We start from the raw sequence: 144,179 nt of genomic DNA, 5'->3' as shown, positions 1-144,179 counted from the left end.
TTTTTCTATGATCTGATGGATGTTGGCAATTTGATCTCTGGTTCCTCTGCTTTTTCTAAATTCAGCTTGTGCATGTGGAAGTTCTCAGTCTCCATACTCTTGAAACTTAGCTTGAAGGATTTTGAACATTAACTTGCTAACATGTGAAATGAGTGTAATTGTGTGGCAGTTTGAGCATTTCTTGGCATTGCCCATCTTTGGGATTGGAATGAAAACTGACCTTTACCAGTCCTGTGACAACTGCTGAGTTTTCCAAATGTGCTGGCCTTTTAAGTGCAGCATTTTAACAATGTCATCTTTTAGGATTTGAAACAGCTCAGCTGGAATTTCTTCACCTCAACTAGATTTATTTATAGTAATGCTTCCTAAGGCCCACTTGACTTCACACTCCAGGATGTCTAACTCCAGGCAAGTGATCACACCATGATGGCTATCTGAGTCATTAAGACCTTTTTTGTACAGTTCTTCTGTGTATTTTTGCCACCTCTTCTTAATATCTTCTGATTCTGTTAGGTCCTTACCATTTCTGTCCTTTATTGTGCCCATCTTTGCATAAAATGTTCCCTTTGTATCTCTAATTTTCTTGAAGATAGCTCTAGTCTTTCCCAGTCTATTGGTTTCCTCAATTTTTTTTGCACTGTTCACTTAGGAAGACTTTCTTATCTCTTCTTGCTATTCTTTGGAATTCTACAATCACATGGGTAAGTCTTTCCTTTTCTCCTTTGTCTTTCACTTCTCTTCTGACCTATTTGTAAAGCCTCCTAAAACTTTTGCTTTGTTGCATTTCTCTTTCTTGGGGAAAAAAAAAAGTAGCTGCCTCCTGTACTATGGAATTTCTGTCCACAATTCTTCAGACACTCTGCCTATCAGATCTTGTCCCTTGAATCTATTTGTCACTTCCACTGTATAATTAGAAATCTACAAATTGTTAAACTTAGAACTAGGATATTGTATACCATAGACAAGATCCAGTACAAAGGAAAATGTTCTCAATCACTGTTCAAAAACTATCAAGCATTTCAAGACAATGAGAGTAGAGCATGAAATGGGCTTCTGAAAAAAGAAGCATGCTAACTGCACAAGTTGGATCTGCATGAAGCTTGCATTTCTGCAACAGTTTGTAAGCAGAGCTGCCAATGGAGTATGGAGGGAAAAAGGAAAGTATCCTAAAACCTACAAAAATATTTTTAAAATGGAAAGAGAAAGGAACATTGCTCCCCAAATCAAGTGTTAAGTGCTTGTGTAGTGTGTGTGCTCAGTCACTAAGTCGATTCTCACTCTTTGCAATGCCATGGATGTAGCCAGTGGGCTTCTCTGTCCATGGGAACTTCACTGGCAAGAATATTGAAATGGGAGCCATTTCCTCCTCCAGCTAAGTGTTTGTGAGACTGTTCAAAAAGAGAATCCACCCGTCTAGATGAATTTCATAGGACATTCTATTACAAGTGAAAGGGAAACTATTTTTTCCCCAGAAAAAAAGCATCAAAAGTAAACTCTTTTCCCAAATCTTCCCACCCTCTCCCTCTCAGAAACGAGTTGCCAGTCCAGGTTCGATGCGTGATACTGGATGCTTGGGGCTGGAGCACTGGGACGACCCAGAGGGATGGTGTGGGGATGGAGGAGGGAGGAGGGTTCAGGATGGGGAACACATGTATGCCTGTGGCGGATTCATTTTGATATTTGGCAAAACTAATACAATTATGTAAAGTTTAAAAATAAAATTAAAAAAAATAAATAAACTCTTTGCAAGAATTCACTGTAAGAATATTTCTCAAGTTTCCCAACTCCTTTGTTTTGTTTTAAATCTCATGAGAAAATGATGACAGGCTCTTAAAATCATGGATCCTCAATAAAAACAATGCACCCACACAAAATCTTTTCCAATGAGTCAGTTTTTTGCATCAGGTGGCCAAAGTATTGGAGCTTCAGCTTCAGCATCAGTCCTTCCAATGAATATTTAAGACTGATTTCCCTCATGCTGGGAAAGATTGATGACAGGGGGAGAAGAGGATGATAGGACAAGATGATTGGATGGCATCACCGAGTTGATGGACATGTGTTGGAGTAAGCTCTGGAAGCTGGTGATGGACAGGGAAGCTTGGTGTGCTGTAGTCCATAGGGTAGCAAAGAGTTGGACACAACTGAGATGACTGAATGACTGACACAAAATCTTCCAAAGAAATAAACAAATCCACTTCAAGCGGTTCTAAGATTGCCTGTTTCTAATGATAATATCTCTTGTACTAGAATCAGTCTCATTCTACATCTGAGGACATGTCTGTGGGGAGTGGAACATTTGCCTATTTTGATTCTTCTGCAACAGTGACAGCTCTGTAAAATATTGTTCATAAAGATCAATATTTCAGTAACTCTGTTGTCCAGGAAATTAGTTGAATTTGAAACTGACACTGAAAACAGAAAGGATTGCATGTACATATTTTGAGAAAACAAAGTGCAAATTGTGGGCATAATATTAAGAATGTAATAAAATGTCCTTTCAACTAAAAATAGAGAGTAGAAACACGGAGGCTTAATATTGGTTTGGGTATGCTTCTATTTTCTCTACCTATAATTAAGAAAGTTCACTGATCCACTCTAAACTGAGAAGACAACCATATTTCTAGCAGAATATGGGAGGTAAAGGCCTGCTTTTAAATCAAATCTCAGAAGGACTTAGCAACAGTAGCTATGAATGTGATATTGGGAATAAACCCACACAAGATTCACTGGAACATCTGGGTTCAGAAAGTCAATCATATGCCTCAGTCTTATTCTAAATAATTTCAAATCTCTAATTTCCCTAAGAGCTCTATGCAGGCACACAAAATATTTCAACTTGAAATTTCATGAGCATTCAATTTTACATGTTTTCCTTTTCTTTAATACTAAAACTGCCTCCTCTTCAAAATCCAGAACTCTCACCAGTGTCCTCCTGATGAACATGTATGTCTTGGGCAGGTCAGGAATGACCAGGATTCTGAAAGTGCCAAGGTGATTGGTAAACACCATTTATGTAGGTAATTTAATTGATTCCTCTAAACACAGAGACAGTGATTTACTCTTGAAGTTTCAGCTAAAGAGATCGTTTCCTCTAAAGGAAAGTGAATCACTAATTCACCTGTGCCACACAGCTAGTATGTTTCAGGGTAGGATTTGAATTCCTGCCTTCAAAAACGCTGTTGACTATTTTTTCAGTCATAGATAGTTTCCATTCCTCAAACTAAAAGACACAGTTTGTCCATTTTCCCTTCAGTATTTTTTTTAAACATTCCTTTAGCTTTCCCTGAGTCACGAATCTCTCCATTCTCATCAGATTTAGGTTCAGTTCAGTTCAGTTCAGTCGCTCAGTCGTGTCTGACTCTTTGTGACCCCATGAATCACAGCACACCAGGTCTCCCTGTCCATCACCAACTCCCGGAGTTCACTCAGACTCACGTCCATCGAATCAGTGATGCCATTCAGCCATCTCATCCTCTGTCGTCCCTTTCTTCTCCTGCCCCCAATCCCCCCCAGCATCAGAGTCTTCTCCAATGAGTCATATCTTCGCATGAGGTGGCCAAAGCACTGGAGTTTCAGCTTTAGCATCATTCCTTCCAAAGAAATCCCAGGGCTTCTCCTTCAGAATGGACTGGTTGGATCTCCTGCACTCCTTGCAGGGACTCTCAAGAGTCTTCTCCAACACCACAGTTAAAAAGCATCAATTATTCAATGCTCAGCTTTCTTCACAGTCCAACTCTCACATCCATATACGACCACAGGAAAAAACATAGCCTTGCCTAGATGGACGTTTGTTGGGAAAGTAATGTCTCTGCTTTTGAATATGCTATCTAGGCTGGTCATAACTTTTCTTCCAAGGAGTAAGCATCTTTTAATTTCATGGCTGCAGTCACCATCTGCAGTGATTTTGGAGCCAAAAAAAATAAAGTCTGCCACTGTTTCCCCATCTATTTCCCATGAAGTGATGGGACCAGATGCCATGATCTTCGTTTTCTGAATGTTGATCTTTAAGCCAACTTTTTCACTCTCCACTTTCACTTTCATCAAGAGGCTTTTGAGTTCCTCTTCACTTTCTGCCATAAGGGTGGTGTCATCTGCATATCTGAGGTTATTGATATTTCTCCTGGCAGTCTTGATTCCAGCTTGTGTTTCTTCCAGCCCAGCGTTTCTCATGATGTACTCTGCATAGAAGTTAAATAAGCAGGGTGACAATATACAGCCTTGATGTACTCCTTTTCCTATTTGGAATCAGTCTGTTGTTCCATGTCCTGTTCTAACTGTTGCTTCCGGAGCTACATACAGTTTTCTCAAGAGGCAGGTCAGGTGGTCTGGTATTCCCATCTCTTTCAGAATTTTCCACAGTTTATTGTGATCCACACAGTCAAAGGCTTTTGTATAGTCAACAAAGCAGAAGTATATATTTTTCTGGAATTCTCTTGCTTTTTCCATGATCCAACAGACGTTGGCAATTTGATCTCTGGTTCCTCTGCCTTTTCTAAAACCAGCATGAACATCAGGAAGTTCATGGTTCACATATTGCTGAAGCCTGGCTTGAAGAATTTTGAGCGTTACTTTACTAGCATGTGAATGAGTGCAATTGTGTGGTAGTTTGAGCATTCTTTGGCATTGCCTTTCTTTGAAACTGGAATGAAAACTGACCTTTTCCAGTCCTGTGGCCACTGCCGAGCTTTCCAAATATGCTGGCATATTGAGTGCAGCACTTTCACAGCATCATCTTTCAGGATTTGAAATAGCTCAACTGGAATTCCATCACCTCCATTAGCTTTGTTCGTAGTGATGCTTTCTAAGGCCCACTTGACTTCACATTCCAGGATGTCTGGCTCTAGGTCAGTGATCACACCATCGTGATTATCTGGGTCGTGAAGATCTTTTTTGTACAGTTCTTCTGTGTATTCTTGCCACCTCTTCTTAATATCTTCTGCTTTTGTTAGGTCCATACCATTTTTATCCTTTATCGAGCCCATATTTGCATGAAATATCCCCTTGGTATCTCTAATTTTCTTGAATAGATCTCTAGTCTTCCCCATTCTGTTGTTTTCCTCTATTTATTTGCATTGATCACTGAAGAAGTCTTTCTTATCTCTTCTTGCTATTCTTTGGAACTCTGCATTCAAATGCTTATATCTTTCCTTTTCTCCTTTTCTTTTCACTTCTCTTCTTTTCACAGCTATTTGTAAGGCCTCCCCAGACAACCTTTTTGCTTTTTTGCATTTCTTTTCCATGGGGATGGTCTTGATCCCTGTCTCCTGTACAATGTCATGAACCTCATTCCATAGCTCATCAGGCACTCCATCTATCAGATTTAGGTCCTTAAATCTATTTCTCACTTCCACTGTATAATCATAAGGGATTTGATTTAGGTCATACCTGAATGGTCTAGTGGTTTTCCCTATTTTATTCAATTTAAGTCTGAATTTGGTAATAAGGAGTTCATAATCTGAGCCACAGTCAGCTCCTGGTCTTGTTTTTGTTGACTGTACAGAGCTTGTCCATCTTTGGCTGCAAAGAATATAATCAATCTGATTTCGGTGTTGACCATCTGGTGATGTCCATGTGTAGAATCTTCTCTTGTGTTGTTGGAAGAGGGTGTTTGCTATGACCAGTGCATTTTATTGGCAAAAGTCTATTAGCCTTTGCCCTGCTTCATTCCGTATTCCAAGGCCAAATTTGCCTGTTACTCCAGGTGTTTCTTGACTTCCTGCTTTTGCATTCCAGTCCCCTATAATGAAAAGGACATCTTTTTTGGGTGTTATTTCTAAAACGTCTTGTAGGTCTTCAACTTCAGCTTCTTCAGCATTACTGGTTGAGGCATAGACTTGGATTACTGTGATATTGAATGGTTTGCCTTGGAAACGAACAGAGATCATTCTGTCTTTTTTGAGAATGCATTCTGTCTTTTTTGAGGCTGCATTTCAGACTCTTTTGTTGACCATGATGGCTACTCCGTTTCTTCTGAGGGATTCCCGCCTGCAGTAGTAGATATAATGGTCATCTGAGTTAAATTCCCCCATTCCAGTCCATTTTAGTTTGCTGATTCCTAGAATGTCGACATTCACTCTTGCCATCTCTTGTTTGACCACTTCCAATTTGCCTTGATTCATGGACCTGACATTCCAGGTTCCTATGCAATATTGCTCTTTATAGCATCGAACCTTGCTTCTATCACCAGTCACATCCACAACTGGGTATTGTTTTTGCTTTGGCTCCATCCTTTCATTCTTTCTGGAGTTATTTCTCCACTGATCTCCAGTAGCATATTGGGCACCTACTGACCTGTGGAGTTCCTCTTTCAGTATCCTTTCATTTTGCCTTTTCATACTGTTCATGGGGTTCTCAAGGCAAGAATACTGAAGTTGTTTGCCATTCCCTTCTCCAGTGGACCACATTCTGTCAGACCTCTCCACCATGACTTGCCTGTCTTGGGTTGCCCCATGGGCATGGCTTTGTTTCATTGAGTTAGACAAGGCTGTGGTCCTAGTGTGATTATATTGACTAGTTTTCTGTGAGTATGGTTTCCGTGTGTCTGCCCTCTGATGCCCTCTTGCAACACCTATCATCTTACTTGGGTTTCTCTTACATTGGGCGTGGGGTATCTTTTCACGGCTGCTCCAGCACAGAGCTTAAGGAACAACATACCCTTGAACAAGGTGAGTTGTTTTGTTCTATAATCATTAGCTCTGGGCTTAAAGGAAGTCAGTCATAAAGATTATTGTCATAATAACTCAGAATTTAAGGAAAAAGTCTTACGTGTCTAAGGCAAAGGAATGTAGACAAAAATGTTGTCTTTCTTTCCTCCTTGAGATCTCCAGACTCCTTATCAACCTACATACGAATTAACTCTCTCACTACACATTTTCTGGGTAAAGTGGCATTCATTTATCCATTAATCCATTCATTCATGTATTCATATAGTTATCAAATATTCAGAGATAATCCCTTGTTTGCCACTGTATGGTCGATGAAGAAAGTGAAAGAAAAAGACAAAAGATGTTTTTTTGTCCTTCAAAAGTTTTTGTTTCATGATGGGAGAGATGAGGCATAGAAGTTGTACAATCAGATTTTAAATAGTTAAGAATAGTGAAAATTGTGTTGGAAATGGAAGAGAATAGAGCTTGCAATACTCAAAGAACTATAATGCAGTAGGCATAGTTTATTAGTTTATTAACTCAGTATATATTTATTGAGAACTCTAGGTTTTGGAATAATTTCTGACTTTAAATTAGTGAGCAAAGCCAGACATGAACCATAGATCTGATCTTCATGAAACTGAGAATACTGCAGATGATAAAATCATGAGACAATCACACTGGTAATATTAAAACTACAGTTGCCAAATTTCTATGAATTAAAATTATATGCTATTTTGAAAACATATCCTAAAAGGATATGACTTTAAGAGATCAGCCAAGGAATCATTGGAAATATAAAAGGAACAATATAACTAAATCCCTATAATGAAACTGAAAAATAGCAAATTATTAAATATTTTACCAATGGAGAAATAACAAGTAATCTTATGGTACATCTCTCTGTATAACCAAACTAAAAGAAACTGGAAAATAAAGTATTTTAAGTACTGAAAGCAAGTATCTGACTTTCTACATTTATATCCAAATAAATGTTTCTTTGAGAACTGACAAGTGATATTCTCAGATAAGTGAATAGGGAGAGAATCTCACTAAAGAGAACTAAGTAAGGGTTTATAACACAGAGAAGAAAACTAAACTGTAAATTAAGAGTGGGAGCAAAAAGAATTGTGAGTGATATATTTATAATTGTCACTATAATTAAAATTAAAGGAATATTGATATTAAAAAATTATAATTGCAATCAGATACAATATAGATAATATTTAAACTTCATTGTTAAATGATTTATTATTAGTGATGTATTCTATACCTGTAAATAACCATTTATAAGTTAGAAGCAGGATGTATTCACAATTAAAATATTCTCAGTTCATTTTACTATTTAATTAGAAAAGTAGATGTACTGATTAATGAAGACTAAGTTAAGACAAGTATGCATATAATTTACAGGAATTTATTAAAAATAAATAAAAGAATGTGTCATAGATAAACAAAGAGCAAAAAGAATAGAAACTTAAAAATATGATTTAATTCATAGTAGGTAAAGGGGGAAAAAACACATAAAGACAATTTGTGAAAAGCACAAATTAACTTGTTAGAAAATATTCAAAAGTGTCAACCCGCACAATAAAATAAGATATACAATGATTAAAAGGACTCAGGACCTGAAAATAAAAGTTTTGAAATATACATAACAGGCATAACCAACTAAAATCAATGGGGAGCACGGGTATACCTGTGGCGGATTCATTTTGATGTTTGGCAAAACTAATACAATATTGTAAAGTTTAAAAATAAAATAAAATTTAAAAAATAAAAAAAAAAACACTGCCCAATATATGTGAATATCAGAGTTTTAGACTTTATATATCATATAAGAAATAGAAACCATAAATGTTAAAATGAATAACACTAGTTCAGTACTTGACTAGACCTAATCATACAGCCTCAATATATTTTAAAAAATTTTAAAAAAGGCAAACCCACATCATCTTTCTCCATTTTTGCATAGAAAATTCAAACTTTTTTAAGGCTATGGAAGATCTTTAGGAATACATTGCAGTAGATGGAAGTAATAGAACCCTGCTCTGCTCAGTTCTCATCTCCTATAAGCACTTTCAGCATCATAGTCTTCCCCCCAAATGTACCTCAGAGGGGGTGCCAAAGATGGGCAGTAGGGTCCATGACATGGAGAGGTGCAGGATCTGAGTTTCTAAAATATATGAAACAAAAGGACCTGCTGTTAGAGAATAGGAAGCACTGTTCAATACTCTATAATAATCTAAATGGGAACACAATTTGAAAAAAGTAGTTACATGTATATGTATAACTGTGTCCCCTTGCTGTACACCTGAAATTAACACAACATTGTTAACCAACTCTGCTCCAGTATAAAATAAAAATGAAAAAGAAAAATGTTGCATTGCTCGAAGATATTACCTGTTAGTTACTGAAACTGGTGGTCTTTATATGAGTTTGTATTTTGGCTGTGTATTCAAAATAGTTCATAACAAAAAATAAATAAAAGTGAAACCACAAGACTAGTTTTATGATAGGGGTATAAATTGTTTTAAAACATTAACAGAATAATAAAAGTATTAAGCAAGAGAGTTCCAGAAAAACATCTATTTCTGCTTTATTGACTATGCCAAAGCCTTTGACTGTGTGGATCACAATAAACTGTGGAAAATTCTGAAAGAGATGGGAATACCAGACCACCTGATCTACCTCTTGAGAAATTTGTATGCAGGTCAGGAAGCAACAGTTAGAACTGGACATGGAACAACAGACTGGTTCCAAATAGGGAAAGGAATACATCAAGGCTGTATATTGTCACCCTGCTTATTTAACTTCTATGCAGAGTACATCATGAGAAACGCTGGGCTGGAAGAAACACAAGCTGGAATCAAGACTGCCAGGAGAAATATCAATAACCTCAGATATGCAGATGACACCACCCTTATGGCAGAAAGTGAAGAGGAACTCAAAAGCCTCTTGATGAAAGAGAAAGTGGAGAGTGAAAAAGTTGGCTTAAAGCTCAACATTCAGAAAACGAAGATCATGGCATCTGGTCCCATCACTTCATGGGAAATAGATGGGGAAACAGTGGCAGACTTTATTTTTTTTTGGCTCCAAAATCACTGCAGATGGTGACTGCAGCCATGAAATTAAAAGATGCTTACTCCTTGGAAGAAAAGTTATGACCAACCTAGATAGCATATTCAAAAGCAGAGACATTACTTTGCCAACAAAGGTTCGTCTAGTCAAGGCTATGGTTTTTCCTGTGGTCATGTATGGATGTGAGAGTTGGACGGTGAAGAAGGCTGAGCGCCGAAGAACTGATGCTTTTGAACTGTGGTGTTGGAGAAGACTCTTGAGCATCCCTTGGACTGCAAGGAGATCCAACCAGTCCATTCTGAAGGAGATCAGCCCTGGGGTTTCTTTGGAAGGAATGATGCTAAAGCTGAAACTCCAGTACTTTGGCCACCTCATGGGAAGAGTTGACTCATTTGAAAAGACTCTGATGCTGGGAGGGATTGGGGGCAGGAGGAAAAGGGGACGACAGAGGATGAGATGGCTGGATGGCATCACTGACTTGATGGACGTGAGTCTGAGTGAACTCTGGGAGTTGGTGATGGACAGGGAGGCCTGAAGTGCTGTGATTCATGGGATCACAAAGAGTTGGACATGACTGAGCGACTGATCTGATCTGATAGGATATATTACATTTACATAAAAAATCTCATGATCTTCATTCTTATATAATTTGGATAAAAGTAAATAAAAGAAAAATATCAACAGACAATACACATGCATTTTTGACAGGTTCCTGGAAAATAGATTGGAAACCTTAGAAAGCCCTAGAAATCTAACAAAATGTCATTGCCTTAGCATAATTTTTTAATTCTGCCTGGTAAAACTGTGTACCCTTATGGGTAATGTGGACATAATAATCTGCCTTTAATTAATTTTATAGAGCACTGGCAATGATTTTTGGTCTTGTGTTTTAATTTATATATGGTATTTGTTTAATACATTGAGTTACAACTAACTATTTGAAAACATTTTTCCAGGTCTAATACCTGAATTACAAAAAGAAAAACAATAGTTTATAGCCAAAATGATTTAAAGTACTCACTAATTGACCAGAGAATATGGATATGTGATATACAAGTGACCAAAATATCTATCCTATTGGCAAATAATTTCTCTTGAGTCACTCTCCTTATTGCTTTTTTAATAATTCCTCCCCCAAGACATATTCCTGACTAGACCTCAAATCAGAATCTTCTGAGTCTCCTGCACTGCAGGCATTCTTTATTGTTGAGCTAATGGGGAAGCTTCCTATAAATTCTAAAAATAGTGAATCCTTATGTCATACACTTGAAACTTATAAATTATAAATCAATTATAAATTAATTTTTAAAAAGAATGGACATATATAAATAAGCACCAACTAAAAACAATAAAAAGTGCTGTTGAAGATTTATGATTATCAGAAGCAACTTTTAGATTTTAAGTATCAGAGATGGGATAGAAACTATAAATGATATGAGGAATAATACTAGTTTATTACTTGACATAATACAATAATACAAATTCAATATTTAAATAATTATTAAAAGAAAAATTCACAAACCTTTCTCATGTTTTATGTATGAAGTAATAAACATGTGTAGGGATGCTGAAGATCTGAAAAAAACAGAGAAATCAACTAACTTGGCCAAATAGAACCATGTTCTGCTCAACTGCCATCTCTTCTGAGAGTTTTCCAGCACCATAAGATTCCCCAATTTGTATGCCTCAGGAGGAGATGCTAAAGGTGGGTAGTGGGGTCCATGACATGGAGATGTGTGAAAATCCTAAACAAAAGTGTCCTTGTGTAAATGCTTACTGATGATTAGTTATGCATAGTCAAGTGCTCTTTACATTATTTTCTACTTCTGGCTGTGAGCTGTTAATAGCTCATAATAAAAAAAAATACTAAATCAAAACACAGTATCACTTTTAAAGTGAAAAGCATATTGGTAAAACAAGCAAACAAGAGTCAAAATAAATAAGCTTTTTAAAAACCTAAAGGAAATTTGGCATTTCTCTCAAAAGTTTTATGAATGAGGATTCCATTACATCAGTACTAATATCTACATATGTTTCTTAGATTAATAATTTAAGATACCCATTGATCTTCACTGATATATAAGGTGAAAACAGGAAAAACTGACCAAAAGAATCAAAGAAAGAAAAATCTTTCTTCCTGATATGGTTGACAGATTTTGGTAAACAGTTGCAAATTATTAAGCCCTCCATATCAAACAAATTGTCATTGTCTTAGCATTATGAAATTTGAAATTTCATAAATTTCTACCATTATGAGTACTATGAGTAGAATTATCTGACATTTATTAATTTTACAGAAAAATAGCAATGCTTTATGAATTTCAGCATGGTGGATGGTGGTGGTTTAGTCACTGAGTCCTGTCAAACTCTTGAGACCCCATGGACTGTAACCTGCCAGGCTCTTCTGTCCATGGGATTCTCCAGGCAACAATATTGGAGTGGATTGCCATTTTCTTCTCCATTCAAGGTTGTAGTCATTTTAAACACAGTAAAGTAACACAAGCTAATGACTGGACTCATTCTTTCAAGTCTCATAAGTGAGTTACAAAAGAAAAAGACAAGTCAATGAGAAAAAGTGACTTATTAGTAGAAAATTTTCTCTAATTGGTCAGAGAATACATACCTCTGACTAAATGTGTACCTGATTTGACAAACAAATTCTCTTGAAACACTTTCCTTATTGCTCTTTTAACATCTTTGTTCTGAAGGCTGTAGATGAAAGGGTTTAGCATAGGACTCAGAAAGACATAAAAACAGCTGCATGGTCTGTTCTACAGATGCCTCAGAAGGTGGCCTTAGATACATCCAGAACAGTGTCTCATAAAACATAGTGACAACTGTCAGATGAGACCCACAGGTGGAGAAGGCCTTGTGCCTCCCTTCTGGAGAACTCATTTGCAGAATGGCTGTAAAGATGACAATGTAGGAGATGAGGATGATGGTGAGAGAAAACATGAGGCTGGAACCAGCCCCCACGAACATGGCAGTTTCATTGACATAAGTGTCTGAGCAGGCCAGGACTAGGAAAGGTGGGTCAGCACAGTAAAAGTGGTTTATTTCATTGGGTCCACTGAAGGAGGGACGGAGCATCAGGATGGTCTGGGTAAGACCATTTGCAAAGCCATAAATATAAGATGTAGCAACGAGAGAGAGGCAGACACCTCGGGACATCTTGCTGCCATATAACAAGGGTTTGTGGATGGCCATGTAGTGGTCATAAGCCATTGCTTTGAGCATATAGGTATCTCTGAGCACCAAGGAAATGAAAAAGTCAAACTGTATAAAGCAACGGAGGAAGGAAGTGGTTTTTCTCTTGGATAAGAGATTGACCAGCATCTGAGGAGTAACATTGGTGGCATAACAGAGATCTACAAAGGAGAGGTAGCTGAGGAAGAAGTTCATTGGAGTCTGAAGCTTTGAGTCAGTTCTGATTAACAAAATCATGCCTGCATTACCGATGACTGTGATCAGGTAGATGACTAGGAAGACTACAAAAAGGACAGGCTGCAAGTCAGCTCGATCTTCAGTCCAAAGAGGATAAACTCAGTCACCTCTGTGTAATTTTCCTTTAACATTGTGTTTGCTCAGCTTCCAATGATGTCTAAAGTAAATGAAATAAAAATGCATTTTTTTATCATTCTCCATTATTAACATCATTTCATCAATGCCTACTTCTTTCAAACTTCTAAATATATGTGGCATAAAGAAGTTACATAAGGGACTTTTCAGGTTATCCAGTGGTTAGAACTTCATTTTGCAATGCAGGGAACAAAGATTTGATCCCCTTTTAGGGAGCTATGATCCCACATGCCTCACGGCCAGAAAAACAAAACATAAAACAGAAGCAATGTTATAAGAAATTCAGTAGTCTTTAAAAATGTTTCTCATCAAATTTGTCTTTAAATATCCAGAAATAATGTAGTAGATGCTTCAATATTTAACTTAATATAGGATACATTTACATAGTTTCAAATACTTTTCTGCAAGTCTTTTCATAGTTGAGAAGCTTAGATCTTTTCTACAAATCATTACCATGGATTGGTCACTTACAATCCCTTTAAATATATGATTTATATTTATATTCTTTAAAACTATGATTTTTTGTTTTCAGAATAATTCTGATGTAGTGTCTAAAGTGTCAAAAATTGAAATTCATTGTTTTTTTCCCCACAGGTGAATGATTTAGGGAAATAGAACAAATAGATCTTTATAAAATCGGTGTCTGTCTACCTGCCACTCTAACCTCAAGGTTATTTTCTAGGTAGTCCCTCACACTGCATTGCATGTTCATTTTATGCACCCTTGCCTACCTCAGGTGGCCCTCACATGACCAGATCTTACTTCAGTTAGATATCCCAGGCTATCCTTAGCTTTGTATATTTCAGCCAATTATTTAGGGCAATAATTGGCTCATGGGAAAAAATTTAATCAGTGTTTTTGTATAAATACAGGTAAAAATACAGTACATAAACAATACATGATTATTTTTATATATCCACATTTATCAGTGGTATTAAATATTAAAAGAAGGAATAATTGGGGTAAAATAACATATTAAAAATTTCTTCTTGAGAAGAAGACAATTTTTTAAAGAGTGATTGACAGACCCATCCCCAAACCATAATAATTTTGTTGTAATTTTACCTCATTTTAACTCTAAGAAAATAAAAATAAACTGTATGATAGGGATTCAATTTGAGTCTGTAGAGGTCATACTGTTAATAATAACCATATTATCTATAAAACTGAGACAGTATGTAAGAAATCATAAAGTGCATTTCTCATCTTTAGTACATGATAAAGGAGACTATCTCCTTGGAAGAAAAATCTATGACGATCCTAGATAGCATATTAAAAAGCAGAGATATTACTTTGCTGACAAATGTCTGTCTAATCCAAGCTGTGGTTTTTCCAGTAATCAGGTATGGATGTAAGAACTGGACCATAAAGAAAGCTAAGCACCTAAGAATTGATGTTTTTGAAATGTGGTGTTGGAGAAGACTCTTGAGAGTCCCTTGGACTGCAAGGAGATCCAACCAGTTCATCTTAAAAGAAATCAGTCATGAACATTCATTGGAAGGACTGATGCTGAAGCTGAAACTCCAGTACTTTGGCCACCTGATGGGAAGAGATGACTTGGCAAGGAAAACTTAGAGAGAAGTGGACAGAAGTGGCTCTGGGCACTATAAAATTTGGTATTCTTGACAGACTCTCAACCTGAGGTTCTGTCTTGTGGCCTTTGATCTATTTCTTTTTCCACTGTGATACCACTCCATGGCATATTTATAAATATTTGTAATATGAAAAAAATAGAATTTAGCTCAGCTGGTAAAGAATATGCATGCAATGAAGGAGCTTCCCTGGTGGCTCAGAGGGTAAAGCATCTGTCTGCAGTGCAGGAGACCTGTGTTCAATCCCTGGGTCAGGAAGATCCCCTGGAGAAGGAAACGGCAACCCACTGCAGTACTCTGGCCTAGAAAATCCCACGGATAGATAAGTCTGGTAGACTACAGTCCATGGGATTGCAAACTGGACACAACTGAGCAACTTCACTTAGTGCAAAACAGTAGACCCCATTCTGATTACAGGGTCCCGAAGATCCCCTGGAAAAGGGATAGGCTACCCACTGCAGTATTCTTGGGCTTCTCTGGTGGCTCAGATAGTAAAGAATCCGCTTACAATGCAGAAGACCTGGGTTTGATCCCTGGATTGGGGAGATCTCCTGGAGGAGGCCATGGCAACCCACTCCAGTGTTCCTGCCTGGAGAATCCCCATGGACAGAGAAGTCTGGTGGGCTACCGTCCACGGGGTCGCAAAGAGTCAAAGACGACTGAGTGACACAGCATAGAGGACAGCAAACTGTCCAATACGTAGTCCTACCTGTGAAAGAAGAATGATTTCCCAGTGACAGAATGGATATGAAGAAGCTGAGGAATTTATACCAAAATTGTCACAGAGGGGCCAACACCCTAGGGTTCAATTATTTCTCACAGAAAATCATCTAGACTATAAACCACCATGAGTGATTTATTCTTTTTAAAATCTTAAACCCATTGAGGACATGATTCTTGCCTCTCCCCAGTATCTTTAGGGAATCAAATCTGAAATGGTATACTAATGGGACTCATTTTTTTTTTTAAACTAATGCTTAAATGTCTTGATATTTTGAGACTTGACTTGGAAAAGTTACTAAATTCCCATGCAGATAGAAGACTGAATGATATAGGAAAACCCTCAGTCAGATAACTTTTGCTGCATTTGAACTACTTATTTACTGATTCTGAACATTGCTCTTTATATTTTATTTATTTTTTAAATTAATTTTATTTTATTTTATTTTTTTGTTCCAATTTTATTTATTTATTTTTTTATTCTTCCAATTTTATTTTATTTTTAAACTTTACATAATTGTATTAGTTTTGCCAAATATCAAAATGAATCCATACAGGTATACATGTGTTCCTTAATTTTATTTTATTTTTAAACTTTACATAATTGTATTAGTTTTGCCAAATATCAAAATGAATCCACCACAGGTATACATGTGTTCCCCATCCTGAACCCTCCTCCCTCCTCCCTCCCCATACCCTCCCTGCTCTTTATATTTTAAATTGCTATAATAATAAATAACTAGCAAAGGGAATACCATGGATATACAGATAATATAAATATGCTGATGATGCTTCGTTTGTCAGTCTAGACCATCTATACAGTTTGTCTTTTTTATCTTCTTTTTTTTTTTTTTTTTGTCTACCTGGAGCTTAATCTTTAAATTCCATCAATAGAGCTCCTCAAGTGTCTAGTTTCCATCTGAGTTAGGCCACCGAGAGAAACCAGGAGCATAATAGAGATGAGAAGAAGGGAAAAATATCCAAATTTAATTTTCATTTTCTCCCAGTTTCACAGTGAAGGTTAAGGTGGCTGCATCTTTTCAAGGAAAATTCCTGTTGAGGTGTGTGTTGAAAAGGTGGCCTGGCACGTTCTTCCTGGATCCTGTGACACTAGAACGCTGACAGAGCCCCTTGTATTGGCTGCTTCAGACTTGTATGAAAATTGCTTTATGACCTTAGCCTCCAGGTGCTTCAAATTCTTGGACTGATTTATTTAACACTGCCAATATTCTCCTCATTAAATTAAATTCTTTCCATTAAATTCTCTTCAGTTAAAACATGTGAGTAGGATTTTGTTTTGTCTCACATCCCTGACTCAGACCAGAGTGTTACACAATAATTACTCAATAAATGTTGTGATTGAAGTGATATTTCTGGCTTCACCATTGCTGGATACTAAAGGGGCCATTGAATCACCATCCTTCTGGGTCATGGATCACTTGCCGACTACATGCAGGAGTCAGAGATTAAAATTACTAGCATTGCTGCTACTGCTACTGCTAAGTCACTTCAGTTGTGTCCGGCTCTGTGTGACACCATAGATGGCAGCCCACCAGGCTCTCCTGCCCCTGGGATTCTCTAGGCAAGAACACTGGATTGGGCTGCCATTTCCTTCTCCAATGCATGAAAGTGAAAAAATGAAAGTGAAGTTGCTCAGTCGTGTCCGACTCTTAGCGACCCCATGGATTGCAGCCTACCAGGCTCCTCCATCCATGGGGTTTTCCAGGCAGGAGTGCTGGAGTGGGGTGCCATTGTAAAGAGAAACAGGTATTAAATGACAGGAGTCCAGCAATCAAGGTCTGAAGCTCAGTACATGTCCAGCGAGGGGGACGGTGGTCAAGCCCCAATGTGGGATAGTATTATTATTTTCCTACTGGAATGCTGTTTACCAGACTGTTTCTTCTACATTTAGTATTCTAAGCACATTTAATAGGAATCTGAATATTAACTGGTACAACAGTAAAATGATGCTAACAACTTTGGTTTTAAATTGCTACAAAATGTAATAACCATTTTGTAGTTATAAAACACATTAGAATGAAACACCAAACACACCAGAAATCAAAAAGTACTACAACAAAAAACCCCATCTGACCAAACCACTGACTTTGCTATTCTTCTCTGTGCTCATTTTCAGTTTTCACCATAAATCTATTTTTGTTTCATGGATCTGGATGGGGAAGTTTTTCTCAAAAAAGGTGCTTTTGCCTTCTAAATACTGTTGGAAGTATTTTGAGTTGGAAGGACTCACCAAAATTGAAACCACTTCAAAGAAACAAATTTGACTGAGGAGTGCCACTGTTCTTTGTGCCTCAGTCTGCTAAGCATTGTGCTGTGCTTATTCACTCAACAGATCTGACTCTTTGTGACATCATGGGCTGTAGACTGCCAGGCACCTCTGCCCATGGGGATTCTCCAGGCAAGAATGCTGGAGTGGGTTGCCATGGCCTCCTCCAGGGGATCTTCCCAATCCAGGGATTGTACCCAGGTCTTTGCATTGCAGGCAGATTCTTTATTTTCTGAGTCACCAGGAAGCCCCAAAACACTGGAGTGGGTAGCCTATCCCTTCTGCAGGGGAACTTCCTGACCCAGGAATTGAACCAGGGCCCCCTGCATTGCAAGTGGATTCTTCACCAGCTAAAATACCAGCATTCTTGCAGATAAAACTGGATATGAGAATGTGGCTTAGACATGCCTCTCTACCCCTTTCTTGAGAATTAGAGTCACCCAGGCACAGCAGAATAGTCAGAGGACTGTTACTCCCTCCTCCTTCTTGACATGACCAAGCAGCATGTCTGATTGAGATGGACATGGGTATCAACCACACTGAGCAGAAAAGGACATTTCTATTGATGATGAGGCACCTGCAGTGATCTTTTTCATCATGTTATGTATTTCCATTGGTGGCTCAGATGGTAAATCATCTGCCTGCAATGCAGGAGACCTGGGTTTGATCCCTGGGTCAGGAAGATCCTCTGAAGAAGGAAATGGCAACCCACTCCAGCCTTCTTGCCTGGAAAATCCCATGGTCAGAGTAGTCTGATAAGTTACAGTCCTTGGGGTCTCAAAGTCAGACATGACTAAGAGACTTCAATTCAAACCAGTGTAGGTAAGTGGGAATCTATAGAGAGCATCTGAAATGTCCTTCAAAGTCAGTACTTCTTTTACACTTGCCTCTGGATGAAATAAAGATACTGTACAGTAGAATACACAAAAACACAACCACTTGTAGAGGATGCACACACATAATGTACACCAGTCACAAGAACTAACTTATGTGATCTGACATGTGAACAACACATTCACATCTTTGAAAATTCACAAATTGAAGGTTCATATGTAAAGGACTTATTGTATATGAATACAGTTATGCTGTTTGTGACAACATGGATTAAATTGGAGGGCATTAAACTACCGAAATAATGCATAAAGAGAAAACACACAAATGTTGGATGATATCACACGCATGTGGAATATAAAAAATATAACAAACTTGTGAATCAAACAAAAAAGAAGCAAACTCACAGATACAGAAGCCAAGCTATGGCTGCCATTGGGGAGAGGGAAATGGGGAAAGGCAGAATAGGGCTACAGGAAAATCGAGTTATTATGAGAATATTTATGTGTATGAAACTCTTGAAAATTTTAAAGCACTGTAGAATTTAAAAAAATCTTTCACTAAGTAAAAAAGTATAATCTTACTTTGGAAACTGTAGGCATGTGTGGGTGCACACAGCACAGAGCACTGCAGTAAATCATATGTGAGTTGCTCCCTCAAACACAAATGTTTTACTTCATTGAGGCTGTGACTCATTTCTGTCTATGAGTTTCCAGTCAAGATGCAACAACTTTTGCTGGAGAACAGGAGTTAGCACCGAGTTACAGGTGCTCTAAAGGAGCGTTTAGGAGGAAACACTCTGAAAACAGCATATTCATTTGTATGATAGCATCAAGATGGCTTAGGAAATTTTTCATGATCTTTAACACACAAGCAACTCAAGAGATAGAATAAGTGGTGATTACCAGAACAGAGAAAAATGGAAGGAAAATGATCAAGACTTGGGAATTTCAAATGTATAAAGATGTGTAGGAAACTGAACTAGAGAAGTTCAGTTGAAGGATTCATTTATTATGTATCACTTGATGTTTGCCTGTGGAACTCAAAGTAGTCTTGACTCATAAGCTCAATGACTTATGTGAGATCCAGACATACACCAACTGAAGTAGAATAGAGCTACTGATAAATGGAAAGACAAAAAAAAAAAAAAAAAAAAAAGGCCTGTTGAGAGAATTTGGATACACAGAAAGAAAATCACAGTTGACCTGGCTGCCTGGTCAGGCTGGAGTGAAGATGAGTATCTTCTGAACAAGGTACTTATGGGTTTACTAGTTCATAGCCAAGAAGAGCCTCTATCTGTTGGGAAAAGTATATATCAAAGGATTAGCTCAAGGACGGTAGAAAGCTACAAATTGTTAAACCTGGAAGTAGGACTTTGTACATTATAGATAAGATCCAGTACAATAACAAATATACTGTATCCTTGTCAAAAACTATAAAGCATTTCAAGACAATGAGAGGAGAGCATTGCATCTAATATAAGGGTTTCTGAGACCAAAACACTGTTAACATACTAGTTGTATGTACACAAAGCATACCATTCCTGTAAGACAGAGGGCAACCTACTTGTATAGATGAATTTTGTAAGATATTTAATTACAAGTCAATGAGAAAATATTTTGTTTCAGAAAAAATCAGTAAAGGTAAAATTTTAGCATGAATTCACTGTAAGATGGTTTTCACATCCTCTGTTTTATTTGTTTGCTTTGCTTTATATCTCATGAAAACCTTCAAAAGTATATTAAAATCATGGATCCTCAATAAAAATAAGGCACCCCCACACAATCTTAACAAGAAATCAAAAAATCAATATACAAGTGGTTCTTAGGTTGTCTGCCTCTAATGATAAAATCTCTTGTACTAGATCAGGTCCATCATATGCCTGAGGACATGTCCTTATATTAGTATGTGAGGAGCAGAATGTTTGCCTTTCTTGGTTCTTCTGCACCACTGACAGCTCTGTAAAATATTGCTCAGAAAGATCAATAGACATTTCAATAACTTTGTTGCCTAGGAAATTAGTTGAATTTCAAACTGACACTGAAAACAGAAAGGAATGTCTGCACATAACTTGATAAAACAAAGTGTAAATTGTAGGCATTAGATTGAGACTTTACTAAAGTTTCTTTTGACTAAAAAGAGAAAGTAGAAACACAAAGGTTTACTTCTGGTTTGGATGTGCACTTGTTTTCTCTACCTCTGATTAAGATAGTTCATTGATCCTCTCTAAGCTGAGAAGGCAATGGCACCCCACTCCAGTACTTTTGCCTAGAAAATCCCATGGGCAGAGGAGCCTGGTGGGCTGCAGTCCATGGGGTCGCTAGAGTCCGACATGACTGAGCGACTTCACTTTCACTTTTCACTTTCATGCATTGGAGAAGGAAATGGCAACCCACTCCAGTGTTCTTGCCTGGAGAATCCCAGGGAAGGGGGAGCCTGGTGGGCTGCCGTCTATGGGGTCGCACAGAGTCGGACACGACTGAAGTGACTTAGCAGCAGCAGCAGCAGCAGCAAGCTGAGAAATGTAACCACATTTCTAGCAGGATATGGGAAGTAGGGACCTGAATGTGACATTGGGAATCATCCCTCTTGAGATTCATTGTAACACCTGGGACCAGAGAGAAAATCATGTCTTAGTCTTATTCTCCATAATTTCAAACCACTGTTTGCCTTAAAAGCTGTATGTGGGCACACAAAAAATATCAAATTGAAAGTTTGATGACTGCTTGTCTTATGTTTTCCCTTTCTTTTATAATGAAATGACTTCCTCTCTAAAATTCAGAGCTCTTATCAATATCCTTCATGATGCATGTGCATGTCTTGAACAGGTCAGGCTTTAACAGGAGTCTGAAACTGGCAAAGTGATTGGCAAACATCATTTATATAGGTAAGTTGATTCCTCAAAACAACCCAAAGAGACAGTGACTCACTCTTGAAGTTTCAGCTAAACAGATAGAGATGCTTTTAAAGGAAAATTGTGTCACTAACTCACCTTGTCCTACATGGCTAGTTTGTGTTCAGGTAGTGTTTGAGTTCCTGCCTTCAGAAACCAAACTGTCTACAGTTTCAGTCATAGGTGGTTTCCATACCTCAACCTGAAGACAGGTTTCCACAGCTAGCAGAACACTGAAACTGAAAATAAGAAAACTAATAACGATAACACTTTACCCACAGAGAAAGATAATCTGATAGTGCATCTCTCTCTATAATTAAACTAGAAGAAGCCAGAAAATAAAATATATTTTAAATACTGAAAACAAGTATTTGTCTTGGCGTATTCATACCAACAGACTGGTTCCAAATAGGAAAAGGAGTATGTCAAGGCTGTATATTTTCACCCTGCTTATTTAACTTCTATGCAGAGTACATCATGAGAAACGCTGGGCTGGAAGAAGCACAAGCTGGAATCAAGATTGCTGGGAGAAATATCAATAACCTCAGATATGCAGATGACACCACCCTTATGGCAGAAAGTGAAGAGGAACTAAAAAGCCTCTTGATGAAAGTGAAAGAGGAGAGTGAAAAAGTTGGCTTAAAGCTCAACATTCAGAAAACTAAGATCATGGCATCCGGTACCATCACTTCATGGGAAATAGATGGGGAAACAGTGCCAGACTTTATTTTGGGGGGCTCCAAAATCACTGCAGATGGTGACTGCAGCCATGAAATTAAAAGACGCTTACTCCTTGGAAGGAAAGTTATGACCAACCTAGATAGCATATTCAAGAGCAGAGACATTACTTTGCCAACAAAGGTTCGTCTAGTCAAGGCTATGGTTTTTCCAGTGGTCATGTATGGATGTGAGAGTTGGACTGTGAGGAAAGCTGAGCACTGAGAAATTGATGCTTTTGAACTGTGGTGTTGGAGAAGACTCTTGAGAGTCCCTTGGACTGCAAGGAGATCCAACCAGTCCATTCTGAAGGAGATCAGCCCTGGGATTTCTTTGGAAGGAATGATGCTAAAGCTGAAACTCCAGTACTTTGGCCACCTCATGCGAAGAGTTGACTCATTGGAAAAGACTGATGCTGGGAGGGATTGGGGGCAGGAGGAGAAGGGGACGACAGAGGATGAGATAGCTGGATGGCATCACTGACTCGATGGGCATAAGTCTGAGTGAACTCCGGGAGTTGATAGACAGGGAGGCCTGGCGTGCTGTGATTCATGGGGTCGCAAAGAGTCAGACACAACTGAGCGACTGAACTGAACTGGACTGATTCATACCCAAATGAATGCTCCATTCCGAATGGACAAGTGATATTCTTAGATAAGTGGATTGAAGGAACTCTCACTAAAAGAACTAATTAAGGGTTCATAACTCTCAGAAGAAAACTAAACCATAAACGAAGAGTGGCAGCAAAGAGAATTGTTACAGAAACAGGGATAAATGTCACTAAAGTTAAAGGAACATGGATATTGAATCAATATTTAATATAAATATACTTGAAATCATATACTACATAGACAATGTGTAAACTTCATTATTAAATAATTTATTATTAGTGATGAATTCTGTGCCTGCAGATGAAAGTTTATTAGTTAGAAGCAGGATAAATTCATAATTAAAATATTCTAAGCTCCTTTTATTATTTAATAATAAAGTAGATGTACTGATTAATGACTAAGACAAGTATGAATATAAATTTTAAGTCAATTTATTGAAAATAGATGATAGAATGTGTCATAGTCAAACAAGGAGTAAAAAGAAAAGAAGCTTAGAAAATATGATTTAATTCACAGTGGGTAAAATAAAAAAGCTTTGACCAATCTAGGAAAGTGAAAGTCGCTCAGTCATGTCCGACTCTTTGCGACCCCATGGACTGTATTCTCCCAGGCTCCTCTGTCCATGTGATTTTCCAGGCAAGAGTACTACAGTGGGTTGCCACTGCCTTCTCCAGGGGATCTTCCCAACTCAGGGATTGAACCAGAGTCTCCTGCATTGCAGGTGGATGCTTTACTCTCTAAGCCACCAGGGAACCTCAATCTAGACAGCATATTAAAAAGCAAAGATATTACTTTGCCAACAAAGGTCCTTCTAATCAAAGCTGTTGTTTTTCCAGTAGTATGGATGTGAGAGCTGGACTATAAAGAAAGCTGAGCACCGAAGAATTGATGCTTTTGAACTGTGGTGTTGGAGAAGATTCTCAGGAGTCCCTTGGACTGCAAGGAGATCCAACCACTCTATCGTAGAAGAAATCAGTCCTGAATATTCACTGGAAGGACTGATGCTAAAGCTGAAACTCCAATACCTTGACCACCTGATGTGAAGAACTGACTGAATGGAAAATACCCTGATGCTAGGAAAGATTGAAGGCAGGAGGAGAAGGGGACGACAGAGGATGAGATGGTTGGATGGCATCACTGATTCGATGGACACAAGTTTGAGCAAGTTCTGAGAGTTGGTAATGGACAGGAAAGCCTGGCATGCTGCAGTCCATGGGGTTGCAGAGAGTCAGACATAACTGACCAACTGAACTGAACTGAACTGACTGAACTGGAAACAATAAATGTACTGCTAAGGAACTATGATTATCAGAAACAACTTTTAGTTTTTAAGTATCAGAGATGGGATAGAAACTATAAATGACATGAGGAATAATACTAACTTATTACTTGACATAATAATATAAACTCCATATTTAGAGAACTATGAAAAGAAAAGAGAAAAACCCACAAAAATCTCTCTCATGTCTTATGTGTGAAACAATAAAACTTGTGTGGGGATACTGAAGATCTGACAAAAGCAGAGAAATCAACTAACTTGGCAGAATAAAACCATGTTTTGCTCAACTGCCATCTCTTCTGAGAATTTTCCAGCACCATAAGATTCCCCCACTTGTATGCCTCAGAAAGAGATGCCAAAGGTGAGCAGTGGGGTCCATGACATGGAGATACGTGAAAATCCTAAACAAAAGTGTCATTGTGAGAATACTTAGCAATGATTTCTTATGCTTAGACAAGTGCTCTTTATATTATTTTGCGTTTATGGTTGTGAGCTGGTAAAAGATCATAATAAAAAATTATTAATGAAAGTAAAATATCAAAATGAATCCACCACAGGCATACATGTGTTCCCCATCCTGAACCCTCCTCCCTCCTCCCTCCCCACACCATCCCTCTATTTAGCAAAACTAATACAATTATGTAAAGTTTAAAAATAAAATAAAATAAAATAAATTAAAAAAAGAAAAGTAAAATATCAATTTTAAAAGGACACTTGTAGGTAAAACAAATCATAAGAATCTTTTTTACAAAATCTAAAGGCAATTTGGCATTTCTGCCAAATGATTTAAGAATGAGGATTCCATTGGACCAGTACTAACATCTAAACAAGTTTCTTAGGGTAATAACTTAAGATACCCAATGATATTCACTGATACATAATGTGAACCAAGGAAAAATCAAGCAAACAAAGAGAAAAACCTCTCTTCATGATATGGCTGACAAGTTTTTGAAAATATTTCAGAAACTATAAACCTTCCAAATCAAAAAAATTTCATTGTCTTAGCACCGTTTGGTACATCTGTCTTTTATAACTTTGTACTATGCAAAGAGTTGACTCATTGGAAAAGACCCTGATGCTGGGAGGGATTGGGGGCAGGAAGAGAAGGGGATGACAGAGGATGAGATGGCTGGATGGCATCACCAACTCGATGGACATGAGTTTGAGTGAACTCTGGGCGTTGGTGATGGACAGGGAGGCCTGGCATGCTGTGGTTCATGGGGTTGTAAAGAGTTGGACACAACTGAGCGACTGAACTGAACTGACTGACTGACTATTATGAGCATTGTGAATAGAATTATCTGTCCTTAGTAATTTTACATAACAATAACAATGCAGTCTGGTCTTGTCATTAAATTCCTATGTGACATTTATTTTAAATACACTAAAATAACACAAGCTAATGATCTGACACATTCCTCCAAGTCTCATAAGTGAATTACAAAAGAAAAAAAAAATAGGAAGAGTGATTTATGTACTGAAAATTATCTCTGATTAGTTAGAGAATACAAATATATTACATACCTCTGGTGAAATGTGTATCTGAATTGATCAACAATTTCTCCTGAAACACTTTGCTTATTGCTCTTTTTACATCTTTGTTTGGAAGGCTTTAGGTCTGTATATTAAAACTCTGTACACTTATGAGTAAAGTGGGTAGAATAAACTTTCCTTTATTAACTTTATACAGCAATAACAATGCTGCTTGGTCTTGTGTTTTAATTTATATGTGGTATTTTTTTAATACACTAAGTCACAACTAACAATAGGCTAACATTCCTCCAAGTTTTATAGGTGAATTTCAAAAGAAAAAGAATAATTCATAGCCAAAATTATTTTTTAATTTAAATAACTCACTAATTGATCAGACAATATGGATATATTACATATCTGTGATCAAAATGTGCACCCTATTTGGGAAAAAATTTCCTTTGCATCATTCTCCTTACTGAGTTTTTAACATCTTTGTTCAGAACAAAGATGATCAAAGGGTTTAGCATAGGACTCAAGAAAATGTAAAAAACAGCTACAGTTTTGCCTAGTTCTACAGAGGTCTTGGAAGAGGGCCTCAGATGCATGCAGAACAGTGTCCCATAAAATATAGTGACAGCCGTCACATGAGACTTACAGGTGGAGAAGGCCTTGTGCCTCCCTCCTGCAGAGCAGATATGCAGAATGGCTCTACAGATGAAAATGTAGGAGATGAAGATGATGGTGAGAGAACACATGAGGTTGGAACCAGCAACTACAAACACGGCAGTCTCTTTGACATAAGTATCTGAGCAGGCCAGGACTAGGAGAGGTGGGTCCACACAGTAAAAGTGGTTGATTTCATTGGGTCCACAGAAGGAGAGATGGAGCATCAGGATGGTCTGCGCAAGACCATTTGCAAAGCCGTAAGTATCAGATCAGATCAGTCGCTCAGTCGTGTCCGACTCTTTGTGACCCCATGAATCACAGCACGCCAGGCCTCCCTGTCCAGCACCAACTCCTGGAGTTCACTGAGACTCACGTCCATCGAGTCAGCAATGCCATCCAGCCATCTCATCCTCTGTCGTCCCCTTCTCCTCCTGCCCCCAATCCCTCCCAGCATCAGAGTTTTTTCCAATGAGTCAACTCTTCGCATGAGGTGGCCAAGGTACTGGAGTTTCAGCTTTAGCATCATTCCTTCCAAAGAAATCCCAGGGCTGATCTCCTTCAGAATGGACTGATTGGATCTCCTTGCAGTCCAAGGGACTCTCAAGAGTCTTCTCCAACACCACAGTTCAAAAGCATCAATTCTTCGGCGCTCAGCCTCCTTCACAGTCCAACTCTCACATCCATACATGACCATAGGAAAAACCATAGCCTTGACTAGACGAACCTTTGTTGGCAAACTAATGTCTCTGCTTTTGAATATGCTATCTAGGTTGGTATAAGGAACAGCAAAAAGAGAAAGGCAGACACCTTGGGACATCTTGCTGGCATATAACAAGGGTTTGCAGATGGCCATGTAGCGATTGTAAGCCATCACTGTGAGCATATAATAATCTTCAATCACCAAGGCAATGAAAAAGTAGAACTGTATAAAGCAGCCAAGGAAGGAAATTATTTTTCTCTTGGATAGGAAATTAACCAGCGTCTCAGGAGTGATGTTGGTGGCATAACAGATCTACAAAAGAGAGGTGGCTGAGGAAGAAATTCATTGTAGTCTGAAGCTTTGAGTCAGTTCTGATTAACAAAATCATGCCCACATTACCAATGACTGTGATCAGGTAGATGACTAGGAAGACCACAAAAAGGACAGGCTACAAGTCAGCTCGATCTGTCAGTCCCAGGAGGATAAACTCAGTCACCTCTGTGTAGTTTTCCTTTAACATTGTGTTTGCTCAGCTTCCAACATATTCCAAAGTAAATGAAATAAAACTCGTTTGTCATTTTTCCATTACTCACATCATATCATCTGATGCCCATTCCTCTCATAATGTAAATACATGTGAAATAAATAGCCTAGTAAGCGTGAAATTAATACTTTGAATATCTAAATTAATACAAAGCTTCTTTACATAAAGTCATACATTCAAATGCTTTTCTCCAAGTCTTTTCATAGTTGAAAAATATTTATGTTTTCTGAAAATTGTTTTCATGATCAGAATTACTTATAATTCTTTAAACATTGCTTTTCATTGAAATTATGACACTTTGTTTTTCAATATAACTTATGATGCGGTATCTAAAGCATCAGTCATCAAAACTCATGTGTTTTCACAGCTTAGTGGACTTAAGTTCATGGAATTGGTGGGTCTTTATAGAACCAGATTCTGTCTACTTGCCCCTTCAAACTCAAGATCACTTTCAGACTGGTCCCTCACTCTGCAATGCATATCCTCTTTCCCCACTCTTGTCTATCTCAGGGGGTCCTAAAATAATCAAATATTATTCAACTTTTAAGATAGCTCAAAATATCTTTGCTTTGTATTTTATAGACAATTATTGGGGGCAAATTTGTTGCATGAGATACAAAATTAAATCCCTATTTTTGGATAATAGAGAAGCATATAATACATAAATAATGTGTATGTTTGTGTATGGGTATATATATATATATGTATCATATATCAGTGATATTAAATATTCGAGTATAGAGTGATTGGGGTATAGAGATATTGTATTAAAATCACCCTGGTGTGAAATATGTGGAATCTAGATAAGTGGTACTGATGAACCTATTTGCAGGGCAGGAATAGAAATTCAGACATAGAGAACTGGCTTCAGACACAGCAGAGGAAGGAGACGGTGGAATGAATTGAGAGAGCAGCATTGAAACATATACATAACCATATGTAAAGCAGAGAGCTAATGGAAAGTTGCTGTACAACACAGGAAACTCAACCTGGTGCTCTGGGACAACTGAGAAGGGGGATGATGTGCAAGGTAGGAGTGGGGTTCAAGAGGGAGGGTGCATATGTATATGTAAGGCTGATTTGCATTGTCCTATGGCAGAAGCCAACACAATTTTGTAAAACATTTATCCTCCTATTAAATATAAATTTAAAAAGCAATCAAAAAAGATTGTCAGCAATATCCTTGGATCATAATGATTTTAAGTTTACCACGTTTTAACTCTTGCAAAGAGTAAGTATAAATTCTAAAACTGGAATTTTCAATATAAAGTTCATTAAAGCATGCAAAAAGTCATACTGAAAATAATCATATGATCCATATAACTGAGACAGTATATAAGAAATCATAAAGTGTGTCTCCCAACGTTTGTGCATGATAAAGGTGGCCATGAAGATTATGATGGAAAAATCTACACTTTACTTTCATAGCACATAAAGGTATGGCATTGTTATAATGACTCTTATTAATAGCTACCATTTCAGTGATGGACAGAGGTCACCTTGTAATGTACTTTGTAAATGAAACACTCCTGCTTTCTTACCCATGTGCATTATTTCATTATGCACCTGAGAAACTTGGACTTATTGACCAGCATAATAAAATATAAGTCTCCTAAATCAATGAAATTATAATCATTCTGTATTTGTCATAATAAAGCATTTTTGGTTCTGGGATTGTATTTTAGTGTCCCTATTTATTAAATTATTAATCAAAAGCCAAAATAACTAATACAGTAAACCCCCTACATACAGACATTCAAGTTGCAAACTTTCAAAGTGCGAACATAGGTGTCAGCTCCTGTTTGCCAGCCATTTCACAGTACTGCTGCTGTTGCTGCTAAGTTGCTTCAGTCGTGTTCCACTCTGTGCGATCCCATAGACGGCAGCCCACCAGGCTCCCCCGTCCTTGGGATTCTCCAGGCAAGAACACTGGAGTGGGTTGCCATTTCCTTCTCCAATGCATGAAAGTGAAAAGTGAAAGGGAAGTCGCTCAGTCCTGTCCAACTCTTAGCGACCCCATGGACTGTAGCCTACCAGACTCCTCCGTCCATGGGATTTTCCAGGCAAGAGTACTAGTGAACTTTTAAAGGTACTGTACTGTAAAATTGAAAGTGTTGTCTTTATTTTTGTGTTTGTTCTTTATATATGTATTATTTGTTTGTACCATAAACATATTATTGTACCTGTTATGAACGTATATTGCCGACTGTGTTAATTGGGTACTTAGGCTAACTTAGTTGGACTTACAAATTGTAATTACAAATGCACTCTCAGAACTGAGCTCATTTATTTATAGAGGACCTTTTGTCTTTCCATTTATTTTTACTATGGGGTAATGAGGGATTGCAAGCAATGAGCATTCCAGATCATTTGAGTATTTGATGGTAATGACCTTCTTTTACAAAAATAGACCACAGCATCTTATGTGATAGGGCAAAAAAAAAAAAAAAAAAACTCAGGAAGAAGTATTTGCAAGTGGACAGAATTGTCTTTGGAGATGAACAAATTTGTACTCTTGACACTCACTTAAGTTTCTGTCATTGGTCTAGTTCTTTTTCTGCTATGATACCACCCCACTGTACAGTTATAAATATTTGTTCAGTTCAGTTCAGTTGCTCAGTCATGTCCGACCCTTTACAACCCCATGAATCGCAGCACGCCAGGCCTCCCTATCCATCACCAACTCCCGGAGTTCACTGAGACTCATGTCCATCGAGTCAGTGATGCCAAATGGTTGGCAAATCTTTCAAATATTCTTCTTACTAAACTTGTGCTTAGCCTATAGAGATCTTCTTTGGTTCCTGGGAATCTGGATCCAAATGTGTTGGAGACTCAAAACCACACAGTTTCTGTGATCTGGGGATGGTTATGCTTATATGGTCTTCTGGGGTTCATCTTTATCAACACTTTCCAGTGTGGTTACAGGGAAATATTTAAATGCATATTACTCAAGTGCAAGGAGTTAGGAAGTCTCTGATCTCTCAACTCCCAGAGGATAAGAACTAGCAGCTTCAACCAAGATGGCAGCCAAACCAGTTTATCCATTCTCTCTTGTGGCCATGGCACCTGTGATCAAGGAGACGAGGGAGGGGCATCTGGGCTGGGCTTGTGCCCCGTCTATGACTGTGTTTAGAAAATGATCTTGGACTCTGGGACCCAAGGCACAGAAGGTCCTAGTCATGGGATAATGGATGCATGAGCTCCCTAGTGTTCATAAAACAGCCTTACTCATACCTGTCACACAGAGTTGTAGGGGGGATTGAGGAAGAGAACATGTGGAAATATCTAAGTCCCTGCAGAACTGCTATTCTACTGCTAATGCCCAGTAGATAAAGGCATGTAGGCTAGAGTGACTCAGAAGGTAAAGAATTTGCTTGCCACGCAGGGGATCTGGGTTCAGTCCTTGGGTTGAGAAGGTGCCCTGGAGAAGGGAATAGCAACCCAATCCAGTATTCTCTCTTGGAGAATTCCATGGACAGAGGAGCCTAGGGGGCTACAGTCCTTGGGATTGCAAAGAGTCAGACATGACTGAGCAACTGCCAGGCTAGAGAAACTGCTTTTAGTAATAGAATAATGAATCATGATTAACTGTTAAGAGTTTTGCTGCCTCTTCTGTTTGCTAATTATGTGATCTTGGGCAAGTTCCTCAGCCTCTTTCTTTATACCTGAGTTCTAATACTTGTACGAAGAGGGCAATAGGAGTACCTGTCACAGGATATTGTGGGGTTTCTATGAGTGAGCACATGTAAAGTGCTTACAACAGTGCTTGGCATAAACCAAAAGCTCACTGTTGTCTTTCGTCACTTTCTGTATACAAAACCAGAGCACATGGCTTGACTGATTCAAGTTTCTGAAAGAACTGTCTCAAATCACATACATGGCTTCTTTATTCTTATGGCTGGTAAAATCTGGACAAATACAGAAATTAAGAGAGAAGGAAGGTTAAATTTTAAAGTATTGAATACTGATTCAAAAGTCACTATAGTCCAGAAATCTATGGATGTTCAGCCTTCTCTCACTAAAAAATCTGACAGTTTAGTTGAGTCCTAGGAAGGTTGTAGGAGATACAGGAAATGTGGATGCAATGAGAACTAACAGATAATGAGCACTCTGTATTTACGTTACTCCGCTAAGTGTGGTATTTCATCTAATTCTCACATACTCCTACTTTATGTAAATTAAAATTGATGTTTACTGTGAGCATCTTTTGAGATCAAAAGGCTAATAATAAGTAGACCTTGGATTGAAATACAAGCTGGTCTAATTTCTAAGCTTGAGCTCTAACAATTATGTTATTATAGGGCACCGGGCACTGATTCTGTGATGTGTTTTTTGCACTGGTATTGGTGAGGGAAAAGGTGCTGATTCAGACCAACTGTACATTATTTAGAGGCTTTGCTTCTACCACCAGTGGCAAGGAATACATATTCCTCAGACATGCCCCCTGTGTAGCACTGACCAGAAAGGACCATTGAGAAAAGAGAATATTTCTCGTCTCCCTTTCCACATTTGGCCCCTATCTGGGATATCGTCCTAAGCACTTTCTTGGGAGTTTTCATTCTATAAATTTCCTGATGTTTTCAGAGTAGAATGGAAGACTGAGCAGATGTTCAGACCTAGGACCAGGGATATTCTCTATATGAATGGGGCATGGTGGAGTCCTAGAGAAATAATATACCAAAGACATGAACCTGGGTATTGATGATCAGTTCTATTTACTGTAGATTTTATGCTTGTCATCGAACTTACCAGAACCTGTTAAACAGCTTAAATACAGCTTAAATAAATAGGGGTTATTGGGAGGAACACCAAAAAATATCATATACAATTACCCATTAGTGCTTTATGCATAAAAATATTTCCTGAAAATTTTGCATTTCTCCACAACTATAATACTGTTGATCATCATTTATTGAATCCTGGCTAAGCTGTGTAATCTTGGGTTAGTTATTCAACTTCTCTGTGCCTCAGTTTCCTCTATCTTATAAAGAGAGATAATAACAGTACCTCATAGGTTGATTAGAATCAAATTAGGTACTTAGGTACTATCTTGGGATATGGGATTAAAGATGGTTGTTTTTCAAAACGGGAGAAAGTTGGTCGTGTCTAAATACCAATGGAATAGCTTAAAAAGAGAGGAGATGAGGGAGGGTGAGAAATTGGGAGAGAAGAAAAGAAGAGGAAGAGGCAGAGGAAGGAGGAGGGGAAGGGAAATGGAGGGGGCAGGGAAGGAGTAATAAAGTTATAGATACAGGAGTGAGAAGGAGTAATCAGTAGAGGCTTATTAGGTATGGCAGACAGTTGTCCACAGAGTAGCTATTTCTCATCTTCTTTCTTTCAACCAAAGCTTCATTTGTTCTGGTGCCAGGTGACCATGTGTTCAGGGGAAACTGTGGTCCATCTCCAGACCATAGTGTGACTTTGAATTAGTTTAAGTAACTATGACTATGTTTTTCTCCTTTCTAGTGATAAACTTAGGAATAGGCATGTGACACAATTCTAGCTAAGGAAAAAAAAAACAAAACAAAACTCTGGGTATTACTTTTAAAAAAATTTGATTGAAATATAGTTGATTTACAATATTCTGTTAATTTCTTCTGTACAGCAAAGTGACTTAGAATATATATTATTTCCCATTATGATTTGTCACAAGATATTAAATATAGTTCCTGGTGCTAAATAATATGACCTTGTTTATCCATCCTGTATATACTAGTTTGCCTCTGCTAATCCTAAACTCCCATTCCATTCCTTCCCTCCCCTACCCAATCTCCCCCTTAGCAACTGCAACTCTGTTCTCTATGTCTGTGAGTCTGTTTCTGTTTTGTAGATATGTTCATTTGTGTCATATTTTATTTATTTATTAAAATTTTTATTGGCATATCATTGATTTACAATGTTGTGTCAGCTTCAGGTGTATAGCAAAGTGAAGTAATTATACATATACATATACATATACATATACATATACATATACCCACACATTTTTTGGTGTCATATTTTAGATTCCACATGTAAGTGATATCATATGGTATTTATGTTTCTCTTTCTGACTTACTTTGCTTAGTATTATAATCTCTAGTCCATCCATGTTCTGCAAATGCATTGATTCATTCTTTTGATGGTTGAATAATATTCTACTGTATATATGTACCACATCTTTCTTTACCCATTCTTCTGTTCATGGACATTTAGGCTGTTTCCTTGTATTGGCTATTGTAAATAGTGTTGCTATGAATGTAGGAATGGTATCTTTTCAAATTAGTTTTGTCTGAGTATATGCTCAGAAGTGGAATTGCTGGGTCATATGGCAACTCTGGGTTTTTTTGTTTTGTTTTGTTTTGTTTTGAGGAACCTCCATCCTATTTTCCATAGGAGCATTCCCTTTTCTCCACATGTGGGTGCACTTCTGAGTGATGCTTCTCTGTTCCTAAAAAGAGTTATAAAACAATTTTTTTCTTTTCTGAATAATGCTTTTTTGCGAGGGGATGCCAGAATTGCCACTTATTGTTAATCAGTGGGATTTTGGACTGAGAATTTACCTGAAACACTTAAAGAGAACACACTGAATGATGATTTTCTAGCTTGTAATTGAACTTTACCTGAAACTGCTTTTTATTACTAGAGGACATACATTATTGAGATCTAAACTACCCTGAATTATGTCAGATAATCATTCTAGTATGTAGGAAAATGAACAGAAGAGTTATTTTATCAAATAGGAAATCAAATTTAAGAATATGTGAATACAGTAATCATTGCATGTATGAACAATGGCTGCTTTGCCTTCAAGCCCTATACTAGATCCTCCTGAAGACTATCAAAACCTCATGGCTGAAGGAGTCCCTCCCTATGATCAGTTATTGGAAGATGCCTAAAATCAGTATTATTTACAAATGGTGGCTCAAGAGTGAAAAGCTATTTCTCAATCTGGTAAGTAGCAGCATAGAAACTAATTCACTGAAGAGGAAAATGTAAATCCATTCAGTGAGTAGAATGAAGAGTGGCGTTCCTTGTGGAATGAGAAATGGATTATAATGGTAGTGGCATCAGATGGACTACTGATTCTCACTAAGTATCCAATGGATTCATAATAGAGTCTGCAAAATGGGCCTTAGATAACTGGAAGATAAGCGGAACCCTGGATTATATCAAATAGGGGAATCTGAGTGAAAATTAATTCAAATAATAGAAAGAAATAATTGTTGCTAAAAAGGGAGCCAATAAATAAATAAATAATAGTGTACCTTTTTGGGGGATTAATACAGGTATAACTGGTAGGATTAATTTTATTTCAATGAAATCTGTGATAATACTGATATTGATGATCAAACATATTAGGAAATTGAATTAAAATCTCCCCATGATATTCATTAGATGAAAGCTGATGTGTTAGAGGAGGAACTAGAGTTAGTTAACAATCAATGAATTGTTATATAATCAATACATTGATACTTTTCTTTAAGTTTAAATTTTAGTGGTCAGAGGAGATAAAACGGTTATCAAAGTCGTGCATCCTTATGAACAAGTTTGTGGTGAAATATTTGGTTAAATGAAATGCTTCTTTTAAAAATGCCCACACCTCATTTGATGATACAAGGCATTAGCAGCTTGGCAGATGTCATTCTATTCTTTTCTGTTTTATAAGTGATATATGCAGGAGATGAATAATTATGACTGATTTTTATTTAATGACTTGACCAGGAGTCAAAAGATAGAATCTGTGGATTTCTGGAAAATTGTTTTCTGAAAAGACTCAGAAATTTAATATAACATTGGATATATTATATTTAATATAATATTGGAGGTCTTATCCAATATATTGTGCTAAGTCACTTCAGTTGCAGCCCTATGGACTGTAGCCCACCAGGCTCCTCTGTCCACAGGATTCTCCAGGCAGGAATACTGGAGTGGCTTGCCATGCCCTCCTCCAGGGGATCTTCTCGACCCAGGGATAGAACCTGTATCTCTTATGTCTCCTGCATTGGTAGATGGGTTCTCTAGCACAATCTGGGAAGCTTATTCAATACAATACAATAGGAAAATAAAATGAAAGGTATCAAGATGGGAAAATAAAATATAAGACCATTGTTATTCACAGATATCATAATTTTATATATAGACTCAAGGGCTCAGCTGAGAGGAAAAGAGAACTGAATTGTCAGATGACAGAGGAATGAATAAATTAATAAGTCACAAATGAAAGCAATCATTTGCTGACATAGTATAAGTGACAGGTCAAAAGTAGAGTAAGTATCAACTTCCCCCTGTTCCATTATCCCTCATGAAACATTGCACAGCCAGGAGTCAGGTGGATTAGCACAGATATGCGAATCATCTCATTGCTGAGGGAGCCCTGAATAAAAGGTTTCCATAATTTTATAGACCTGCACAGGGGAAAGGATGAAGGAGTGGAAAGGGGAAAGAACTAGCAGGAGTGGATGTAAGATGTAAATCCTATCTTATCAATAATTATATAAAGTAGAATTGGTTTAGCACTCCAATTAATAGGCAGAGATTAGCAGAATGGACAAAAAACATGACTCATATATATTTTATCTACAAGGTTCATAATCCAAAGACACAGTGGAAAGTGAAAATGTCAAGAAGTATATATTATGGAAATAGTAACAAAAAGAGAGGTGAAAGAACGGACAATGCAAATATAGGACAAAATAAACTTTAGGCCATAAATTGTTGCTATAGACCAAGAAAGACATTTTATAATGATTAAATAAATAGTCAGTTACTCAAGATATAATAATCATGAACCTATATGTATCTCAGCCTCCTCTGGTGACATCAGTCAGTGAGTACATTTTCTCAGGGATATTCCACCTGGATGAAACACCATGGTTCCATCATTTAGAGTCCTTCGTGCCTCAGCTTTACCACATAATTTTCCAGACCAAGAATGTAGGCTGTTATAGTGCAGGGAAAGAACCAATAAGGTGATAATGTGTTGCTCATGGATGAATTCTCCCGAATATCTGCTTCTGGCAAAATATTACAAAACAGAGGTAATTAATTCCAGGGAGGATAAAACTTTAGATAGAAAGATTGGTTCTTTGATGTTCTCAGTATTCTCTCTAAATACTAGCATTCATGGAGAAGATGTTTCCTAATTTTAAGAGAAAACTTAAGAAAAGCTTATTAGGTAACAGAAATATTTGTGTCTCTTGTTCTATTAGCCATAGACTAGGTTCTAAAGATCAGAAGATTCCCCTTAGTACCTAAGACTTTGGGTTTCAACAGAGCATTTTCTTTTATTTTGACTTGGTTTTCCAAGGCATTGGAGGATGCTGAATCCATTTAAATAAATTTGTGTCATCTTTACATCTCTGCTTCCTCTAGAATTGTCCAGGCAGTGGGGACTTGAGAAATATGTATGATTTGACATTACAAGTAATGGTTATTTCTTATTACTAAATGCCTTGGGCATTCTCTTTAACTACAGAGTCAACCATGGTAAGTGAATTAGAATTGCTATTTTTTGTTGTTGTTGTTTTTCTCGAGTTTTTACAATTCTGTTTTCTTCCAAGGGATTTTTACAATGAAAATCATTAAAGATTTACTTCCTAATATTTTATGGATTACTTTTATATACCCTGGGATCTTTTGCAGAAATATTTGTTCTCCTCCATATATATGGATTTATCTGTAATTTATCCAGAATAGGATTATAATTTGTGGATTCTGAAGTCAATTTTTAAGTCAGCCTGGGACTAAAGGGAAGGTCAGCATTTAGATTTTGTTCTTTGAAGGAAATCTTCAGCTCAAATATTGAATTCCAAGTGGAAAATGCATTAATATATGGCATCTACAAGAATGCTATAATGAACGTACCCTTTGCTGTAGTTGGGAATATACATTAAATCCCAAGCTCTGGGTAACTTTTTATTCTGATTATATTTAAACATTCTTGGATATTCTAACCAGGTAAGATCTTATTTCTGCTGGAAATAGATGTGCTCTTTGCAATATGACTGAATTTCTGCATCCCTGACCTCAGACTTAGACTTTGATCTTAGAGAGGCAAGATGCATATTGCTGAAGATAAAAGATGAAAGTTAATTTTCTTTGTCACCATAAGGTGTTTTTTTGTTTTTTGTTTTTTTTTTTTTGCCCTTGTATACACTGGACTTTAGTCATCTTAAGGAAGGTAAGGTGTGGTGGTGGGAAAAAAAAAAAATCATTAGAAAACTTGGATTCTTATCTGCTACTAATCAGCTGTGTTTCTTCTCTGACCTCAGCTCCTTCATCTTTAAAGAGAATATGAGTTGATAAAATACAAGTCCTAGAAAAAAAAAATTTAACTTTTAATTTTGTACTGGGGTATAGCCAATTAACAATGACTCAGCCATACACACATATGTGTATCTATTTTCCCCCAAACTCCCCTCCTCTCCTCAGTGCCACATAACATTGATCAGAGTTCCATGTGCTATACAGTAGGTCCTTGTTGGTTATCCATTTTAAATCTAGCAATGTGTACATGTCCATCCAAAACTCCCGAACTATTCCTTAGTACCGGAAGAATTTTAGGGCACAAAAACTCTGCAATTGTTAAATAGATCCTGAACTCATTAACATCTAACTGTACATCTCACAGCTTAGCCAAATAGCTGCCATGGATTACATATGGTCACAGGTGGTAGCTTTGTCAGAACTCTGACATTGCTGATTCCCAGTAGTAAACTGGATCTACACTAGAGAGCTAAATTCCAAAGAGCTAGAGCCAGACATCCTGGTTTTTAATACAGACTTTATTTTTTTATTTTTTTTTTATCATTTTGACTTGGACAAATTGTTTACCTTCTCACCACATTTACTTTTCTTTAGACTACAGATACTAGTGTTGTTAAATGGAATAGTGTATATAAAGCTTGTAGTATAGTGATCTTGCCTGGAGAATCCCAGGGACAGGGGAGCCTGGTGGGCTGCCATCTATGGGGTCGCACAGAGTTGGACACGACTGAAACTACTTAGCAGCAGCAGCAGCAGCAGTATAATGATAGCACATAGCAAAAACTCAACAACATTTTAAGATTATTATAAGAACAATGTGTGATAAGTTGCTTCGGTCATGTCCGGCTCTTTGCAGCCCTATGCACTATCACTGACCAGGCTCCTCTATCCTTGGGGATTCTCCAGTTAAAAGTACTAGAGTGGGTTGCCATGACCTCCTCTGGGGATCATCCTGACCCAGGGATTGAACCTGTGTCTCTTATGTCTCCTGTACTGGCAGGCAGGTTCTTTACCTCTAGTGCCACCTGGGAAGCCCTTAAGAACCACATGGTGGAAATTTAATCTCTGCATTCTATTAAAAATGAGAAAAAGCAGATTGATAGTAAAAGTTTATATCTTATAATGTTAGAGTATATGGAATTTAAACAAGTACCTAGATGTCCATCAGCAGATGAATGGATAAGAAAGCTATGGTACATATACACAATGGAGTATTACTCAGCCATTAAAAAGAATACATTTGAATCAGTTCTAATGAGGTGGATGAAACTGGAGCCTATTATACAGAGTGAAGTAAGCCAGAAGGAAAAACATAAATACAGTATACTAACGCATATATATGGAATTTAGAAAGATGGTAACAATAATCCGGTGTACGAGACAGCAAAAGAGACACTGATGTATAGAACAGTCTTATGGACTCTGTGGGAGAGGGAGAGGGTGGGAAGATTTGGGAGAATGACATTGAAACATGTAAAATATCATGTAAGACACGAGTTGCCAGTCCAGGTTCGATGCACGATACTGGATGCTTGGGGCTAGTGCACTGGGACGACCCAGAGGGATGGTATGGGGAGGGAGGAGGGAGGAGGGTTCAGGATGGGGAACACATGTATACCTGTGGTGGATTCATTTTGATATTTGGCAAAACTAATACAATTATGTAAAGTTTAAAAATAAAATAAAATTTAAAAAAAATAACTAAAGGAAGAAAGAGCTGTGGACTTAAAAAAAAATAAACAAGTAATAAAGGTTTCTCTGATTGGAAGGAAGTTTATCTGCTTAAGTTATTGCCTCTCAATTGTAGTATTAATGCCTTTATGAGAGATAAGAATTACTCTGTGAGATTAACATTATTTCTCATTTCCCCAAACATATGTATCATAGAGGATTTGAGTGTTAATAGGCAATGATGACACCCCACTCCAGTATTCTTGCCTGAAAAATCCCAGGGACAGAGGAGCCTGGTGGGCTGCCGTCTATGGGGTCGCACAGAGTCGGACACGACTGAAGCAACTTAGCAGCAGCAGCAGCACCAGCAGGCATAGTTAAGTCTAGTACGTAAGAAGAAAATGATCATGTGTTTGAGTCTGTCAGTTAATAGAGGATATCAAAGACATTGATAAGATAGAATTATTTTAAACATAGTTCTAATTACTTTAAGGTTTTCAAGAAACTGAAGCAATAAGTGAAATAATGAGAACAGGTGGGTCATGTTTGGAATTTTCTATGTGATTTTGATCATGAAATCCAACCTTTGATACAGACCCTCAGGAAATTATAAAAACATATTATTTGTTTCTTGGTTCTCCCAAAGGCCATCTTCTCTAGGGAAGAGAAGCAATTAGAAGTATATTCAACTTGTTCCTCAGGTGTTCCCTTCTCTGGAAGGATTCTGTGATACACTGGGCTATCCAGAAGGGAGACCACTATCCTGGGGCTTGGAACACTAAAACTAGCTTCTCAGTGAAGAATATGTGGGATCATCTGGAAGATATTTCCTTTCCACATAACTCATTATTCAACTTGGCCATGTGTAACTGGGAGAAATCATTTTACTATTCACTGCCTTTTTGCTTTAAGAATACCTAAAGAGAATAAGAGAATCTGAGATCCAGGAAAAAAGTGAACATTAATAATGCCATTATTAATGTCCTATAAAACTTAGTTTTATATGCTACCTTAAAGTTTATTTGAATAATGTGTGTATTACTATTACAAGTAAGTTGAAATAGACTTTGCTTTAAACTGATATGGTTGATTATTCAGAGGACTTATTGGCTATATGTATAAATGGTATAAGTTAAAAGCAGAGGCCAAAATTTTTGCTTGGTAGAATAAAGATGGGATTTAGGGTAATTATAAGTGACCCATGGGGCAGCCGTGGAAGCCTCACACTTCATCCTAATTTTCAAGTCAAAGAGTGCCAGTTGTGTCCTCACTCTATGTCTAGTTGGTGAATTGATAACAATTTCAAGTACCTTAAAGCAGTTAACTAAAATTATATTTAGATATTTCTTGGGGTCCCATGATTTACAAAAGTACAATTCCCTATGTCTGTTTTCTCATGCATATTCCAATCAATTTAAAATAACATAGTTTCAACATCACAACTCTAAGACAAAACATGAAAATTATATTTATTTTCTCATGATATAATTAGTAATGTAAGCTGTAGAAATTTAGAAAATACTGAAAAACATGAGAAATAAAATATCAACCATAATCTCACATTCAGGAGGAAATGTCCTCAATGCATTAAATTGTTTTTCTTATAAATCTTCTATACATATGTTTTAACATAGATTAAAAAAGTATATATAATTTTATAAGTTAAATTTTTGAATTTGAACCTTATTTTTAAAAGATGTATATAAAACTTATAATCTTTAAATGTTAATTCAATAAGTATATTCACTAAATTTTTACCTGTTTTTACATAATTTGTAAAAATAGACTTGTGATTTTTTGATCCATGGTATTTTATACATAAACTTTTAGGTTATCCTCCAAAATTGTTATATCTAATGGCCCAATTTTTCCATTATATTGATGTTCCATTGAAATATTTCAGACACTATGGCCAAGGAAATTGAATTTATTTCTTCTGGTTATTCTATGTCTTAGAAAAATAGCTCGATCAGAAGAAAAATAGAACCACTACACACCTATTAGAATGGCCAAAATCCAGAACACTGACAATACACAATACCAAATATTGACAAGGATGTGGAGCAACAGGAAATCTCATTCACTGCAGGTGGAAATTCAAGATGGCGGTCACTTTGCAGGCAGCTAGGACTTTTTCACCATGTGATTCAGTAAATGTGTTCATTGGCACTTCACCTACAAGAACTGAAAACTTCTGTCCACACAAAAACTTGCACATAATGTGTATAGCAGCTTTATTCATATTTTCCAAAACTTGGAAGCAACCAGGATGTCCTTCAATAGGTGAATAGATAAACTGTGATACATCCAGATGATGGAATATCCAGTGATAAAAAGAGATGAACTGTCAAGCCATGAAAACTAAGTCAACTAAAAGAAGTTTTAAGATACTACTCCTACAGAGTTTTGGGAAAAGTAAGACTCATGTGTGGCAATGGCACCCCACTCCAGTACTCCTGCCTGGAAAATCCCATGGATGGAGGAGCCTGGAAGGCTGCAGTCCATGGGATCTCTGAGGGTCAGACACGACTGAGCGACTTCACTTTCACTTTTTCACTTCCATGCATTGGAGAAGGAAATGGCAACCCACTCCAGTGTTCTTGCCTGAAGAATCCCAGGGACGGGGGAGCACAGAGTTGGACATGACTGCAGTGACTTAGCAGTAGCAGTGACATTATTAGAGAACTGCTAAAAGGCAGAGTTTTGGTGTGTTTGACTGTTTTATGGTTCTTTTTTATTTTCTTTTTAAGGTAAAGCATTCTTTCCCTGAGTTTTTATTACCACACCACATAGATGAAGAATGAAAGGAATGTGACTGTATTCATTCTATTAGGTCTTACATAGAACCCCCAAATGCAAAAAATAGTGTTTGTCAGTTTTTTGGTCTTATACATGGTAACCCTCTCAGGCAACCTGCTCATTGTGGTTACCATAACTACCAGGCAGTCTCTGAACTCCCCCATGTACTTCTTTCTGACCCACCTTTCCTTGATAGGCACAATTTACTCTTCTTCTTCAGCTCCTAAGTTGATTGTGGACTCCCTTCGGGAGATCAAAACAATCTCCTTTAATGGGTGTATGGCTCAAGTCTATGCAGAACACATTTTTGGTGCTACTGAGATCATCCTGCTCACAGAGATGGCCTGTGACTGCTATGTGGCAGTCTGCAAACCTCTGCACTACACGGCCATCATGAGCCACAGGCTGTGCCTCCTCCTGCTGGGGGTGGCCTGGACTGGAGGATTTCTCCACGCAACCCTTCAGGTCCTCTTTACAGTCTGGCTGCCCTTCTGTGGCCCCAGTGTCATAGACCACTTCATGTGTGACTTGTACCCTTTGTTAAAGCTTGTCTGCATGGACACTCACATTCTTGATCTCTTTGCTGCTGCCAACAGTGGGTTCATCTGCCTGTTAAACTTCCTCCTCCTGTTGGTCTCCTATGTGGTCTTCTTGTGCTCCTTAAGGACTTACAGTTTGGAGGGGAGGAACAAAGCCCTTTCTACGTGTGTTTCTCACATCACAGTAGTTGCTTTGTCTTTGTGTCCTGCATATCTGTGTATCTTCTTCCAGTCACAACTCTGCCCATTGATAAAGCTGTTGCTGTCTTTTACACTATGGTGGCCCCTATGTTACATCCTTTAATCTATACCCTCAGAAATGCTGAGATAAAAAATGCTATGAAGAAACACTGGAAGAAGAAGTGACTTCAGATAGTACTTAAGTATAATCATTAAATATTACAGATAGAAATAACAGAGGTACTCTTGTCTAATCCTCTTGATCAATATACCAAATCTAACAATGGGTTGAATATACTTGCAGATAGACACTTAAGCACGGATCTAACGCTCGGGCTGGAATCCTGACTTACTCTCTCCCATCGCACACTCTCCTTGTCACAACCTTGTATGTATGCTTATTAATCATACATATTTGTCTATTAACAGGATATCTGGAATATCTTCAAAAACTAAAAAGTATGAATCTTGTTTTTGATGGATATTAAAGTTGTCTTATTATATAACATTGAGATGCTGGTTACTACCAATTATTAAAAAAATGTTTAATGATATTCCTTTACTATGGACTCAGGCCTCAGTATAGATTATTTTGTGAATTTTCTTGTTCATTAAATCTTTGTTGTATAGTGTAAAAAATACTATCCATGAAACACCTATAAGATTAGCATTGTATTACATATTTTCCATATTGTATATTGTCACCTTGCTTATTTAACTTATGTGCAGAGTACATCATGTGAAAAGCCAGGCTGGATGAGTCATAAGCTGGAATCAAGATTGCCAGGAGAAATATCAACAACCTCAGATATGCAGATGACACCACTCTAATGGCCCAAAGTGAAGAGAAACTAAACAGCCTCTTGATGAGGGTGAAAGAGGAGAGTGAAAAAGGTGGCTTAAAATTTAACATTTCAAAAACTAAGATCATGGCATCCAGTCCCATCATTTCATGGTAAATGGAAGGAGAAAATGTAGAAGCAGTGACCAGTTTTCTTTTCTGGGCTCCAAAATCACTGTGGACGGTAACTGCAGCCATGAAATTAAAATATGCTTGCTTCTTGGAAGGAAAGCTATGGCAAACCTAGACAGCTTATTAAACAGTAGAGACATCACATTGCCCACAATGGTCTGTATAGTCAAAGCTATGGTTTTTCCAGTAGACATGTATGAATGTTAGAGTTGGGCCATAAAAAAAGGCTGAGTGCTGAAGAATTGATGATTTCAAATGATGGTGCTGGAGAAGACTCTTGAGAATTCCTTGGACAGCAAGGAGATAAAACTACTCAATCCTAAAGGAAATCAACCCTGAATATTTATTGGAAGGACTGATGCTGAAGCTGAAGTTCTAATACTTTGACCAGCTGATGTGAAGAGCTGACTTATTAAAAAAGACCCTGATTCTGGGAAAGATTGAGGGCAGGAGGAGAAGGGGATGACAGGATGAGATGGTTGGGTGGCATCACTGACTCAATAGGCATGAGTTTGAGCGAAGTCTGGGAGATAGTAAAGGACAGGGAGGCCTGGCTTGCTGCAGTCCTTAGGATCACAGAGTCGGACACGATTGAGCCACTGAACAATGACAACAGCAACTGATTATTAAAATGCTTAATGATTTTCCTCCTCTTTGGACTCTGACCTCAATATAGACATTTTTTTGTGAATGTTCTTGTTGATTAAATCTTGGTTGTACAAAAGAAATACTACGTATTGCATGCCTATTAGACTGGCATTGTATAACATATTTTCAGTATTTTATTAGGCAGGGTCTTATCAGGGAACTGAACAGAGTAATTTGAACCAAAAAAGTTCATATACAATTATTAATTGTATCAGCATATTAACTATAAAGGGGGTAACAAGCTCTCTAAAAAAAGCCATGGAACTGAGAAATGAGTATCCAAGCAAAGAGTTCATTTAGAATGTAGATTTCCTTCCCAGGCTGGGATTCCAATCTTTTTGAGAAAGTTTAGCTTTTGCCCATGGATGAATTAATGGCATGATTCGATCAAACTTGAAATTTGTAATAGAACTGAGATACATACTGAGATATGATTCTTTGTCCACATACCTTTTACTCATTAAACACAACTCTAGGGTGTCTTTTTCAGACAGTTCAGACAGAAATGAGGTAATGAAGCTGGAGATATTTATTAAAAAAAAAAAAAAAAAAACTTCACATACTTTCCCATTGAACATGATCAGATGGTCCCAGAGATGATCATTAGTTCGTCAGCTGTAACAGTGATCTCTACTCACATTGCACTTCATTGCTTATACTACTTTAACTTTTTTCTCTTGAAGTTCTAGTTCTTATATCACAAGACAATTTTAATTCTCATTAAAACAGTTAAAAAGCTGTTATTTTATCAACTCTAATTCACTCTTCCTCTGCATCCATGTACCCATGTTCCTCAGACCAGTCTGCTGCCACCACAAACTCATTCCAGTATGTTTTTGTGCTTTGTTCTGTTGCTAGTCACTACTGTCAACAGTTGTGGTTATGCCAAACTACACTCACGTTAACAATTTTTATGAACAGTTTTGATTTATGAAAATAATAATTAAAAACATTGGTATCTTTATGTTAAAATACCAACATATTATATAATAAATATTTCATATAATTTGTCTTCCAATCTTTAAAGTAAAAACTTTTTCATATGTGAATAAATCTGTATAACACTTTGTTTTATTATTTTAAAATTAAACTTGGCACTTGCATTTCTGCAAATTCTCATAGTTCTTTTTAAAAATTAATTTTAATCAGAGTATAGTTGCTTTGCAATGTTTCTTAGTTTCTAGCTGAACAGCAAAATGAATCAGTCATACATGTACATATATCCCCTCCTTTTTGGATTTTCTTTCCATTTAGAGTTCTCTGTGCTATAGGGTAGGTTTTTATTATTTATCTGTTTTATACATAGTAGAGTATATATGTAAGTCCTAATCTCCCAATTCATTCTGCTCCCTCTCCCCCAAGCCTTGGTAACCGTAAGTCCATAAGTTTGTTCTCTATGTCTGTGACTCTACTTATGCTTTGCAAATAAGTCCATCTGTACCATTTTCTAGATCCATATGTAAGTGATATTATACAATATTTGTTTTTCTCTTTCTGACTTACTTCAGTAAGTATGAAAGTCTCTAGTTCTGTTTGCTGTGAAGTCACTTCAGTTGTTTCCAACTCTGTGTGACCCCATAGACGGCAGCCCACCAGGCTCCCCCGTCCCTGGGATTCTCCAGGCAAGAACACTGGAGTAGGTTGCCATTGCCTTCTCCAATGCAAGAAAGTGAAAAGTGAAAGTGAAGTCTCTCAGTTATGTCCGACTCTTAGCGACCTCATGGACTGCAGCCTACCAGGCTCCTCCATCCATGGGATTTTCCAGGCAAGAGTACTGGAGTGGGGTGCCATTGCCTTCTCCGCTAGTTCTGTCTATATCTCTGTAAATAGCATTATTTCATTTTTTACAGCTGAGTAATATTTCATTACATATATGTACTACATATTCTTTATCCATTCCTTTGTTGATGGACATTTAGTTTGATTTTATGTCCTGGCTATTGTAAATAGTGCTATAATGAACATTGGGGTGCATGGATCTCCTCAAATTCTCTGGATATATGCCTAGGAGTGGAATCACTGAATCATATGGCAATTCTATTTTTAATTATTTAAGAAATCTCCATACTATTCTCCATAGTGACTGTACAAATTTATATTCCCTACAAATTTCATGGTTACCCTGTGCTTCCACTATCAAACCCAGGTCCTTTGCATTGCCTGTAGATTCTTTATCATCTGAGCCACCACGGAAGCCCAGGAATACTGGAAGGGTATCCTATTCCTTCTCCAGGGGAACTTCCTGACCCAGGAATCTAACCAGAGTCTTCTATATTGCAGTAGATTCTTTATCAACTGAGCTACCAGGGAAGCCTGTAATTGACAACACCATGTTGTAAAGTTTTACTCCCTCTTGGGAGTCATTCAGTGGATCCTAAACTTTGTAAAGGCAGAATCTAGTTCTCTCTCTCTCTCTTTATTTTTTTCACCATTGAAATCCCAGCAATGATAAACATGATTGATACATTCTTTGTGCTCAAAATGTTTATTAATGAATTAAAACACAAAGAATAAAAGGAGTGCATTTATCCTGAAATCGGTTTCTATGTAGCCAGAGCCATGTATTTTTAAAAACAGCTGTTAATAATGAAATGTTAATTGAAAGTAAACAGGTTAACAAAAGAATATTACTTAAAGAGCTCACATTAATAAGATAAAAAGTCTTACTAAGAGCAAACTATTCACTCATATGCTGATAATTATAGTTTCAATTTATTTCTTATCCTTAGTTTAAACAGGAATAAAAACAAATTGTACTTCCCCCTGAGGTTAGGCCAGAATGTTCCTTAAACTTGAATCACTTAAAGTAGAAAGGAATTCCCTAGTCTCTAGTACTATCTTTGGACTTCACTTTAGTAAATTTGATTATATATATACACACACACACACACACACACACACACATATATCCCAACACATTAAATATTTATTATGCATATAATACTGTGCTATCTTTTAGAAAATATTCAGTTCAGTTCAGTTGCTCAGTCGTATCTGACTCTTTGCGACCCCATGAATCACAGCACTCCAGGCCTCCCTGTCCATCACCAACTCCCGAAGTTCACCCAGACTCACGTCCATCGAGTCCGTGATGCCATCCAGCCATCTCATCCTCTGTCGTCCCCTTCTCCTCCTGCCCCCAATCCCTCCCAGCATTAGAGTCTTTTCCAATGAGTCAACTCTTCGCATGAGGTGGCCAAAGTACTGGAGTTTCAGCTTTAGCATCATTCCTTCCAAAGAAATCCCAGGGCTGATCTCCTTCAGAATGGACTGTTTGGATCTCCTTGCAAATATTAGTTCAGTTCAGTTGCTCAGTCATGTCTGACTCTCTGTGACCCCATGGACTATGGCACCCCAGGCTTCCCTGTCCATCACCAACACCTGAAGCTTGCTCAAACTCATGTCCATAAAGTCAGTGATGCCATCCAACCATCTCATCCTCTGTCTTTCCCTTCTCCTCCTGCCTTCAACTTTTCCTAGCATAAGGGTATTTTCCAATGAGTCAGTTCTTCACAGCAGGTGGTCAGAGTATTGGAGCTTCAGCTTCAGCATTTTCTTTTAAAAAATTATTATTATTATATTTACTTTACAATATTGTATTGGATTTGCCATACATCAACATGAATGTGCCATGGGTGTACATGTGTTCCCCATCTTGAACCCCTATTCCACCTCCCACCCCATCCCATCCCTCTGGTTCATCTCAGTGCTCCAGCCCTGAGCATCCTGTATGATGCATCAAAACTGGACTGGTGATCCATTTCACATATGATAATTGACATGTTTCAATGCCATTCTCCCAAATCACCCTACCCTTGCCCTCTCCCACAGTGTCCAAAAGACTGTTCTATACATCTGTGTCTCTTTTGCTGTGTCACATACAGGGTTATCATTACCATCTTTCTAAATTCCATATATATGTGTTAGTATACTGTATTGGTGTTTTTCTTTCTGGCTGACTTCACTCTGTATAATAGGCTCCAGTTTCATCCACCTCATTAGAACTGATTCAAATGTATTCTTTTTAATGGCTGAGTAATACTCCATTATGTATATGTACCACAGCTTTCTTATCCATTCATCTGCTGATGGACATCTAGGTTGCTTCCATGTCCTGGCTATTGTAAACAGTGCTGTGATGAACATTGGAGTACACATGTCTCTTTCAGTTCTGGTCTCCTCGGTATGTATGCCCAGCAGTGGGATTGCTGGGTCGTATGGCAGTTCTATTTCCAGTTTTCTAAGGAATCTCCACACTGTTCTCCATAGTGGCTATATGAGTTTACATTCCCATCAACAATGTAAGAGGGTTCCCTTTTCTCCACACCCTCTCCAGAATTTATTGCTTATAGACTTTTGGATAGCAGCCATTCTGACTGGCATGAAATGGTACCTCATTGTGGTTTTGATTCGCATTTCTCTGATAATGACTGATATTGAGCATCTTTTCATGTTTGTTAGCCATTTGTATGTCTTCTTTGGAGAAATGTCTGTTTAGTTCCTTCGACCACTTTTTGATTGGGTTATTTATTTTTCTGGAATGAGTCTTTACCAACACCACAGTTCAAAGGCATCAATACTTGTCACTCAGCTTTCTTTATGGTCCAACTCTCACATCCAAACATGACCACTGGAAAAACCATAGCTTTGACTAAATGGACCTTTGCTGGCAAAGTAATGTCTCTGCTTTCTAATACGCTGTCTAGGTTGGTCATAGCTTTTCCTCCAAGGAGTCAGAGTCTTTTAATTTCATAGCTGAAGTCATCATCAGCAGTTATTTTGGAGTCCAATAAAATAAACTCTGTCACTGTTTCCTCTTTTTCCCCTTCTATTTGCCATGAAGTGATGGGAGTGAATGCCATGATCTTCATTTTTTTTAATGTTGAGTTTTAAGCCAGCTTTTTTTACTCTTCTCTTTCACCTTCATCAAGAGGCTCTTTAATTCCTCTTCATTTTCTGCCTTAAGGGTAGTGTCCTCTATGTATCTGAGGTTAATGATATTTCTTCTGGCAACCTTGATTCCAGCTTGTGCTTCATCCAGTCCGGCATTTCACATGATGTAATCTGCATATAAGTTAAATAACCAAAGTGACAATATACAGCCTTGACATACTCCATTCCCAATTTGGAATCAGTCTGTTGTTCCATGTCCAGTTCTAACTGTTGCTTCTTGACCTGCATACAGATTTCTCAAGAAGTAGGTAAGGAGGTCTGGTGTTCCCATCTCTTGAAGAATTTTCCATAGCTTGTTCTGATACACAAAGTCAAAGACTTTAGCATAGTCAATGAAACAGAAGTAGATATTGTTCTGGAATACTCTCGTTTTTTCAATGATCCAACCAATGTTGGCAAATTGATCTCTGGTTCCTCTGCCTTTTCTTAATCCAGCTTGAATATCTGTCATGGTTCACATACTGTTGAAGCCTAAGTTGGAGAATTTTCCTTATTACTTTGCTAGCATGTGAGGTGAGTGCAATTGGACAGTAGTTTGAGCATTCTTTGGCATTGCCTTTCTTTGGGATTGGAATGAAAACTGACCTTTCCAGTCCTGTGCCCACTGCTGAGTTTTCCAAATTTGCTGGCATATTGAGTGTATCACTTTCACAGCATCATCTTTTAAGAATTGAAATAGCTCAGCTTGAATTCCATCACCTCCACTGGCTTTGTTCATAGTGATGTTTCCTAAGGCCCACTTGACTTTGGACTCCAGGATGTCTGGCTCTAGGTGAGTGATCGCACCATAATGGTTATACAGGTCATTAAGATCTTTTTTTTTTTTATAGTTCTCTGTATTCTTGCCACCTCTTTTTAATATCTTCTGCTTCTGTTAGGTCCATACATTTTCAGTCCTTTACTGTGTCTGTCTTTGCTTGAAATGTTTCCTTGGTACCTCTGATTTTCTTGAAGAGATCTCTAGTCTTTCCTATTCTACTGTTTTCCTCTATTTCTTTGCACTGATCACTTAGGAAGGCTTTGCTATCTCTCATTGGTATTCCTTGGAACTTTATTTTCATATGGATTTATTTTTCCTCTTCTCCTTTGCCTTTAGCTCTCTTCTTTTTTCAGCGATTTGTAAGGCCTCCTCAGACAACCATTTTGCCTTTTTTGCATTTCTTCTTCTTGGGGTGAGACTTTATAAGTGAGAGGCTAAAACTAGAGTATCAACTTCCCTCTGTTCCATTATCACTCATGGAACATTGCACAGTCAAGAGTCAAGTGGATTAACACAGATGTGGAAGTCAACTCATTGTTGAGGGAGCCCTGAACAAAGGTTCCTATAGTCTTATGAACCTGGAACAGGGAAAAGGATGAAGGAGTGGAAAGGGGAAAGGATTAGCAGAAGTGGGTGTAAGATGTAAACCCTATCTTTCTGTGCTGTGCTTAGTCACTCAGTCCCTTCCAACTCTTTTTCACCCCATGGACTATAGCCCACCAGGCTCCTCTGTCCATGGGGATTCTCGAGGCAAGAATACTGGAGTAGATTGCCATGCCCTCCTCCAGGGGATCTTCCCAACCCAAGGTTCAAATTCAGGTCTCCCATATTGGAAACAGATTCTTTACCATCTATGCCACCAGGGCCTGGTGGCTCAGATGGTAAATCCTGTCTTATCAACAATTATATAAAATATAAATGGTTTAGCACTCCAGTTAATAGGCAGAAACTGGAAGAATGGACAGAAACCATGATTCATATATATTTTATCTAGAATATTCATAATTTATATTCAAAGACACAGATAAGTGGAAAGTGAAAATGTCAAGAAATATATATTTTGGAAATAGTAACAAAAGAAGTAGTGAAAGAACAGATAAAGCCAATATAGAAGAAAATAAACTTCAGGCCACAAATTATTGCTAGAGACCAAGAAAGACATTTTATAATGGTTAAATAGTCAGTTCCTTGAAATATAATAATCATGAACCTGTATGTATCTCAGCCTCCACTGGTGATCTCATTCAGTGAGTAAATGTTCTTAGGGATATATTCCACCCAGGAGAAACCCCATGGTTCCATCATTTAGAGTCCTTCATGCCTCAGTTCACGAAACCCAAGGGCTTGTGTGAATAGTTTTTTATCACATAATGTTCCAGACCAAGAATGCAGGCTGTTAATGTGCAGGGAAAGGATCAGTCAGGTGAAAATGCTTTGTTCATGGATGAATTCTCCCAAATATCTACTTCTAGGCAAAATCTTTAAAAAAAAAACAGAGATAATTAATTCCTGGGAGCATTATGTCTTAGATAGAAAAGTTGGTTCTTTGTCATTTTTAGTATCCTCTCTAAACACTAAGATTCATGGAATAGATATTTTCTCATTTTAGGAGAATAAGAAAAGCTTATTAGGTAATATATTTGTGGCTCTTATTCTATAGCGATAGACTAGGTACTGAAGATCAGAAGATTCATTTTAGCACCTAGGTCATTGGGTTTCAAATTCAACATAGGGTTTTCTTTTGACTTGATTTTCAAAGGCATTGGAGCATGCTGAATCCATTTAAATAAATTTGTTGCATCTTGACATCTTTGCTTCCTGTAGAATTGTCCACCAGTGGGGACTTGAGACATATACATGATTTGACATTGCAAGTAATGTTTATTTCTTATTTCTAAATACTTTGAGCATTCTCCTTAACTACAGGGGAAACCACAGTAAGTGAACTAGAATTTCTCTCTCTCTCGTTTTTTTTTTTTTTTTTTTTGATCAAGTTTTTATTGTTCTGTTTTATTTCAAGGGATTTTTACAATTAAAATCATTAAAAATTTACTTTCTGATATTTTATGGGGATTAATTTTAGATGCCCTGGGATCTTTTGCAGAAATATTTGTCCTCCTCCCTGTATACGGATTTATCAATAATTTTTCCAGAATACGATTACAATTTAAATGGCAACCCACTCCAGTGTTCTTGCCTGGAGAATCCCAGGGGCGGGGGAGCCTGGTGGGCTGCCGTCTATGGGGTCACACAGAGTCGGACGCGACTGAAGTGACTTAACAGTAGCAAAGACAATTTTAAGTCTGCATGGGACTGAGGGGAAGGTCAACAATTAGATTCTGCTTTTTTGAAGGAATTTGTCAGCTCATATTGAATTACAAATTGAGAATGTATTAGTTTATAGCATTTACAAAGGAAAACGTACCCTTTGCTGTGGTTGGGAATATACATTAAGCCCCAAGCTCTGGGGCACTTTTTATTCTGATTATTTTCAAACTTTCTTAGATCTTCTAACCAGGCAAGATCTTATTTCTGCTGAAGTGGATGTGGTCCCTGCAGTGTGACTGAACTTCTGCATCCCTGACCTAAGACTTAGACCTTTCTCTTAGAGAGTCAGGACACATGTTGCTGAAAATAAGAGATGAAAGTTAATTGTCTTCATCAGTTTAAGGTGATTTACACCTCTGCCTCCTTGTACACACTGAACTTAAGTCATCTTATGAGAGGTAAGTTGTGGTGGGGAAAAAAAAAAATCACTGCATTGGGCATTAAAAGACTTGGATTCTTATTTACCACTAATCAGCCATGTTTCCTCTCTGGGCCTCAGCTTCCTTATCTTTAAAGAGCATATAAATTGAAAAATGCAAGGTCCTGGTAGAATTTTCTTTTAAACTTTTTATTTTGTATTGGGGTATAGCCAATTAACAATGTTGTGATAGTTTCAGGTGACTCAGCCACACATATACACGTGTCCATTCTCCCCCAACTTCCCTCCCCTCCTGGGTGCCATGTAACATTGAGCAGAGTTCCATGGCTATACAGTTCCATGTATTGATCCACCAGCAGTGTGTACATGTCCATCTCAAACTCTCTAACTAACCCTTGGTACTGGAGGAATTTTAGGGCACAAAAATTCTGAACTTATTAAATAGATCCTGAACTCATTAACATCTGACTGTACATCACACAGTTTAGCCAAATAACTGCCATGGATTACATATGGTCATAGGTGGAGGCTTTGTCCAAAATCTGACATTGCTGATTCTAAGAAGTAAACTAGATCTACACTGGAAAGCTAAATTCCAAAGAGCTAGAGCCAGACATCCTGATTTTTAATACAGACTGTTCTATTTTATTTTTGTATCATGGTTCGGGCAAGTTATTTACCTTCTAACCACATTTCCTTATTTTTAAAGTAGGTAATAGTCTATCAACCTCATAGGATTGTTATGAAGGTACTGTAAATGGAATAGTGAATGTAAAGCTGTTAGTATAGTGTGAACACAGCAAAAACCCAAAAACATTTAATGATTATTATAAGAATAATATGGTGAAAATTAATCTCTGCATTCTATTAAGAATGAGAAAAAGCAGATTTATAGTAAAAGTTTGTATTTAATACTGTGTGAGTATATGGAATTTAAACAAGTAATAAAGGTTTCTCTGCTTGGAAGGAAGTTTGTCTGTTTAAGTTCTTGCCTATCAACTGCAGTATGAATGCCCTTATGAGAGATAAGAATTACTCTGTGAGATTAACACTCTATTTCTCATTTCTCCAAAAATATGTATTATAGAGGATTTGAATGTTAATAGGCAAAGCTAAGTTTAAGTTCTTACCTATCAACTGCAGTATGAATGCCCTTATGAGAGATAAGAATTACTCTGTGAGATTAACACTCTATTTCTCATTTCTCCAAAAATATGTATTATAGAGGATTTGAATGTTAATAGGCAAAGCTAAGTCTAGTACAGAGGAAGAAAATGATCATGTGATTGAGTCTGTCTGTTAATACAGGATATCAAAGACACTGATAAGATAGAACTATTTTTAACTTATGTCCTGATTACTTCAAGGTTTGCAAGAAGCTGAAACAATTAGTAAAATAATAAAAATGAATACTGGATGCTTGGGGCTAGTGCACTGGGATGACCCAGAGGGATGGTATGGGGAGGGAGGAGGGAGGAGGGTTCAGGATGAGGAACACATGTATACCTGTGGCGGATTCATTTTGATATTTGGCAAAACTAATACAATTATGTAAAGTTTAAAAATAAAATAAAATTTAAAAAAAAAGAAAAAAAAATGAATGAGTCACGTTTGAGATTTTCTATGCAATTTTGATCATAAAATCCAGCCTTGGGTACAGGTCTTCAGGAAATTATAGGTTCTTGGTTCTCCCAAAGGCCACCTTCTTTAGAGAAGAATTGACAATTAGATGTACCTTCCACTTGTTCCTCAGGTGTTCCCTTCCCTGAAAGGATTCTTTGATGCCCTGGGCTATCCATAAAGGAAACCACTACTCTGGGGCTTGGAACTCTAAAGCTAGCTTCTCAATGAAGAGTTTATGGGATCATCTGTAAGAGGTTTCCTTTCCACATACCTCTTTATTCAACTTGACGATGTATAACAGGGATAACTCATTTTACTTTTCACTGCTTTTTTGCTTTAAGAATATATAAAGCAAATGAAGCAACTGACAAATAACTAATCTCAAAAATATACAAGCAACTCCTACAGCTCAACTCCAGAAAAATAAATGACCCAATCAAAAAATGGGCCAAAGAACTAAATAGACATTTCTCCAAAGAAGACATACAGATGGCTAACAAACACATGAAAAGATGCTCAACATCACTCATTATCAGAGAAATGCAAATCAAAACCACTATGAGGACCATTTCACACCAGTCAGAATGGCTGCAATCCATAAGTCTACAAGCAATAAATGCTGGAGAGGGTGTGGAGAGAAGGGAACTCTCTTGCACTGTTGGTGGGAATGCAAAGTAGTACAGCCACTATGGAGAACAGTGTGGAGATTCCTTTAAAAACTGGAAACAGAACTGCCTTATGATCCAGCAATCCCACTGCTGGGCATACACACTGAGGAAACCAGAATTTAAAGAGACAAGTGTACCCCAATGTTCATTGCAGCACTGTTTATAATAGCCAGGACATGGAAGCAACCTAGATGCCCATCAGCAGATGAATGGATAAGAAAGCTGTGGTACATATACATAATGGAGTATTACTCAGCCATTAAAAAGAATACATTTGAATCAGTTCTAATGAGGTGGATGAAACTGGAACCTATTATACAGAGTGAAGTCAGCCAGAAAGAAAAACACCAATACAGTATACTAACACATATATATGGAATTTAGAAAGATGGTAACAATAACCCTGTGAACGAGACAGCAAAAGAGACACCGATGTATAGATCAGTCTTATGGACTCTGTGGAAGAGGGAGAGGGTGGGGAGATTTGGGAAAATAGCATTGAAACATGTATAATATCATGTATGAAACGAGTCGCCAGTCCAGGTTCGATGCACGGTACTGGATGCTTGGGGCTGGTGCACTGGGACGACCCAGAGGGAAGGGAGGGGAGGGAGGAGGGTGGAGGGTTCAGGATGGGGAACGCGGGTATACCTGTGGTGGATTCATTTCGATATTTGGCAAAACTAATACAATATTGTAAAGTTTAAAAATAAAATAAAACTAAAAAAAAAAGAATATGTAAAGAGAATAATGGAGTCTGAGATACAGGAAAAAGTGAACATTAATAATGTCATTATTAATGTCATATAAAACTTAGTTTTATATGCTTCCTTAAAGTTTAATTTAATAATATGCATATTCCCCATCAAGTGAAATGAGGAATGAAAATGAAAATTGAAAAAGATTTTGTATTAAACTAATCGGTTTGTGATGCCGGGAGCCGGCATATTGCATATTGAGTGCATAGTGCATATTGCATATTGAGTGCAGCACTTTCCACAGCATCATCTTTCAGGATCTGGAATAGCTCAACTGGAATTCTATCACTGCTGGGAGCCAGTGAGGAACTCCGCCCATGACAAAGGTCATGAGGAAGGAGGCTTGGCATACGCAAAGGCGGGATTGAGCCTCAGGAGTCCCCCATCTACCCCCAAAACCAGAGTCTGCCTACTTTCTGCTTTGTGCTTTCACCTACACCTCTGACTTTACGGGGGGCTGTCCCCCACTACCTCTCTCTGAAAAAAGAGTTAGCTTACAGTGCCAGTTAATAATTCCTGGGTGTGACAGTGTTTAACCTACAAACTCCTTTGGAAATCCTCTAGCCTGCCTGAATAGGTTTTTCCGGCCACATGTGATTGTTCAGAGCCTCCCAACTGTGAGAGGCATGAGATGTTCTAAACTGTCTAAACACAGATTCTTTTGAGTAGTTAAAAGATTGATTAGAAATCATATTGGTGAAGGGATTTTCACTTGTTGGGCCAATGTTTGCTGCTAAGTTTCCATATCCCTTACCTGCTGTGTTCCTGGCAGTGTATTGATTAATATAATTGGTGTAAGTAGTAGCTTTAATGTTTGTAACCTGGGACGCTTGAGTTAATTCTTTTCTTGATTGAGCCCACCTCACCTTTGCCCTATAGGAATGCAACTCTATCCAATGCTTTTTGGAGGCTGGTGCCTGACTTTAGAATAATCGCCTGACTTTGGAATAATCACCTTTAGAGAAAAATAAGTTTCTTAAAATGTTAACAGGCCTCCTGGCCAGAAGATGATGTAAATCACCTGAACTTTTGCATATGATAAGTTTGAAAGCCTGGCTTCGATTAGAATCAGGAACTGCTGTCCTTGCATGACTCCACCCCTTCCCCCATTATCCTCTATGCACAACTTAAGGTATAAACTACTTTGAAAAATAAAGTACACTCCTTTTTTGTTCACTGAAATTTGGTCTCCCCATGTCGTTCTTTCTTTCACCTTCTGGCTGAATTTTTCCTCTGAGGCGGGGAAGCTCGTCAAGCCTACTAATTTTGCCTGGGCTTCTAAGATCCAACTGGGGAGGCCTTATTGTTTCCTCTCCTTCAGGAGAACGGGAGGACACCTGCGACCTTCGTAGGTGACGTTAATTCCCTGCTTTGGAATTTTATTCAGCCTCTTTTCTTCACTGAATTTTCCTACTGAGCTATCCTTATTTCAGCCGCTTTTCTCCACTAAATTTCCTCACTGAGCTATCCTCATTCTATTACTCTTTATATCCTTAATTAACGTTTAATTAAGCAATTGTTTCCTGATCTTCACCTATACCGTCTCTCCTTTGAATACCCTGGATCAGCCGGGGCTGGTCCCCGGCAGGTTTGATTATTCAGAGAACTTATTGGCTACAAGCATAAATGGTATAAGTTAAATGCAGAGGTCAATAATTTTTGCTTGGTAGGATAAAGGCAATGGCACCCCACTCCAGTACTCTTGCCTGGAAAATTCCATGGACGGAGGAGCCTGGTAGGCTACAGTCCATGGGGTCGCTAAGAGTCAGACACGACTGAGCGACTTCACTTTTACTTTTCACTTTCATGCATTGGAAAAGGAAATGGCAACCCACTCCAATGTTCTTGCCTGGAGAATCCCAGGGATGGGGAGCCTGGTGGGCTACCATCTATGGGGTCGCACAGAGTTGGATACGACTGAAGCAACTTAGCAGCAGCAGCAGCAGCAGAAGCAGGATAAAGATGGGATTTAGGGTAATTATAAGTGACCCATAACGCAGTCACAGAAGCCTCACCTGTCACAGTAATTTTCTCAAAGCAGTGAGCACCCAGTCCTGCCCCTACTCTAAGTGTAGCTGGTGAATTGATAACAATTTTGAATACGTTAGAGCAGTTACTTTAATGACATTCAGATATTTCTTGGGGTCCCATGATGTGTCAAAATACAATTCCTTATGTCTGTTTTCTCATGTATATTCCAATCAATTTAAAACCACATAGTTACAGCTTTAGAGCTCTAAGACAAAACATGAAGGTTATATTAATTTCTAGTCATAGAATTAGTTATGTAAGCTGTAGAAATTTGGAAAATACAGAAAAATATGGGAAATAAAATATCAACCATAATCTCACATTCAAAAGCAAATGTCCTCAATGTATTAAATTATTTTTCTTACCAATCTTCTATACATCAGTTCAGTTCAGTCACTCAGTCATGTCCGACTGTTTGCAACCCCATGAACTGCAGCATGCCAGGCCTCCCTGTCCAACACCAACTGCCTGAGTCTACCCAAACCCATGTCCATTGAGTCGATGATGCATCCAACCATCTCATCCTCTGTCATCCCCTTCTCCTCCTGCCCTCAATCTTTTCCAGCATCAGGGTCTTTTCAAATGAGTCAGCTCTTTACATCAGGTGGCCAAAATACTGGAGTTTCAGCTTCAGCATCAGTCCTTCCAATGAACACCCAGGACTGATCTCCTTTAGGATGAACTGGTTGGATCTCCTTGCAGTCCAAGGGACTCTCAAGAGCCTTCTCCAACACCACAGTTAAAAAGCATCAATTCTTCGGCCCTCAGTTTTCTTTATAGTCCAACTCTCAAATCCATACATGACTACTGGAAAAACCATAGCCTTGACTAGATGTACCTTTGTGGATGAAGTAATGTTTCTGCTTTTTAATATGCTGTCTAGGTTGGTCATAACTTTCCTTGCAAGGAGTAAGTGTCTTTTAATTTCATGGCTGCAGTCACCATCTGCAGTGATTTTGGAGCCCCCCAAAATAGTCAAAAACTGATTCCACAGTTTCCCCATCTTTTTGCATTGAAATGATGTTTTAACATAGATTAACACAAATAATATTTTTTTAACATAGATTTAAAAAGTATATTGGAGAAGGAAATGGCAACCCACTCCAGTATTCTTGCCTGGAGACTCCCAGGGATGGAGGAGCCTGGTGGCCTGCGGTCTATGGGGTCACACAGAGTTGGACATGACTGAATCAACTTAGCAGTAGCAGCAGAAAAGTATATAACATTTTATAAGTGAAATTTTTGAATTTGAACTTTATTTTAAAAGATGCATATAAAATCTGTAATCTTTAAATATTAATTCAATAAGTATATTCACTAAATTTCCCCTATTTTTATATAATTTGTAAAAATAGACCATTTTGTGATTTTTTATTCATGTTATTTTGTACATAGACTTTTAGATTATCCTCCAAAATTGTTACTTCTAATGTCCAAATTATTCCAAAAAATTGATGTTCCATTAAAATATTTCAGACACTATGTCCAGGGAAATTTAATTTCTTTCTTCTGGTTACTCTATATCTTATAAAAATAGTTTGAGATCAGAATAAAAAAAGACTAGGTCAGCTAAAAGAACTTTAAGATACCATTCCTACAGAGTTTTGGGAAAAGCAAGACTCATCTGTGACTTTATGAGTACTGTTAAAAGGCAGAATTTCAGTGTATTTCACTTTTTTATGATTCTTTTTTCTTTTCTTTTTAAGGCATTCTTTCCTGGAGTTTTTATTACCCACACCACATAGATGGAAAATGAAAGGAATGTGACTGTATTCATTCTACTATGTCTTACATAGAACCCCCAAATGCAAAAACAAAAAAAAATACTGTTTGTCATGTTTTTGGTCTTGTTAACCCTCTCAGGCAACCTGCTCATTGTGGTTGCCATAACTACCAGCCAGTCTCTGAACTCCTCCCTGTACTTCTTCCTGACCCACCTTTCCTTGATGGATGCAATTTACTCTTCTTCTTCAGCTCCTAAGTTGATTGTGGACTCACTTTGGGAGATCAAAACAATCTCCTTTAATGGGTGTATGGCTCAAGTCTATACATAACACATTTTTGGTGCTAATGAGATCATCCTTCTCACAGAGATGGCCTGTGACTGCTACATGACCATCTGCAAACCTCTGCACTACACGGCCATCATGAGCCACAGGCTGTGCCTCCTCCTGCTGGGGGTGGCCTGGACTGGAGGATTTCTCCACGCAACCCTTCAGGTCCTCTTTACAGTCTGACTGCCCTTCTGTGGCCCCAGTGTCATACCACTTCATGTGTGACTTGTACCCTTTGTTAAAGCTTGTCTGCATGGACACTCACATTCTTGATCTCTTTGTTGCTGCCAATAGCGGGTTCATCTGCTTGTTAAACTTCCTCCTCCTGTTGGTCTCCTTTGTGTTCCTCTTATGCTCCCTAAGGACTTACAGTTTGGAGGGGAGGCACAAAGCTCTTTCTACGCGTGTTTCTCACATCACAGTAGTTGCTTAGTCTTTGTGGCCTGCATATTTGTGTATCTTCGCCCAATTACCACTCTGCCCATTGATAAAGCTGTTGCTGTCTTTTATACTATGGTGGCCCCTATGTTAAATTCTTTAATCTATACCCTCAGAAATGCTGAGGTAAAAAATGCTATGAAGAAACACTGGAAGAAAAAACTGACTTCAGAAAATAGTTAAATAGAATCATTAAACATTACAGATAGAAGTAATAGTGGTACTCTAATCCAAGCCTCTTGATTAATATATCGAATCTAACAATGGAATGAATAATACTTGCTGATAGCCACTTAAGCAGAAGAACTAAAGCTTGGGTTGGAATCCAGACTTACTGTCTCCTATCTCTCACTCTCCTTATCACAACTTAATACTTCTCAATCAATAAATACTTATCTATTAACAGGAAATCTGGAAATATCTTCAGAAGCTAAAAAGCACAAATCTAGAGTTTTGAATTGGTCTTATGTAATGAAGGAAATTTATGACCAACCTAAATAGCATATTCAAAAGCAAAGACATTACTTTGCCAACAAAGATCCGTCTAGTCAAGGCTATGGTTTTTCCAGTGGTCATGTATGGATGTGAGAGTTGGACTGTGAAGAAGGCTGAGCATGGAAGAATTGATGATTTTGAACTGTAGTGTTGGAGAAGACTCTTGAGAGTCCCTTGGACTGCAAGAAGATCCAACCAGTCCATTCTAAAGGAAATCAGTCCTGGGTGTTCTTTGAAAGGAATGATGCTAAAGCTGAAACTCCAGTACTTTGGCCACCTCATGCGAAGAGTTGACTCATTGGAAAAGACTCTGATGCTGGGAGGGATTGGGGGCAGGAGGAGAAGGGGACGACAGAGGATGAGATGGCTGGATGTCATCACCGACTCGATGGATGTGAGTTTAAGTGAACTCCGGGAGTTGGTGATGGACAGGGAAGCCTGGTGTGCTGCAGTTCATGGGGTCGCAAAGAGTCGGACACCACTGAGCAACTGAACTGAACTAACATGGAGATGTGTCAGTTACTACTGATTATTAAAAAAAAAAAAAAAGTGCCTAATGATATTCCTTTACTTTGGACTCTGGCCTCAATATAGATATTTTTGTGTGAATTTTCTTGTTCATTAAATCTTGGTTGTACAGTAAAAGAAATACTATTTATGACATGCTTATAAGACTAGCATTGTATTATGTATTTTCCATATTGTGTTAGGTGGGTTTCAGTCAGAAAACAGAGCAGTGATTTGAACTGAAAAAGTTCACATGCAATCATTAATTATGTCAGGGTGCTAACTACAAAAAGGGTAATGAGCTCTGTAAAAAAAAGCCCTTTGACTGAGAAATGAGTATCCAAGGAAGGAATTCATTTAGAATGTGGACTTCCTTCTCAGGCCAGGACTTCACTCTTTGGAGAAAGTGTAGATTTTGCCCATGGATGACCAAACTTCAAGTTAGTGGTAGAACTGAGACACATACTGAGATATGACTCTTTGTCCACATATGTTTACTCATTACACACAACTCTAGGGTGTCTTTTCCAGACAGTCTGGACAGAAATGAGGTAATTAAACTGGTGATATTTATTAAAAAAAAAAAAAAAAAACAACTTCACATAGTTTCCCATTGAGCATGATCAGATGGTCCCAGAGATGACCATTAGTTCATCAGCTGTAACAGTGATCTCTACTCACATTGCACTTCATTGCTTATGCTACTTTAACTTTTTTCTCTTAAAGTTGTAGTTCTTATATCACAAGACAATTTTAATTATCCTTAAAACAGTTAAAAAACTATTCTTTTACCAGTTCTTTTTCACTCTTCCTTTGCATCCATGTACCCATATTCCTCAGACCGGTATGTTTTTGTGCTTTGTTCTGTTGCTAGTCATTGCTGTCAACAGTTGTGGTTATGCAAAACTACACTCACATTTACAATTTTTATGAACAGTTTTGATTTATGAAAATAATAATTGAAAACTTTGGTATCTTTACGTTAAGGTGCCAGCAACATATTATGTAATACTTACATCATATAATTTGGCTTCTAATTTTTAAAATAAATCTGTATAACACTTTATTTTATTAGTTTTTAAAAATTAAAGTTGGCACAAACATTTCTACAAATCCTCATAATTCTTTTTTTTTTTTTTTTTTAAACAATTTTTTTTATTTAAATAATGATAATAGTAAAAATATATCTAGGACTTTCTCTGGTGGTGGTGTGGACAGTGTGGGGTCAGTTCATTTTCAGATAGTTCCTTGATCCAGCTTATACATGTCAAAATCTATAGGCCCCTTCCTATGTAGTCAGTGCTAACTACAGGGTTTTAATCTATTGCACATGTCATTCCAAGGCAGTTCACTCTATTTGTTTTAGCTTCTTCTGTTTGCTGGTCTCTTCAGTGTCTAATTTCCACCCTGACACAAGAGGGTGGTGGTGGACACTTTTTTAGGCTTACTTGTTCATTCGTGCTGTGGGGAGGGAGGAACACTGCAAACAAATAACACTGGTGTGTGCTCGCACTGTCTTGGCCACACTGGGTTTGGCCCCGCTCACGGCGTGTGTGCTTTCCCTGTCTACACTGCTTAGGCTCTAGGTTGCTCTGCTGGGAATTGTCTGAGGCCAGCCCTGGGTTTTATGCACTTCCCAGGTCTAAGCCGCTCAGGTTCAGGTACTTGGGTTCTCCACAAATGTGCAGACTCGGTTGGGCCTGCGTTTTGTGTCCTTCCCACGTCTGAGCAGCTCAAGTGACCAGGTGGTTGGCGAGCGCAGATGCTGCGACTTATCGCCTCACTCGTCCCGGCCGCTCAGTTTTCTGGGTGTAAAACCAGTGCACGTTCTCAGGTGTGCTGTGTGTCTCTTCTGGGGAGCTGATCTCTGGTTATGACCCTCCTGAGGGATGTTGACCATCCAGAATCCCAAGAAGTCTTGGTTAGCAATGAAGCCTGCTTGCAGTTTGGTAGATGATGCCTCTCACCGGCTGCTGCAATTGCCCCCTTCCGGCTCTGGCTGCCTTCCCCTGCCTGTCTCTGGCAGGGGATGGGCTGGTCCACAGTGGACTAGCTCTGATCAGTCTGTTGTTATGTGAGTGGGCCTTGGAGGTAGTTCAGTTCAGTTCAGTCACTCAGTCATGTACGACTCTTTGCAACCCCATGAATTGCAGCATGCCAGGCCTCCCTGTCCATCACCAACTCCCGGAGTTTACTCAGACTCATGTCCATTGAGTTGATGATCCCATCCAGTCATCTCATTCTCTGTCATCCCCTTCTCCTCCTGTTCCAAATCCCTCCCAGCATCAGAGACTTCCCTGGTGGTCTAGTGGTTAGGATTCGGCGCTCTCATAATTCTTTTTTAAAATTAATTTTAATCAGAGTATAGTTGCTCTACAATATTGTGTTAGTTTCTTGCTCTACAGAAAAATGAATCAATCATACATATACGTATATCCCTTCCTTTTTGGATTTCCTTTCCAAACTAAATAGAGTTCTCTGAGTTATACAGTGGGTTCTTATTATTTGTTTTATGCATAGTAGAGTGTATATGTCAGTCCCAATCTCCCAATTCTTTCCACTCCCCCTTCCCCACTTTGTAACCATAATTTTGTTCTCTATATGTGTGACTCTATTTTTGCTTTGCAAATAAGTTCATCTGTACCATTTTTTAAATTAGACATGTAAGTGATATTATTCAGTTTGTTTTCCTCTTTCTGACTTCACTCTGTATGAGAGTCTCTAGGTGCATCCACATCTCTGTGAATGGCACTATTTCATTTTTTATAATATTCCATTGTATATATATATACCACGTATTCTTTATCCATTCCTCTGTTGATAGATGTTTAGGTTGCTTCTATGTCCTGGCTATTGTAAATAGTGCTGTAATGAACACTGGGGTGCATGCATCCCTTCAAATTGTGGTTTTCTCTGGATATATTCCTTGGAGTTGGAACACTGAATCATATGGTAGTTTTAGTTTTTTTAAGGGACCTCATACTGATTTTCATAGCAGCTGTACAAATTTCTATTCCCCACACATTTCATGGTACCTTGTCCTTCCACTATTTTATAATTTATAACACCTTGTTGTAATTTTTTACTCCCTCTTGGGAGTTTCTCAATGAATCTTAAGCTTTTTGAAGGCAGAATCCAGGTCTCTCTCTCTCTTTTTTTTTTTTTTTTTAACCCTTGAAACCCTAGCAATTATCAATGTCTGATACATTCTGTGTGCCCCAAATGTTTGTTACCTAATGAATTAAGACAAAAAAGAATAAAAGGAGTGCATTTATCTTGAAATTGCTTTGTACGTAGACAGAGCCATGTATTTTTAAAAACAGATTGTAATAATGAAATGTTACTGAAAAGTAAATAGGTTAACTGAAGAATATAGCTTAAAGAGCTCGTATTAATAAGATAAAAACGTCTTGCTCAGAGCAGGAAGAATATTAAGGTAAACTATTCATCCATATGCTGAGAAGTGTAGTTTAAATTTCTTTCTCATCCTCAGTTTAAACAGGAATTAAGCAAATTGTAGTTCCCCCTGAGGTCAAGCAAGACTTTTCCTTGAAGGTGAATCAACTTAAAGTATAAATGAATTCCCTAGCCTCTAGTACTACTTTTTGGACTTCATTTTAGCTAATTTAATTGTTTCCTTTATATATTTACCCACACATTCAATATTTATCATGCATATGATATTGTGCTATCTTGTACAAACTATTGCTATATAGTAGGCATGTACTTTATGGTACTTTACAGAGTGTGACTGTATATGTCAAAAATAGAAATTCTTTTCTGACATCAAAATGTTATTTTATTTGAGTCATTACTCTTCCTGATGTGTTACCAGCAGAGCATGGGTTATATGAGCAATACTACATGGTGTTGAAGGCTACAAGGAAATTTGGAAATGGTGTAATATTCCTTATCTACCCCTCAGAGGTAGACAGGGCCAGTGCATTTATAGCATTAAATAGTTACATACTATAATATTGCAGGTACCATGTGACTATCAATTGTGATATATAAAAACAAGCACAGTTATTAATGACAAATTATTAGATTTTTAGTGATAATGATCTAAAATATACACTATTAAGCACAGGTCCTGGCTCAGTACATGGTTAGTAGTACAGTTATCTAAACATTCTGTCTTCATTGCCTGGAAGTTAATTGATGTTCAGTGCCTGACCTAGGAAATTAGTCAATTTTGATTACTGGCTTGCCAATACATCTGCTTTGATGCTTTCCTCTTTTTGACACTTTTTAATACTTTCCTTTTTCTGCTTCCCAGGTGGTGCCAGTGGTAAAGAATCTGCCTGACAATGCAGGATATTCAAGAGACACAGTTTCAATCCCTGGGTCAGGAAGATTCCCCTGGAGTAGGAATGGCAACCCACTCCACTATTCTTGTTTGGGAATCACATGGACAGAGAGGGACCTACACTCCATGGGGTTACAAAGAATTGTACAGGATTGAGCATGTATGTATGCACACAAATCTTTATGCATACCTCCTTTGGTTTATTATAGAGAATATTTGTTATTGTTCAGTCACCCAGTTATGTCCAACTCTTTGCAATGCCATGGACTGCAGCACACCAGGCCTCCCTGTCCCTCATCATAACCCAGAGTTTGCTCAAGTTGATGTTTATTGAATCAGTGATGCCACACAGCCATCACATCCTCTGATGCCCTCTTCTTCTTTGCCCTCAATCTCTCCCATCATCAGGGACTTTTCCAATGAGTTGTCTCGAGTTTCAGCTTCAGTATCAGTCCTTCAAGTGAATATTCATGATTGATCTCTCTTAAGAATGACTGGTTTGATCTCCTTTCTGTCCAAGGGACTTTTAGGAGTCTGGAGTCTTCTCCAGAACCACAGCTTGAAGACATCGATTCTTTGGCATCCTGCCTTCTTTATGGTACAGATCTCACAATCGTATGTGACCACTGGGAAGACCATAGCCTTGACTCTCTGGACGTTTGTTGGCAGAGTAATGTCTCTGCTTTTTAATACACTGTCTAGTTAGTCATAGCTTTTCTTCCAAGAATCAAGTGTCTTTTAATTTCATGGCTGAAGTCACCAACTGCAGTGATTTTGGAACCCAAGAAAATAAAGTCTGTCACTGTTTTCATTGTTTCCCCTCGTATTTGCCATGAAGTGATGGGACCAGATGCCATGATCTTAGTTTTCTGAATGTTGAGTTTTAAGATGACTTTTTCAGTCTCTTCTTTCAATTTCATCAAGAGGATCTTCAGTTCTTCTTCACTTTCTGCCATAAGGGTGGTGTCATCTGCATATCTGAGGTTATTGATATTTCTCCCAGCAATCTTAATTCCAGCTTGTGCTTCATCGAGCCTAGCATTTCATGTGATTTACTCTGCATAGAAGTTAAATAAGCAGGGTGACAATATACAGCCTTGACCTACTCCTTTCTGAATTTGGAACCAGTCCATTGTTCCATGCCAGTTCTAACTGTTGCTTCTTGATCTGCATACATATTTCTCAGAAAGCAGTTAAGGTAGTCTGGTATTCCCACATCTTGATGATTATTATATGTCAGGCAAATACTTTGTATAATATAACTACATATATAATAAATAAAATTCCTGTTTAATATCAAAATGTTCTTTTGAGTCATCATTTTTTATGATTGTTTTTCAACCTAAGGTGGTGTCATGAGCAGTACTAGACATTCTGAAACCTACAATAAAATAGGGAAAAATTGTGCAATCTTCATTCAACTGTTAGAGAAGTTCAATGATGCATTGCCTTTATAGCTATGAAATAAGTATATACTATATAATGTGACAGTCAACATACCACTGTCAACAATGGTATATAGAGTTACTAGTGAAAATTAATGCAAAAAGAAAAATAATTAAATCTTGCCATTTGTGACAATAGGAATGGATCTAGAGGGTATTATACTGGTATATTGTGGCCAGAATACTGGATTGGGTAGCCATTCCCTTCTCCAGGGTATCTTCTCAACCCAGTGATTGAACCCAGGTCTCTCACATTTCAGACAGATTCTCTACCAGCTGAGCAACTATTAATTATATTACCTTTCCATCATAATTACAGGAGAGTGCAATTAAGATTATGGTCTGGAAAATCAATCATATTCTTATTACTGTCTCTTCAGTATGTCTGTTTTAATATCTTACCCTTTCTGCATATTTCCTCACTTTCCTGCTTCTTAGGATTCCTGTAAAGATTACTGCTCAAAACCAAACTACTTAGCATTTTAAAAATTTTATTAGAAAGAAAGTCTATGAATTCACATTCATGGTTGCTGTTGTAAAACTTAATGTCAATTTGGTAGAATTTTCTATGTATGAAATAAATAGTACTGGGTTATATTTTTCTCCTTTTGTGCAGCTATTTCTGTTCCATTCAATGAAAAATACTATAATTTTATGTAGTTAATTTCTTTATCCCTTAAGTAGTTCTTACTGAGCTCATCCAACATGTCATTTTGACATTTGCCTGGTGGGCTACATAGTCCGTGGTGTCACAAAGAGTCAGACACAACTGAGCGACTAACACTAATCAGTGTTGAGTTCTAGGTACATTTATCTGTCAGCTGAAATAACTTTCCTACTGCATAATTTCTTAATGGCATTTTTCATCTGGTCATTTCTCAAGGTATAAATTAAGGGATTTAACATGGGAGTTATCGTAGTGTGGAATACAGCAACTGCTTTATCAATAGGTAAAGTAGCTGCAGGTCTCATGTACACAAATGTGCAGGGCACAAAGAATAAGACAACCACTGTGACGTGGGAGATGCAGGTGGAGAGGGCTTTGTGTCCTGCCTCCAAACTGTAGGTCTTTAGGGAGTAAAGGATGGCCACATAGGAGACAAGCAAGAGAAAGAAGTTTAACAGACAGATTAAACCACTGTTGGCAGCAACAAAGAGCCCTAGAGTGTTTGTATCAGTGCAAGCAAGTTTGAGCAAAGGGTTCAGATCACACATAAAGTGATTTATGACATTTGAGCCACAGAAGGGTAAGTGGAAAATAAAGAGGATCTGTATGAATCCATGAAGAAAGCCTCCCACCCATGCCACTCCCACTAGGAGCCCACACACCCACCAGTTCATGATGGTTGTATAGTGCAAGGGCTTGTAGATGGCCACATAGCAGTCATAGGCCATCACAGTGAGCAGGATTATCTCAGCACCTCCAAAGAAATGTTCCCCAAAGATTTGGGTCATGCAACCATTAAATAGGATAGTCTTCTTTTCATACCGTGAATCTGCAATCAGTTTGGGGGTACTTACAGAGGAATAGCAGGCATCAACAAAGGAGAGATGGGCCAGGACAAAGTACATGGGAGACCTCAGTGATGAACTGACATTTATGGCGACCACAATGAGCACATTTGCTACCACAGTGGTGAGGTAGATGACCAGAAACATAGCAAATACAATTTTCTGCATCTTTGGATTCTCTGTGAGCCCCAGTAGAACAAACTCTGTCATGTTCCTGTTCTCCATGTGTTTCATAACGGTTCATTTCATTACCTTAAAGAAAACCGCAATTTTCATTCATGCAACTTTGAATTTATTACACTCCATTCCAATAAGTGATAAATGCCCAGGATACAATGAGTGTGGATTCTTTTGAGTTTATTTGACAAATAAAACATTCTAAGATTTTAAGATTACTCCTGTAACCACATGAGGGAGAGCTTTATCTTCTGAGATATCTCAAGTTACTACTAAACTGAAGTAGATTTCCCAAATAATGGCAGATATGTCTGAAAGGAGTCAGAAAATGGACATAAAACCCATGAATAGAAAGTTTAGGAAGTTTCTTTTTACTCTCTAATAAACGGGAAATTTTGAAAGGTTGTTAATATGAGTAGAGGGATGGAAGGAATTTGATCAAGAGGGAATCTTGTATGTTATTCTAGTAAAGATCTTTATGTATCTTAGATGAAGCTGGCTGAGTTTCACTAAAGGGATGAAAGATGGAGACAGAAACAACAGAAGCTTCTTATAAGAGTTGGAAAAGGAGTAACAGGAAGATGGTGATGGGAATATAAAAAAAAATGAATACAAGATCTAATTAAAAGTATTTATAATGCATGTTGACTAAATCTAATCACTTAGCAATAATATAAGTCTTATAAGTTAGTCACTCAGTCATGTCCAACTCTTTGCAAACCCATGGACTGTAGCCTGCCAGGCTCCTCTGTTCTTGAAATTCTCTACTCAAGAATACCGGGGTGGGTTGAAATTTCCTTCTCCAGGGGAATCTTCCCAAACCAAGTACCAAACCCAGGTCTCCTGCATTGCAGGCAGATACTCAACCACTGAGCCACCAGCGAAGCCCATGAATGATTGGGTAGCTTAGTAGGTTAGTGGTAAAAAATCTTCCTGCTAATGAAGGAGACTCCCATGTTCAGTCCCTGGGAAGATTTAGAAAGATCTCCTAGAGAAGGAAATGGCAACCCATTCTCATATTCTTACCTGTAAATCACCTGGACAGATGAAACTTTCAGGCTACAGACCATGGGGTTGTAAAGAGTGACTAAACAGCAACAAGAATGAATGATTTCTGTGTGCATGGTGTAGTAGCACATGTTTCATACCCTCACTTCCTTTTCTTAGCAATAACAACCTGTGCAGTTGATATCGTATCATCCATTCTGCAGGTGAAGAAGCAATGTCATAGACTAATGTTAGCAGTTGTAATAACAATGCTTACACTAAAACTGCACACTTACTGTGGTTTTAAGTGCTTATGCAGACATGTAACCCTCAGTCCAAACTTAAAAGATCCTCACTACTATCATTTTTATACTGATTTTATACATTAGGAAAGAGAAGCATAGAGAAATTTAGGATTCTGTCCACCACCAAGTGGTTAACAATGGGCAGGGCCAACATTAAGTCTCAGGTTAATCTTATTTATTAATTTTCTCTTCAAAATTTTAACCTATACCCAACATTGTTAAGTTATGATAGACAATGTTGAGCTAGTAATCTCATTTTGATAATAATTCAAATTACTTTAATACTACTTCAGAAGCAAGTTTATACAGAATGATTTCATTAGCTCACACACACACACACGATGACATCTTTGAACTCTCAAAAAATAAGTAAAATGTGATATTGCATTCATTGAATGGTCCTTCCATATTGACTTTTCCCTCAGGCCTAACTCTCCATTCTTCCACTTCAAAGACTGGGACCCCAGATTTCTCTGTGAAATGTTAAAAAATAAATATTGTTTGAGCATCAGAAAAACCTGATTCAAATCCTGGTTCTTCTGAATGCAACCTCTTTCATCTAAGGTACATTTCTTTGTCACCTTGTTTTTCTCAGCTAGAAATTTATAATAATGATACCCACCTCATAGATCATCATGATGATTGAGGGAATATGTATGAACATGTCCACAGATGCAATGGTGCATGGATGCAAAAAAAGAGCTTTTAGTTACTTCTGTAACTGTGTATGCACCTGTGGGATAGGAAGAATTAACAATTGGAGAAATAATGCAGAGAACTGTTTAACTGTGCAATGAGCTCCAGAAGAATCACCGCCAATTTTACTCTCAAAGACACAATGGAGACTCATCTCATCCTTAGCAATTTTTCTCACGAGAACCTCCATATTTGTGTTTGATGAAACTGATGATGATTTATGTCACTAATATTTGTAATTTACTCTTTTATATATGTGAAATGTATTTAAATTTTGTTTTAATCCTCATCAATAGTTTTGCTTACTAAAAGAGAAGTCTCATGACAAAGCCTAGATCACAATGCCAGAGAGCTGGGAGCCTACAATTTGTTTAACCTCTAAAATATCCAGCTTTCAAATTAAGTTAATAATATCACAAGCTACCTTTTGAAAAATTGGAATGAAGATGAAATATTCTATGACCATATCTGAAAAGTGCTGAAAAATAATGAATATTATACATGGCAAGTAATAATCTATAATAAATATTGGTACTATTGAAAAACTTACCTCAGCACTCTTAGATGATTTTAGTGATGTTTGAGGTGCCCAGAAAAAAAATCCTATATTAAACTGACTGATTCGTATAATAAGTAACTTTCATTATGAAAAATGTCACACTTGAGCAGAGCCTATTCACACAACTGTGAAATGAGCAATTGTTAAGAAATTGTATATCTTCAATATATGTACTTTTTTAGGAATATTGATTATACCTCAATAAATCTGTTTAAAAAATGGAAGCCTTCTTAGAAATCAAAACATTTCCACCTAGCTTAAAGCCTCAAAATTTATTCAAGATCTGTTGAAATCTGTTCACTTGTTTGAATTTAGAAGAGATTCAGTTAAAACACTATGGAAAAGTGATCTTAAACAAATCTCTCTGGTCCCACAGGGCAAGAGGCAGAGAGTGTGGAGAAAGCATATTCAAACAGTTCACTGTGCTCATGATGAATCTTGCTTTGGAGAAGTGAGCTACAAGACCAGTCATTTTCACCTTGTCCTTTATTGCTGTTTACAGAGATTTCCCTAAGGTTCAGGGACCTTGTCTTGCAGTTGTTGCTTTCTCTCTGAGGAATTATCTCTGATGGAAAGGCTTTGCCTTAGAAGCAGGTATTCAGGAGTGACATATTAGAGATTCACCCATTCTTTAGCAAACAATTAAATTCTCTACACCGGAAACTAAGTTTATGGGAGTCCCTTTGCCTGAACCTGGATTGTTAAGAAAAATGAGCATCATGTAATAACAAGGGGGCACAACCCCAGTGTGTGGACCTGTGATGTAATTTTCTCATTGAATCAAGTCATGGAAGAGTTCCTATTTTGTTGTGAATACTAAATCCTTATTGGAAACTACAGCCAATTCCTTGAGATCCAGATCAATGAGGGTACAAAATTAATGAGAATCATTTGAAGTTCTTGAATCTGAAAATGTTTTTCTCTCTCTGCCTCATTTTTTGAAGTATCACGGAGAAATAAAATTGTGTGTGTGAAGGTATATAATGATATTTTGATATAAGTATTCAAAGATGACTCGTAAGAGTCCCTTGGACAGCAAGGAAATCAAACCTGTCAGTACTAAAGGGAATCATCCCTGAATATTCATTGGAAGGACTACTGCTGAAGCTAAAGCTCCAATACTTTGGCCAACTGATATGAAGAGCCTACTTACTGGAAAAGACCCTCATGCTGGGAAAGACTGTGGGCAGGAGGAGATGGGGGTGACAGAGGATAAGATGGTTGCATAGCATCATCAACTTAATGGACATGAGTTTGAGCAAACTCCTGGACATAGTGAAGGGCACAGAAGCCTGGTGTGCTGCAGTCCTTGGGGCTGTAAAGAGTTGGACACGACTTAGCAACTGAACAGCAACAACAATATACCTTGTTAAGTAATTGCCACAATCAACTATTTTATATGTTCACGACTTATACTGTTACTAATTTACTTGGGGTTCTTCTATGTCTTGGCTATTATAAATAATGCTGCAATGAACATAGAGTGCATATGTGTTTCCTGATTGAACGTGAATGAATATGTCTTCTTTGGAAAAATGTCTATTCAGGTGCTCTCCTCATTTTGTAAAAACCGGAATGTTTGTTTTCTTGATGTATGAGTTGTATGAGTTTTTTTTTTTTTTATTGTGGATATTAACCTCTTATCAAATATATTGTTTGCAAATATATTCTCTCACTTAGTAGGCCTTTGGACTGCAAGGAGATCCAGCCAGTCCATTTTAAAGGAGATCAACCCTGGGTATTCTTTGGAAGGAATGAGGCTAAAGCTGAAACTCCAGTACTTTGGCCACTTCATGGGAAGAGTTGACTCATTGGAAAAGACTCTGATGCTGGGAGGGATTGGGGACAGGAGGAAAAGGGGACGATAGAGGATGAGCTGGCTGGATGGCATCACTGACTCGATGGATGTGAGTCTGAGTGTACTCTGGGAGTTGGTGATGGACAGGGAGGCCTGGCGTGCTGTGATTCATGGAGTCACAAAGAGTCGAACACGACTGAGCGACTGAAATGAACTGAACTGAACTGAGTAGGCCTTTTGATTTGTTGATAGTTTCCTTCACTGTGAAAAAGGTTTTTACTTTAATGTATCCTCATCTGTTTAACTTTCCTTTTGTTTCTTTTGCCAAAGGAAACATATCCAAAAATTATTGATAAGATCATTGTCAAATAGTGTACAGTTTATATTTTCTTCTAGGAGTTTTATCATTCCAGGTCTTATATCCAAGTATTTAATCCATTTAGAATTTATTTTTGTTCATGGTGTGAGAGAGTGGTTAATTTGATCCATCTTGTAGCTTTCCAGTTTTTCCAACATTATTTATTGAAGAGATTGTCTTTTCCCCTTGCCTCCTTTGTCATGGATTAACTGATCATATAACTGTAGGTCCTTTTTTGGGCTCTCTAGTTTGTTTCATTGATAATGGTATATGCTTTTATGTTTAAGTCATACTGTTTGATTACTATAGGTTTGTAGTATAATTTGAAATCAGGGAGTGTGCTACTTCTACATTGTTCTTTCTCAAGACTGTTCTGGCTATTCAGGGTATTTACATTTTCATATAAATTTTAAACTATTTATCCTAGTTCTGTGAAAAATAGCAGTGGTATTTAGGAAGACATTTCATTGAACCTGTAGATTGCCTTGAATAGTATTGTGATTTTAATAATATTAATTCTTCTAGTTCATGAACATGATATATATTTACATGTATCTGTATAGTTTGCAGTTTCTTTCATCAGTCTATTACAGCTTACCAAGTCCAGATCTTTTACCTCCTTAATTAAATTTATTCCTTGATATTTTATTCTTTATCAAGTAATTGTAAATTGGATTGTTCTCTTAATTTCTAATTCTGATGATTTGTTGCTAGTGTGTTGAAGAAATGCAACAGATTTCTGTATATTAATTTTGTATGCTGAAACTTGACCAAATTCATTGATGAGCTCTAGTAGGTTTTCAAAATTTTTCTATATATATTGTCATATCAGATTCAGTGACAGTTTTAGTTCTTCCTTTCTAATTTGGATTTCTTTTATTTCTTTTCTCTGATTGTTATGGGTAGAATTTCCAGCAAATAATAAATGTGGCAAGAGTGAACATCCTTGTCTCTTTTCCTTATCTTAGAGAAAATAATTTCTGTGTATAACATTATACATTGAGTATAATGTTAGCTGTGGGAATATCATGAATGGCCTGTATTACATTGAGATTTGTTTCCTCTGTTCCCACTTTCTGAAGAGTTTTTGTCACAAATGGGTGAAGAGCTTTGTCAAAAGCTTTCTTTGCCTATATTAAGGTGATTAAATGATTTTTAGTCCTCAATTTGTTAACATGGTATATCACATTGACTGCTTTGCTGATATTGAACAATCCTTATATCTCTGGGATAACTCCTATTTGATCATGGTGTATGATCCTTTAAACTTATATTGAATTTAGTTGCTGATATCTTGTTGAAGAATTTTGCATCTAGGTTCATCAGTATATTGGCCTGTAATTTTCTCCTTTTTTAGTGATATTTTTGTCTGGTTTTGGGTGATGTGGGCCTCATAGAGTGAATTCAGAACCACCCCTTTCTCTGTTAATTTTTTGAAATAGTTTCAGAAAGACAGGTACTAACTCTTCACTAAATATTTGGTACAACTTACCTGTGAAGTAATCTGGTCCTGGACTTTTTTACTTTTAATTGAAAGTGTGTGTTAGTTGCTCAGTTATGTCTGACTCTTGGTGACCCTATGAACTGTAGCCTCCCAGGCTCCTCTGTCCATGGAATTCTTCAGGCAAGAATACTGGAGTGGGTTGCCACTTTCTCCTTGAGGGGATATTCTCAACCCAATAATCAAACCCCAGTCTCTTTCTATGAAGGCAGATTCTTAACCACTGAAACACCAAAGCTTTAATTTTTTTAAATTACTGATTTAATTTAATTACTGGTAATTGATATTTTCATATTTCTTGTCTTTTTTCCTGGTTCAGTCTTGCAGGATTGTGCATTTCTAGGAATTTGTCCATTTCTTCTAAGTTGTTTATTTTATTGGCATAAAATTGTTTGTAGTAATCTCACCTAAAGATAGACATCCTGGAATGTGAAGTCAAGTGGGCCTTAGGAAGAATCACTGCAAACAAAGCTAGCGAAGGTGATGGCATTCCAGTTGAGCTATTTCAAATCTTAAAAGATGATGCTGTGAACGTGTTGCACTCAATATGTCAGCAAATTTGGAAAAGTCAGTAGTGGTAACAGGACTGGAAAAGATCAGTTTTCAATCCAATCCTGAAGAAAGGAAATGCCAAGGAATGCTCAAACTACCACACAATTGCACTCATCTCACACGCTAGTAAAATAATGCTCAAAATTCTCCAAGCCACGCTTCAGCAATACGTGAATCATGAACATCCAGATGTTCAAGCTGGTTTTAGATAAGGCAGAGGAACCAGAGATCAAATTGCCAACATCTGCTGGATCATCAAAAAAGCAAGAGAGTTCCAGTTTTGTTTTGTTTTTTTTTTTTTCAAAAAAAAAAAACATCTATTTTTGCTTTATTGACTATGCCAAAGCCTTTGACTGTGTGGATCACAATAAACTGTGCAAAATTCTGAAAGAGATGGGAATACCAGGCCACCTGACCTGTATCTTGAGAAACCTGTATGCAGGCCAGGAAGCAACAGTTAGAACTGAACATGGAACAACAGACTGTTTCCAAATAAGAAAACAAGTACATCAAGGCTGTACACAGTCACCCTGCTTATTAACTTCTATGCAGAGTACATCATGAGAAATGCTGGGCTGGAGGAAGCACAAGCTGGAATCAAGATTGATGGGAGAAATATCAATAAACTCAGATATGCAGGAGACACCACCCTTATAGCAGAAAGTGAAGAAGAACTAAAAAGCCTCTTGATGAATGTGAAAGAGGAGAGTGAAAAAGTTGGCTTAAACCTCAACATTCAGAAAACTATGATCATGGCCTCTGGTCTCATCACTTCATAGCAAATAGATGGGGAAACAGTGCAAATAGTGGCTGACTTTATTTTTGGGGGCTCCAAAATCACTGCAGATGGTGATTGCAGCCATGAAATTAAAAGGTGGTTATTCCTTGGCAGGAAAGTTATGACCAACCTAGACAGCATATAAAAAGCAGAGACATTACTTTGTCAAAAAAGGTCCATCTAGTCAAGGCTATGGTTTTTCCAGTAGTCATGTATGGATGTGAGAGTTGAACTATAAAGAAAGCTGAGCGCTGAAGAATTGATGCTTTTGAACTGTGGTGTTGGAGAAGACTCTTGAGCGTCCCTTGGACTGCAAGGAGATCCAACCAGTCCATTCTGAAGGAGATCAGCCCTGGGATTTCCTTGGAGGGAATGATGCTAAAGCTGAAACTCCAGTATTTTGGCCACCTCATGTGAAGAGTTGACTCATTGGAAAAGACTCTGATGCTGAGAGGGATTGGGGTCAGGAGGAGAAGGGGACGACAGAGGATGAGATGGCTGGATGGCATCACTGACTCGATGGATGTGAGTCTGAGTGAGCTCTGGCAGTTGGTGATGGACAGGGAGGCCTGGCGTGCTGCGATTCATGGGGTCGCAAAGAGTTGGACACGACTGAATGACTGAACTGAACTAAATGGGACTGGATGCCATGATCTAAGGTTTATAAGTGTTAAGTTTTAAATCAGTTTTTTATATACAAATACACTGTGATATGATTACAAAAATCAAGTTGATTTATGCAAACCATCACTTCACATGAATACCTAAGTATTTTATTCTTTCTGATGCTAGTGTATATGGGATTATATACAAAATTAAAATTATTTCTGATAATCATTGTTAGTATATGAAAATGTAGCTAATTTTTGTAGATTTTTTATCCTGCAAGCTTCTTGAATTTATCTATTAGTTCTAATAATTTTTGATGTAATTTTTGGATTTTCTATATGTGAGATCATTTCTAATATCTAGTTTTTTAAATATCTCTTCTTGTGCCCAGTAGAATGCATTTGAAATTTATACAGATTACTGTTTGTCAGTAGTTCATTTCATTACTGAGTAGCATTCCAAACTTATCACAGTCAGGGCCTCCCTGGTGGCTCGGATGGTAAAGAATCAGCTTGCAATGCAGGACACTGGGTTTCAATCCCTGGGTCAGGAAGATTCCCCTGTAGAGTGGAATGGTTCCCCTGAGTGTAAGAAATGAAGCTGAGGCTCTGACAAGACAAAGGCGGCTAGAACAGTGATGACAGAATATTGCAAATGATAGACCGATAGACCTGGGATACAGTGAGAGAGATTCAGAGAGACTGAGGAAGGAAATGCTGGAGATCTGGATAGCATTCCCTCAATTATTCATGCATTTGAGGAGACTACATCAGGCTGGGCAGAGACTTATCCAGATGGATTAGAGAGAAGATAGCTTGGTGCTCACATTGAACCAGAAAGAGCACTTATTTTCACCAGCTGGAAAACATCATAATGCACAGGGCCTGTGCAGTGGGTTGAATATGATGGAGGCTGTGCATCATGAATATGATCTTTCATGAATATGAAAGAAGTAGTAGGACAGAATTAGCCCAAGACTGAGCACTCCTCTGCAGTTGCCTCATAAACCATAACAGCAAAGAAAATAATCCAAAAAGAAAACATTCAAAAGAATCAAACTTATTATTATGTTCAGAATTCTGTTTCTGTGTTAATGTAAGATATTGATCTCACTATTTTCCTTGAGATGCCCTTGTTTCATTCTGGTGTAAGAGTGATGCTGCCTGCATGAAATAACTTGGGCAGTATAATTTCTGGTCATCTCTGAAAGTGTTAATATAGGATTGGTGCTATTTCTTGATTAATTTTAATATATAATTTATTTGCAAAGCTATATGAAAATAGAATTTCATTTTGGGAAGGGAAGGATTATAAGAATTAACTTTCTGGAAAGAAAGTGAAGTCGCTCAGTTGTGTCTGACTCTTTGTGACCCCATGGACTGGTAGCCTACCAGGCTCCTCTGTCCATGGGATTTTCCAGCAAGAATACTGGAGTGGGTTGCCATTTCCTTCTCCAGGAGATCTTCCCAACCCAGGGATTGAACCCAGGTCTCCCACATTGTAGGCAGATGCTTTACCATCTGAGCCACCAGGGAAATTTCATTTTTCTGGAGTATTAGATTATTCCTGTTTTTCATTATTTTTCTTACTGTTTTGAGAAAGTTGTGTTTTTCTTAGCAGTAGCCCATTTTCTTGGAGAAGGCAATGGCGCCCCACTCCAGTACTCTTGCCTGGAAAATCCCATGGATGGAGGAGCCTGGTGGGCTGCAGTCCATGGGGTCGCTGAGGGTCGGACATGACTGAGCGGCTTCACTTTCACTTTTCACTTTCATGCATTGGAGAAGGAGATGACAACTCACTCCAGTGTTCTTGCCTGGAGAATCCCAGGGATGGGGGAGCCTGGTGGGCTGCTGTCTATGGGGTCACACAGAGTCGGACACGACTTAAGCGGCTTAGCAGCAGCAGCCCGTTTTCTTTTAATTGGCAAGTATATTGTCGTAAGTTCATCTATCATATTTTCTCTCATCTTTCTAAGATTAGTAAAATCTGCAGTGAGGACAGTCTTTCGTTTTAAATTCAATTGATTGAATTTCAATTCAATTTCAAACAATTGATATTTTGCTTTTCCTATTATTTTTCTCTTAACTCATTTTGCTAGGAGCTTATCAATTTTATTAAACTTTCAAAGAAGCAATTTCTGCATTCACAGATTTCCCTATTTTTCAATTAATATTTATTTCAATGATTTCTGTCTAATGTTTACTATTTCCACTTTACCATATTATCCATGTATATTTTGCTTTTCTTTTTCTTATTTCCTGACAATGAAGCTTAGTTAATTTCTTAATATATCTTGTCTTCTAATACTTGCCTTTAAAGCTATAAATGTCTAACCACTTCTTTAGCTGCCTCCAGTCAATTCACATATATATATATATAAAAATACAGAATATAGTTTATATATTCTTCATAAATATCTTATATATATCTTTTATACATGTATGCCATTATATCCCTATTGAAATTTTATTTTTCAAAATTATACACTAGTAATTTGGATATGTTGTTTAATTCATAAGTATCTGGAAAATTTTATATTTTAGTTATAAACTTCCAATTGAATTTTATATATGTATATTTTCTGTGGCTTCCCAGGTGACACTAATGGTAAAGAACCTGCCTGCCATTGCAGGAGACATAAGAGAAATAGGTTCGATCCCTGGGCCAGGAAGATCCCCTGGAGAAAGACATGGCAACCCGCTCCAGTATTCTTGCCTGGAGAATCCCATGTACAGAGAGGAGCCTGATGGGCTATGGTCCAAAGGGTGGCAAAGAGTCACACACAACTGAGTGACTAAGCACTCATATGCTGTTTATATTGCTGAATTGAGTCTCCATGAGCCGCACTTTGAGATAAATAGAAGAGTCCCACAAATTTTTTTTCTTTCTTCACTCTCACACAAATACAGACTATCGACAATTTCATCTTCAACAGAAATAAGTTTTAAATGACTTGTTCTGAAGTTGCCATTCATCATTTCTGGAAATCAGATCAGATGTCATGTGCAAAGACAAAGAATGAACTTGAACAGATTTGCTGACTTTGATGGTCATTATTTAAAAGAGAAGTTTCTACATATTTCATTTCTATCTAGATTGGACTTTTCCCTTTTGGTGGTTTGACTTCAATTTTTTCTTTTATGCTTTTTCCCCAAAAGAGTTCTCTAAGTCTAGATCTGCTCGGTGATCTGGTGGCATCTCTGGAGGTAGAGTCTATTGTCAAAATTGTGATTAAGGTCCCAATGAATATAATTAGAAAAGAATCACTCTTGGAGATGCACCAATTGAATGCCTCAATTATATGTGGTGTAGTTTAAACGTAGATAAAGTGTTTACAGACATTTGCCCTTACCTCTGAGAGTATTAGCCTATACCAGTGCTCACATGACTGACTTCTTCATGAATTAAAATGATGGACTCAAAAAGATAATAAATACATATATATAAAGTATGTATATGAAATTATTCTCCATCTTTCACAAAACCCAAAATTCAGCAATACTGAATGAAGACAGAATAGTATAACTGATCGAGAATGAAAATGTGGTAAATACTATTTCTCTGTTTCACTTTTATTGTTATAAAACAAAAAGAGCAATTTTTGTTTGAGAATTCACACAGAACTTACAATTTTCTCTCTACTCAAAATGTTGATTTAACATTTGCTTTTTAAAAGGAGAAATTCTGCCAGCAATAAATATTTTAAATCTCTGCTTACAATCAAGAATAAAATTTCTTTGGGCAACAGGACATTTAGATTCATTCTGAAAATTCCAGCAATTTGAAGAGTAATATTTTTCTGAAAGACTGAAAATAAATCTGATTTTCTACAAACATGAAAAATGTTCAGTTCAAGGTGCAGTAATGCTGCATGTATCTTGCTCTCTGTGTTCCAAGAGATGGCATCAGTGCCTCAAGGACAAAGAAGAAGCCACCAGAGCCCAGAACATCAATTGAAAATCTTTCTCCTTATGCAGGTAACTCAGGAAGTGTATTGAGAAACAAGATTCTGAACTAGGCTTTCCATTTTGCAACAGTACACTGGTGGGGTGAGAATTCAGTCCTTTAAAAGTTCTCCTATCTGATTCTCATGATCAGCCAAATCAGGAGTCCTTTGCTATTGCTAAAATTTTTTGGAATCAGTTTTACTATGTAATACTTTTTTAGAATACTTTCAAATTTTAAAGATCCAGAACAGATTTATCTTCTCTAACATCAAGTGTACCTAGAAACTAACTTCAAGTGTATCCATCTGGGGGAATTTTAAAGGACAGATACTTCTAAATCTCATGATAAGTTCAAATGATAATGTTCTCTAAGCATTGATTGTTAACATGTTAAAAATTAGAAGATGATATAACATCTGTAGAACTTGATCAAGTGGCTTTAAAGAACCCAGAGTAATACTGTCGTAAGCAAGCTGTTACTTCAATTCCTATTTTTCTCTTCACAGGTGAGCTTCAGCATCTAACCATATGCGTGTTTGCCATTTAGATGTGTTCTTTTTTAATTGCTTGTTTTTAATTCATATATTTTATATTTAATTTATATTTTATTAGTTAATTCTTTAGAGATCTTTGTCTATTTTAGATACTATTTCCAATTATACCTTATAAGATGTAAATGATTTCCAGTAACTACCTATATCTATTGATGTTGTGGTATCTTTTCCTAAATCCTTAAAAATAATGGAAAAATTCTAAGACATCTGTTTGGAATTTCAGTGATTTGTTAAGAAGATTCTTCTACCGGAAGAATGGAGAAAATCATCTTCTTTACTAGCTGTAATGTAAATATGAAGTAAATCTTGCTTTACTTTTTTTTTATTGAGTCTTTAATCAATTTTTATTTTTGTGTAAGGTATTAGCTATATATACAATTTAATTAGCTTCCAAATTGAAAGCTAGTTCTAGTTGTGGAAATTCATTTATTTTGTAATGTGTCCTTTTTCCACATAGTTTAAAATTATAAAGATCCAGAATAGACTTACCTTCTCTAATATCAAGTGTTCCTGGAAACCAACTTCAAATATCTCTATCTGGGGATATTTTAAAGGGCAGGTATTTCTAAATGTCTAAATTGATAGGTTCAACTGATAATGTTCTCTAAGCATTGTTTTTTAATATGTTAAACATTAGAAGATGATGTAGTATCTGTAGAACTTCACTGACTTATCTAATCACTTGCCTCCTCCTTATAATATTGCTGAAGTTAGGGAGGATATTTTAATCAGGCTGGTATTATAATCTTTGAAAGTATTAGAATATAATAACCATACTGCCTATTGGTTCAATAAGTAAATGAATTATTTTAATTTTTCAGGCAGCCATGTGTAAGAATTATATTTACAGCTAATTCTGTTCTGAGCTCTGAAATATGATATATAGAAAAATCTATGGAACAAAGGAGAAATGTAACTGAGTTTGTCCTCTTGGGACTCACTCAGAGTGTCCAGGGTCAGAAAATATTATTTGCTGTGTTCTTGCTCATCCACATTGTGACCATGGTGGGCAAACTACTCATTGTCCTGACTGTGGTGTTCAATACAACCCTGGATGCCCCTATGTACTTTTTCTTGGCTACTTATCATTTATGGATGCTGTTACTACAGTCATGCCAAATATGATCACAGATTTACTCTATGAAAAGAAAACCATTTCCTTCCAAGCTTGCATAACACAACTTTTTATAGGACACTTATTTGGTGGTGCTGAGAATTTACTCCTGGTGGTCATGGCCTATGACCACTATGTGGCCATCTGCAAATGCTTGCATTATTTGACCATCATGAGTCAGCGAGTGTGTGTTATGTTTCTTCTCCTAGCCTGGGTTGGTGGGTTTTTACATGCTGTAGTTCAACTTCTCTTTGTTTACAGCCTTCCTTTCTGTGGCCCCAATGTAACTGACCACTTCATCTGTGACATGTACCCCTTGTTGAAACTTGCTTGCACTGACACCTACATTATTGGCCTCACAGTGGTTGCCAATGATGGGGCGATCTGTGTGGTCATCTTCATGCTCTTACTCATCTCCTATGGGGTCATCCTGCACTCCCTGAAGAATCTTAGTCAGGAAGGGAGGTGCAAAGACTTGTCCACCTGTGGTTCCCACATCATTGTGGTGGTCCTCTTTTTTGTGCCCTGTATTTTTATGTATGTGAGACCTCCTTCCACCTTCAGTTCAGTTCAGTTGCTCAGTCGTGTCCGACTCTTTGTGACCCCATGAATCGCAGCATGCCAGGCCTCCCTGTCCATCACCAACTCCTGGAGTTCACTTAAACTCACGTCCATCGAGTCAGTGATGCCATCCAGCCATCTCATCCTCTCTCGTCCCCTTTTCCTCCTACCCCCAATCCCTCTCAGCATCAGAGTCTTTTCCAATGAGTCAACTCTTCGCATGAGGTGGCCAAAGTATTGGAGTTTCAGCTTTAGCATCATTCCTTCCAAAGAAATCCCAGGGCTGATCTCCTTCAAAATGGACTAGTTGGATCTCCTTGCAGTCCAAGGGACTCTCAAGAGTCTTCTCCAATACCACAGTTCAAAAGCATCAATTCTTCGGCGCTCAGCCTTCTTCACAGTCCAACTCTCACATCTATATATGACCACAGGAAAAACCATAACCTTGACTAGACGGACCTTTTTTGGCAAAGTAATGTCTCTGCTTTTGAATATGCTATCTAGGTCGGTCATAACTTTCCTTCCAAGGAATAAGCATCTTTTAATTTCATGGCTGCAATCACCATCTGCAGTGATTTTGGAGCCCAAAAAAATAAAGTCTGACACTGTTTCCCCATCTATTCCCCATGAAGTGATGGGACTGGATGCCATGATCTTCGTTTCCTGAATGTTGAGTTTTAAGCCAACTTTTTCACTCCCCACTTTCACTTTCATCAAGAGGCTTTTTAGTTCCTCTTCACTTTCTGCCATAAGGGTGGCGTCATCTGCATATCTGAGGTTATTGATATTTCTCCCGGCAATCCTGATTCCAGCTTGTGTTTCTTCCAGTCCAGCATTTCTCATGATGTACTGTGCATAGAAGTTAAATTGATAAATCCTTGACTGTGTATTACACAATTATCACTCCTATGTTGAACTCTCTAATCAATACTCTGAGAAATGCTGAGATGAAAAATGCCATGAAAATGCTCTGGACTAATAAAAGAAAATGAGGCAACAGGAAAGTGTATCACCTATTTTCAATGAAACATTGCTCTTTCCATGAAAGCCTTGTATAATTTTTTAACTGTAGTAAATTTTTTGTTAGGTTTAATAACTTGCAATAATAAAAAATAAGACCTAACACCTTGATTTACATCTCTCCACTCAAAGACAGCCCACATAAATATTTGAAGTAGATATTTTGTTTGTATTGGTCAGATAATTTTCATATCTTATTTTTATATAGCTTAACATCTTAATATTGAAGAACAGTGATGTTTCAAACAGTATAATACTAAGCATAAAGAGGCTAAGAATACAAAAGTAATCTGAATGAAAAAGGTATATAGGCCGAAAATAATCAAATCATAGTTATTTTGCCAACTGGACAAATGTATTTTTGCATTAAGTGGAGAAGTTCTGTTTTGCAATTGACGTGATCAAAGACAGAAATTTAATCTTTTAATTTGTAGAGATATTTTAAATGATCAGTTAAAAATATTTGTTAATTACCTTTGTTCATTAGTCTGTTCGGTTCAATTCAGTTGATCAGTCATGTCCGACTCTTTGCGATCCCATGAACCTCAGCATTCCAGGCCTCCCTGTCCATCACCAACTCCTGAAGCCTAACCAAACTTCATGTCGGTTGAGTCAGTAATGACATCCAACCATCTCATCCTCTGTCATCCCCTTCTCCTTCCTTCAATCTTTCCCAGCATCTGGGTCTTTTCAAATGAGTCAGCTCTTTGCATCAGGTGGCCAAAGTATTGGAGTTTCAGCTTCAACATCAGACCTTCCAATGAACACTTGGACTGATCTCTTTTAGGATGGACTGGTTGGATCTCCTTGCAGTCCAAGGGACTCTCAAGAGTCTTCTGCAACACCACAGTTCAAAAGCATCAGTTCTTCAGTATTTAGCTTTCTTTATTTTTTTAATTTAAATTTATGTATTTTAATTGGAGGCTAATTACAATACTGTATTGGTTTTGCCATATATCAACATGAATCTGCTACGGGTGTACATGTGTTCCCCATGCTGAACCCCCCTCCCACCTCCCTCCCCATACCATCCCTCTGGGTCATCCCAGTGCACAAGCCCAAGCATCCTACATCCTGCATCAAACCTGAACTGGCAATTAGTTTCTTATATGATATTATACATGTTTCATTGCCATTCACCGAAATCATCCCACCCTCTCCCTCTCCCACAGAGTCCAAAAGACTGTTCTATACATCTGTGTCTCTTTTGCTGTCTCGCATACACAGTTATCGTTACCATCTTTCTAAATTCCATATATATGCGTTAGTATAATGTATTGGTGTTTTTCTTTCTGGCTTACTTCACTCTGTATAATGTCTATCAGCAGATGAATGGATAAAAAAGCTGTGGCACATTTACACAATGGAGTATTACTCAGCTATTAAAAAGAATGCATTTGAATCAGTTCTAATTGCACTCATCTCACATGCTAGTAAAATAATGCTCAAAATTCTCCAAGCCAGGCTTCAGCAATATGTGAACAGTGAACTCCCTGATGTTCAAGCTGGTTTTAGAAAAGGCAGAGGAACCAGAGATCAAATTGCCAACATCTGCTGGATCATGGAAAAAGCAAGAGAGTTCCAGAAAAACATCTATTTCTGCTTTATTGACTATGCCAAAGCCTTTGACTGTGTGGATCACAATAAACTGTGGAAAATTCTGAAAGAGATGGGAATACCAGACCACTTGACATGCCTTTTGAGAAATCTGTATGCAGGTCAGGAAGCAACAGTTAGAATTGGACATGGAACAGCAGACTGGTTCCAAACAGGAAAATGAGTACGTCAAGGCTGTATATTGTCACTCTGCTTATTTAACTTCTATGCAGAGTACATCAGGAGAAATCCTGGACTGGAAGAAACACAAGCTGGAATCAGGATTGCCGGGAGAAATATCAATAACCTCAGATATGCAGATGACACCACCCACCCTTATGGCAGAAAGTGAAGAGGAACTAAAAAGCCTCTTGATGAAAGTGAAAGTGAAGAGTGAAAAAGTTGGCTTAAAGCTCAACATTCAGAAAACGAAGATCATGGCATCCAGTCCCATCACTTCATGGGGAATAGATGGGGAAACAGTGTCAGACTTTATTTTTTTGGGCTCCAAAATCACTGCAGATGGTGACTGCAGCAGTGAAATTAAAAGACGCTTACTCCTTGGAAGGAAAGTAATGACCAACCTAGATCGCATATTCAAAAGCAGAGACATTACTTTGCCAACAAAGGTCCATCTAGTCAAGGCCATGGTTTTTCCTGTGGTCATGTATGGATGTGAGAGTTGGACTGTGAAGAAGGCTGAGCACTGAAGAATTGTTGCTTTTGAACTGTGGTATTGGAGAAGACTCTTGAGAGTCCCTTGGACTGCAAGGAGATCCAATCAGTCCATTCTGAAGGAGATCAGCCCTGGGATTTCTTTGGAGGGAATGATGCTGAAGCTGAAACTGCAGTACTTTGGCCACCTCATGCAAAGAGTTGACTCATTGGAAAAGACTCTGATGCTGGGAGGGATTGGGGGCAGGAGGAAAAGGGGATGAGAGAGGATGAGATGGCTGGATGGCATCACTGACTCAATGGACGTGAGTCTGAGTGAACTCCGGGAGCTGGTGATGAAGAGGAAGGCCTGGCGTGCTGTGATTCATGGGGTTGCAAAGAGTCAGACATGACTGAGCGACTGAACTGAACTGAATTGAATGAGGTGGATGAAACTGGAGCCTATTCTCAGCTTTCTTTATAGTTCAACTTTCACTTTCATACATGTCCACTGGAAAAACCATAGCCTTGACTAGAGGGACCTTTGTTGACAAAGTGATGTTTCTGCTTTTTAATATGCTGTCTAGGTTGGTCATAACTTTCTTCCAAGGAGTCAGTGTCTTCTAATTTCATGGCTGCAATCACCATGTTCACCAAGTCAGAAAAAGTTATTTAACTGTCTTTGTGTTCCCTGTTCCTTATACAATATATGGGAATAGAATCCACTTCATATAAAGTGTGTCAATTCCTTGAACTATGAATCTATTGGAGTGAGAATTTTTATTTATAAATTTGATTTGATTAACTCTTCTTATATTAACTACATATATTTTTACAACTAATTACTGTTCTTTGACACTTGATATATTTATTTATCATGTCATTAGTGCCATAATAGGAGAAGGCAATGGCAACCCACTCCAGTACTCTTGCCTGGAAAATACCATGGACGGAGGAGCCTGGCAGGCTGCAGTCCAGGGGGTCGCAAAGAGTCAGACACGACTGAGTGACTTCACTTTCACTTTTCACTTTCATGCATTGGAGAAGGAAATGGCAACCCACTCCAGTGTTCTTGCCTGGAGAATCCCAGGGGCAGGGGGAGCCTGGTGGGTTGCTGTCTATGGGGTCGCACAGAGTCAGACACGGCTGAAACGACTTAGCAGCAGCAGCAGCAGCAGAAGCACCATAATAATGGATGTTTTTAATATAATGATGCTATTTATATATAATTTTACTTTTTTCTTCCCTCTATCACATTACACTTGGAAAACTCCATTTCCTTCCATTGATTTTATAAATTTTAACCTCTTGCTTTTCTTGAAATAACTTTTCAAAATATTTTATTGTTCAGTTCAGTTCAGTGGCTCAGTCGTGTCCGACTCTTTGCAACCCCATGAATCACAGCATGCCAGGCCTCCCTGTCCATCACCAACTCCCGGAGTTCACTGAGACTCATGTCCACCCAGTCAGTGATGCCATCCAGTCATCTCATCCTCTGTTGTCCCCTTCTCCTCCCACCCCAACCCCTCCCCGCATTAGAGTCTTTTCCAATGAGTCAACTCTTTTGCATGAGGTGGCCAAAGTACTGCAGGTTCAGCTTTAGCATCATTCCTTCCAGATAAATCCCAGGGCTGATCTCCTTCAGAATGGACTGGTTGGATCTCCTTAAACCCATCAATAATTTATTTTTGCTTGTGATGAAGAAATATCTAAACCTAGTTTCCCCAAACAGGTGAAAATATCTGTCACCATAATTATTAAATCCTCTTCTTTGTCCTCCTACCTTACTTCTCCCTTCTCTTCTAAAATTTATGATTATTTACAAAGATGAAAAACATCCCATAAATACATATTTAGAATACTATGACTGCATTTTTATTTTGAGGAAAATTACATGCTTTAATATTTTGTTTTCCCATCTAGAAAAAGACACATATTGTGAAAAACTGATTGACATTTAATAAAAATTTACAATCATCTCCATGGAGTATATAAAATATTGCCTTTTAGTTTTCTTACTTATATCTGATTCACATTTTCAGTAAGCTGGTCAGAAAGGACTTAATGTCTTATTCTGCAATGAATTACAGCACAACCCCAAATTTACAGGTGTATGTCTGTATTCAAACACTAATAGGCCCAAATCCAAAAATGCATAATAAGTCCCATCATGGCTTCAGATCTGTATCCATCTCCTGTGAATTTGTAGGACCACAGTGTATGTACATCATCAATGATTTGTAGATCTGTAACTATATGCATGTATGTCTGTATACATGAAGGAGCTTTCCGGGTGGCTCAACAGTAAAGAATGTATTGTCAATGTAGGAGATGCAGAGAAACAGGTTTGATCCCTGAGTCAGGAAGATCCCTTGGGGAAGTAAATGGTAACCCAATCCAGTATTCTTGCTTGAAGAATCCCATGGAGAGAGGAGCCTGGCAAAACATGGTCCACAAGGTCGCAAAGAGTTGGGCATGACTAAACAACAACTGTATGTGGTGAACACACAACAGTCTGCATCTTAAAACCCATGAATGTGTTTTCATCCACAAGGTTTCACCAAAACCTCATGTGATCACACACAGACTTGATTTGTCTGCACATACAGGGCTCTATCTTGCCATTTACAGGTCTGTATTTAATCACACACAGGCCTGTATTTGTCCACACACCAGGCTAAAATTTGCTATACATTGGCCTGTATTTGAATGTATACAAATTTAGATAGAACTTGATGAACAATTGTTCTATCCCATTGGTATGGACTGAAGTCACTGTTAGTCAAAGCCAAATTTCTGGACTTTAAGGAAGGTTGAAAGTTTACTTATATGAATGATGTCTTGGTAAGGATGGATGGAAAATCAGTTCTTTCAGGTATCTTTCCTTCTCCATGTAGATACATGACTATGTAGAGTGTCTGCCCAGTGATGTTGTCAACCTTGTAAAATGTCAGCTCAGAGTTCCCAGAGGAAGGAGGCAAAAGCTAGACAGTCATTTAAGTCTGATCCTAGCATGATATCAGCCCAGAATCCAAGACCTAAGGTTCTTAATTCAGACTGATCTTCACATCAAAAGAACAATCAACACAATGGAAAGGTAACTCATGGGATGGGAGAAAATATTTGCAAAGCTAATTTCTAAATTATGTAAGGAACTCTACAATTCACTAACATACTTCCAAATAAGTCAATTTCAATTGGGCAACAAACTCAAGTAGATATTTGTTCAAAGAAGACATAGAAATGGCCAACAGGAACATTAGAAGGTGTTTAAGTGCTCAACATCACTAATCATCAGGGAAATGCAAACTGTAACAAAAATGAGATATCTGAGATATGTAGAAGTTAATAAATGTTTGTGGGATGTAGAGAAAGGGGAACCCCACTACTGTTGATGGGAATGTACATGTGTTAAGCCACTATGGAAAATATTATGAAGGTTTCTCAAAAAATTAAAAATAAAACTGCCATATGATTCAGGAATTTCACTTCTTTGATTATATCCAAGAATATGAAATCAGGAACCCTTTGAGATATTATTCAGAACACAGGAGATGTGTACACAACCTAAATGACAGTTGATTCATGAAAGGATAAAAAATACCCTATAATACATATATATATATATATATATATATATATATATATATATATACACACACACACACACACACACATTGTATGGAATGACACATTATATATAATAGGATAGTATATATATATATAATGCAGTATTATTAAATGATATAAAAGAGGGAAGTCCTGTCATTTGTGACAATATAGAATGAAGGGACTTTAAGTGCATTATGCTAAGTGAAATAAGCAGAAATAGAAAGACAATACTATTTGATCTCATTTATATGTGAAACTTAAAAGAAAACTCAGAAGCAGAGAGTAGAATGTTGACTGACAAGTGCTGATGGATGACGGAAATTGGAGGATGTTGTTCAAAGGGTAGATAATTCCACTGATAAGATAAACAAGATTTGGGCATCTGATGTACAGCATGGTGACAATAGTTAACAATATTGTAATATATACTGAAAGTTTCCTAGAGAGTAGATGTTAAATGCTTTCACCTCATGCACACAGACTATAATTATGTGAGGTGATGGATGCATTGCATGCGTGTGTGCTTAGTCACTTCAGTTGTGTCTGACTTTCTGCCACTCTATGGACCTTGGCCTGCCAGACTCCTCTGTCCATGGGATTCTCCAGGCAAGAATACTGGAGTGGCTTGCCATTTCCTTTTCCAGATGGATGCATTACCTAACTTTATAATGGCAATCTCTTCATAATACATATGTATATTGTATATATGTATATATACTGTTGTTATTGTGTTCAGTCATGTCTGACTCTTTGTGACCCCATGGACTTCAGTCTGCCAGGCTCCTCTGTTCATGTAATTTTCCAGGCAAGAGTACTGGAGTTGGTTGCTATTTCCTTCTCCAGGGGATCTTCCCAACCCAGGGATTGCACCAGCATTTCTTGCATCTCCTGCATTGGCAGGCAGATACTTTTTCCACTGTGCCAGCTGGGAATATACACATACATATATTTCACAATATGTATCTATATCAAATCATTATCAAGTTTGAAACAAACAACAGTGTGTGTGTTAGTCGCTCAGTGGTGCCTGACTCTTTGCAACCCCATGGACTGTAGCCCACCAGGCTTCTCTGTCCATGGAATTTTCCAAGCAAGAATATTGGAGGATGTTGCCATTTCCTCCTCCAGGGTCCTTAAACTTACACAATGTTACATGTCAATTGCATCTCAATAAAGCTGGAAAAAATATATATATATATATAATGAATTAAAAAGGGAAGACTTATGAGCTAAAGACATTCTATTTCTTCCACATAAACATACATATAATTTTTTTGCATGGGAGTAGGATAAAATGATATTCTTGTTCACAAAGTAAGTCTATGGTGCTTCTTTTAGTGTGAAAGTGAAAGTGAAGTCACTCAGTCATGTCTGACTCTTTGTGACCCCATGGACTGTAGCCTACCAGGCTCCTCAGTCCATGGACTTCTCCATGGACAGGAGTGGGCTGCCATTTCCTTCTCCAGAGGATCTTCCCAACCCAGGATCAAACCCAGGTCTCCAGCACTGCAGGCAGATGCTTTACTGTCTAAGCCACCAGGGAAGCCACTCTTTTAGTGTAGCCCTCTTAAAGACTTTGTAGACTTTTCAAAATTGAAGTTTACTTCATTAAACAAGGGCCACATCCACAAACATCTTGTGAATTACCCTTATCAGGTTTTGGTTAAAGTTTGTGTGCAGTAGGATAATAACCCTGAGCCTTTTAGAAATAATTTTATATAGTTAAACTGTTTATGAGACACACCTTAAGTCCTTCTGAAGTGAAGTGAAGTTGCTCAATCGTGTCTGACTCTTTGCGATCCCATGGACTGTAGCCTGGAGCCTGGTAGGCTACAGTCCATGGAATTCTCCAGGCAAGAATCCTGGAGTGGGTTGTCATTTCCTTCTCCAGGGGATCTTCCCAACCCAGGGATCGAACCCAGGTCTCCTGCATTGCAGGCAGACACTTGACCATCTGAGCAACTAGGGAAGCCCCAAGTCCTTCTGACTATAACAAATAGTCTTATATTTACCACATTGAGATAACAGTTATCTTGATGCCATTTATTCTAAGAGAGTTTCACTCTTTGGAATGACTGGGAATGGGAACCAGTTCCATTTTATGGAAAAATAAGTACAGGCTCCTTTATTTATTTATTTTTTCCTGAATTCTGCTTGAAAATTTAAGTTACTTTAGTGACTCATCTCTCTTTACTCATTATTTATCACAACTTACACTCTAAAAGAAACAGCTGGCACTTTAAATATTCTACTTGGAAATCTTGATCAAAGTTTCTATTTTCCAGTTACTGTAGGTGATGGTATGGCCAAACCTTTCCAGGAAAGATAATAGTTCCTTTGTAAGCCTTTAATTACAGACTCTTCAAAACCCATCCAGCTGCTATTAGTCTTCTGGTACCAAGCCAATGTCAGATGCTTTAAATTTTTGTTATGGAAGCACCTTTCCCTTTACTTTCCCCTTTTTCTCTGATTATCGTTTGCTACATGAATAAGACTACTTGACTTAAAACAATAATTTTATTTATCTCAAAATTTTGTGGGCCAGGAATTCAGGCAGAGATTGACTGGATATTTCTTCTGCTTCAGATGTCATGGACTGAAGTTACTCTGTGCTATTCAACTGATAACTAGATGGCCAATAGGATCCAGGACAACTTAATCTACATGCGTGGTATCTTGAAAGTGCTGGCTGGGAGGGACCTATGGGGTTTCTCTCCCTATTCATTTAGATGCAGGTCAGCTAGTTCTCTTCAGTAGAATAGTCAGACTTTTGATATGATGCTCAGGGATCCCAGTGGAAGACAGTAGAAAGTGTCACACCAGTTAAGAACTTATCCCCAAACTAGCTTACTCCTATTTTCACCATCTTCTGTTACTCAAAGCAGGCAGATACCCTGCCCAGGGTTGAGGCGGTGGAGAAATAGATGATATCATGTGATTTGAAAGTGACAAAGTCACATCGTGTTAACAGCACATGGGATGAGTGATGTTGAATTAATTTTTTAAAAATACAGTCATCCACATATCTAAAGGGCGTGTTCAGAGATTTTGGGTTTTTTTTTTTTTTTTTTGCTTATGTATTTTTTCAAATGTGTGCCATTTTCATTTTATGCAAATTGTACTATAACTGATTTGGTCACAAGACAGTTCAATTGACATATCTACAAGCCAAGATGACATCTGGAATCCTAAAGCTGAAAAATGAGCTCTGTAAGCATCAGTGAGTTAAAATATTTGGAGTAGACTTCAACAAAAGGCTAACATGATGGGGATGCATGTAGTATCTAACTTAATCTTCACAAGAATACTCTAAGATTAAATGAACAATTTTCCATGGGACACTAAGTTTCTGTGAGGTGAAATAGTATGCCCAAAGTCCCATACCTGTTAAATTGGAGAAATAAGATGCTAACTCAGGTTTTTCTTGCTTGAATCTTTCTTCTTTCCAATCCACTGTTTCTCCTTCCAACACACTGCTGTTCACCCAAAGGGCATAGCATACATTTCACCTCCTGATATCATGTATAACACGGAGGAAGACATCGATTTCGTTAAATTTTATAGATTGGCTGGCTAGTGGATGGGACTGGGTTCTACAACTAAAAAGCTAGAGGGAGAATTTCAAAACAAAGCTTGCCAGCACCAGTGTCCTGTTGTAGGATAGCTCCCCAAAATAGCTGCTATCAACATCTGTCTCCCCAAAGTGAGTCCCAATTGCTTCCTGCTTCTCTGGGAGACTGTCTCTAAGATCAATAAGTGGGTCTGATTCAATCTCCTTTCAAGTTTCTGTCACTTCACTATTTGTAATTCACTGTCTTATAAGGAGTGACTATGATCTCACTTTACCAAAAAGCTCCATCTAGTTAAAGCTATGGTTTTTCCAGTAGTCATGTATGGATGTGAGAGTTGGATATAAAGAAAGCTGAGTGCTGAAGAACAGATGCTTTTGAATGATGGTGTTGGAGAAGACTCTTGAGAGTCCCTTGGACTGCAAGGAGATCCAACCTGTCCATCCTAAAGAAAATCAGTCCTGAACATTCATTGGAAGGACTGATGTTGAAGCTGATACTCCAAAACTTTGGCTACCTGATGCAAAGAACTGACTCATTGGAGGAGACCCTGATTCTGGGAAATATTGAAGGCAGGAGGAGAAGGGGACAACAGAGGATGAAATGGTTGGATGGCATCACCGATGAAATGGACATGAGTTTGAGTAGGCTCGGGGAGTTGGTGATGGACAGGGAATCCAGGCGTGCTGCAGTCCAGGGGGTCACAAAGAGTCAGACATGACTGAGTGACTGAACTGAAACTGAATGACCTCACTTACTTTATTAAAATTGTTTAACTTTATTATAAAAATAGGTGATCTCTGAAGGAAGGAACTTTTACATGATTTTCCCCCTATTTACTGTGTCCTCACTGATAGTATAGTTCCTGACATTAAATAGATACATTAAATTAAAAAAATATATAATCATTACATCTAAATTGTTTATATATCTATCCAAACTCCAAGGCAGAATACATTTAGTATTAAATAAAAGGAAAGAAAATGTTGCTGTAGGTGGTTAGAAACTATGTTTCTAAAAAGTCTAACTGGAGCAGGATAATTGGGCTAATATTTTATTCTAATTTGCAATAACTTCAAAATGATTCTAAAACTATTTTTTCCTTCATGTTATGCTCTTTGATTCTATCTACATGATTTGACCCAACAGTATCTTTACAAGTACATGTATTTTTAAAACTTTGTGGAAAATCCCAGTGAATTTAATTAAGCATAAGTCAGTCTTTGATACATTCCAATTCTAAGACTCAATACAAGGAAAAAAAAAAAAGACTCAAGCATAAATGTGGTTAAAAGGGATAAAATGTCCTGATCTTTGCCCATATCAGGAAAAAGATCTTATCCTTGTAAGAACTGATATAAAAATTTTAGGAGGTCCTTGGTTAGGCCTTTAGGCATTCCATAAAAAAGGACAAGAATATTTTTCATGTCTCAAGTCAGCTAGTCTGTATGATATAATGAAAATGCCTGAATAACTGGATGGCATTTTTCTATCTTGAGATTAGTAGGAAAAGAAGTAACTAGAGACACTTTTCCTGAAAATGGTTAGTTGTTCTTCCTGTGTCAAAAGAGCATTTATTTGTCTTTGATAAATTATCCCAACCTGGCAAATTGTGTGTATAGTTGGTGCATGTGTATGTGTGTGTTCATGAAGCATGGAATTTCATTTAAAATTTTACAGTGCAAATAAAAACAGTCTTCTGAATAATCAGAAAATTCCATGAATAAAATGGACAGACAGTGAAATGAAATAAAAATCAACCTCAAATAATAATGTGGTATTTTACCATCTAGCATCTAACTTGATAAAAGAAGGTATTTCAGGTCCTATGAGTGAGTTAAAAATCCTTCCTTCAGATTGTGAACAAGGATCCAGAAGGTAAGACTAAAGAACTAATGGGAAGTGGGCTTCCCTATTGTGTGGCTTTATTATGTAAGAAACTAAATTACTCTGAAATAAATCAAACTTAGATTCAATTCTATCTTTATTACTTTAAAAAGTGCAACCTTTGGAAAATTAGATGTTCTGAGCCTTAGTTTCTTCAACTGAAATGGGGACTACATATCTTGTTACCATAAATTTTCATTTGACATATTGAGTTGTGAGGGCATGTTTGCAGTCCCCTTTAAGAGTTTTAAGAAGTGGCTGATGTAATCAGAACAAGATCTAAAGAGGATTATATGAGCTTCTGCAATAAAACAGTTTTCTGGAGGTCAGAATAAAAGTGGAAAGACGTGGCAGAAGGCTGTTTCAGTGAGCCAGGAAGAAAATCTGTGGGGGAGTAAGTCTAGTAGGGAATGATCAAATTTGTGACATATTTTGGAAGTGAGACAACAGCATTAAAATCATCAATAAGCAATCTGAGAGTAATATCAATGAAGAACACTCTGAGTTTTTTTTTTTTTTTTTCTCAGCAATTACAGGAAGGTTGCTGCTGCTGCTGCTGCTAGTCGCTTCAGTCGTGTCCGACTCTGTGTGACCCCATAGACGGCAGCCCCCCAGGTTCCCCCATCCCTGGGATTCTCCAGGCAAGAACACTGGAGTGGGTTGCCATTTCCTTCTCCAATGCATGAAAGTGAAAAGTGAAAGTGAAGATGTTCAGTTGTATCCAACTCTTAGTGACACCATAGACTGCAGCCTACCAGGTTCCTCTGTCCACGGGATTTTCCAGGCAAGAGTACTGGAGTTGGTTGCCATTGCCTTCTCCACAAGAAAGATAGTACCATTTAATTTCTTATATTGTGGAAATTTTAAATTTTATTTTTTATACTAGGTTGATATCCAATTGTAGATGTCCTAAACTGGACATGCTGCCTACACAAAGCGGGAAATAAGTGGGCAGATAGATGCTCGAGATACAAAGTTAATTTGCTTTAGCATGTATTGGTCAGGAAAAGGAAGAATATCTAACTAAAGACCCTAAAGAGTCTCAATGTGGTTTGAAAAAATTCAGGATGGTAATGTTGTATTTATTTGATCTACTCACAGTGAATTTATAAATTAAAGTGATCTCAAGTGTTATACATTTCTGACTTTATATATGGTATACCTTTTTAAGGAGTTCCCGTCTCATCTTCTCTTCTTGTTTCCATTTTCCTTTAAAGTTCACCTAAAGTATTTGCTTCCTTTGGGAAACATTTTCCAATTTCAGTTTCATTGATATATTCCTATACAGTTACACTTAGCTTGTGTGAACATATACTCTTATAATGGTACTTACTATGTGTGTCTGGAATTTTCTGACTCTGAGGGTAGGGAGCTATGCCTTATTCTACTTGGTAATCACTATATCTATAATCCACACATATTCTTTTAATTGAATGGATGAAGAAATGAAATTTCTAATGCATTAGGGTTTCCCCAGTGGCTCAGTGTACATCATGAGAAACGCTGGGCTAGAAGAAGCACAAGCTGGAATCAAGATTGCCAGGAGAAATATCAATAACCTCAGATATGCAGATGACACCACCCTTATGGCAGAAAGTGAAGAGGAACTAAAAAGCCTCTTAATGAAAGTGAAAGAGGAGAGTGAGAAAGTTGGCTTAAAGCTCAACATTCAGAAAACGAAGATCATGGCATCTGGTCCCATCACTTCATGGCAAAAAGATGGGGAAACAGTGTCAGGCTTTATTTTTGGGGGGGCTCCAAAATCACTGCAGATGGTGATTGCAGCCATGAAATTAAAAGACGCTTACTCCTTGGAAGGAAAGTTATGACCGACCTAGATAGCATATTCAAAAGCAGAGACATTACTTTGCCAACAAAGGTCCGTCTAGTCTATGGTCCATCTAGACTATGGTTTTTCCAGTAGTTATGTATGGATGTGAGAGTTGGACTATGAAGACAGCTGAGCACAGAAGAATTGATGTTTTTGAACTGTGGTGTTGGAGAACTCTTGAAAGTCCCTTGGACTGCAAGGAGACCCAACCAGTCCATTCTGAAGGAGATCAGCCCTGAGATTTCTTTGGAAGGAATGATGCTAAAGCTGAAACTCCAGTTCTTTGGCCACCTCATGCGAAGAGTTGACTCATTGGAAAAGACTCTGATGCTGGGAGGGATTGGGGGCAGGAGGAGAAGGGGACGACAGAGGACGAGATGGCTGGATGGCATCACTGACTCAATGGACATGAGTTTGAGTGAACTCTGGGGGTTGGTGATGGCCAGGGAGGCCTGGCATGCTGCATTCATGGGGTCGCAAAGAGTCAGACATGACTGAGTGACTGAACTGAACTGAACTGAGGTGGTTCAGTGGGTAAAGAATCCAATTACAATGCAGGAGATGCAGGCAGATGCAAGTTCAATCCTCAGGTTGGGAAGGAAGGAGAAGGAAGAAGGTTCCTGGAGAAGGAAATGGAAACCCACTCCAGTGTTCTGTCCTGGCGAATCCCATGGATAGAGGAGTCTGGTGGACAACAGTCCATAGGGTCACAAAGAGTTTCACTTGACTAAAGTGACAGCATGCAAAAATGCAATAATGCATTAATTTTTTTTCTCCTTGTTTTACAGGTAAACTTTTAATAGTTAACTCAGCTCCTGCCCAGACTAGATGGAACCAGGGAACAATATATCTTACTTTGTCTTCCTGGGCCTCACACAGAATCCAAAGGAGCGAAAAGTTCTTTTTGTTCTGTTCTTGTTCTTCTACATTTTGACCATGGTGGGAAATCTGCTCATTATCACGACTATACAGTCAGTAAGACCCTGAACTCACCAATGTACTTTTTTCTTGCTTGTCATTTATAGATTTAGTTTTTTGCCCTTCTATTTCCCCTAGATTGATTTCAGACTTGTTCTTTGGGAATAATACCATATCTTTCCAATCCTGTATGATCCAGCTGTTTACAGAGCACTTTTTTGGTGCATCGGAGATCATCCTTCTGCTGATGATGGCCTATGACTGCTATGTGGCCATCTGTAAGCCCTTGCATTATTTGGTGATCATGAGGCAGAAGGTGTGTGTTGTGATGCTGATGGTGTCCTGGGTTGGAGGTTTCTTGCATTCAGTAATTCAACTTGGCACTATCTACGGGCTCCCATTCTGTGGCCCCAGTGTCATTGATCACTTTATGTGTGACATGTTCCCTTTATTAAAACTCGTCTGTACTGACACCTATGTCATTGGCATCTTAGTTGTGGCCAATGGAGGACTGATCTGCTCTATAGTGTTTCTGCTCTTACTCATCTCCTATGGAGTCATCCTGCACTCTCTGAAGAACCTGAGTCAGGAAGGGAGGCAGAAAGCCCTCCAGACCTGTGGTTCCCACATCACCGTGGTTGTCTGCTTCTTTGTTCCCTGTATTTTCATGTATGTGAGACTTGCTAAAACCTTCCCCATTGACAAATCATTGAGTGCATTTTATTCAGTCATAACTCCAATGCTGAACCCATTAATTTACAGTCTAAGAAATTCTGAGATGACTAATGCTATGAAAAAGCTCAGGAGGAAAAAAAATATCATATAAAGTGGTAAATCCAATATGAAGAAGCTAATTTAGCATTAGAGCCAATCTTCTTGGATTGTAGAAGTTTCCAAAGTGATACAAACGTCTTTTTCTCTAAAGGAGTTATGATATTTACAGTTAAATAATGGACTGTAAATTTGCTCTGCAAATTTCTTTTTTAGACTGTAAACTTCATAATGCCTGGTTTGGCTCTGCACCTAGAGAAGTAGCATGTATTCACAATAGGCAGCCAATAAATCATATGCAATGAATTAGTCTATGGAATTTATATATATTTCCACTAACTTTTACTTAATTTCTGCTTTTATTTTTATTATTTTATCATTCTTAGTGTTTTTGTTTGTCAGCAGTCTTGTATTTTTATGTTCATTTTTTAAATGTTGCTAGATAAAATATTTAATATTATATAGACTATCCTCTTCAATCAATTTCATTTGTGTTTAAAATGACATTTTAATGGAATCAGTTCAGTTCAGCTCATTTCAGTCCCTCAGTCTTGTCTGACTCTTTGCATCCCCATGGACTGCAGCACACCAGGCTCTCCTGTCCATGACCAACTCCAGGAGCTTGAACAAGCTCATGTCCATTGAGTCGGTAATGCCATCCAGCCATCTCATCCTCTGTCGTCCCCTTCTCCTCCTGCCTTCAATCCCTCCCAGAATCAGAGTCTTTTCCAATGAGTCAATTCTTCCCATGAGGTGGCCAAAGTACTGGAGTTTCAGCTTTAGCATCATTCCTTCCAAAGAAATCCCAGGGCTGATCTCCTTCAGAATGGACTGGTTGGGTCTCCTTGCAGTCCAAGGGACTCTCAAGAGTCTTCTCCAACACCACAGTTCAAAAGCATCAATTCTTCAGCGCTCAGCTTTCTTCACAGTCCAACTCTCACATCCATACATGACCACAGGAAAAACCATAGCCTTGACTAGACGAACCTTTGTTGGCAAAGTAATGTCTCTGCTTTTAAATATGCTATCTAGGTTGGTCATAACAGCTATAACTGAAGAATAAGGGTCATTGACAGGAGCCTTGGCTTGATTAGAGAGGTATGATCATTCCAAATCATGGCTCTTAAGGGAAAGTGCTAGGGGAATTAATACACTGGTGATTTTAATTTTCACTCTCAGATCTCCTATTTGCTCCCATGAGTGGGACCTAGAAGAAGAAGTGAAGTGAAGTTGGTCAGTCGTGTCCAACTCTTTGCGACCCCGTGGACTGTAGCCTACCAGGCTTCTCCGTCCACAGAATTCTCCAGGCAAAAATACTGGAGTGGGTTGCCAAAATGACAAGTCTGATTGATTGATGTACTTTATAGGCATCAAATTCCTAGGGCCCAGAATAACTTGCAAAGATTAGAATTGCATCTGTAGAAGCAAATGTAGAATGTATCCTTAATGGTCAATCCTTTTTGTTCTTATCATTCACATTTTGACTATTGGACAAGAAGTAAAACCCTGCCCCAAACAAGGGCAATGTAAACAAGTTCCTTTAACTTCCTTGCCATCAAATAATTTCAACTCAGACATACTCACACCACATTGAAATATGAGCCATCGATGTTCTTCATATGCAGTGAAGGTGAAGTCACTCAGTTGTGTCTGACTCTTTGCGACCTCACGGAGTGTAGCCTACCAGGCTCTTCCATCCATGGGATTTTCAAGGCAAGGGTACTGGAATGGGTTGCCATTTCCTTCTGCAGAGGATCTTCCTGACCCAGGGATCGAACCCAGGTCTCTCACATTGTAGGCAGATGCTTTACCGTCTGAGCCACCAGGGAAGTCTCTAACCCATTTTCAGTAGAAATCAAATTTTTCTAGCATGACTCCATTGTCAGCAATGGGATTTATCCAAACTACAAATGCCAGCACATTGAATATTTCAATACTGTACTAATTGTTCATATTTTAGCTGTGAAACAAACCAAATGTAAATGCTCAATATATAATACAAATCCACAGGTTCTTCACAGAAGAAAACAATGGAAGACTGATTTTCTACATATCACCTGTTCATTAGTTCTTCAATAATGATAACCCTGTATGCAAGACAGCAAAAGAGACACAGATGTTTAGAACAGTCTTTTGGACTCTGTGTGTGGGGTGGGGGGGGGGGGATGATTTGGGAGAATGGCATTGAAACACGTATAATACCATCTAAGAAACAAATCTCCAGTCCAGGTTTGATGCAGGATATAGGATACTTGGGGCTGGTGCACTGGGATGACCCAGAGGGATGGTATGGGGAGGGAGGTGGGAAAGGGGTTCAGGATTGGGAACACATGTACACCTGTGGCGGATTCATGTTGATGTATGGCAAAACCAACACAATATTGTAAAGTAATTAGCCTCTAATTAAAATTTAAAGAAAATAAATAAAAGAAAAAAATAGTAAAAAAAACACACAAAACTATGTCTTGAGTTATTTAAAATATAATGTATATACCACTACCTATGTTTTTCGACATTTTCTATCTAAGTCCTAAAGGGTATAAACAAGGATGCATACAGTCAGGTTGTTTTTATAAACTTTTGATGTTTCTTCTGTTATGCATCTTACAACAATGAATATAAGGAGACAAAGACAAATGCAGCAGCAAGAGAAAAAAAGAAAAGTGGGAAAAGCTAAAGAAACAAATGGAATAGAACATGTTTCTGAGTTATAGGGAAACATAAGTTCAGTGAATTTCAGGATTATGGGCCCATTGCTTTGCTGTGATGCAATGTGAGATTGCATTTCTGTTTTATATATCACAGAGTGTATGTGTCGATCTCAATCTTCCAATTTACCCCTCCCAAACTATACCCCTCCTTATAACCGTGTTTATTTTCTACATTTGTAACTCAAATTCTGTTTTGTAGATAAGTTCATTTGTAGTCTTTTTTAGATTCTACATATAAGTGATATATGATATTTTTCTTTCTCTATTTGACTTACTTCACTCAGTATGACAATCACTAGGTCAATACATGCTGCAGCAAGTGACATTTTGTTCATTTTATGGCTTAGTAATATTTCATTATGTATATATATCATATCTTCTTTATGAATTCCTTTATTGATGGACAGTTAGGTTGCTTCCATATTCTGGCTATTGGGAATACTGCTGCAACGAATATTGGGTGCATATATTATTTCAAATTATGATTTTCTTCAGATATATGCTCAGGAGTGGAATTGCAGGGTCATATGGTAGCTCAGTTTTTGGTTTTATAAGGAATCTCCATACTGTTCTTCATAGTGGCTGTAACCAATTTACATTCCCACCAAGAATGTAGGAGGGTTCCCTTTTCTCCACACCTTCTCCAGCACTTAATGTTTGTGGTTTTTTTGATGATAGCTATTTTGACTGGTGTGAGGTCATATCTCATAGTTTTGATTTACATTTCTCTAATAATTGACAAGATTGAACATGTTTTCATATCCCTCTTGGCCATCTAATGTAAAATAGCCAAGACATGGAAGCAACCTAAATGTCCATTGACAGAGGAATGGATAAAGATGATATGGTACATATATACAATGGAATATTATTCAGTCATTAAAAAGAATGAAATAATGCCATTTGCAGCAACATGGATGGACTATAAGATTGTCATACTGAGTGAAGTAAGTCATACAGAGAAGGAGAAATATCATATGGCATCCTTTGTAAGTGGAATCTACAAAGAAATGATACAAATGAACTTGCAAAACAGAAAAAGACTCCCAGACTTACAGAACAAACTTATGGATGCTAGGGGAAAGGATGGGGAGAAGGGACAGTTAGGGAGTTTGGGATGGATGTGTACACATTGCTATAATTTAAATGGATAATAGACACAGACCTAATGTATAGCACATGGAGCTCTGTTCAATGCTACATCACAGCCTGGATGGGAGGGGAGTTTGGGGAAGAATGGAGACGTGTATATGCATGACTGAATCCCTTCACTATTCACCTGAAACTATTACCACATTGTTAATTGGCTATAGACAAATACAAAATAAAAAGTTTTCAAAAATTAGTATGATCAACTCTTTTACACAATTATGGCTATGTTGTATCTTGGGATTGCTACTTCCCTCTTCTTTTCAATACTCTCTGTAAGTTCTCTCACTCTCCTCTCAAGCTTGGACCATAAACTCCAGATTGCCCTGATGGAATTTGATGCTTATTTATTTATTTATAATCAATTTGAAATTTGTTTATTCACAGTGTCTCAGTTAGGATAAAGTGTTAGTTATATGTGATCTTATGTGCCTATTCAATTGAATTGTTTCTTTTAAAAGACCATATGTAGAGAGATTCAGATTTAAGGACTTGCCATAGCTATATTAAAGACTCCTGGGCTTGGTTTCTATACTTTATTATAGTAATTTATAATAGTATCTTTCAAATTGTAAGTCCTAGTTACCTATTTCTGCATTTCTTTTTGAGAAAGATTAATTTCTTCTGGACAAAGTTTGATTTGAAATTTTGCATGAGAATGTTATCTAAGTTAAATGGTACTTTAAGTCAATTGATTAGTGAGAATCTTTTTAAATACGTCTATCATACACAAAGACAGACTTTTACTTTACTCCAGTGCCATCTTAGACTTGAGAGTTTCATATATACACTGACTAACTGAAAATAAAGGATTCTTGTTTAAGCAACCTTACTGCTTTTCTATTAATAAGAGATGTGCATACATGCTAAATCACTTCAGTCATGTCCAACTCTTTGCGACCCTATGGACTCTAGCCTGCAAGGCTCCCCTGTCCATGAGATTCCCCAGGCAAAAATACTGGAGTGATTTGCCACGCCCTCCTCCAGAAGATATCCCAACCCAAGGATGAAATCATCATCTCCTACATGTCCTGAATTGGCAGGTGGGTTCTTTACCACTAGCACCACCTAGGAAGCCCAAATAAGAGGCTTATTCTTTGCTATTAGAAGACTCTCCTTTCATTTAATTCCCCTAAAATGATTGGCTAGGAGAAGCCTCTGAAAATATACCGTGCACTGAAAAAAATCTCTCAGTCCTCTAGAGCACGATCCTCAGTGAATTTAATCTTGAACAAACCTTGGGGACAAACTTTTTTTAACAACTCAATGAAGTGACTTATTGTTCATTGTTGATTAAGTGCCCATTCATATCTTCCCTTACCTGGGAGATTTCTCCTTGGGTATTAATGTCACTGTCAGGATGTAAAATAAAATCTGTTAGTTCACTAACCATGAACCATATTAGAATGGTCAAATAAATGTTTTAAAATATCCAAAATAAAGTCAATTTCTGTAATAATCCAGTGCTCTACAGTTTTTACTAAAACGTTATTAAAATTATTCAATTAATTTGTTAATGAAGTTTTAAATTTGTTCTTGATATATTTTCAGTGACAGCTTTCAAATTCAATGACATCAACTGTATAATTTTGAAGCCATTTCTGAGTAATTCTACAATCCAAAGTGTGAAAAGGTTATAAAAGTTGAACAAGATGTTCATGCTTTGTGCAGGCAGAGAGATGTATCCAAATAACAAAGCACTTCCAGTTGCAGGCACTAAGTGTGTCTTGATTTTTTTCTCTGCACTCACTCCTGCCTTATCTTCATCAAACTAAACACCCATTTTCAAGAACCAAAGATAAAATTGGAGAAGTCTGAATTTGGAACAAGAGAATACCCAGGTAACACATTCAAAAAAATCCTCTTTGTTATGAAAAGAGGGCAAAATAAAGTTATTTGAAATTAATCATGTATACATGATTCAGCGTGGGTGGCTGTGGCGGCTACTCCACATCCGAGGTCAGAGGCAGAAGCCGGGAGGATCCCATGCCTGAGAGGAGGCGGCCAAGAGGAGTTACCCCACATCCAAGGTCAGGGGCAGCAGCTTAGAGTGCCAGGTTATGACAGCTCAGGAACAGCTGAGAGGAGCTAACCCTACGTCCGAGGTCAGAGGCGGTGGCCGGGAGGAGCTACCCCATGTCTGAGGTCAGGGGCAGTGGCTGGGAGGACTTACCCAACGCCCAAGGCCAGGGGTGGCGGCCGGGAGGTGCAACCCTACCTCCAAGGAGCAGTGGGTGGCTGCGCTGGTGTAGGAGGGCCTAGAAGGGCTATTACATGTTCAAGGTCAGAAGGGGCAGTGGAGAGGAGATACCCCTCGACCAAGGTAAGGAGCAGCGGCTGCACTTTGCTGGAGCAGCCGTGAAGAGATACCCCACGTCCAAGGTAAGAGAAACCCAAGTAAGATGGTAGGTGTTGCAAGAAGACATCAGAGGGCAGACACACTGAAACCATACTTAGAGAAAACTAGTCAATCTAATCACACTAGGACCACAGCCTCGTCTAATTCAATGAAACTAAGCCATGCCCGTGGGGCCACGCAAGATGGGTGGGTCATGGTGGAGAGGTCTGACAGAATGTGGTCCACTGAAGAAGGGAATGGCAAACCACTTCACTATTCTTACCTTGAGAACCCCATGAACAGTATGAAAAGGCAAAATAATAGGATACTGAAAGAAGAACTCCCCAGGTCAGTAGGTGCCCAATAGGCTACTGGAGATCAGTGGAGAAATAACTCCAGAAAGAAGGAAGGGATGAAGCCAAAGCAAAAACAATACCCAGTTGTGGACGTGACTGGTGATAGAAGCAAGATCCGATGCTGTAAAGAGCAATATTGCATAGGAACCTGGAATGTCAGATCCACGAACCAAGGCAAATTGGAAGTGGTCACCAAGAGATGGCAAGAGTGAACATCAACATTCTAGGAATCAGCAAACTAAAATGGATTGGAATGGATGAATTTAACTGGGATGACCATTATATCTACTACTGCAGGCAGGAATCCCTCAGAAGAAATGGAGTAGCCATCATGGTCAACAAAAGATTTTGAAATACAGTACTTGGATGCAATCTCAAAAATGACAGAATGATCTCTGTTCATTTCCAAGGCATACCATTCAATATCACAGTAATCCAAGTCTATGCCCCAACCAGTAATGCTGAAGAAGATGAAGTTGAATGGTTCTATGAAGATCTACAAGACCTTTTAGAACCAACATGCAAAAAAAGATGTCCTTTTCATTATAGGGGACTGGAATGCAAAAGTAGGAAGTCAAGACACCCCTGGAGTAACAGCCAAATTTGGCCTTAGAATACAGAATAGAGCAGGGTCTTCTGTCACATAAAATTTTCTTTCAGTCAATGGTTTGTCTTTTATTACTTAACAGTGTCTTTTCATGAGCAAATATTTTTAATTTTGATGAAGTCCAATTATCAAAAAAAAAAAAAAAATACAGAATAGAGCAGGGCAAAGACTAATAGAGTTTTGCCAAGAAAATGCACTGGTCATAGCTAACACCCTCTTCCAACAACACAAGAGAAGACTCTACATATGGACATCACCAGATGGTCAACACTGAAATCAGATTGATTATATGCTTTGCAGCCAAAGATGGAGAAGCTCTATACAGTCAGCAGAAACAAGACCAGGAGCTGACTGTGGCTAAGATCATGAACTCCTTATTGCCAAATTCAGACTTCAGTTGAAGAAAGTAGGGAAAACCACTAGACCATTCAGGTATGACCTAAATCAAATCCTTTATGATTATACAGTGGAAGTGAGAAACAGATATAAGGGCCTAGATCTGATAGAGTGCCTGATGAACTATGGACTGAGGTTCGTGACACTGTACAGGAGACAGGGATCAAAACCATCCCCATGGAAAAGAAATGCAAAAAAGCAAAATGGCTGTCTGGGGAGGCTTTACAAATAGCTGTGAAAAGAAGAGAAGTGAAGAGCAAAGGAGAAAAGGAAAGATATAAGCATCTGAATGCAGAGCTCCACAGAATAGCAAGAAGAGATAAGAAAGCCTTCCTCAGCGATCAATGCAAAGAAATAGAGGAAAACAACAGAATGGGAAAGACTAGAGATCTCTTCAAGAAAATTAGAGATACCAGGGGAACATTTCAGGCAAAGATGGGCTCAATAAAGGGCAGAAATTGTATGGACCTAACAGAAGCAGAAGATATTAGAAGAGCTGGCAAGAATACACAGCAGAACTGTACAAAAAAGATCGTCACGACCCAGATAATCATGATGGTGTGATCACTGACCTAGAGCCAGACATCCTGAAATGTGAAGTCAAGTGGGCCTTAGAGAGCATCACTATGAACAAAACTAATAGAGGTGATGAAATTCCAGTTGAACTATTTCAAATCCTGAAAGATGATGCTGTGAAAGTGCTGCACTCAATATGCCAGCATATTTGGAAAACTCAGCAGTGGCCACAGGACTCGAAAAGGTCAGTTTCCATTCCAATCCCAAAGAGAGGCAATGCCAAAGAATGCTCAAACTACCACACATTTGCACTCATCTCACATGCTAGTAAAGTAATGCTCAAAATTCTCCAAGCCAGGCTTCAGCAATACGTCAACTATGAACTTCCAGTTTTCAAGCTGGTTTTAGAAAAGGCAGAGGAACCAGAGACCAAATTGCCAACATCTGGTGGATCATAGAAAAAGCAAGAGAGTTTCAGAAAAACATCTATTTCTGCTTTATTGACTATGCCAAAGCCTTTGACTGTGTGGATCACAATAAACTGTGGAAAATTCTGAAAGAGATGGGAATACCAGACCACCTGACCTGCCTTGAGAAATTTGTACGCAGGTCATGAAGCAACATTCAGAACTGGACATGGAACAACAGACTGGTTCCAAATAGGAAAAGGAGTACCTCAAGGCTGTATATTGTCACCCTGCTTATTTAACTTACATGCAGAGTACATCATGTGAAATGCTGGACTGGAAGAAGCACAAGCTGGAATCAAGATTGCTGGGAGAGATATCAATAACCTCAGATATGCAGATGACACCACCCTTATGGCAGAAAGAGAAGAGAAACTAAAAAGCCTCTTGATGAAAGTGAAAGAGAAGAGTAAAAAAGTTGGCTTAAAGCTCAACATTCATAAAACTAAGATCATGGCATCTGGTCCCATCACTTCATGGGAAATAGATGGGGAAACAGTGTCAGACTTTATTTATTTATTTATTTATTTATTTATTTTGGTCTCCAAAATCACTGCAGATGGTGACTGCAGCCATGAAATTAAAAGACATTTACTCCTTTGAAGAAAAATTATGACCAATCTAGATAGCATATTGAAAAGCAGAGACATTACTTTGCCAACAAAAGTCCGTGTAGTCAAGGCTATGGTTTTTCCTGTGGTCATGTATGGTTGTGAGATTTGGACTGTGAAGAAGGCTGGGTGCCAGAGAATTGATGCTTTTGAACTATGGTGTTGGAGAAGACTCTTGAGAGTCCCCTGGTCTGCAAGGAGATCCAACCAGTCCATTCTGAAGGAGATCAGCCCTGGGATTTCTTTGGAAGGAATGATGCTAAAGCTGAAACTCCAGTACTTTGGCCACCTCCTGTGCAGAGTTGACTCATTGGAAAAGACTCTGATACTGGGAGGTATTGGGGGCAGAAGGAGAAGGGGACCACAGAGGATGAGATGGCTGGATGGCATCTCTGACTCTATGGACGTGAGTTTGAGTGAACTCCAGGAGTTGGTGATGGACAGGGAGGCCTGGCATGCTGTGATTCATAGGGTCACAAAGAGTTGGACACTACTGAGCGACTGAACTAAACTGAACTGAAGATCTGTCTAGTCAAGGCTATGGTTTTTCCAGTGCTCATGTATGGATGTGAAAGTTGGACTGTGAAGAAAGCTGAACGCTGAAGAATTGATGCTTTTGAACTGTGGTGTTGGACAAGACCCTTGAGAGTCCCTTGGACTGCAAGGAGATCCATCCAGCCCATTCTAAAGGCGATTAGTCCTGAGTGTTCTTTGGAAGGACTGATGTTAAAGCTGAAACTCCAACATTATGGCCACCTCATGTGAAGGGTTGACTCATTGGAAAAGACTCTGATGCTGGGAGGAATTGGGGGCAGAAGACAGGGATGACAGAGGATAAGATGACTTGATGGCACCACCGACACTATGGACATGAGTTTGGGTGAACTCCACGAGTTGATGATGGACAGGGAGGCCTGGCATGCTGCAATTCATGGGGTCACAAAGAGTCGGATACGACTGAGTGACTGAACTGAACTGAACTGAATCATGTGTTTTTCTTAAGGAGCTGTTTCATTTATCATTTGACTTTAAGTATTTTATGCCAAAAGTTCCAGGAATAATATAGTATGTGCATTACTCCATTTTACAAAATACTAATTGAATAAGTCCAATGATGATAATGTTTGCCAATATTTTGTATTAAGATTGTTTAAATTCAAACAGAAATAGAGTCTAAATTTAACATAACAAAATATAACAGGACATGCATATGGTCTGCACAATAATTTTTTATAATATTTCATATAATTTAGAAAATCAAACAATTATTTATTTTGCATCTTCATATATTGAAGATAATGATAGTAAAGATTTTGATAGCCTTTCCCTTCTCCAGGGGATCTTTCCAACCGAGGGATTGAACCCAGGTCTCCCACATTGCAGGCAGATTCTTTACCAGCTGAGCCACAAAGGAAACCCAAGAACACTGGTGTGGGTAGCCTATTCCTTCTCCAGCAGATCTTCCCAACCCAGGAATCAAACCAGGGTCTCCTGTATTGCAGGTTCTGAGCTCTGAGGGAAACCCAAAGATTATGATAGTTCTTTACAAATTGCTACCTTGTACACGGTATTTTTAATGTTCTTGTTTTGTGTAGATATTTAACTCCTTTTCATAATTTTTTTTTAAGTTGTGGTAAAATATACAAGAACACTTTCCATCTAAGAGAATTTTTTTCATCATCTCAAACTGAAACTCTATGCGTAAAAACGTAATTCCCTGTCTCCTCATCCCTCTAGTCCCTGTTGTACTGTATACTTTCCATCTCATTGAATTTGACTATTCTAGGTACCTCATAAAGGGGAGCTCATAAAATATAAGTGTTTCTGTGTCTGGCTTATTGTGCTTAGCGTATTCTTCAAGATTCATCTGTTACTTTAATTTCTTCATCTGTTACTGCTAATTTCTTCAAGATTCATCTGATAGCATGTATCAGCATTTCCTTCCTATTTAAAGCTGTATGATTCCACTGTCTGTATATACCATAATTTGTTTGCACATTCACTAATTTATGGCCATTAGAGTTGTCATCACCTTTTGGCTATTGTGAAAAATGCTTCTATCAACACTGGTGCATAAATGTTAAAGTCTGTTTCCTATTCCTTTGTGTATAAACCCCAAATAACATTTTGATATGTAAATCAATAGCCTCTTATTATAAAAGGGAACTCAAAACTTCAAATGTAAAAACTTACATTCAGAGACCTTTAATTACTTGTTAGACTCATTAATTTGTACTTATACCTAGCTGGAGAGTGACTTTTAGTGTCTGTGGAAATACAATCCATGAATTGTGTTGTATACAAGGTATATTAAAGTCTTAGAGAAAATGTCAGCATCTATCTTCAGGGGGTTAATGAACTGGATGTTTTCTCATTTTTAGGGTCTTATGAATATTGTGAATGAAACAGGACACATAGCATTATGCAGTCAGTTGACCTCATAATTTATGGAAAGAAGATCCCTCAAATTAAATTTAAATTCTTGATACATTTCAAAGAGGAGAGTGAGATATAGAGAAAGACATAAAAGAGAATTTCCACACAATCATCTGAGTAGTAAAACTGGAAATCTTCCGAAACTGCATATGATAATGACCCAGTCAATCTCTCCATCCCTCAGGAAAGCATCTTTGGATAGTTATATAAAAGAGTAGATTTTGAGAAAACTCAAGTAAAACTAATTATAGAGATGTGGCACTAAAGTTGAATGGGGAAACAAAAGAATAATAAAACATATTTTGAACTTATTTCACACCTATTATTTACTAGACAATTTTTGACAATTTTGAAGGTCTTCATTTACATTATTCTCTTTAAACCCTACTGTGTTAGATTCTATTATGTTTCATTACAGAGATTACGTTGAATGATTTACCCAGGTCACAAAGTTTGTAAGTACAGATTTTGAGGCTCAAATTCCAAACCAGAGTTTAGAACCTGCACTCTCAAAAAGTACACTGCAGACATTTAGGGTCACAATATTTATAAAACAAATTTTATATTTATAAAACAAAACAAAAGTTATATAATTATATATGTTAGGCAATATGACACCTCTGATAGTTTTATTGTGTGTGTGTGTGTATTTGTTTCCAAAGTCTATTCAACCATATTCAGGGTTTAGAAGTAACACTTTTGTTATAAAGAAACTGATTTGGAAAATGTGATATTTCTTTAAAATTTATCTCTTTTTAACCTAGTGAACTGGTTAGGTATTTTTTAGGACCTCAAAACTTTTGCTGCATCATTTTAATGGTCACTATAGCTCACATGGGAAGCAGGTTTTACTATGACAGAGACAGCGGCAGTGTTAGTCGCTCAGTTTCGCCCAACCCTTTGTGACCCTGTGGATGGCAGCCCACCAGGCTCCTCTGTCCATGGGATTTCCCAGGCAAGGACACTGGAGTGGGTTGCCATTCCCTTCTCCAGGGGATTTTCCTGACCCAGGGATCAAACCCAGGCCTCGTGCATTGCAGGCAGATACTGACTGAGCTACAAGGGAAGCCCAGGTTTTACTAAATAGACAGTTAAAGAGAAACATATTTAGGCATGAATTGCAATCACATTTTTCAAAAGAATATGTACCAAAATTTTCAAAAACTGAAATTTCAGTCTATAATTTCTAATATGTTGCTGAATGAAAATGTTTTTCAGTATTTTACACTTTGCATATCCATGTAGATGTTTTGTTTTTCCTCCTATGTTGTTGAATTTGTCATTGTGTGCTGCTGCTGCTGCTAAGTCGCTTCAGTCATGTCCGACTCTGTGCGACCCCATAGACAGTAGCCCATCAGGCTCCCCCATCCCTGGGATTCTCCAGGCAAGAACATTGGAGTGGGTTGCCATTTCCTTCTCCAATGCATGAAAGTGAAAAGTGAAAGTGAAGTCGCTCAGTCGTGTCCAACTCTTAGCGACCCCATGGACTGCAGCCCACCAGGCTCCTCCGTCCATGGGATTTTTTAGGCAAGAGTACTGGAGTGGGTGTCATTGTGTATACCTACTTAATTTATCTTATTTCATTTATCATTGTGGGATAGTTATCATGGATATACATGTTCTGAGAATTCTTTAAAGATTTATTTGTTCCAATTGATTATATTAAGAAGTTTGAAGAATATCCCAAGTGTTTGAAGTAGATATGTTTATTTTAATAAAATATAATACCGATAAAGTATAAGATTTTGTATCTTGTCTTGTCAAATTAATGGTTTAAACCATTTAGAGCAATAAATGTGTTCATAAGAATATTTTAATAGTGAGCTATTTGTTGATCACTTAAAATTTACGAGGCACATTCAGATTCCGGAGAAACAGTTATTAAGACATGTTTATTGTCCCAACAAACTCAACAGATAAAAGCATAAAAACATAAATGTTTTAAATGCTCAGCAGGTCAAAGGGTTAGACTCTTTTACCGGAAGTTATCTCTTGAACACAGAACAACTTCTAAGGACCACGAGTATTTATTTTCCATTACAAATGAATATGTGGCTATGTCATTGTGAGTGGAGATATTTAACTATGTATGTATACAATGAACAGCCAGAACCTTGAAGATGGAACTCTGAGGCAACTGGTTTCTTCAATTCACATATGTTCAGAATTTTCTTTTCTTTATTTGATCTAGAAATATAAAGATTCTGAGAGGCAAATCCTGATGGTGATTCTGAGTTACCCTCCAATCCATCTCTAGCTGGACAGCTCAGGAAATCCTCCATTCCCTATTCATTCAGTACCCTCAACCCAAACTGTTGACTGATTTCAAAGCATATTTTATTTAATTTTTAGTCTTTGCTGTTTTTTTTTAATTTTATTTTTAAACTTTACATAATTGTATTAGTTTTGCCAAATATCAAAATGAATCCATCACAGGTATACATGTGTTCCCCATCCTGAACCCTCCTCCCTCCTCCCTCCTCCCTCCTCCCTCCTCCCTCCCCATACCATCCCTCTGGGTCATCCCTGTGCACTAGCCCCAAGCATCCAGTATCGTGCATTGAACCTGGACTGGCATCTCGTTTCATACATGCTGTTTTGTATCTACCTTTTCTCAGTCATCTCTTATTTTCTCTCTTCCTTCTTTCTCACTTTTATTTTCCCTCTGATATCTGAGCATAAATTGAATTGCCAAATGCATAAAGAAGAGAACAATCTTCCACCTTTCACAAATGACACTCTGTAAATTAGACACTGAGATGGAGCACATTTAAAATAATTTTGCCAAAATGAAGTTACCCACATTACATGTAAAACTGGCCATGGATCTATTTTCCTCAAGTGGGAAGGATTGTCCTGTTTTCCACATAGACTCAAAAAACCAAGAACTTACAATATGAACCAAATAATGAGTTTAATTTATTGATTACTATAATAGTTAAATAACCTTCAATACACACTAATTACCCCCGGTTAATATAAAGATGATCTACAAGCCAAAGTGTTAGCATGTCATTTAGGGTAAAGTCTTCAATGACAAAAATTCAGAAACTCACAGTATCTGGAAATATTGTCTTCTTTCCAAGAAAAGTATGAGTTTTCCTAAGATTCCTGAGCAAAATCAAATAATAGCTCTAGATTTTTGGCATGGAATTCTTTCTACTATACCAAGATTCTGCCTAAAATTTTTATTTTGGCATTCTGAATTGAGCTATGATTAGCAATAATCAAATCTAAACAGTTTCGTAAATCAAGAAACATGTCTATGTAGTACTTATTAACATAGATTTGTATTGTCTATTGTTTTCCTCCAATAACCTAGACTATAATAAATGTCTATTTAGTGTGTCTTTGGCAGGGCCGGGGCAGGGCGGGGAGAGCTTCCTAGGTGGCTGAGTGGTAAAATATCCACTTGCCAATTCAAGAGAAATAGGAGACATGGGTTTGATTCCTGGGTCTGGAAGATCCCCTGGAGGAGGAAATGGCAACCACTCTAGTATTTTTGCCTGAGGAATCCCATGCACAGAGGAGTTTGGCATGCTACAGTCCATGGAGTCACAAAGAGTCAGACAGAACTAATGACTGAGCATGCATGTTGTGTGTGTGTGTGTGTGTGTGTGTTTGTGTGTGTGTGTGTGTATTTACAAACAAAACATTGCTTTTGCTGTATTTTCTTGGATGGGAAGAAGTTCATACATTTATCTGTTCTCAGGTGCTTTCTTATGTGTTTTGAAATTCATTGTAATTAAGTGGAATCTTATCAACATGTATTGAGCACTTATGATGTCCCTGGTTCTTTCCCTGCAGAGGGCGGCTGACTGATTTTGGAGCTCATAGCATCTCAGAAAGGATGCTATTTAAGCATCAGTTTATGATTTTATGCCCCATGCCTAGGTATTACTTTATGTAAATATGTAAATAAAGCTATTAGGGATGCGATTGTTTTCATGGTATATTTCAGAATGCCAAAATTGCTCTCAAAAAAAATTAAAGAAAAGGAAAGAAACAATATATAAAGTTAAAAACATTTGGTGTTTGTGAGAGGTATTTAGAGAAAGCACCTTGCTTGTCATTTGGTACGTCAACTCACACCCACTCATATATACTTCCCAGTTAGAACACTGAAGTCTCACCACGATAGTTGAAGCAAGGAATTTGATAAAATGAATGAAGTACTTGTGGGAAAAGAGTCAAATTCTGATATTCTATAATTTCTATGTGTGAGATCTCATGGAGCCAACACTGTTTAGTAAGCATTATGTATTTGACACAAAGCTTGCAATCCTCTGAAAGTCATTACTGGCCATTTGTTTGCAGCCTCTGATACTCGATTCACAGCTTCAGAAGGACACATGAAAAATAGGAACAATGTGACAGAGCTTGTTCTCCTGGGGCTCACACAAAATCCTGAAATGCAAAAAGTTCTATTTGTCCTATTCTTACTCATCTACATTGCAACAATATTGGGCAATCTGCTTATCATGGTGACCATTGCAGCCAGCAGGTCACTTGGTTCCCCCATGTATTTTTTCCTGGCTTATTTATCATTTATAGATCCTGTCTATTCTACTATCATTGCTCCCAAAATAATCACTGACTTGCTTCATGAGAAAAAGACTATTTCCTTCCGGTATTGTATGACTTAAGTCTTTATAGATCATTTATTTGCTGGTGCTGAAGTCATTCTTCTGGTGGTGATGGCCTATGACCAATATGTAGCCATCTGCAAACCTCTTCATTATTTGATCATCATGAATCGGAGGGTATGTGTCCTCATGCTGCTGGTGGCCTGGACTGGAGGCTTTCTGCACTCACTGGTTCAATTGCTCTTTATTTATCATCTCCCTTTCTGTGGTCCCAATGTGATTGACAACTTTGTCTGTGACATGTACCCTTTACTGAAACTTGCTTGCACTGATACCCACCTCATTGGATGCTTTATGATAGCTAATGGAGGGGCAATTTTCACTGTTGTCTTCTTCATCCTCTTAGTGTCCTATGGGGTCATATTACACTCCCTGAAGACTCATGGTTTGGAAGGGAATCACAAAGCCTTCTACACCTGTGCATCCCATATGATGGTGGTCATTTTATTCTTTGTTCCCTGTATCTTCCTGTATGCCAGGCCTAATTCAACCTTACCCATTGACAAATCCATGACTGTGGTTTTAACTTTCATAACTCCCATGTTGAACCCTTTAATCTACAACCTGAGAAATGCAGAAATGAAAAATGCCATGAGGAAACTTTGGAGTAAAAATGTGACCTTAGTTGGAAGAGATTGTGTAGGACATGATATTCTTTTTTTTTTTTTTTTAAGAGAATCAAAGAATATTTTCAATATCAGTGATTACAACTAAAAAATAATTTCCTTTGGGTTACTTAAACTACTTATTCCTGAAACCACTATATGAACTAATCCTTATCCTAGTGGAATAGTTTATAGATCTTAAACACCAAGAGAATCGCATAGCTTCAATCTCTTACAGATGTCATCATACTGTGTTAAGATTCTATAGTGAAATCTGATAAAAAATTAATTTAAAATTTCACAGAAATGATCATAGCTGCATTTTCAAATCTATGAAAAATGAAATTTGTTAACATATATTCTGATTGTGTCATATGGTTGATTTTGTATATTCTGAAAAAAATTTGAACTGAAGAATTAAATTGTTCAACCCCAGTCTCTGTATCTGGATCACTTGGCCTCCTCCAATAATTGAAATACATATTTAAGTCATTCACATCACATAAGGCCCCAGAGTCTGCCTGCATTAAATTAAAATGTCTGGGTACATGTTTTTTAAGCACAATGAATGTTTAACATTCTGGAAACAGATTATTCTGATTTATATAATAAATAGTAATCTGACTCTCTGTAAGCTGTATGTTCTTGACTTAAATGATTAATTAAAAGTTGTCTTGTTCTTGGCAATTGCTCTATATCGGACTTGGAGATCAGATACTATATTATAAGCATCCTATTTAAGGCTTTAGAATTACATGTTTCCTGTTAGAACCCAACTTACAGCATAGATACTAAGTGCTAAAATATGCCTTCATCCTTTTCTCAATTCTAATTGGATTCGTCTAGTGTACTTAGCAATATTAATGCCTCCACACTAATTAATTAATTAATTAATGCCTCCACCTGACACACATTAAATAAAGTTTCCTTTATTTCCCAGTGGAAGAAATAAAAAAAGTACTTTAGATCTTTTAATCAGAAAGAAATCTAGGACACTAGCTTCAGGATCAGGAGATGTGGATTTTAATTCTCACTATACCATCATTTTATTCCATAACCTTTAAATTTCTAAAAGTAATTTACTTAGGTGATTTGGAAGCTGTTTCCAAGTTCTGTGATTCTTCCCATGCCAATAATTTGTTATAAATATTGTTATATTTGCTTGTACTTCTATTAGAAGTAAAATTATCTCATTCCCCCAAACTTTTCTTTTTCTGATAGATAACATAGAAATACCCTCCTGGTATAAAAGTATCTTAGGATTGGATTAAGACATGTTGCCTCTGGGTGACAAGATGAAATGATTGGATGGTATCACTGAAGCACTGGACATGAGTTAGAGCAACCTCTGGGAGATATTGAAGGATAGGGAAGCCTTGTGTGCTGGAGTTCACGGGGTCGCAAAGAGTGAGACATGACTTATTGACTGAACAACAACAAGACATACAAACTCTGCTCTTGAGTGCTTTGTTGTTTTGAGAATATGTTCTTGCACTTATCCAAGTACACAAAGCTGTCAAGAGAACACTTTGACAGGTACCTGGTTTTTGTGAAATTAGTCCCTGAGTCTATCAAAGGTCAAAGCACACCTCAACTAGTTTCTGATCAACAGTGATATAATCCATATATAATCCCTCCTGTTTTCATTCTGTTTTACCTTTCAAGTTTGAGAATCTGTGTTGCTGTCTTTTCAGGATTTTGAACTGTTCTGTCTTTGGATTTGTATTCTGGGAACAGACTTTCCTGGTATAGATCCAAGAAACTCCTTTTTGAAAAATTTTTTCATGGACATGAATGGTAGATCAATTAAAAAATAAAATATCATAATGAAAAATAAAAAAATAGTTACCCAATTAACTGCTTACATATGTAATATTAAATATTCAGACTCCATATTTAAGCTCATTTACTATCAAATATCTAAGTTCATATATGGTCAACTGTTGTTTTTTTTTTTTTTCCTCTCATCATGTTTTGTTCTCATGTAGACATCAGGATGAAGTTCACAAAGACGTGCGCTGTAAAAGTTCTTCTCTGATGTTCAGTTACCTTACTTGAGATAATCGGTTTGTTGGCAAGACCTGGTAATGATGTTGAAATATCCCTTGGGTTTAATTAGCCACAGGTAAGTAACTTCATAGACTTTGCTCCCAAACAGGATATGTGGTAACACTTTTAAGGCTCAAGAGAAAGGCCTTCTCCACAGGTACTGTTTATATCTCAAAAAAAAAAAAAAAAACACTTACTGTATCTGAATTAGTTGATGCTTTTAATATTGAAATTTACTTCTTTCTTGGTGCACTAACAGCTGCCTGGGGCCCTGGCTGTAGACCTACATGTCAGACAAGTTCATGGGTGAGATTTCCCAGCCTGTCCCCTGGCCAGGACATCATATAGTCATAGAGTATCAGGTTTAAATGGATTTTACAAATCATATAATCACCTCTCACCCCCACCAGTCTAAGATTTAAATCTCTTTTAAGCATGTCAAGCATCAAGAAAAATAGGTTCAACTACAGTGCTATCAATTTAGAAGTAAAAATATTTCAGACTTTTTCTTACTGATATTTAACACCTCTGTTAAAACTATACATTATTCAAAAATATGCAATATATTTTAGTTATCCCCTTCCCCAATGTTGAGCATTCTGTGTGGTTTCTAAATTTTCCACAGCTTTTAATAACTGTGTTGAACATATTTGAACATTTAATTTTTCTGTTTTAAAAATATTTTCCATTAGGTTATTTCTAGAAAGAGTATTTTGGAGTCAAAGAAAAAAAAGACAAAATAATTTCTATTTTTTCACAGTTATGTCCAAGTAACTTTTATTAGTTATGTTTAATTCTTACTTTCTATTCACTATACTTTTTATGATCTGCTGAGAAACTTCACCTCAGAGTATAAGGAAATGTAATGAAGCTGCTGTACTTTGTTTTCACATATGTATAGAGTTTTCGTCTTGGAAAAAGGAATACTTTTTAAAATTATGTTTATGTTTTCTCTTTTCTTTGGAAAATTTTTGTCTCACCTGTCCTTATCATATTAGTAATACAGTATCCTGTAACCAAGAATGATTGATGATGGATGCTTTGGGAAGATGGGAGAAGAAGGCAGGGGAATGCCTGTAGCAGAAACATAATGGAGTGGGAGGGTGACTTGTATCAAGGATGGATGCCTTGCTGCTGTTTGGTGATGAAATTTCAGGGAAATGGTTACAAAGACATTTAACAGGCACACTTTTTATGACTCAATGTGAATACATACACATTACTATACATAGTCATATCCAATAAATATTTGTTGAATGAATGAACTTGTAATATTAATGATTGCTTACATGAACAGATTTTATATGTGTTTGGGTATATATACATAGTACTTTATCTCATCCAGCAGAGTCTTTCTATTTTTCACATCAATCTCTGTTTTTAAAACTTTGAAAATAATGATTTTCTTTGCTTGATAGATCTTATTTTATTGCACACCTATGTCACAGTTTTTTATACGCCTACTGAAGATGTAAATTTACTGAATGTAACCATGTTAAATTGTATGTGGAACAGGATTTTGAAGAATTAAAAATATTAATTAATAACTATTGTAATTATCCTGAAAGTAAAATGACCCAGTAATATACTCTTTCCTAGAGGCAATTAATATTTTTATACTTACCCCATAAAGTGTGTCAGAAATTATTAAAGTGGAATGCAGCTTCCTTTCAAAGGTTTATTTATGTTTTTCATAAAAAGTAATGATAATCAGAGCTGGAGGACAAGAACACTTGAATTCCTCTGGGTTTATAATCTGGGGAAGAAGGCATACTCTTACCCATGAACGACAACTTGGAAAGCATTTACTCATCATCTAACAGGTTTCAGACACTGCAGACATCCTGCCAGGCACTGTGGTAGGCACAGTTACTAAACACACTTGAATAGCATATGCGCTCTGGTAGGTTAAAACGGACAGTGTGTTGCCAAGGACTTATATTCATTTCCTTAAACTGCCTTCTTGGGATAGATTTATTGATGTGTCTTTCCTTCCACAGTTAGATCTAAGAATTCAAATGTAAATTCTCATGGAAAAGAGAATAGCTCTAACCCCTGTGGGACACCTCTCAGCTTTCTAGATACATGTGAGAATTACTATTTGTAAGCTCACATACACAAAGGAGGGCTTGAAATCAAGGAACACCGAAATGACATGGCAGAGTTGCAAGCAGCTGAAATCAGGAGGAGAATCCAGGTCTCATGTAGGGAGCCCAGTGTTTTCTCAGTAAATTACACATCATGTGTTTCTCTCCCAATATTTTACAGGTGATAGGTGCCGGGTGTCTGAAGGGATGGAACACATCATGAAAAAAATAAGAATGATTTGAAACAATTACTGGGGCAAAACTGCCAAGGACTTGAGCCACAGCTATAGTGACTGTTCTGTTTTGTTCTAAGAAATTCAGACCACAAATCTTTCATGATTAACAGGTGCCACTTTTTATTCCTTTGTAGGAAATTCAGGCCCCAAGAAGGTATTACTTCCCAAATGGATGTTGTTATACCTCCAAACAATGTGACTGAATTTGTTCTCTTGGGACTCACACAGAATCCACTCTTGCAGAAAATACTCTTCATTGTGTTTTTGTTCATTTTCCTATTCACTGTTCTGGCCAACTTGCTCATTGTCATTACCATCTCCCTCAGCCCCACACTTTCTGCTCCCATGTACTTCTTTCTCACTTACTTGGCCTTCATAGATGCCTCCTACACATCCGTCACCACCCCTAAATTGATCACTGACCTACTGTACGAGAGGAGAACCATATCCTTGGGAGGCTGCCTGACTCAGCTCTTTGTGGAGCACTTCCTGGGAGGATCAGAGATCATACTCCTCATCGTCATGGCCTATGACCGCTACATGGCCATCTGCAAGCCTCTGCACTACACAACCATCATGCGACAGGGGCTCTGCCAGCTCCTGCTGGTGGTGGCCTGGATCGGGGGGATTATGCATGCCACTGTGCAGATTATTTTCATGGTCAACTTGACCTTCTGTGGTCCCAACATCTTCGATCACTTCATGTGTGACCTCTTTCCACTGTTAAAGCTTGCCTGCAGTGACACCTACAAGCTCGGTATAGTGGTGGCAGCAAACAGTGGAGCCATGTGCTTGCTCATTTTTTTCATGCTCCTCATCTCGTACACAGTCATCCTGAGCTCCCTGAAATCCCATGGCTCTGAAGGACAGCGCAAGGCCCTCTCTACATGTGGCTCCCACTTTACAGTAGTGGTGTTCTTTTTTGTCCCTTGTATATTCACCTACATGCGTCCTGTGGCCACCTATCCTGTGGACAAGTGGGTGGCTGTGTTCTTTGCAATCCTCACTCCCATGTTAAATCCTATCATCTACACAGTGAGAAACACAGAGGTGAAAAATGCCATGATGAATTTGACGAAGAGGAGAATAATGTAGCCTGTTCATGAAGCCAATAGTATGATGATTTGTCTATGTAGAGGATTATATCTATTGTAAAATACGAAAAAAAACCAATAAATTTTGCAGATCATTGACATTAAAAAAGGCCCAGAAACTAAAATTTGTTGAATGCTTAATGGATAGGTACTTTGCTAGGTGCTTTTTATAACTTTTAATGTACTCTGCTAAGGCTTTAACATTAATGTGCATAGATTTAAGATGTGCAATAGAAAAAACACCTATGAATCCCTAGTGAGATGATTATAGAGTATGTATTTCTACTGTACTAAATTCTTTATACAAATGTTGCTTGGATGAAATTGGCTTTTCCCTAGGGCCTGTGTTGATTTCAGATCTTCTTTTATTTTTATTTAACCTGTGGTGAAGCAAATAGATCCTATAAATTCTTAGATATATAGGGAAGGGATATTTGCGAAGTGAAAGAATCACTGCTGAATTTTTTTGGCACCATGAATTTATCAAAAGCAAAAAGAGAAACACTCACTAAAGGAGGAAGGAATGGTTCTCAACTTATCTTTAATTCTTTTTGTAGCATAAAAATAAACCAGAAATTTAAAAATTATTCTTAATTTAGTCTTATTTTCTTTTTTTTTTTTTATTCTTCCAATTTTATTTTATTTTTAAACTTTACATAATTGTATTAGTTTTGCCAAATATCAAAATGAATCCGCCACAGGTATACATGTGTTCCCCATCCCGAACCCTCCTCCTCCTCCCTCCCCATACCATCCCTCTGGGCCGTCCCAGTGCACCAGCCCCAAGCATCCAGCATCATGCATCGAACCTGGACTGGCAACTCGTTTCCTACATGATATTTTACATGTTTCATTGCCATTCTCCCAAATCTTCCCACCCTCTCCCTCTCCCACAGAGTCCATAAGACTGTTCTATACATCAGTGTCTCTTTTTGCTGTCTTGTACACCGGGTTATTGTTACCATCTTTCTAAATTCCATATATGTGCGTTAGTATACTGTATTTATGTTTTTCCTTCTGGCTTACTTCACTCTGTATAATAGGCTCCAGTTTCATCCACCTCATTAGAACTGATTCAAATGTATTCTTTTTAATGGCTGAGTAATACTCCATTGTGTATATGTACCACAGCTTTCTTATCCATTCATCTGCTGATGGACATCTAGGTTGCTTCCATGTCTTGGCTATTATAAACAGTGCTGCGATGAACATTGGGGTACATGTGTCTCTTTCCCTTCTGGTTTCCTCAGTGTGTATGCCCAGCAGTGGGGTTGCTGGATCATAAGGCAGTTCTATTTCCAGTTTTTTAAGGAATCTCCACACTGTTCTCCATAGTGGCTGTACTAGTTTGCATTCCCACCAACAGTGTAAGAGAGTTCCCTTTTCTCCACACCCTCTCCAGCATTTATTATTTGTAGACTTTTGGATCGCAGCCATTCTGACTGGTGTGAAATGGTAGTCTTATTTTCTTAAATATCCTACCACTTACAGTTTTTATTGAATTGTTTTTTTTTTTTTTCTTCTTACCAAGACTTGAGGAGTCTTTTGAATAAAGAAGAGTAAACATTCTTTAATCACATGCAGCAACAAGAAGAAAACATATCTAAGAGTTTTAGCTACAGCATTTGAATCCAGGTGTTCCAAAACTCAGTTCTACTTTCTTCAAATAAAACATGGTTGTCTTTGATATACTTCAGTTCAGTTCAGTTCAGTTCAGCCACTCAGTCGTGTCTGACTCTTTGCGACCCCATGGACTGCAGCACGTCAGGCTTTCCTGTCCATCACCAACTCCTGATACATTTATGTCTATAGATAAGAAATGTATCTGTAATGTTAGTGATTCACTTTCTCCTTTAAGAAGATAATCAAATTTGCTATAGCCTTATCACATGTGGGGCAATATAATAATACCTATGCTTGGAACTATTTCCACTAACTGAAAGAAATTAGAAGATAAATTTTGCTCTTATGAACAAAAACATTACTGTACTAATGTTGGCCTTTTACAAAAGCAAAATTTTACAGTTTTCATAACACAAACTTTAGGAAAGCAGTGATACCTGTTATGCTCCTCTAGACACATGGAGAATATCAGATCATTCTACATTATTACCTAACACTTTATAAGTCAAAGGTTCTCTGACTATAACACTCCAACTTGCACTATTTCAGAAATATTCTCTCAAACTCAGTAGTCATCTCTAGCCATTTTTTCACCATAATTTGACCATATCATTATGCCAGTCACCCCACCTATTCTGTGGGGTGACTGTTTACTAGCTTATGCATGGTACCTCAGATTCATAAGAAACAGAAGCTTTTCCCACAATGTCTAGGCCTGGAAGATAATATCATCAGCACTTAATCTATTAAAGATGATCAATTTTGCAGTTGATAGTGAGAAGCACTGCAATAGAATTTACACTAAATAATATACGGTTCATTTTGCCTTATGACTATTAGATAGGAGTTGACAGTAATTCAGGGGTAAGAATGGAAAAAGTATTAAGTAGATGGCATTTCTACTAAAAGATGAAATGAATTATTTGAAGAGGAAAATAAGACTGAAGGGGCTATACCAAGGGCTCAGTGTCAAAAGCAAACCTGAAAAGTGTAAGAAAAGAAGAAAGAAATGTAAGGCAGTCTCACCTCAGTGTATGGAATTTTGCTGGTTTGTAAATAATTCTAGGGAATTTAAAATATTTCTTTGAACTCATCATCAAAAATCTCATGAGGACAATGCCATTTGATTATGTCTGATTCTTTAAGAAACATATAAAGAAATATGTCTCTCCTAAAATCAATGAGATAAATAATGTTTGGATCTGTTGTTAAGAATATTTTCATTTAATCTGGACTGTTAATTTAGTGAAAATATTAGGCATTAAATGAGGAAGGTGAGCTCATTGTTGAAGGCCAACTATAAGGCATACATTTTGACAGGGACTTCCCTGCTGGCTCAGAGAGTAAAGCGTCTGCCTACAATGTGGGAGACCCGGGTTAGATCCCTGGGTTGGGAAGATTCCCTGGAGAAGGAAATGGCAACCCACTCCAGTGCTCTTGCCTGGAAAATCCCATGGAGAATCCTGGTAGGCTACAGTCCATGGGGTCTCAAAGAGTCGGACATGACTGAGTGACTTCACTTTCACTTTTACATACTTTAACTCTCTTAATGAAGAAACATATATTATTATAGAGGTTGATATTTCATTTTATACAAAAAGAAAATGTGACAATGAAATTAAACAATATCAAACCTTTGAAACTCTGCTTCCTCTACTCTTTCCACTTCACAAGATTTTTTCTAGCTTGATGTGAAAATATAAAAATACAGATCTGATCATTGGCCAAGTTGTGAAGATTGTCATTGAAGTATTCAAGCTTTATTTTGGGATCAGGGGAGGGATGGGGCATTTTCTTCCTCTCATTTCTGCATTGATCTTCATTTCCCAGGCTACTTGTACCTTCTTGATTCCTCTTGTCTTAGAGAAAAACCAACTGATGATCTCATTTGTGCAGATATGTTACCCATTATGCACATCATGAAAAATGAAGTCTAATGGACTTAAGAAATAAAAATCAAATAGTTGAGTTTCAAAAAAGAGTGGCACTTAGATGAAAGACATAGTTGGACAAAAAATAAGCAGCTCAGTCTTCGAGGAAACTGATACTTTGTTTGAGCATGAAGGTAGCACCTTGAGCAACTATATAGATACTGTTTCCTCAGGGCTTTTCATATTGTTATCCCATAGTGTTAACAAATACTACTGGAAAAATGTCTGCATGGGCAATTTAGCTTAGGAAATTTTGACATATTTAATTTGTTCAAATAATACGGTCTAGTGCCTACAGTATGTGAGAGAGTTATAGGAACTGGGTATACAACTTTTACAAATAAGAGTTGTGTCTGTGTGAAAGTTAATTACCAGTGGGGAGTAGATGTATAATAAATAAATAAATGAAAAAATATAATTTTGTTAACAATGGGTCTGATGAAAATCATTTTATAAGAGGGTGTTACAGGAGATAAGAATTGGATAGAGATTTTTGTAGTTTTTAAAGTCCAGCTAGAATTGTAGTTAGGGCCAAGTTTAAATAATCACATTATTCTTCTCACCCTTTTAAAAAATAAGTAGGTTGCTCTAATACATACACTTGAAATGAAGAAAATATCTCTCTGAAGCATGTAGAAATGTTTTCTTGGAGGATGAAAATGTCAAAGTTTTTATATATAAAGCACAGATATACATAAAACAGATAAGTGGGCAGTATATTTGTGGTTATAATATTTTAAGAGGAGTGATTAAGGAAACAATGTTTAAAATGTGCCTTTAGAGAGCACTATTCTCCAGTACTTTGGCCACCTCTTGGGAAGAGTTGACTCATTGGAAAAGACTCTGATGCTGGGAGGGATTGGGGACGGGAGGAGAAGGGGACAACAGAGGATGAGATGGCTGGATGGCATCACCGACCTAATGGATGTGAGTTTGAGTGAACTCCGGGAGTTGGTGATGGACAGGGAGACCTGGCATGCTGCAATTCATGGGGTTGAAAGAGTCGGACACGACTGAGCGACTGAAATGAACTGATTGATAAGAGAAAGAAGATTAAGGAATACAGCCCTAGCTTATATCTGAAGGGTTAGGCAAGATAACTACTCATGGAGCAACTAGGAAACGCCATCCAAGCGCAGAGGTTGGCCGATCATCTGTACAGATCATATTCAGTAAAACTGAGAGGTTCTTTCTTCTCAGGAGGCTTCCCAGAGTACGTTGTCAACTACATTAACAAACCAGTTGTAGTCTGTGAAGTATATTATATATATAAGATATAGCTATTTTTAACTATTGAAGATTGAAAATAAGGAAGGCTATAACCCCAAATATTTCTAAATTCAAAGGATGTTGACTGAGAATACTGTTACGGAGTGAGAGTTTAGTCCTTATTTTTTCTGGCTTAGAAACATTTTAGAATCCATTATAATGGCAACTCTCCTGAAGTTAGATGTGATATAATTTTAACAACAGTCTTGAAAGATGTAGAGAACATCAGGTTAGGTGATACAAGATTTCAGTCCTGATACTACCTAGGTGGCCAAAAATAAGTCCTATTGACTTTTCTTCATCTGTATTATCAGACAGGCAAATTATTGTGCGGCCATTCTTCTACTGAAGAAAAGAGTTTAGTTGTTCAAAAATTACTGAATGGTTAATATTGTGATATGGTTTTGTGTTTGTGAAATATCAGCTTGGCCTGGCTCCAGTGAACTTCTGCCTCTGGGAAAAGCAGATCATTGCAGGGGGGGATGGTAATTGACTGGTATGGTGATTAGTGCCTCAGTCAGCAGAGACACAGCTTCAAAGGGGTGCAGTTGAAATGATGCAAATCTGCACTTGAAAATGGCAGTTTGCCCTCTTTCAGCACAGGTTCTGTTACCCAAAGGAGAACATCTCAATAATGATGTGTCTGCTAAGGTGTGTATTAAAAACTGTTTGCAAATTAAACTCAAGTATAGCTAAATGGTAGGCAGTTCCATGAACAATTCTATAAACAGCTTAGCTGGCTGCCTTATTTGGCAACCTTTCCTATTTGGATGAAGTCTGAATTACTTTGCCACATGCAAGTAGTTTCTTTTTTTTTTCTTTCTTTTTTATTTTTTTTTCCTTTTTTTTTTTTATTTCTAATTTTATTTTATTTTTAAACTTTACATAATTGTATTAGTTTGCCAAATATCAAAATGAATCCATACAGGTATACATGTGTTCCCCATCCTGAACCCTCCTCCCTCCTCCCCCCCATACCATCCCTCTGGGTCGCCCCAGTGCACTAGCCCCAAGCATCCAGTATCGTGCATCGAACCTGGACTGGCAACTCGTTTCTTACATGATATTTTACATGTTTCAATGCCATTCTCCCAAATCTTCCCACCCTCTCCCTCACCCACAGAGTCCATAAGACTGTTCTATACATCAGTGTCTCTTTTGCTGTCTTGTACACCGGGTTATTGTTACCATCTTTCTAAATTCCATATATCTGCGTTAGTATACTGTATTTATGTTTTTCCTTCTGGCTTACTTCACTCTGTATAATAGGCTCCAGTTGCATCCACCTCATTAGAACTGATTCAAATGTATTCTTTTTAATGGCTGAGTAATACTCCATTGTGTATATGTACCACAGCTTTCTTATCCATTCCTCTGCTGATGGACATCTAGGTTGCTTCCATGTCCTGGCTATTATAAACAGTGTTGCAATGACCATTGGGGTACATGTGTCTCTTTCCCTTCTGGTTTCCTCAGTGTGTATGCCCAGCAGTGGGATTGCTGGATCATAAGGCAGTTCTATTTCCAGTTTTTTAAGGAATCTCCACACTGTTCTCCATAGTGGCTGTACTAGTTTGCATTCCCACCAAAAGTGTAAGAGGGTTCCCTTTTCTCCACACCCTCTCCAGCATTTATTATTTGTAGACTTTTGGATCGCAGCCATTCTGACTGGTGTGAAATGGTACCTCATAGTGGTTTTGATTTGCATTTCTCTGATAATGAGTGATGTTGAGCATCTTTTCATGTGTTTGTTAGCCATCTGTATGTCTTCTTTGGAGAAATGTCTATTTAGTTCTTTGCCCCATTTTTTGATTGGGTCATTTATTTTCTGGAGTTGAGCTGGAGGAGTTGCTTGTATATTTTTTGAGATTAGTTGTTTGTCAGTTGCTTCATTTGCTATTATTTTCTCCCATTCTGAAGGCTGTCTTTTCACCTTGCTAATAGTTTCCTTTGATGTGCAGAAGCTTTTAGGTTAATTAGGTCCCATTTGTTTATTTTTTGCTTTTATTTCCAATATTCTGGGAGGTGGGTCATAGAGGATCCTGCTGTGATGTATGTTGGAGAGTGTTTTGCCTATGTTCTCCTCTAGGAGTTTTATAGTTTCTGGTCTTACGTTTAGATCTTTAATCCATTTTGAGTTTATTTTTGTGTATGGTGTTAGAAAGTGTTCTAGTTTCATTCTTTTACAAGTGGTTGACCAGATTTCCCAGCACCACTTGTTAAAGAGATTGTCTTTAATCCATTGTATATTCTTGCCTCCTTTGTCAAAGATAAGGTGTCCATATGTGCGTGGATTTGTCTCTGGGCTTTCTATTTTATTCCATTGATCTATATTTCTGTCTTTGTGCCAGTACCATACTGTCTTGATAACTGTGGCTTTGTAGTAGAGCCTGAAGTCAGGTAGGTTGATTCCTCCAGTTCCATTCTTCTTTCTCAAGATCGCTTTGGCTATTCGAGGTTTTTTGTATTTCCATACAAATTGTGAAATTATTTGTTCTAGCTCTGTGAAGAATACTGTTGGTAGCTTGATAGGGATTGCATTGAATCTATAGATTGCTTTGGGTAGTATACTCATTTTCACTATATTGATTCTTCCAATCCATTAACATGGTATATTTCTCCATCTATTAATGTCCTCTTTGATTTCTTTCACCAGTGTTTTATAGTTTTCTATATATAGGTCTTTAGTTTCTTTAGGTAGATATATTCCTAAGTATTTTATTCTTTCCATTGCAATGGTGAATGGAATTGTTTCCTTAATTTCTCTTTCTGTTTTCTCATTATTAGTGTATAGGAATGCAAGGGATTTCTGTGTGTTGATTTTATATCCTGCAACTTTACTATAGTCATTGATTAGTTCTAGTAATTTTCTGGTGGAATCTTTAGGGTTTTCTATGTAGAGGATCATGTCATCTGCAAATAGTGAGAGTTTTACTTCTTCTTTTCCAATTTGGATTCCTTTTATTTCTTTTTCTGCTCTGATTGCTGTGGCCAAAACTTCCAAAACTATGTTGAATAGTAATGGTGAAAGTGGGCACCCTTGTCTTGTTCCTGACTTTAGAGGAAATGCTTTCAATTAATGTTTGCTGTGGGTTTGTCATATATAGCTTTTATTGTGTTAAGGTATGTTCCTTCTATTCCTGCTTTCTGGGGAGGTTTTATCATAAATGGGTGTTGAATTTTGTCAAAAACTTTCTCTGCAACTATTGAGATAATCATATGGTTTTATTTTTCAATTTGTTAATGTGGTGTATTACATTGATTGATTTGCGGATATTGAAGAATCCTTGCATCCCTGGGATAAAGCCCACTTGATCATGGTGTATGATCTTTTTAATGTGTTGTTGGATTCTGATTGCTAGAATTTTGTTAAGGATTTTTGCATCTATGTTCATCAGTGATATTGGCCTGTAGTTTTCTTTTTTTGTGGGATCTTTGACAGGTTTTGGTATTAGGGTGATGGTGGCCTCATAGAATGAGTTTGGAAGTTTACCTTTCTCTGCAATTTTCTGGAAGAGTTTGAGCAGGATAGGTGTTAGCTCTTCTCTAAATTTTTGGTAGAATTCAGCTGTGAAGCCATCTGGACCTGGGCTTTTGTTTGCTGGAAGATATTTGATTACAGTTTCAATTTCCGTGCTTGTGATGGGTCTGTTAAGATTTTCTATTTCTTCCTGGTCCAGTTTTGGAAAGTTGTACTTTTCTAAGAATTTGTCCATTTCTTCCACGTTGTCCATTTTATTGGCATGTAATTGTTGATAGTAGTCTCTTATGATCCTTTGTATTTCTGTGTTGTCTGTTGTGATCTCTCCATTTTCGTTTCTAATTTTGTTGATTTGATTTTTCTACCTTTGTTTCTTGATGAGTCTGGCTAATGGTTTGTCAATTTTATTTATCCTTTCAAAGAACCAGCTTTTGGTTTTGTTGATTTTTGCTATGGTCTCTTTTGTTTCTTTTTGCATTTATTTCTGCTCTAATTTTTAAGATTTCTTTCCTTCTACTAACCCTGGGGTTCTTCATTTCTTCCTTTTCTAGTTGCTTTAGGTGCAGAGTTAGGTTATTTATTTGACTTTTTTCTTGTTTCTTGAGGTGTGCCTGTATTGCTATGAACTTTCCCCTTAGGACTGCTTTTACCGTGTCCCACCGTTTTGGGTTGTTGTGTTTTCATTTTCATTCGTTTCTATGCAAATTTTGATTTCTTTTTGATTTCATCTGTGATTTGTTGGTTATTCAGCAGCGTGTTGTTCAGCCTCCATATGTTGGAATTTTTAATAGTTTTTCTCCTGTAATTGAGATCTAATCTTACTGCATTGTGGTCAGAAAAAATGCTTGGAATGATTTCTATTTTTTTGAATTTACCAAGGCTAGCTTTATGGCCCAGGATGTGATTTATCCTGGAGAAGGTTCCATGTGTGCTTGAGAAAAAGGTGAAATTCATTGTTTTGGGATGAAATGTCCTATAGATATCAATTAGATCTAACTGGTCTATTGTATCATTTAAAGTTTGTGTTTCCTTGTTAATTTTCTGTTTAGTTGATCTATCCATAGGTGTGAGTGGGGTATTAAAGTCTCCCACTATTATTGTGTTATTGTTAATTTCTCCTTTCGTACTTGAGTCCCCAACAGGATAAACCCAAGGAGAAACACCCCAAGACACATATTAATCAAATTAACAAAGATCAAACACAAAGAACAAATATTAAAAGCAGCAAGGGAAAAACAACAAATAACACACAAGGGAATTCCCATAAGGATAACAGCTGATCTTTCAATAGAAACTCTTCAAGCCAGGAGGGAATGGCAAGACATACTTAAAGTGATGAAAGAAAATAACCTACAGCCCAGATTATTGTACCCAGCAAGGATCTCATTCACGTATGAAGGAGAAATCAAAAGCTTCTCAGACAAGCAAAAGCTGAGAGAATTCTGCACCACCAAACCAGCTCTCCAACAAATACTAAAGGATATTCTCTAGACAGGAAACACAAAAACGGTGTATAAGTTCGAACCCAAAACAATAAAGTAAATGGCAACGGGATCATACTTATCAGTAATTACCTTAAACGTAAATGGGTTGAATGCCCCAACCAAAAGACAAAGACTGGCTGAATGGATACAAAAACAAGACCCCTACATATGTTGTCTACAAGAGACCCACCTCAAAACAGGGGACACATACAGACTGAAAGTGAAGGGCTGGAAAAAGATTTTCCATGCAAATAGGGACCAAAAGAAAGCAGGAGTAGCAATACTCATATCAGATAAAATAGACTTTAAAACAAAGGCTGTGAAAAGAGACAAAGAAGGTCACTACATAATGATCAAAGGATCAATCCAAGAAGAAGATATAACAATTATAAATATATATGCACCCAACATGGGAGCACCACAGTACGCAAGTAGTTTCTTATGTAAATCTCTGGACACTTAGATCATCTGTTTAAAATCTTTCTTTAAAATCATTAGAAATTCTGGTCCTATCAAAATAACTCTCCATTAAGTGATTGGATGTTTTGCTCCCAGTGTGTTCCTGACTTATTTGCCTCTGTGCCTGGATTTGCTAAGTTGTAACTCTAATGTGTCATAACTCCAAGCTCCTTTTTTAGAGGAAAGTTCTCATAACTACATCTTGGATGGAGCCAGATCTTTGGTTACCCTGACATGGTCCTAAAAATTTACTTCCACAATAGCTGCCTTCTATTTAATGGAACCATCAGGTAACTGGGTTTTAGAAGTCACAGAGATGACATGAGACTGAGTTTTGGAGGTGATTTTAACAAATATTTGAGTATTTAAGACAGTTACAGCCTTATTAATTTGAACTATTATTTAAAAATCTTTGATTAATTGAATTACCTATATGCACACACAATTATGTTTAAAATGTGTCAGTATTTCACCTGTTTTGTCTGTATAAGAAAATTGTAGCCTCAGGATGAATAGCTTTGAGCTATCAACAATTTTTAGCTTAATTTACTTTAATCTCTTTTGGCAATTTATCAAAATATAAGTGTCTCCTTTTGGTCTCTGTCCAGCTCATGAGATTATCAAATAAAATAGTGTGTTTATGTTTCAGAGATTTGTTTTAGAAAAGGGAGGAACAGGAGTAGCTGATATATATAGGATACTTTAAGATAGATTTTGTGTTTCCCTTCTTTCATACAATTTTCTGTGTGTGTGTGTGTGTGTGTGTGTGTATAAAGGGATATATCCATGTATATGGATATATTCCTTTTTCTTCTTGTACCAGTTTCCTTTAACTTAATTTATTTACTAATCATCTCTGAGAAAGACTTTTTATCATGATTTTTCTGTTTGACTTGATTAATGATTCCAGTTTTTCAGTGATACTAAAGAGCTGACTTTAGAAATATATCTATCTATGTAAAAATACATTCCTTTGTGAGCAGCTCTTCCCACAGGGATGGTGTTGGTTTTGGTGCTGAGGGTGATGTATTATTATGAGACGGGTACATTTGTTAAGATTATATATCTCTATTTAGACATTACATTGCATGCAATTTAAATTTATCTGGAGGCCAATAATATATTTATTCTTTATGTCATTAGCAAGATTCTATGAATGAATACAAATTAAAATGAGGTGTATTTTCACCTAATTTGTTTTAAATATATTAGTTTAATAATGATAATATTTAGAATTGGCAAGGCTGTGGGGAAAATTACTGTTTAATAGTTTGTAATACATAATTTATGACAATAAAAAATGCTTCAAAACTTTGAGAGAAGAATGTTACAGAATCTATCAGATTTAAACATATGCATATTTTTGATGTGGTGATGATATAGATTTCTTCAACAGACATATTCAAACCACTAAGTAAATATTTCTGTAAGGGATGCTCCTTATGGCCCTGTATGTGAGGCAAAATATTAGAAATAAAATAAATTCCAAGCAAAAATGGACTGGTTAAAAGAACTATGTTGTAACCATAAAATGGAATAATGTTTGTATGTGTGTGTAAGTTTCTCAGTCATGTTTGACTCTTTGTGACCCCACGGACTGTAGCCTACCAAGCTCCTCTGTCCATGGGATTTCTCAGGCAAGAATACTGGCTTGGGTAACTATTCTCTTCTCCGGGGGATCTTCCCAGTGCAGAAATCAAACTCGGGTCTCCCACACTGCAGGCAGATTCTTAACCATCTGAGCCACCAGGGAAGCCCCAAATAGAATAATATGTAGCAATTAAAATGAAGGAGAATTAATAAATACCGACAAGTAGTGTTCATGCAAATTTTAATTAGAATTTCATTTACTTTTTTTTTAAATTTCATGTATATTATTGCATTGTGTGTGCTTTCATATGGAGTAAACATATTAAAGAATGTTCATGTACCTACACACAAACGCACATCTGAAGAGAGTGCACTAGACTGGTGATTGAGGGTCCATGAGTGCTTACGGTTGGGAGAGGTCCTTTGACGGTAAAGTTTGTATCACTCTATCTGTATGTACTATTTTATAACGGTACAACTTACACAAAATAAATGCTTTTTATTTAAGTTATCCTTCTTTTGTTCAGAACTATGTTTTAGAAAAGAGTTTTGGCATATTTTTCCTTTCAGGTCAATTCAAAAACCTACATTCTGCTAAAGTGTTGAGGAATCATTAAGCCAGTATCCTGCCAGTAAATGGAACATTTATCAGATGCACATGTAAACACATGATCCAAAGGAGGGGAAGTTTTTAAAAATGGTGTGTTGTCAGTAGCATTCTCCTCATGCTGGGAAAACAAATGAGAATGCTGATCTAACCCCTTTATATTCATAAAACCATTCAATCTTTAAAACAACCTTTTCGGATGGTAATGTTACTTTCCCATTTAACAGAGAATGAAACTGAGGCACAGAGAGGTTGTCTAACATATTGAAGGTACTTAGAAGAAAGAATCAACTGAAATGTGAAAAATAAAGTATTTACACAGATTTATTTAAGATGGAAGTTGAAAGTGTTACTCACTCAGTCATGTCCAACTCTTTGTGAGCCCATGGACTGTAGCCTGCCAAGCTCCTCTGTCTTTGGAATTCTCCAGGCAAGAATACTGGAGTGGGTTGCCATTTCCTTCTCTGGGGCATCTTCCTGACCCAGGGATTGAACCCAGGTCTCCCACATTGCAGACAGATTCTTCACTGTCTGAGTCACCACTAAAGCTTTTACTAATTACTACCAGTTGAACTTCAGTCTGGTTATATATCTCTACCTAAGATACCTCCTATCTGGGATTAGTATGGGTATATGTGACTAACTTTCATGGACACACAACATATACCAGGACATTGTTATATTTAAAAAATATTTAAGCTATAACTTAAGTTCACATTTTTATCATCTCACATCCTAGTAAAGTAATGCTATACATGAACCGTGAAATTCTTGATGTTCAAGCTGGTTTTAGAAAAGGCAGAGGAACCAGAGATCAAATTGCCAGCATCCAATGGATCATCAAAAAAGCAAGAGAGTTCCAGAAAAACATCTGTTTCTGTTTTATTGACTATGCCAAAGCCTTTGACTGTGTGGATCACAATAAACTGTGGAAAATTCTGAAAGAGATGGGAATACCAGACCACCTGATCTGCCTCTTGAGAAATTTGTATGCAGATTAGGAAGCAACAGTTAGAACTGGACATGGGACAACAGACTGGTTCCAAATAGGTAAAGGAGTATGTCAAGGCTGTATATTATCACCCTGCTTATGCAGAGTACATCATGAGAAACGCTGGACTGGAAGAAACACAAGCTGGAATCAAGATTGCTGGGAGCAATATCAATAACCTCAGATATGCAGATGACACCACCATTATGGTAGAAAGTGAAGATGAACTAAAAAGACTCTTGGTGAAAGTGAAAGTGGAGAGTGAAAAAGTTGGCTTAAAGCTCAACATTCAGAAAACGAAGATCATGGCATCTGGTTCCATCACTTCATGGGAAATAGATGGGGAAACAGTGGAAACAGTGACAGACTATTTTTTTGGGCTCCAAAATCACTGCAGATGGTGACTGCAGCCATGAAATTAAAAGACGCTTACTCCTTGGAAGGAAAGTTATGGCCAACCTAGATCGCATATTCAAAAGCAGAGACATTACTTTGCCAACAAAGGTCCATCTAGTTAAGGCTATGGTTTTTCCTGTGGTCATGTATGGATGTGAGAGTTGGACTGTGAAGAAGGCTGAGCGCTGAAGAATTGATGCTTTTGAACTGTGGTGTTGGAGAAGACTCTTGAGAGTCCCTTGGACTGCAAGGAGATTCAACCAGTCCATTCTGAAGGAGATCAGCCCTGGGATTTCTTTGGAAGGAATGATGCTAAAGCTGAAACTCCAGTACTCTGGCCACCTCATGCGAAGAGTTGACTCATTGGAAAAGACTCTGATGCTGGGAGGGATTGGGGGCAGGAGGAGAGGGGGACAACAGAGGATGAAATGGCTGGATGGTATCTCTGACTCAATGGACATGAGTCTGAGTGAACTCCGGGAGTTGGTGATGGACAGGGAGGCCTCCGTGCTGTGATTCATGGGGTCTCAAAGAGTCGGACACGACTGAGCCACTGAACTGAACTGAACTGAATGTCTGTAAGGTTTAATATTAAAATTTAAACTATAATGCCAGGAAATTAATTTGTTTCATATAACAACCCTGAAAAAAGCAATTGATACGTGGTTAGTTATTGATACATTCCTGGAAGGTCCATAATGAAACCCAGGTTTTCTGACCTCAAAATCAATATAATTTGATTCTACACACCATGTATTCATGCTTCTTTCTCTGTGCCTTGACCATGCCATTGTCCTTGTTCATTCTCTAAATTATAACTTTATAACATTTAGAATTGTCTAAATTCTTGTGTCAAAGACTAGCTTATATTATCTTTTCTGAAGTCTGCATATCATACTGTTATTTTCCCTTCTGAAAGTTATTTTGCACATGCATTAGTTCAGGAGTGCTCATTCTCTCTCCCTTTTTTGGAGAAGGTGCTGAATTGTATTCCTTGCACTATCAGACATGCTATTAAGTGAGAAATATATACAGTATAGGTTTTATGTAAACATCTTATGAGCAATGGTATTTCACAGGCACACTGGAAAGAAATAGACATTATTACAAAGAAAGTCTCATGGCAGTGAGGGACTGAACATTGAACTTGGAATTCTAAGGTATGAAGAAGCTCTTGATTTTGGCTAATGAATGTTTGGGAATAAAACTACCAAAGACAAAAGAAAGTTACTGGGGTTCTTCAACCTGACTGTCAGGGGAATAATGACCAGGCTCTGAGAGCAGCACTCTCTCATTTCTGGAAGCAAGGTCTGGAACTGGTTTGCCTGGGCTTCAGGGTTCAATGCAGTTCCCTTTGGATGGATTCAGTTCTATGAATGTTGTTAAATTTCATTAAATGACTTTGAACACAGCGCAACATTTTATATTTGGTGGAACATGACTTAACCTAATCTGGAGGTTTTTCAGCTAACACATTCTAGGTGCTCCGTAAGTATACAGAATAAATGAATGACAATTTATAGGAAACCTTCTAAATTATTGGCTATTAGGTGTGTCTAGTGATAATGTAAGTTCAGATTCCTAACTTTAGATTTCTAAAAGGCAGAGGCTGAGAGAAGGACTTGTGGGTAAGTGGTTCATTTTGGAAAACAGAATGAAGGTTGTAAATGGGGGTGAGCAAGACAAGGAATGAATGTAAGTGAATCTAAGACTGTGATAAGATGGCTACCATTGATCCCCTGGCTCCTATCTACTGATGATCTAGGTTTTCCTTATAAAATAATATACAAATAAAGGGCTTTCCCTGTGGCTCAGATGGTAAAGAATCTGCCTGCATTGCAGAAGACCTGGGTTGTATCCCTAGCTCTGGAAGATCCCCTGGAGAAGGGAATGGCTACCCACTCTAGTATTATGGCCTGGAAAATCCCATGGACAGAGGAGCCTGGTAGGCTGCAGTCCATGGGGTCGCTAAGAGTCGGACACGACTGAGCGACTTCCTTTCACTTTTCATTTTCATGCATTGGAGAAGGAAATGGCAACCCACTCCAGTGTTCTTGCCTGGAGAATCCCAGGGACGGGGGAGCCTGGTGGGCTGCCGTCTATGGGGTTGCACAGAGTCGGACACGACTGAAGTGATTTAGCAGCAGCAGATGACACCTATTCTTTTGCCATTGCCCCCAAGATGATTGTGGACTCCCTCTCTGAGAGCACTGCCATCTCCCTGGAAGGGTGCATGGTCCAGCTCTTCTCTGAGCACTTCTTTGGTGGAGTGGGCATCATCCTTCTCACTGTGATGACCTATGACCATTCCGTGGCCATCTGTAAGCCTCTTCACTATGTGACCATCATGAGGCCTTGGATGTGCTGCCTTCTGCTGGGAGTGGCTTGGCTGGGGGCGGGGGGGGGGGTACATACATGAAACAATATAACTTCTCTTTATGTATCAAGTACCCTTCTGTGGCCCTAACATTATTGATCATTTTATGTGTGATTTGTTCCCACTGTTGGAACTGGCCTGCATGGACACCTGCACCCTGGGCCTCTTAGTCATCCTCAATGGTGGGGTGATGTGTGTCACCATCTTCCTGATTCTCATCACCTCCTATGTGGTCATTCTCTGCTCTGTGAAGTCCTGCAGCTCCAAAGGGTGGTGTAAAGCCCTCTCCACCTGCGGCTCCCACCTCATGGTGGTTATTATGTTCTTTGTGGCTTGTATGTTTTTGTATTTGAGGCCTGTGGCCACCTACCCCATAGACAAGGTAATGGCTGTGTCTTTTACCAACATTGCTCCCATGTTAAATCCCCTGATCTACACCTTGAGGAACACAGAGGTAAAAAATGCCACAAGGAAACTGTGGATGAAACAAGGGGCCTTGTGTGGTCATTAGCTTACATGCTAAGAGCAATTCTTTCCTGAAGGACAATGAGGTCTTACCTCCCATTCATTATAACCCACTTGGGACACAACAAATAATGCAAATCTGGTTAAGAATGCAAATCAATTTAAGGTAATAAAATTAGGTATTGCCTACGTCTCAAGTACATTTTATGCAATGCTAATGCTAAGTCACTTCAGTCGTGTCCGACTCTGTGTGACCCCATGGACGGCAGCCCACCAGGCTCTCCCGTCCCTGGGATTCTCCAGGCAAGAACACTGGAGTGGGTTGCCATTTCCTTCTCCAATGCAGGAAAGTGAAAAGTGAAAGTGAAGTCGCTCAGTCGTGTCTGACCCTCAGCGACCCCATGGACTGCAGCCCACCAGGCTCCTCCATCCATGGGATTTTCCAAGCAAGAGTACTGGAGTGGGGTGCCATTGCCTTCTCTGAAGTACATTTTATATTTCATCCCTTTTCTTAAGGCTCTCTGTCTCTCTCTTCCTTTTTAACCTGTCTTTTGCATAATTCAAGTCTTCCTCAATTCAGAACTTTTGTTTATCTGATTCCATTTACTTCTGGAATTCTCTTCCTAGCAATTTTGCTTGTCTCATTCCATCTTATTTTATCTACTTTCAGAAGAGTTCCCATCTTGTTAAACAAATTTTCCCTGATGACTTTTTCTGGTCATTTCCCTCTATTATTCCCTAATTCTCCATCTGGTTATATCCTTCACATTAATGATCAGAAGCTGTACTTTAAAAATTGTTTCTTTATTTTTATTTTCTCTGTTTCCCCCATAAGATTATAATCCCTGTAAGGGGAGACATTGTGTTTATTCATTCATGCTGCATGTGGAACACTGCCAGTCACTTGGCGCTCAATAAATGCTATTGAATGAATATAAGTCTAAAAGAAATAGATTTCTAAATATCTGCAAATTGGGTACAAAGTAAGGGAGAATACATAAATATTAACTCTTTAGGTAATAGAATCTTCCTATCTTTTTTGGAAGATAGAATCTTCCTATGGTTTTCATGCTGCCAAATGTCCTTTTTGGAAGTTCTAGAAGGCAGTGTAATTTCAAGTTAGTAGTTTATTGTTTAATATGGAAGACACCACTACAAACATTCTCTACTTTTTTTATATTTCTTTAGATGAGCTGAATAAGAAATAGCCATGTCAGCATAATTCAGAATCTGTTGTCTATATTTTGAAGTTATATAATCCTTTATGAGCAGAGAACAACTATATAGACATAAATTTTTCTTTAACTATAGGAAGAACTATCCTTGCTGTTAAATGTGAGAGCTTAGTTTATAAATCCAAAAGATGGTGTATGATCTTTTTAATGTGTTGTTGGATTCTGGTTGCTGGAATTTTCTTAAGGATTTTTGCATCTATGTTCATCAGTGATATTGGCCTGTAGTTTTCTTTTTTTTGTGGGATCTTTGACAGGTTTTGGTATTAGGGTGATGGTGGCCTCATAGAATGAGTTTGGAAGTTTACCTTCCTCTGCAATTTTCTGGAAGAGTTTGAGCAGGATAGGTGTTAGCTCTTCTCTAAATTTTTGGTAGAATTCAGCTGTGAAGCCATCTGGACCTGGGCTTTTGTTTGCTGGAAGATTTTTGATTACAGTTTCAATTTCTGTGCCTGTGATGGGTCTGTTAAGATTTTCTATTTCTTCCTGGTCGAGTTTTGGAAAGTTGTATTTTTCTAAGAATTTGTCCATTTCTTCAATATCCGCAAATCAATCAATGTAATACACCACATTAACAAATTGAAAAATAAAAACCATATGATTATCTCAATAGTTGCAGAGAAAGCCTTTGACAAAATTCAACACCCATTTATGATAAAAACTCTCCAGAAAGCAGGAATAGAAGGAACATACCTCAACATAATAAAAGCTATATATGACAAACCCACAGCAAACATTATCCTCAATGGTGAAAAATTGAAAGCATTTCCTCTAAAGTCAGGAACAAGACAAGGGTGCCCACTTTCACCATTACTATTCAACATAGTTTTGGAAGTTTTGGCCACAGCAATCAGAGCAGAAAAAGAAATAAAAGGAATCCAAATTGGAAAAGAAGAAGTAAAACTCTCACTATTTGCAGATGACATGATCCTCTACATAGAAAACCCTAAAGATTCCACCAGAAAATTACTAGAACTAATCAATGACTATAGTAAAGTTGCAGGATATAAAATCAACACACAGAAATCCCTTGCATTCCTATACACTAATAATGAGAAAACAGAAAGAGAAATTAAGGAAACAATTCCATTCACCATTGCAACGGAAAGAATAAAATACTTAGGAATATATCCACCTAAAGAAACTAAAGACCTATATATAGAAAACTATAAAACACTGGTGAAAGAAATCAAAGAGGACATTAATAGATGGAGAAATATACCATGTTAATGGATTGGAAGAATCAATATAGTGAAAATGAGTATACTACCCAAAGCAATCTATAGATTCAATGCAATCCCTATCAAGCTACCAACAGTATTCTTCACAGAGGTAGAACAAATAATTTCACAATTTGTATGGAAATACAAAAAACCTCGAATAGCCAAAGCGATCTTGAGAAAAAAGAATGGAACTGGAAGAATCAACCTACCTGACTTCAGTCTCTACTACAAAGACACAGTTATCAAGACAGTATGGTACTGGCACAAAGAAAGAAATATAGATCAATGGAATAAAATAGAAAGCCCAGAGATAAATCCACGCACATATGGACACCTTATCTTTGACAAAGGAGGCAAGAATATACAATGGATTAAAGACAATCTCTTTAACAAGTGGTGCTGGGAAATCTGGTCAACCACTTGTAAAAGAATGAAACTAGAACACTTTCTAACACCATACACAAAAATAAACTCAAAATGGATTAAAGATCTAAACGTAAGACCAGAAACTATAAAACTCCTAGAGGAGAACATAGGCAAAACACTCTCTGACATACATAACTGCAGAATCCTCTATGACCCACCTCCCAGAATATTGGAAATAAAAGCAAAATAAACAAATGGGACCTAATTAACCTAAAAAGCTTCTGCACATCAAAGGAAACTATCAGCAAGGTGAAAAGACAGCCTTCAGAATGGGAGAAAATAATAGCAAATGAAGCAACTGACAAACAACTAATCTCAAAAATATACAAGCAACTCCTCCAGCTCAACTCCAGAAAAATAAATGACCCAATCAAAAAATGGGGCAAAGAACTAAATAGACATTTCTCCAAAGAAGACATACAGATGGCTAACAAACACATGAAAAGATGCTCAACATCACTCATTATCAGAGAAATGCAAATCAAGACCACTATGAGGTACCATTTCACACCAATCAGAATGGCTGTGATCCAAAAGTCTACAAATAATAAATGTTGGAGAGGGTGTGGAGGAAAGGGAACCCTCTTACACTGTTGGTGGGAATGCAAACTAGTACAGCCACTATGGAGAACAGTGTGGAGATTCCTTAAAAAACTGGAAATAGAACTGCCTTATGATCCAGCAATCCCACTGCTGGGCATACACACTGAGGAAACCAGAAGGGAAAGAGACACGAGTACCCCAATGTTCATCACAGCACTGTTTATAATAGCCAGGACATGGAAGCAACCTAGATGTCCATCAGCAGATGAATGGATAAGAAAGCTGTGGTACATATACACAATGGAGTATTACTCAGCCATTAAAAAGAATACATTTGAATCAGTTCTAATGAGGTGGATGCAACTGGAGCCTATTATACAGAGCAAAGTAAGCCAGAAGGAAAAACACCAATACAGTATACTAATGCATATATATGGAATTTAGAAAGATGATAACAATAACCCTTTATACGAGACAGAAGAAGTAACGCTGATGTATGGAACAGTCTTATGGACTCTGTGGGAGAGGGAGAGGGTGGGAAGATTTGGGAGAATGGCATTGAAACATGTAAAATATCATGTATGAAACGAGATGCCAGTCCAGGTTCAATGCACGATACTGGATGCTTGGGGCTGGTGCACTGGGACGACCTGGAGGGATGGTATGGGGAGGGAGGAGGGAGGAGGGTTCAGGAGGGGGAGCACATGCATATCTGTGATGGATTCATTTTGATGTTTGGCAAAACTAATACAATTATGTAAAGTTTAAAATAAATAAAATTAAAAAATAAATAAATAAATCCAAAAGATGTTATTTCTTCCAGATCTTACTTTGTTTGTCACTAGAGACACACTGATACTTTTCAAAACTGCATTGCTTAATAGGTATATGGGAATACTAAGGTTTTAGTCTAACATAGTGTTCCATTATGGTTTTCTTACATTTTAAAAATATATGATGTATATGATGATAAAAATTACAGTATCAGTTTAGTATTTTATACAAACATGACACATAAAACAGTATTTTATCTTAAACACAGAATGTGTATGTGCAAAGGTATTTCATATTAACTGTGAACTATTTTCAATAACTATGAACTACGTATACTTTTTGAAGAATCTTTGCCAAGTTAGAATGAAGCATCAGATACTCTAATAGGATTGGGATGTACAATAATGACTCAGGCAATACATTTGACTTTTGTCCTGGAGTTTATTTCCTCCAGAAGTCAAGAGCACTCAGATAAGATCAGATCAGATCAGTCCCTCAGTCGTGTCCGACTCTTTTCAACCCCATGAGTTGCAGCACGCCAGGCCTCCCTGTCCATCATCAACTCCCGGAGTTCACTCAGACTCATGTCCATCGAGTCAGTGATGAGATCCAGCCATCTCATCTTCTGTCGTCCCTTCTCCTCTTGTCCCCAATCCCTCCAAGTATCAGAGTCTTTTCCAATGAGTCAACTCTTCTCATGAGGTGACCAAAGTACTAGACTTTCAGATTTAGTATCATTGCTTCCAAAGAAATCCCAGGGCTGATCTCCTTTACAATGGACTGGTTGGATCTCCTTGCAAACCGATGGACTCTCAAGAGTCTTCTCCAACACGACAGTTCAAAAGCATCAATTCTTCAGTGCTCAGCCTTCTTCACAGTCCAATTCTCACATCCATACATGACCACTGGGAAAACCATAGCCTTGACTAGACGAACCTTTGTTGGCAAAGTAATGTCTCTGCTTTTGAATATATTATCTAGGTTGGTCAAAACTTTCCTTCCAAGGAGTAAGCGTCTTTTAATTTCATGGCTGCAATCACCATCTGCAGTGATTTTGGAGCCCAGAAAAATAAAGTCTGACACTGTTTCCACTGTTTCCCCATCTATTTCCCATGAAGTGATGGGACAGGATGCCATGATTTTAGTTTTCTGAAGGTTGAGCTTTAAGCCAACTTTTTCACTCTCCTCTTTCACCTTCATCAAGAGGCTTTTTATTTCCTCTTCACTTTCTGCCATAAGGGTGGCGTCATCTGCATATCTGAGGTTATTGATATTTCTCCCGGCAATCTTGATTCCAGCTTGTGTTTCTTCCAGTCCAGCATTTCGCATGATGTACTCTGCATATAAGTTAAATAAACAGGGTGACAATATACAGCCTTGAGGTACTCCTTTTCCTATTTGGAACCAGTCTGTTGTCCCATGTCCAGTTCTAACTGTTGCTTCCTAATCTGCATACAAATTTCTCAAGAGGAAGATCAGGTGGTCTGGTATTCCCATCTCTTTCAGAATTTTCCACAGTTTATTGTGATCCACACAGTCAAAGGCTTTGGCATAGTCAATAAAACAGAAATAGATGTTTTTCTGGAACTCTCTTGCTTTTTTGATGATCCAGTGGATGTTGGCAATTTGATCTCTGGTTCCTCTGCCTTTTCTAAAACAACCTTGAACATCAGAAAGTTCACAGTTCACATATTGCTGAAGCCTGGCTTGGAGAA

General features: G+C 37.7%; 3 protein-coding genes and 6 pseudogenes across 3 annotated transcripts; 6 read left to right on the top strand and 3 right to left on the bottom strand.

The window, feature by feature from the left end:
• Positions 1-10,655: 10,655 nt before the first annotated feature.
• On the bottom strand, positions 10,656-13,300 carry LOC102268400 (olfactory receptor 5M5-like; annotated as a pseudogene).
• A 12,844-nt stretch (positions 13,301-26,144) lies between these two features.
• On the bottom strand, positions 26,145-27,593 carry LOC102268673 (olfactory receptor 5M5-like; annotated as a pseudogene).
• A 14,736-nt stretch (positions 27,594-42,329) lies between these two features.
• LOC102267274 (olfactory receptor 4C12-like) lies at positions 42,330-43,240 on the top strand (annotated as a pseudogene).
• A 24,993-nt stretch (positions 43,241-68,233) lies between these two features.
• LOC102267838 (olfactory receptor 4C46) lies at positions 68,234-69,160 on the bottom strand. Its single transcript, XM_005909628.2, has one exon. The coding sequence runs from the start codon at positions 69,158-69,160 to the stop codon at positions 68,234-68,236; it is 927 nt and encodes a 308-aa protein (XP_005909690.2).
• Positions 69,161-82,650: 13,490 nt separating this feature from the next.
• LOC102268954 (olfactory receptor 4A47-like) lies at positions 82,651-84,423 on the top strand (annotated as a pseudogene).
• A 14,005-nt stretch (positions 84,424-98,428) lies between these two features.
• LOC102269239 (olfactory receptor 4A47-like) lies at positions 98,429-99,344 on the top strand (annotated as a pseudogene).
• A 15,884-nt stretch (positions 99,345-115,228) lies between these two features.
• LOC138990926 (olfactory receptor 4A15-like) lies at positions 115,229-116,236 on the top strand. Its single transcript, XM_070383122.1, is given in 1 exon segment — positions 115,229-116,236. A coding segment is annotated over 1 exon segment (1,008 nt).
• A 4,431-nt stretch (positions 116,237-120,667) lies between these two features.
• LOC102269802 (olfactory receptor 4C3D) lies at positions 120,668-121,594 on the top strand. Its single transcript, XM_005909629.3, has one exon. It carries the CDS (start codon positions 120,668-120,670, stop codon positions 121,592-121,594), a length of 927 nt encoding a protein of 308 aa, XP_005909691.3.
• Positions 121,595-137,091: 15,497 nt separating this feature from the next.
• LOC102284663 (olfactory receptor 4C6-like) lies at positions 137,092-138,312 on the top strand (annotated as a pseudogene).
• Positions 138,313-144,179: the final 5,867 nt, after the last annotated feature.

This window comes from Bos mutus, chromosome 15 (genome assembly GCF_027580195.1).
Source record: "Bos mutus isolate GX-2022 chromosome 15, NWIPB_WYAK_1.1, whole genome shotgun sequence".
Classification (NCBI taxonomy): Eukaryota; Metazoa; Chordata; class Mammalia; order Artiodactyla; family Bovidae; genus Bos; species Bos mutus.
The sequence above is the reverse complement of the archived record's forward strand: the minus strand, read 5'-3'. Positions and strand labels throughout refer to the sequence as shown.

Coding starts and splice junctions, on each gene's coding strand:
- LOC102267838 (XM_005909628.2), bottom strand. CDS start 69,160: ATGGAGAACAGGAACATGACAGAGTTTGTTCTACTGGGGCTCACAGAG.
- LOC102269802 (XM_005909629.3), top strand. CDS start 120,668: ATGGATGTTGTTATACCTCCAAACAATGTGACTGAATTTGTTCTCTTG.